Below are 113,323 nucleotides of genomic sequence, written 5' to 3' on the forward strand. Positions count from 1 at the left end.
CCATTTTGAACATTCGAAATGTTCTCGCTCGGAATTCTTTGTTCAATGCCAAGTACACAAAGAAATGAATACCACTGTTAATCGTTTGCATCCAGTACGCCGGTTTTGACAGACTGTCACTCACCTAGAACACAGCTTTTTTTTTAAATTGACATTTCAAGACTTTCTTCTCGATTTCTGAGTACTCACTTTTTCAACATACAACTGGAATAAGGCAATCGTATTTGGAAGCGATACAAGCAAAGTTGAGAGGACGGAAATGAGTAGATCGTACCGGAGCGGCACTTCATTCCAAAAGTTTTGAAAATTTCAAAAAACACATAAGGGGGGACCCTTATGTGATTTTTTTCGATCAAAAATTTTTTTCGAGTTTTTTGATATTTTTTGATCAAACAGACAAACAATCCAAAAAGCACAAAAAAAATATAGAAAATTGTATTGAGAGCTCAAAATTCGGTTCAAAATGACAAAATTTTTGCTACCGGGCCTTGAAATTTTCCTCAGGCCCGGCCCGGCCCGGGCCCGGGCTTTGGTGGGCCGGCCCGGAATTTTACAAGTATGCCCACAAGTTCAATTCCTTGAAGGGCGTATATCAACGAAATATCGAGAAAGCTTTTTTCCTTTGATAGTAGAATTCTTTGGAACATTGGTTCTACGAACAAACTGAAACATAGAATTAGAATGGCCGCTTTCAAAAAACTCATCACTTTCTCTCCCTTTTCAATTTGTTCATCCATCCGAAGGTCAATCAAATCCTTTTCCTCCTTCTTCCTCTTATTTTCTAACTTAACTTACATCTGCCAAAATGCAATAAGATACTTATACGGCCGCCAAAGAAGGCATAAATAATAAATATGTTTCTGGCGGCTATGGTCAAAAAAAAAGAAAGGAACTGGTTGCGTCACGAAGAAGTGGGAAAGTGATCAAACAGTCTGTTTTTTTGTCATTTGCAGGAACAGTTACATCATTTGCGACAACAAAATATTGGAAGGAATTCTGCAACAGTGACCGAGGAAATGGCAAAAATCCGAAATTCCATTGAAGACATTTCAGAGTTTTCTGTGGATTCTAATGAAGTTGACGAGGCGATCAATGACATAACAGTTCCAAGTAGGAAATATTACAATTCTGAACATTGACAAGTTTTCTATAATTTTCAGCTGACACCAACTTCAAGAAGAGTAGTAAATTCAATGAGCTAGCTCAGATTCACAACACTGATTCTTCAAACAAATCATTTCCGCCTTTTGCATTTTCAGAAGATCAGCAAGAATCAGAAACACATGTTGAAACCGTCGAGGTATACTATTTTTTGTTCCTGATTCTTAACAACTATTGTAGCGGCCACTAAAGTATCCAATTTGATGATTTTAAGTGCAAAATAGTCAACGCAGTTGAAAAGAGGGCTTCCAAGTAACCGATTTACATGAAAATTGGTGGGTATACAAGGCCAATCTAGATCTTCATTTTTGTAGTGGACACCTTTTTTTGAAAATTGAAGCCAAGTCAGATAAATGGCGTTTGGGGGGAGACAGTGCTAGTTTTACCAATTTTTTGGTTGTGTGTATTTGGAGCAGTCTGGCAGGCTTGGTTGCGATTTTCAGAAAGAAGTTGTTAACTGCAAAAACGAAGATCTAGAGTTGCTTAATATACTCACTAATTTTTGTTATAAATAAGTTACTTGGATACTACTTTTTCAATTGCTCGAAGTTGCTCATTTTTCGCTGAAAGTCACCAAAGGGGATATTCTCGTGTCAGCTACTGTATGTTGAAAAAAAGCGTTTTCAGGTTGTTCCTCCAACTACCACAGTCATTCTTACAACTCTGCCCACTACAACTCCGATCTCAACAACCAGAACAACTACACATCCGACAACAACTTTGAAATATGTACACATTGATAGTGACGTTTCGGTACCAAGAAGAACTGAAATTACAATGTCTTCAACTCCGATGATTGCTAGAACTAGTACTGTACCTATTGAAATCACAACAACTACTTTGGCACCTACCACGCAGTTCACAACTAGATACATGTAAAAATATTTCTGGTGTTTATTATACAAAATCAGAAATTTCAGCTCTCCGTCCACTACTCGATACCCTCATATATTCTCTTCTTCAACTGTTCGTCTACCATCTGCAATTCCAATTCCCACATATACCACATTTGCTTCTAGACTTCCACAAATCTTCTCGACAACTCCCAGACCATCCCGAGGTCCATTTACTACTGAATTCACAATTGATCCAATTCAGAAGAGAAGTGAAGGACGTACTTCGCTAAGAGATAGAATCCGATCCACCAGTCAGTTGTTGAACCTTTTGGGTGATAAAATCGAGGGAATCGATCAGAAGGCAGCGTCAAATGGAGCAGAACCAAAGACAGGAGTTCTTACCAATGTCTACGATCGAGGAGAGATCAAACATAGGAATTATCGGATGAAGCAGTGGGGAATCAGTGGTGAAGGAAGGCAAGGAGTTCAGACTTATGATGGGCAGTTCAGTGGAGTCGCATATGGAGCAACGAAACAAAGAGGTGGTGGGTATGGAATGAGAAAAAAGATTGGAAGAAGACCATGGAAAGGATACAAAACGAGAAAACTCGGAGAAAAGAGACCGGACTATATGAGACCATCAACATTTGTGGAGAAGAAAACAACTGTGTTAGATGTGGAACCATATGGAAGCAAGAGGAGAGGAGAATGGATTCGTGGAGTAAAAGTTTCAGAGAGGAGAAATGCTGTAAGAAGAGTAAGTGAGAGTCAGAAGAGCTTTGCGCAAGCACTAATGGAATCGGAAGAAGCTTCAATGAGACAACTAAAAAAGACATTGAGACAGATAAGAGAAGTTGTCAAGATGAAAACTTCTTCTGCAACAGTGGAATCAACGACAACTGCACGCCCAGCCAAAATAAAGGTCTGAAAACAAAATGATATTTCTGAATTAATTTGTAATTTAATTATTTTTCAGAAAAACCGTATCGATTCGGAATTTTTCAACGGAACATTTGATCTTCGACGACGACTATAAGAATCTCATAATGATTTTTTTTTGTTATTTAATTAAATTATTTGTGAATATGAATATAGGTGTTTTCCATGAAATGGTAAGATGATTTCCCCGATGACTTCGATGATTTACTAATAAAGATTTTAATGATTCATATTGGACACAAAACGATTTACTTCATTAAGAGTTCAATACGCCTTTTTCTTTATTCAGACATATGTCTCTTCCATCCGTTCCCCCTCTCTCTTCTTCGTAATAAATTGCTCCTTTTCCCTTCGTCTCCTCTCTTCCTCCTCTTCCTATTTTCCGATTTCCATGGTAACCAAATGAGCATGCGGAAAGAGTCTTTCCGCACACGAAGAATTCCCTTGAAATGTATAAGGAACTAATACGAACATGATTTCCAATGTGGTGAGTCTACAAAGCTTGATAATTTTTTTAGGTTTTTAAAGATAATTTTCTTTCAGTCTTTTTTTGGAAAGCTTGAGAATTAAGTAAAGATTTACATGAAGATATACAAAAGCATATTTTTCAATTGATTTTCGGCTATTTTAACCATTTTCCAAAGTCTGGAGGTTTTCTATTTAGGTCTGTTTTACATCCATCAAAACGTTTCGAAGTGATCGTAAACTTCGAACTCCAGACTCCCGAAAACGGTCAAAATCTACTGAAAAACATGTTTTTAAATGAAAAAAATGATATGAAAAATAACAAGTTTCAATAGTGTACTGATCAGCCAGACTTTCGTCTGTTGATCCCTTTCGCCAAGTAGAAGCTCAGCACATAAAAGGGTGCCCAGGTCTCCGAGGACCATTGTTGGATAACTTCCAAAGTTCCTTTTCCCTTGTAAGAAGCCATACATACGCTTTTTATTGTTTTCTTTTTCATTTTTTCACCTAGCCATGAACCCCAAAACATGGCGACCCTCAAGGCCTTCTAGTACTTTTTTCGCAATTGGCTAATCGAAAGATCAAAAGAAATGAAACGACAAAAATCAGCGTAAGCAAAGAGCTTTTTACCAGGAAAAAGGGCTTGTGAAAATTATCCAACAATAAAAATCCAAAGAGTCAGATTTCACAGAAAACTGTTTTTTTTAATACGTAGAATTTTTTTCCAACGTGGACAGAAGAAGTCGATATGACCTAATATTGATTGAATTATTAATTTATTGCGTTACGTGAATGAACATTTTGAAAAGCTTGAAAATTAAATAAATTTGACGTGACCTTTTGAAAAATAGAAATGGAAAAGTGAGGAGCGGAGCGAAGAACAGTAAAATATATAGGTCAAATCACGCCAAAGGCGCACCAACCAATTTGAATCACCGGGTGTGCGGCAAACAGGCTGGTTCTAAATGATAAAAATAAAAAAAAGATTGAGCTTAAAATATAGAAGAGCAGCAAGCTTTTCACCCATACTCGAGTTTTTCAGCGTTCTTCTCTGGTCTACCAAATCTTGCTGAATCTCCAAAAAACACTTTCCCTTGTTTATTTTCTTGTTGTCATAATACTCTTCTTTTATAAAGGCAAGCTTTCTTTAAATTTTCCAAACTTTATTGATTTTCAGGAACGATTCTTCCATATCCTCGATATGTTCGAGTTATGGAATTTTTCATTATCATTCCGTTTGCACCAATTGAATATTTAAGGATAAATTGGGGTCAGTTTTGGATGAAATTGAGAATTAGAACTCCGTTTTCATTGCAGGGAGTCGAGGGAATCTACTGGAGAGCACAGCATTTCTGACATTGTCAACAATTTTGTCATTTCCAGTTATCATTATTTTGGTTTACTTGGAATTCTTTCAAAATTACGGTAGGTTGTTTTTCTTCTTTTTTCTTAATTCCAAGGTTTTTTTTCAGTTCTATTCATCGAGGAAATTCTGACATATGTCCTTGGATTCTTTGTAATTCTGGAAACCCTATTATCATTGGTTCTCTCTATAACTTTCTCTTCATCAGGGTAAGAATTGCATATAAAAAACAAGAAGTTCCTTGTGCTCATCCTAGATTTGTTTTTCAGACATCCAGCTAGCGGCCAACGAACGTCATAATCATTGGAACTTGAACAAAATCGAATTAGAATTAGCAGAGAAAAAGAAAATACAACTAGAACATAAATAAACATATATTCGTTTTATTTTTTGAAATAAATATTCCGGGTACTCATTTCCTTTTCTCCGTAATAATACAATCCACAACTATTCCTTTTCCATGTCAAAATTTGAAAAAAACTTCCGGATCTCTCAGGTGCAGAGCTTTCCCAAAGTACTTGAATAACTTCACGTCATAGCTAACAAGCTAGCTCGTGACCCTTTCTCCGTTCTGCAATCCGTTTTTCCCAGGGATAGAGAGTTCTGCTGTGATGTTGCCCTGCAAAAATATAAAATAGAGTGCTTGTAGGCTCATACTGCCGTTTAGATATGTTGAGAGAACAAGAGCATTTATTTTTATATTTGTTTGGCACGAATTTTGCGACCACTTGAAAGCCAATTGTCAAAAAGGACCACCACACGACCACAGAGCACACGGATGGCAAAGGATCCGTAAAAGAAAACTCATTGTTTCTAAAGCGAAAAAAACCTTTGAAAAGAAAAGCATTGTTCTAGTTTACTTGAATTCTTAATGATCAATTCTGCGAGTTTCGAAGAATTCTAAATACACCGGAAGAAGGAAGGAATTTCGGTTACCAGGAAGAAAAAGAGCGGCTGGATTGCAAAAAAAAATTAGATCCCATTTTTGAAGTTCTTATTGAAAAAATTACTGTGAAGTTTTGACTGGTTTTTCAGATAAACCATCATGTTGAAATTAACGTAAAACCTGTAATAGAAGGGCCCTCAATTTTTAGCTCTGAGCCAATTTATCTCGGTTCCTGTCAAAGACATCAAAAAGTTGTGGGGCTCTTCTGTTACATGTTTTAGTGAAATCATTTGTCAAACGTTTTTCACAAAGATTTTATGACACGAGACTATAAAAATCAAGTTTTTAATAATTGAAGAATGTTAGAATTGAAAAATAGACTCAAATCAACACTGATATTTTTGTTTAATTAGGAAAAAAGTCATTTTGATAACAGCTTCATTTTTAGTCGTTTTAGACGGTAGGCGGCTTCTTAACTCTAGTTTTCCAATTTTGAAAACGTTCTTCTTCTACGGCCCATTTCCAGCTATTCCTCCACTTCGAAAACATCCATCTTCTTTATTTTTTTGCACCTTGACTCGTCACACCCACGGTTCATTCCGCTACATAAATTATCCATTTGCGTCTCGATTCCAAATACTCGATTACCATATTCCAATAGCTCTTTGCTCTTCTTTGCTCCTTCCCATCTTCTCGATTTTCTCCAATTTCTCAGGTGTATCTGATGACGTCCCCTGATTAGATGTGCAGCTTTTTCTTCATGTTTCACTATTCTTGAATTTGAATGCAGGTGAAAAAAGTTTCATTTTCAGCTACACAGAAATGATTTCATATCTGGAAACGGAGTCATGAGAGAGTCCCGCTTCTCTTGGAAGTTACCACAAAATTACTCTTCCTTCCTTTCTTTTTTGTTTTTCCATCATTGTCAACTTTTTTCGTTCACTTTGTGGCCACACACACACAAACCCAATCATCAGCTGAGACAAGTTTTCGTCAATCAAACTCATCAAAACACCCCGAACTTTTTTTCAGTGATGTTTTGTTCCTTGTTCTTCTCTTACCACTTTTCTACTACTGTGTTTGTAGGATTTCCTCGAAATTCAGAAATAACATATGTGGATGTCTGAATGAATCCCATGGGAGGTCTTCAAAACGGGGACATTCGTTTTCTGGAAGTCTGCTGAAATGTTTTATGAGAACATAGGTCTAGAAATAACTCTAAATATGTAAATGATGAAGTTGGGCGTCCTGAGATGTATTATTCTGGAATATGGAGAGCTGGTTCGCTCCTGCCTTGCATTTTTTGTTCGATACCGTACATAAATCGAATACTCAATTTTTACTGATATTATCATTTTATCAGTTGCCCACTTTTCGGTATCTTTAACAGAGACCGAGAGAAATTGGCTCGAAGTTGAAAGTTAGGGGTGGCATTCTATTGGAGTGTCTTACGGTAACTTCATGCTCTTGGCTAATAATAAGCCTACCTGAAAGGTCAACTTTGAGCGCAATTATTCGTCTGCTGACATATTATTTACCATAATATTAACAATATTTTATCAGTTGACAATGTTTTGATATCTTTCACACTAACCGAGATATATGTATCGGCGCAAAGTTGATTGAGCTTCTATTAGGGGAAATACATTAGTATGTTGTTTTCGACTTTAAAAAAAAGTATAGCTATGTTTTGGGATTTTTTTTACTAATTAAGAGACCTTCCGCTTTGTTGATCGGTGGAGGATCTCGTTTCGCAAACATCGGTCTTGCAGAAGATTTCCAATCAAATCTTTGAAGGTTATTTTCCTAAGGGTTCCGATTGTCCGTCAACAGTCCGTCGATGGCTTTTCAACTAGCAATCATTCGTCAGTTTGCGAATCTCCAGCTGCCATTTAGCAGTTTTTCGGAAGTACCTGTGTCGATAAAACACCGTTTTGAGAGAATACAGAACTTCCAAATTTCTTGAACCAAAGGGACCATTTAAAGCAACCGTCCTCAAGTTTTCCACCATTTTTGGTTCCTTCTCCGATTCCTGCCTTTTTCAAAGTAGTTCCTGGTACCACGCAATTTATGTTTTAAGATTCCAAAGTGTCGACTTTTGAACCAACTCTGCAAAACTAAACTGTGCAGAAATCCCTTTCTCCTGCTCTTTCGGTTTTTTATGACGCAACCAAAGTCTTCAGCCTTTCAAGTACCTGCCAATATCGTGAATTCTGAAACGAAAGAAACAAAGAAACCTTGAGAAGTGCTTCCCACATGCTCTTTTGCAGCCTTTTTTCCTTTTCCCATGTTCCTTTAGAAAATCCTCTCGTGAGATGATGAATACACAAGTTTCTGTATATATTATCGTTACATGTGTTGTGTGTCAGCTGAGAAGAAGAGAATGGCTCTGAATAATCAATTAGTTGTCTTCTGGTTGGTTGTATACTTCGTGTGTATACCTCAGACCGCCCAGTATCCGATTTCTAGGTTTTCGCCAAGACGTTTAATTGGGTGTTAGTTTTTGGAAAATGCACTTTATTGTTCCGATTCCATTAGAATCCTCAAGATTGTTCTGAAAAGAAGAAATCTTGCAGTTCTGGAACGCTTGTCCCTCATACTCCTTACATTCATCTTCATCTGAGTTGTTTTTTCTTGAAATGATGAAAATTTGTGTTCTTCCCCCCATCCGGGTTCTGCGGTTTATTTTTAGTGGCGGATCGAAATTATTATTTGAGATTTTATGAGCCAGAACATTTTGTTTTGCTTTCTTTATTTTTAGTTTTTTCTTGAAATAATTGAGGTTTTTAATGGGGATTATGGTAGTTTTATGATAGATAATTTGAGCTATTTGACTTTTAGGATTTTCGAGAAAGATACGGTAGCAAGTGGTAAGATACTATTAGGATACTGTAACAATGGGGTAATGGTTGGAAAAAAATTACCGTTTCCGTTTTCCGTACAGTTTTTAGAATTTTTTTCAAAAAATTTTACTTCATTCCGCTTTCTGAATTTCAGAAGCGTGTTTCCTCCAATCCCTGATTTGAGGATTGGTACTTTAACAACGGCTTCGGTTCGGAATCTGCGAAAATTTCCATAATTTTTCCAATTAAAGTTTTGAACGGAGTTCTCTGCACATAAACATGGAAAAACATTTGGAACAACATGTGAAGGGACCTCCTTTCAAAGAGAAAAAAAGAGTTAATCATTTCAGATCTTCTCTTTCTCCTTCTATTTTTTCTCTCACTCTTTCCAACCTTCTTGTCACCCAGTGCTCTCCGAACGGCCATTTCAAAACAACGCTTTCTTTTTTCTCTCTCCTTATTCTTCTACTCCCAACGCAGTGGCTTCCGTCTTGCTGAAAGGGACAGCTCTACCCATCCTATTCGCGGGTTTTTTTAAACTCAGCTTAATTTACAATTTTCAATTTCAACGTCTTCTATGACGTCTTCTCATCATTTCTCGACATCAGGACAAACACATTGAATCAGAGCAATTTACATTTCATTTATCCCTGCATTCATTTTCAATCGTCAGCTTCCAGAATTGGCGATATTCATAGATCAGATTACCTGTTTTGTATGCATTCTGATCCTAGGGAAAATTTCAAGTTTTTAGGAACTTGTGGAAATCTTTTTTCAAACTTTGTGAAGTCGATTTCTGATGTCTCATATATTATGTGTATGATCGACTGAAGGTGCCAAATCGTGAGAAACAATGCAAAAGTAGATGTCATCTGGTTAGGGGAAATGAAGGGATAGGAAAAGGAAAAAAATAGGGAAGAAGGACTCGGAACTTGCTCTCGAAAATTCTAGTTCGTTTCTAGTTTTGTCAGTAGTGTTTTTTGATAACTTTTTGTCTCATCCAGGAACTGCTTCCTGGGGAAATTGATAATACAGCGCAAAGGATAAATTTTTGATTGCTTTATCTTGTGCAGAAAATCATGTAGATTCACATAAAAAAATAAATAAAAATTCGAAAAGAAACATTCCTGAAATAAGAAAACCCGTATGGAAAAACGAAGTTGGCCGTAACTAAGCCTATGAACGATCTCGAGTTTTCCGATACCCCGGTCAGTGTGCAAAAACTGTGTGGTAGAGTATTTTTGTCGATTTCTAACTTTCTTTCTTACGGAATGGTTCGTATTTTTGTTCTTGAAAATATTTTTCGCAGAAATTTAAAAAAAATTCTGAAGCAACCCGAATCACAAAAAACTCTGAAAAACTGGAACACAACATTTTCGCGAGCTGGCCGGGGACTAGAAAACCCCCACCCGGCCTCCAGCTACAGGATACCTCTTTTTTGATATAGTTTTCCTCACTGTAGGATTTATTTTATCATTTTTTCTTTATTTTCATGTGAATCAACATGATTTTCTGCACAAAACTATGCAATAAAAATTTCACAGTACACCACCTTTTTGCTTCAGAATTCCTTTTCCAGCTCATTTTGATAGCTATATTTGTAGCGACTGATACTCAAACATTTTTTTTCGAAATTTTGAAACTTCTCCTTCCCCTTTTGTCGAGCACAAATTTTTTCAAATGGACTTAAAATGCAGGGAATCAGATTTAGAAGGGACAAACTCATCTGAAGTGAAGTAATCCTCTGTCTTCACTCTTCTCCTTTTTTTTTCTTCTCCTTTTTCATTTTTCTCGTTGTTGATCAAACGTTCGTTGCTAGTGCACACAACCCGTCAAAGGTTTCTTCTTCGTATTCTTTTTCTTATTCTTCATCTCAAAAAAGAAGAAGAAGAAGAAGAAGCAAAAAGGCTGTTGTTATTGTTTCTATCCTATCCCTGAACTGCTTTGCATCTTTCCAGACTAATAAAACATTGAACCAATCCACGTGTCATCTTCTGGAGTCATTCTCTTTAAAAATTTGTTTTTTCTTCGAAGATCTCTTCTTCTATTATTTCGGGGTATCCACCGTCTGCTCTCCTCTTCTTCTTCCCCCTATCAAAAGTTCCATTGTTCGCCTATTTTCGGCACTTGCGCCCGTCGGATGGTGCCATTAGAATTTTTGAGATTCTTCGGAAAAAATCACACTTCTTCATTTTTCACATTTTCTCTTCACGTCGTCGACGTCTTCCGCTTTTTCAACGTCGGGTTGTCTACTAGTTCTGAACCCATTTTTCTTTTCCAACTGCTCCCAGAGAAAAAAACATTCCAATTTCAATGCTAAAAGACGAAGAGCTGCGTTTTTTTTCTGGCTAACTCGATAGTAAACACTTTTCGTCAAAACGGCAAGAAGCTCCCGTGTGGATAGGGTGGGTTTGGGAATTCTGAAATCTCTTTCTGAAGAATTTTTCAGTGGTTCCACGAAAGATGTTTTTTGGGAGATTTAAATAAGCTAACACGATGGTACTGGTTCTCAATAAATGAGAATGCCTAGAATTGTTCATCTTGTGCATGTTTGTTAAATCTCACGAAGTTTATGTTTATGACAAAATGTTCCTATCCGAAACTTACGACCATATTCCGCTCCTGTGATAGTTTCAGTTTCCAATTTTTTAAATCTTCAAAATTTCGAAACTTTTCTCTGGTAGACAAGTGGAATCTCCGTTATAAGTTTCACGGAAAACGTACGGGAATTTGTAATTTCGAAATACGCATTTTAGTGGGGGGCCATCTATTTTTCCAAGACCCTCTCGGAAACCCTTCTATTGAAGGGATCCTTCTAACAGGTTTTCCGGTAAATCGAAATAGGAGATTGAAGTTTCTTTTCCCATCTACAAATTTTCTGATTCTCAGTTGGCAATATCATCATTCAGCTATAATTAAAGCCTTCAGAGTAATCAATCAGCTCATTTTTCGTTCAATTTCAAATTTGAATTGAAAAACATTTTCAAATCTTTCTGAATCAAACCCGAAAGGGCGAGTGATGTTAAGCTGGTCGGTTCCGTTAGACTCTGCTTTGAACTAGGACGTCTTCTGAACTTCTGAATGCCTTCTGAATGAAAGAAAGGCAACTTTTAAAGAAACGACGTTTTTTTCCATCTTTTTCAACTTTGTTCAACGCCTTATTTTCTCGCAGTCTTCCAGTTATTCTTCAATCTGTCTGCAACTGACATTCACTTCCTAACAATAGTTTATATCCTTCTCCTCATATGTTAGGTTATTTAGATTTGAATGATAGTTATTATGATATTGTGCTTTCCCACCTGCAGTTTTTGCATCTCTTCACATTTTCGTTGCTTTGAAGATGTCATCGAGAAGAATAGACAGAAGACGACTATTCACAATTTTCAGCTTCACCAGTTCCTTCTGGAGCTGTGAATGATGTGTCATTTGCAATTCTTGTCAGTCCTTCCCCTTATTCTTCTCCTTCTTTCTTTTTTTATTTCTTTGCCCCACCTCACTTTTTTTCTGTTCGATTGCACTTCCGATGATGTACACACTTATAAATCTTCTCCTTCTTTTTTTCACATTTGTTTTCAGAATTTCGAGCACTGGGTTCTATTAAACTTTTCTTGTTATATTTGTCATTTTTTCTTCTGTCAGGCGTTCGTTCATTAGGACCGCCACAGACAAAATACACTAAACGAAATTATTCGGATTCGGGCTTGTTAGGTCCCAGTTGTTTTCAAAGTTTGCGATTCAATTCCTTATTTTCTTCTCTTTCTTGTTCTGGAACTACGATTGCCACGTCATCTGATCTTCTCTGAATTTCTCTGCGTTTTTTTCCTCCCGCTAATCTCTCTCTCTATCTATCGAAAAAAAAGAGAAAAAAGACAACTTACTTGGGGTGTCAATTTTCGGGTTTTGCGGTACAAATGAGGCAGTATCATCATCATCATCATCCTTTTGAGCCACTCCTTCTTCTTATAGTCCGTTTTCCCATTTTCTTTTCCCATCTCCTTCAACATTTTCCCCATGTTTCAATATACCCACACGTGATCAATTTTCGAATCTCCTGGGTTTTCCGATTCAGATCCCAGGATATTCTGGAGTCGAGAGCTACTCATAGTTTTCCTCTTTTAGAAGACGTGGAGGCGTGATTTCTCATTTTCCCCGTATTCATTCTCACGTTTTTTTGAGGTCGTAAACTGCGTCTAGTTTCGCCTTCTCCAGGAAAAATATTTGTTGGTTTGTTTGGATTTTCTAATATTTTTTAGGCCACCAAACATCCATCGTTCCGATTGAAACTCTAATCTTTCTGTTTTTTTGAATCTTCAACTCTGAAATTTTCGAAAATTCGCTTCCTCCTTCGCGGGCCCAGCCATAGTTTATTTTAGAATCATTATTTTTGGATAATCCAAATTAGATATGATAGAACAAGACTACGACTGCAAAATTATATTTTTGAAACACGGTATCTTGTTTATGAACAAAGTTACAAACAAATTGATCCGGGCCAGATCCGACCCATGCCTGTCTCTTTACGGTTTATAACTTTGTTCATAGACAAGATACAGTTTTCCAATTAGTATCATTTTATAGTACTCATCAAGTTATATCATATCTAACTTACTTGGTACGGAATTATTGCAGCGAAGACTCGCCAGGGCCCGGTTTACAAGTATGCTCTATCCAGACACCAGCCACCTCACGCATCATCCGTTCTATTCTATTTTCGTTCTATCGAATTCGATGAATATAAATGAAATAAAAACGAATATTTTCATGATTCCATTCCATGCCTTTGTTAGTTTTTATTTCGTCCATTTTTCCCCCAACTCCACAAGCCCTTTTTCTCTCCATTTTCCTCCGCCACTTGCCCTAGAGGGGCAAAGTTCCTCTTGAAACTCCGCCTACTTGGATTTGGAAAAGGCGGAGCCTTCTAGTTGGAGAAAGAGTCTAGCTCCAATGTTTGTTTCTCTGAAAACCTGGAGTTGTTCTCCTTCCTCTTTTGATCTTTGTTCCTATTTATGCACTTCATGGTTTTTCAAAAAACAGCTCTTTCTCTCTTCTTTCTGTTTTTTTTTCGGTTTCACTAATTACTTCATTTCCCACCAACAAGTCTACCTACACTTTTCTCATTTTCTTTTTTTCGGCTTTTTGAAAATTTATTTTCTTCTCTATTTTATTCTTCTCTATCTCTATTTTATTCTTCTCTATCTTATTCTTCTCTATCTCTATTTTATTTATCTCATTATTTTTTTTCTTCGGTCAGTTTGGTCATGGACGAGTAGGTGCCAAGTGAAACATGGATGTCATTGTGAACATCACTGATTTGACGCCGACGACGGCGTCCGGTGTTCCAGATGAATGTGGTCTGGAGCCACACGAATTTCTGGAGGTCAAGTTTTTTCTGATCAGTGTGGTTGGCACATTGATAGGACTGTTCGGATTGTTTGGAAATGCAACGACAGCTCTGATTTTGACTAGGTGAGAATTCTAATGTGGCGTCCAGAGCTCCCAAGTCTAAAATTCTGGGTCAGGAAATCTGTCCGAAGTGAAGCCTAGCTTCCCAAAATTTCCAATTTGCGCAGTTGAAACCAGCGTTACCTGTGTGAAATGTGAATCCTTGGGGTCACTTTGGACCTAGAAATCCCTGAATTGAGAATTTTGTTTAATACATTGTTGGAATCAATATCTCCCTTTCAGACCATCCATGCGGAATCCCAACAATCTGTTCCTCACAGCTCTGGCCGTTTTCGATTCTTGCCTTCTGATCACTGCATTTTTCATTTACGCCATGGAATACATCATCGAGTATACTGCAGCTTTCGATCTCTACGTGGCATGGCTCACTTATCTCAGGTTCGTGTTTCGATATCATTTTGAAGCTAGAGAGACAATCGAATTTCCTTATTGGAAGAGCTGACTTATTGCGCAAGGGGGTGGGGTGAGGGGGGAGGGTGTATTCGGAGAGAGAGCAAAAAGAAACAGGAAATTACAACGGTTTTTGGACTTTTAGCGGAGAAAAAGGAAGCAGAATGGTCAAAAGAGTAGATTGACATGAAGAGGGGATAAGCGACTTTTTTACTTTTCTTGAAGAGCATTGAGGAAGTGAAAAAGTAGGACATGATGATCGACAGCATTGATAGTAGTGAGAGCAAAAAAACGTAGAGGATGCTAGGAAAGTTTAGCGTCTTATGATTAGATTTGTGTTGAAAATATTGGGAGCTTAGGGCTTGGTGGACCCAGTAGTATCCCAAAAAAAGATGTGCAAGCGGGGTTTTTGGTCGTTTTGTTGGACTCTAAACCTAGTAGTCTAGGTGGGAAAATGCGAATGATTGTGGCAGTGGATGTACTTATTCAATCATCTCTTATCCCTTCAGTGACCAGAATTGTGGTGGGAATGAACTTTGGGAAGAAGACGACGTGTGTGTCGAAAAATAGAATGAGTACGGGAAACAAGAAAATAAACATCTTCAAGTGTGCAGAATGACTGATCATTCATCCATGTCTTCTTTTTGAAACCTTTGGAGGGATTAATGTGCGACATTTATTACTTTTAGTGTCGGTGCTTAGTGTGCATCATTAGACATTTGACGCCTCTAGCGCAAACTCTGAAAATGGAAGTCGAGATTTCGTTTCAGATTTGCCTTTGCCCTTTCCCATATCTCACAAACTGGAAGTGTATACATTACGGTAGCAGTAACAATTGAACGATATTTGGCAGTTTGTCATCCGAAACGAAGCAAAATGATGTGTGGACCAGGTAAAGGGATTCCTGGAACTCATCAAAACCATTAATTAATTCGTAGGCGGCGCTGCATGGACAATTCTTGGCGTCACAACATTTGCAGTCGTTTTTAATTGCACAAAGTTCTTTGAGCTTCAGGTCAGTGAGCATAGTAGTGACCCATTGGGAAACAAAATATAATTGTAAAATGGGTCTGAAAGAGATCAAATTCTTGTTCACAAACCGATTCTGGGTCGACTGATAGCTCGCTTCAAAATGGAAATTGTGTGCAAAACAGCATAACCGATGATAGAGCTCGGCAAGCTCATCAACCTTCCCTCCAAGAAGAATCGGCCAGAATTTATATAATAATTGCAACGTGCTGGGCCGGTCCAAGCAGGGCATTTTTCAGAATCTTCCCAGGACCCGGCTCGGCACGACCCGGCCCGGCTCGGATTTTCAGAAAAAATTGTTCCTACCTTTCCGAAAAAATCTTTGGGTTCAGTAGAAAAAATGGACGATTTTTCTGTCAAATGAAAACGTTTTCTAGATCTATTTCAAAGGTTTACTCCCTATGGGTCACCAATGTATAAAAATATGTTTCACAAAAAATTTTGAATCAATTTCTGAAAGTTCAATTTTTTCAAGTTTGGATAAGCCGGGCCCGCCGGGCCAAGTCCTGGTTTTGCAAGTATGATTTATTTATGATTTATATAGTAGAAAATTGTCGGACCAGCTAAAAACTGCCGGTCCGGACCATAAAGCCGCTTTCAAAGCTGGTCGAGTCTTGTTGGATGTTGCAGAGCTCGCCGAGCTCTATCATCTGGTATGCTGTTTTGCCGGCCCGTGCCTTTAACAAATATGATCAAATCGGTTCCAGGTCACTGTGAATCCAAACTGTCCTGATGGTAGTAACTGGCAATCTTATATTCTACTCCCATCTGCTATGGCGAGCAATCCGATCTATCAACAGGTTACTTAAAATTCCAAAGAGATTCAAATTTCTCTTTTTTTAAGGTTTACTCCCTATGGGTCACCAATGTCGTTATGGTCTTCTTCCCGTTTTTAACGCTTCTTCTCTTCAATGCCATCATCGCGTACACTATCAGACAAAGTCTTGAGAAATATGATTTCCATAATCAAAAGTGAGTGTTTTCCACCATAATCTGTTGCTCAATATTTCAGAATCCAAAGCTTTTCATATCATAATTTTATTGTCCTCTGTACTTCTATGTACGGCCGATACCCCTATTAAGATATATAAGAAGCCTCAGGCATGATTGTACAAATTGAAATGATTCATCTTCTATATGACATGCTTCGGAGTTGAGTTCTTGAAAGTTACTTTCCCCATGCAATCACAGATTCGTTTTTGAAAACTATCCCAATCTCTATGAATGCATCCCTCAGAAAGAAACTTCACATACATAAGACAAAATAATTCAAAAATGCACTCATGCTCTCCCACGGGGTCCCAGTCTGATAGTTTGATTCCAATTTCCCGGTTTTCCAATTTCATTGCAGAAGCGTGGTGGCCGCCCTTTCAGCCAGTGTAAATCTTCCGCGAAATATCGCCGGGTACTGTCCGTCCGATTGTCTTTGCCATGTCCCTCTGTCGTCCTTTACTCTCCGCGGCTTGGCTCCCCGTCGTACGGTAGTCGTTGTCGACTCATCGACGGCGGGAAGTGTTCCTACTGTAGCCACGTCGCTTACGTCGCCTGACTCTTTCCGGTGCCTCTATGAGCATGTTTCCGAAAGTTTTTCGTTGTCGTCAATTCCTTTTGTAGCATGTCACACACACACACACACACACACACACACACACACACACACACACACACACACACACACACACACACACACACACACACACACACACACACACACACACACACACACACACACACACTTTGCTTCTACGCTTCATCTCTACTATTCTGCTTCTAACTTTTAATTCGCTTCTAAATTTGCTCTTCTAGCTTTTTAGAGCTATTAACTCTTTTTTCTGCTTACTATATTTTTTCGAGTGAAATGACTTGGAATTGAACTGATTTGAAAAAAGAATATACCTTATTTTCTCTAATAGAAGCTCGCCCAACTTTGAGCTCAATCCCTATGAAAAATATCAAAAATTTGTCTATTGATAAATTATTTATCTTAATATTACTTAGATTGTATCAGTTAACAAGTTTCTGATATCTTTCGCAGGAATCGAGATAATTGAGCTCACAATTGACGGTTTGGGTAGGCTTCTAACAGAAGAACTACGGTAAAGTTTTCGTTCATTTTAAGGATCATAATGAAGTTAGCGGTCTAAAACTGCTGAACTGACTAATTTACGCATTTTTGAATTTGTCTCCAATAATCATGTAAAGAATGAGTCCTTTATAATTACATTTGTCTTGTTTTGGGCAAAAAATTATTCCAATGAGCCTTAGAATCCTTAAAGTGAAAAGAACCGAAATTTTTTTTTCATTCATTACAATTCCAAAAGCCTTTTGATTTTGATGAGTTAATCTTTCAGCTTTTCAATTTCTTTTTTTTCAGAATTTCTAGTCGAAACGAACTAAAAGAGAAATCACGAGAAGCAACACTGGTCCTTGTTATCATCGTTTTCATCTTTCTCGGTTGCAACTTTTGGGGATTCGTACTAACTCTTCTCGAAAGAATTATGGGTCAGGAGACGTTGATGGGAGATCATCACGTCTTCTACACATTCTCCAGAGAAGCTATCAACTTCTTAGCCATCATTAACTCATCTATCAATTTTGTGATCTACCTTCTATTTGGTAAAGACTTCAGGTAAGATTTATTCGAGTACTTTCTCAGGTAATCAAAGTTTTCAATGTTTCAGAAAAGAACTGGTAGTAGTGTACGGATGTGGTATACGCGGAATCTCTCTTCGACTTCCAGTTCAAGATAAATTCATCATCTGGAGACACTGGAAAAGAACGAAGTCTCGATTATCCATATCCCATTCAAATCGAACACGCCACAAGATTTCTCTTCCACAGACACTTGTTGAACATGCCAATCTGGAAAGACTGGAACAGACGAGATTTTTAGCACATCATGAAGATGGTGTACACACTCAGGTGTCCCCAATCCATGCACTTCGCAACGGTAGGCAACTGATTCGCAAGACGAAAATTCAAAAATATTAATTTTTCTCAGGTTCTATACCGAAATTCGATCCATTAAGAGACACATGTTCAAATGGGAGACCATGCAAAACAAGTGTTGTAGATGATAACGGGGCTGTTGTATGCACAGTTACAGAGTTTCCTTAAACTATGAATTGAGAATATGAAACTTTTTTCTTCTGAACAAAAAACATTTTCCCCTTTTACGGTTGTGATTCAATGAACTTGTCTATTTTTCTTGTATGTTTTCTTGATGTTCTTAAAACAATAAAGCCATGTCGATTTTTAAAATTTTTGTATTAAAGATACCGTATTTTCTCTAATGGAAACCATCCAAACCGCTAAATTTAAGGTCAGTTATCTCGATTCCTTTGAAAGATACCACTGCTAAATTATTTATTGTAATATCACCAAGATTTTATCAGTTTTTCTTTCTGATATCATTCACCGGAATCGAGATAATTATGCTCAAAGTTGAGGGTTTGGGTGGGCTTTAATTAGGAAATACAGAATGAATGTTAGGATGTGGCACAGCAAAAAACGAATCTGAGCAATATATTTTTCTGATGATTCCTTGACATGTCGGCAAAAAGAACTGATCTGATTAAGATTAAGATTAATTTATTTTCAGAGCGATGACCAACAGTACATAAGAAAAAGGCAGCCCCCTCACGAGGAGCGCCTAATAAGTTAAGAAGAGAAAATAATGGAAAAGGGAGGAATTATATCCAGTAAAATACATGTGTTAAAAATAAGGATCATAGCTAGTAGCGAGAAATAGAAGAATCAAGGAGATTTTCAAATTGGGACGGGGTGAGGAAGTGGGGTACATTGGCAGTTATGGCATTCCAAAATGGGATGGTGGACGCAAAGAAATCATTGATATGGGGATTGAGGCAAATTAAAGTCATGGGGCGACGGGCAGAGTTAGATAAGCGGAAATGAGATTCAGGGTGGGGAATGTAAGAAGTAAGGTTAATTATTTTGTACAGAAGCATTAACTGAGATTTAAGGCGTCTATGACGCAAAGAGAAAAAATTGAGAGCTTGGAGTCTGGAAGGATAAGAGGCACCGGGGGTAGACGAAAATGGTATATTACAACGTTGGCAAATAGTCTTGGAGAAGAAACGAAGGGGGGACTCAAGTTTTTTAGACAGTTTGGAATCGGGATGGGGGGAAAATATGACCGAGCAATTTTCAAGAATTGGCAAGACGTAGCAATTGAAAAAGGCAAGGTAGAATTCGGGGGATTTGGAGTTAAAGGATTTGAGGAGTTGTTTACACCGGAGAAGGGCAAGGGAGGAGACACGATTAATATGATCTGAGAACTTGAGGTTGGAATCTGTTAATAAACCCAGATCACGGATGGGGGAGGATGCTGTAATGGGGAGGCCATCAATTGCATAGGGATGAGAGGGGTTGTTTGGGCCAAGCCGGAGAAGAGCAGTTTTGGCAAGAGCCAGAGGAAGAAGGTTAGATTTGGCCCAGGCACCAATATGGTCAATACCTGATTGAATGGAGGACGGATCGTTGGAGAATATTTTGATATCGTCAGCAAAACAGGAAAAATGTAAGTTGGAGGAAAGGGAAAGGAGAAGATCGTTAATAAATATGATGAAGAGTAGGGGACCGGCTACAGTGCCTTGGGAAACCCCAGAGGGGGTAGGGTGAGAAAGAGGTTCAATGAAATGGTTAATTTTGACAGAAAAGGAGCGGTTAGTGAGGATGTCTTGGAACCAGTAGAGGAAGAGGGGTTGAACACCAAAATTTGCCAATTTGGCTAAGAGGAGGGCATAAGATACTTGATCGAAAGCCTTGCAAAAATCAAAATATACAACGTCTAGGGTTTTATGACGGGCCAGAATCATCTTATAACTGGAAATAGAGTGTATTAGGGCGTTTGTACAGGAACGGTATGCTAAGAAGCCATTTTGATAGGGGCTGAATTTGTGGGCGAGGTCAGATTTAATTCTATTACAAATGTCGCGCTCGAAAATTCGAGCAAAAGGGTCAGTTAATGATATAGGTCGATAATATTCGGGTAGGGACGGACTGCCTTTTTTGGGAATAGGAACAACAATTGCATGTTTCCAGGCAAGAGGAACATGGGACTTGGAATAAGATTCATGGAAAATGATGGAGAGGGGAAGAGCTAGTGAGGTGGAGCATTTTTTAATAACAAAGTAGTTTACGGGGTGGAGTGAGAAACCACGGCGGGGTGGTAACTTGGATTCGCCTAGTACGCTCCTCATCCGAATGGACCATTTTCTCTGGGTTCATAACTCGATTGGCTTTTCTTCTGAAATTTGGCAGCCTCAGGTAATTTATGACAGTTAATCTGATTTTTTAATGTCCAACATGGACACATCAACGCTGTTTGCGCGGCAGTTTAAAACAGAGGTGGACCTATAAACTGGAAGGACATTTTTTTAAAGTATTTATTTGGAGTGGTATGACAAGTCAATGCTCATTACTTTTAACTGTTGTTAGCCGCTCTTTCGCGGCATGATCAAATGGCTCATCCGAAATCAATAGTTTCAGGGACTCTTTGACTGTTCCATCATAGTTCTTCACCTCTTCGCCTTTTGTCGGCGTTCGAAAGGTTCCGCCCATTATAGTAGTTACACCTGGAATCGTGTTTGCACATTTGTATTCATCCTTTTTTTGATTGTGAGTCTTGCCGGTTTCGACACATAAATTACTTTTTCATACTACATTCTCTATTCACTTTTCTACACTTTTACTTTTCTGTCTTGTTTCTCCATTCTGACTATATTTTTAGATCTCTACCAAGCATGCCTGCCTTCAAGAGTAAGGATCTAAATCGGAATAGAACTTTCCTTCTCGAGTTTCTTTGGAACCTTCTGAACAATCCGACTCATCATGATATTATTGTGTGGGAGAACAAAAAAGAACTGGTATTCAGGATTATGAACAAAGATGCTGTTGCTGTTCTTTGGGGACAAAAGAAAGGTGGAAAGGCGATGAATTATGAGAAGTTGTCAAGAGCTCTGCGTCATTTCTATGGTACTCATGTGAAGAAGGTTAGTTATAAGTTGTGAATTTATTATCAGAAAAACAAACCGTTTCTAGAAAGGATTATAGAAAGAAGTATTACAGATCTCTGGAAAGTACTTCCATTATCAATTTATTAACATGGAAGCAATCCTACCGAGCACAGTTGTTCTACATATGAAGACAAACAAAACATCAAATTGTCGAAGGAGAGCCAAGAGTGAGTAGAATTTTCATCGAAGCTTCTATCTGAAGGGCAAAAAGGAGGGTTACTGTAGTTTTCAAATTCACTTTTAAAATTTGAGAATAATGAGGATTACTGTGGATTTCGGATTCATTTTTGAAATATGAAAATAATGGGGATTACTGTAGTTTTCAGATTTACTTTAAAATTTAAAAGTATTTAAGGAGGATTACTGTAGTTTTCGAATTAACTTTGAAATTTGAAAACAATGAGGGTTACTGTAGTTTACCGATACCCTTTTTCTTGATCTTCAAGTCATAATAATCCTTTCTAAAGATTGATTATGTGTATATTTCAGCTCTCTACCAACTGCGTCATCATCTGGAACATCATCTGCGAGATCGACTCCTCCCCAACCAATCGATATGGACACAGCATCTATTTCTATCCAGGAACTTGTTCAATTCAACGCATTTCTTCTAAAATTTCAATACCTTCGTATTCTTCCATTTGAGAATCAAGCACAAATCTTTTTCAACTCAAAGAAGGCATTTCCACAATTGTTTTAATTCTTTCGTCAAAGTTTTCTACCTCTTAATTTTCTCTTTTCTACTCCATTGATGATTAAACGGGTTTTCAAAAAGTTTGATTTTAAAAATAAAAATATTGATAAACAAAGCTATTTCATTGATTCATGAATAAGAAGCCGGCTTTGAAGAAGATGCCGTAGACGCTTTAGTAGAGTGACCACTAACTATTAATTTTGAGCCCACATATAGGAAAGGGGGTATTTCAAAATTTTTTAAATCGTCGATTTTTTTTCGAAAATCTAGAAAAGTCTGTGACAATTAGACAGATCTCATTACTTAAATTATAAAAAGTGTACACTATGTTGAATTTTGATGAAAAAAGCAAAGATGTAGGAATCTCAATGATTTTACATTCATTATGATTTTTATTCATTTCTCATTAATTTATTCATGTTCACGTGAAAAATATTTATTTAGATCATCAAATATAAAAAATAGAAGATATTTAAAAAACACAGAAAGGAAGGCACTTCTTTTCTGTGTAGAAGAGAATAGACACTTAAAAAGACAGAAAAGAATCAACTTCCTTTCTGTGCTTTTTATGTGTGGGGGAAAATAATTCAAATTATTCCTGATAACTAAGTGAACTTTAACTATACAGAGTTAAAACTACTTTGAACGTGGAGTTGAAACAAAAACTCGAGAAGGTGAATTTGAGTGGTGAGCTGAAGTGATGGCGGATTTGAAGATTGGCGACATCCACTGTGAGTACTTGATACGAACCTGTTCCGGATCTCATTTTAGCTGCTGGATTACTTTTCAAAATCATAAATTGATAAATAACTCTGAGAATGCACTTCACCCGAACCGAACATTGGCCCTCCAGCATTTAAAAGAATCGAGCAGCTAAAATGAGATCCTGAACAAGTTCGTATCAAGTACTCACAGTGGATGTCACCAATTTTCAAATCCGCCATCACTTCAGCTCACCACTCAAATTCACCTTCACCACTCAAATTCACCTTCGAGTTTTTGTTTCAACTCCACGTTCAAAGTAGTTTTAACTCTGTATAGTACTCTGTATACTCTGTTCACGTAGTTATCAGGAATAATTTGAATTATTTTCCCCCACACAGAAAAAGCACAGAAAGGAAGTTGATTCTTTTCTGTCTTTTTACGTGTCTATCCTTTTCTACACAGAAAAGAAGTGCCTTCCTTTCTGTGTTTTTTAAATATCTTCTATTTTTTTTATATTTGATGATCTAAATAAATATTTTTCACGTGAACATGAAACAGGAAAAAATTGCCTCCTGTAGTCTACTCTATTTTTGACTAAATTTGTAAGGAAAAAAACAGATCACAGTGCTTTCAATGTTTCGAATATATTCTCTGGAAAACCACGGAAAAGTTATTTTTTACGAAAAAAAGTTAAAAAAATTTTTTTTACGAAAAAAAGTTTTAAAAAATTTTGAAATTCCCCCTTTCCTATATCTCATTTCCCGTAAAAGATTTCGAAAAGTGTTCAACTAACAAAACGTTTATCATGATATTACCAATATTTTGTTAGTTGACATGTTTTTGATATCTGTTACAGGAACCGAGATAATTAAGCTCAAACTTTTTGGTTGTGGTATGGGGGCATTCGATTACAGTGCTTACAGTAGTGCATTTTGAAAGGAGCAAGACCCTGAAAATTTTGTCCGGGGTTTTTTTGAAAAAGCGTTGAAGACACCTTGCACAAAATGATTTCTGTTCAAAATGTATCTTCTGACCTGATTTTGAGTAGTTTCTTTTTTGCCACATGGCAGTACTCATTACAGAACTAAAAGTTAGTTTCAATTTCAATACACAATGTTGCTTTTTATCTTGTTTACAATAAAACTATCTTCTGGAGCACTGTATGATGGGAAATTTTTTGATCCCAAAGATAGAATTCGTAAGTGAAAATCATGATTCGTGCATTCTTGAAAAAACAAACTTTTTCTGAAGGTGCCGAATGTATCGTACAAAAAGCGATGACCGATTATGAATACCTTGGAAACGTGGATAAATCGAACGAAGGGGAATCGTGTGTTCCATGGATCGAATCCACTGAATCCTGGTTTTCAACTGCTTCCAACACTGAAAAGCAACGAAAACAGCCAACGGAAAACTTTCATCATTCGAAGTGTCGGAATATTAAGCTCCCGATTGACCATCCAATGCATAATGTTACTGCAAATGGAGCATTAAAGACAGATGACATAACATCAGGAAGAAAAGGTCCTTGGTGTTTCATCGAGAAGCCAGGCAACGATGGGATATCAACTTTTAGTTACAGTCCATCTGCATGTTTTGATCCGTGTGATGAGACCAGAATAGTATCAGACACAGAGAAGAAGCGAGTTATAGGTTTGGAATTATCTGAACCCCGAATTTCTTAAATATCATATTTCAGAAAATGGGTATACAGTTCTCAAGTTAAACTATAATCCAACTCTTTTGGATCCAATTGAGAAACTATTTGACAGCTACGACTTTGGGAATATGAAGTATTATACCTTTGTGAGCAAATCATTAATCTATTTTTTAAAATTTCGAACAATTTAGAAAAAATCGAGAGAGCAAGCGCCTCAATATCTGGTGCTCCGACGACGAGTTTTCACTGCTCTGTGCATTATATTCGTCGCTGTAATGATTTGGATTTTAACATGTTTCTGTATTAAAAAACATTCTCAAAAGATTCATAGAAGAAAGCAGAAGGCTCTCGAAGGATTCTATGAGAATACAGACCTGGCGGACATCAAAATGCAGTCAGAATTGAGAAAGGAACGAGAGGATGCATAAATAGAACTGTCTTTAAGTCATACATGGCATTAAATGAATAAACTAGAGATTGTTTAAAATTGAACAAAAAATGCAAACATGAACTATAGACACAAGAACAACTTTGACAAAATGATAGAATCATGAAATGCAGTAAAAATTGGGTAAAACAAGTGCAATAAAACTAGGGTACATAGAATGTACAAGCGGTTGGAGTAATCTTTACTCCGGGGGATCGAACTTCATGAAGCTGTCCATCATCTTTTTGCTCTCTTCCATGCAGACATTTTTTTCATCAGCGAGATTGAAGTCGTCCAAATTGTACAAAGAAGGAGTGGTGGGCTGAAAAAATCCAATTTAATTAAAGTAAATCGTTTTGCCAATGATACCTCTGAAGAACGCCGTGGTCTTGAGGTCTCATCACTGAAACTCATCGGTGCAAGTTTTGTGATTGGAGATGGAACAAATGAATTCAAATATGCGGATGGGTCGGTCAGACGTATTCCAGAAACTGGGTGAACGTAGGTAAACGGAACACCAAGAGAATCCCCACGAACAGTTTCAGATGCTCCAACACACGGGTATGGTTCGTCGGAACCATTATAAAGCATACTAGATTCCATTGTTGGAGGCATTGCATATGGCGGCAGAAAAGGATATAATGACGAACTATGAAAATTGTTGTTCAAGAACGGACCATCCGGAAAGAATAGTTGAGGACTCGAAGAATTCTTCAGAATTCCGTTATCAAGAGAAAAGAACGACTTCATCTGCGGAGACGTTGATTGACGCATCGAACTGGACGAGCTTGGCATCGAAGGTGACTCTTTGAATGTTTGACTACTTTCGAAAACGTCATCCTCAAGCTCATTGTTTTCATAATCTTGAGACTTTCTGAAAGAGAAATATATTTGAAGTACAGAATGGATGTTTCACTTCGTTTGATCGCGTTGGCCGTTTTTCATTGGTGTTTTAACATCGATCCACTGCAAAGAATCGCCATTCTGTTCGGAATCGCTGGCGCGGATTCTACAAGTCAATTGACCAGTGGATGACCCATTTATTTTGTGCACAATTTGTTGGAATGTGACAGGGCGAGGTTGTCGTTGAAACGTTGAACTGTTAACGGCGGCGGTTCCATCGTTGTCTGTTTTCGAAGACTTTGACGCTAGACGGTCATCGGTCTCAGCCATGTCAAACTCTCTAGAACTGTTTTATTATTTTCATACTGTTTCATGAAGTACCTCTTCAGAGAAGCCCACGATCGATATCTTTTCTCCACGTGTCTCCTCTCCATTCTTCTAGCATCTTGTTCCACTTTCCGCTTCTGATAGTTAACCACATCATCAGCTTGTTTTCGAGGAGAATTTTCTTGGAGTATATCCGGAACCCTGCAAAAAAAGAATTGTCAAGCAACCAAATAAACAATATCTACCTATACGGTTTAGGATCTCTATAGAGTAGGGTGTCATCCTTTCTTCTTGTGAATCCGTCCGGAAGAGGTGGTTGTGATGAATCGGTGAACGCGTTCCAAAAATCGGCTTGAGAAGTTGCCAATCCACGTTCAAGTATGTTCTTAGAATAGGGACAGTTTGCAAAAACTGGAAGATCGTACATCGACATGGGCGGTGGAATTTTTCTGAGAGATATCAAAGTTTTGATGACAGCATCCTGAAGCTCAATGATTTCTTGTGGACTGAGCTCCTTACTAATATAGAACAAGGTACTGAAAATTAGAGGAGGATGTTAAAGTAATTCTAAACTCAATACCCTTGTTGCTCATCCTCTTCTGGTGGCTGCTTGCGAACTCTAATGCGTTTATTTGCGGCAATGTCGCGACGAAGTTGATCAGCGAACTCCGAAAAAACAGTTGCACGACGCTGATTCGCCTTTCTCATTCTATCCATCACCGAGAGTGGTCTTTGATCAGCGTTCCGCTCATCTGGTTTCGGAAGGTAAACGCGTTGAACAACAAATTCTTCGTCATCTGAAAACACACAACAGAAAAACCATTTATGCCGGGATAACTGGAATACCATCTTCAGAAAACTCTCCGCGAGGCGGAGGCTTTGCTTCGCGCCGTGGAGATTCCATAGACGGGTCATAAACCATGTAGGGAGCTTCTTTTCCATCACTTCCTTTGCTGGAAGTACAGTTGCTGAAAACTTTCCGAATCGATCGGAATGTTTGGCAGCCCTTTCGATTACAGCGATATGCCGGATACTCTCGTTGTTCTCCGCGATAACGAGTTCTTCTCAAGCACAGGTTCATCATTTCATTGCAAAGATGACACTCAATCGCGTATGGAATCTGAAATGCATTGAGAACGGAAACGCAAACAGCGGGTGAATAAGCTACTTTGTATTTAACTCCTCGAACATCGATTTCGACTTCGTTTCCATCCACCTCCACTGGTTCGCTATCGATTCCTTGGTCGAACATCTTATACTCATCGGGATCCACTTTTTCTTCTAGCCCTCCTTCGTATATTATGTCAGCTGAGCATTTACCAACTTTCAACGATTGCACCTGAATATCAAAAATCATAATTCTTTAGGCGAAAAAATCTAACTGGTGGCGGCTGACTGTCGAATGTAGAATTTTGAAGTGTCTGATGATTGGCAAAACTCGAAACATTTGTTCCCGTTTGCAGATCAACGTCTGAAAAATTGAAATTAGTTTACATGAACTGTTGTGATTCGAGACGTTTACCATTAGCAAGCGCATCACCGATAATATTCGACTTTTCCGGAGAACCACTAGCGGGGAGAATTAGGTTTAGCGGATTTTGGCGGTGAGATTCTGACAAGCTCATTTTTATGAGAAATGACACTAAATTTGGGCGGAAACTGAGTCGTTTGACAGAATTTATCTCGATAAGCGCCGGCGCGAACATTTCGAGTCGGGACCGGATCACTAATGAACATGCGCCTTTAATACAGTATCCATGAAGTTTATGAGCGCCCGTTTTGAGAAGGCGTCAAAGTAAAACTATTCGAAAATTAAAAAAAACAGTTGAGACACCAAATCTTCCGTTCCACTAATACAAGTTTTAGCTTGATCGGCTCATTAAACAAGAACAGTGGCTCGCATTAAATTGCAACTACGATAACCTAAAAATATTTTTATTTTCCGGACTTATTTTCTCGACTATCGTACGTTTCAGTCAATTTTTCCCTATCAAAAATTTCCCGACTTGTTTGGGGGAAAAACAATAGGAACTTGACGAAAATCAGTGAAAAACGAGAAAACAAAAATCCTGAAATTAAACATATTTTTAGGTTACGGTAGTTGTCTCTGTGGGACCTTCTGCTACAGCCACCGGCGTTCCTCTTCCACAGCTCGGATTTTTTTAATTTGATAATTTTTGACGGGTTGAGTGTTACTTTATTATTTTCGAAACTTTGTGATCTTGAAACATTTCCATCGTTGAATTTTTAACTTTTTGCTAGACTTCTTTGTATTCCAAAGCACGCTCCCCCACAGAACAATTCCGAACTGCAAATTAATTTTTGATCTACAGCAAAAAAGTTTGGCGCGATCACAATTGCAGGTCTAAAACCATAATTTCAGAATTTTTTATCTGATTTTGTGGAGTTCCAAGATGATTCAAATGATTCTTAAAAAATTAATTAGAAAAAATGTCAAAAATGGTCATTTTGAAAGTTTTTTACAGAAAAAATCTATCTTCTCTTTCAGTTTTTGACATTTCTAAGAGTTCTATAGCTCAAAAAAAACCACAATTATTTTCTCTACATTTACTATGGACGAATTTTTAATTCGTCTGATAAAACTTTTTTATAATCAAAAAACAACACAAAAATGCTATTTTGTGCAATTTCATGAGGTTTTTGAATTATAAAAAACTTTTATCAGAAAAATTGAAAATTCGTCCATAGAAAATGTAGAGAAAATAATTGCGGTTTTTTGAGCTATAGAACTCCTAGAAATGTCAAAAACTGAAAGAGGAGATAGATTTTTTCTGTTAAAAACTTTCAAAATGACCATTTTTGACATTTTTTTCTTCCGGAAAACGACCATACATGAATCTATAACCACTAATTAATTTTTTAAGAATCATTTGAATCATCTTGGAACTCCACAAAATCAGATAAAAAATTCTGAAATTATGGTTTTAGACCTGCAATTGTGATCGCGCCAAACTTTTGCTGTAGATCAAAAATTAATTTGCAGTTCGGAAATTGTCTGTGGGAGAGCGTGCAAAGTCAAAAACTAAGCAAAAACTTCTTCACACATAGAGTTCTTAGTAAAATGATAAGCTCTGCAGCAAAACGGAGCTCAAAGCCTGCTGCTGTCAGATGTTAGGAAAAATATTTATTTTTACCCTTGTATTAATCATGTCTAGGTCTAGGTTAAGAATATCATTTTTATGTCGCCACGCCCATACTTGTAAAATTCCGGGCCGGCCCGCCAAAGCGCGAGCCTGAGGAAAATTTCAAGGCCCGGGCCCGGCCCGGAAGGTCCGGTAGCAAAAATTTGTCATCTGGAACCGAATGCGGATCTGTCGGGTCGATGCTGTATATTTTTGGGTCTTTGTGGGAGTGGTGCGTCTGTTTGATCAAAAAGGTCATACGGTACTCGGAGAGGATGTGTTTATCGAAAAAAATCACGTATGGGTCCCCCCTTATGGGTTTGTTGAAATTTTCAAAACTTGGTGAATGACAGGGCCGCCGGGCCGGGCCAGGCTTCCGAAAATCGGGAAGAATCCCGGCCCGGCCCTTTTCAAGTATGGTTTACGCCCCTTCGGGGCTAATCCGCCTGGCTCTTGCTTAAGATACCCGTAATCTGATAAAAAAGTCGTGTCTTTCCTATAAAAGCCATCAATAGCCAACTTCGGAAAATTTCTCTAATTCAGAAATTCTAAAACTTGGAATTTATAAAATCGAAAATTTTGTGAAATTTGGAACTTATAATTTCAGAAATTCGAAAATTCTGAAATAAACAGTTCCCAAACTCTCAAACTCTCATTTCCTCGAATCTCAAGCAAAAATTCTGGAAATTTTGAATTCCTGAAATTAGAAAGTTCAAATGTTCGATAATATGAAAATTCAGAAATCAGAAACGCATCGAATTCCGGAATCAATTTCGACATTCATTTCGAAAATTTTTTTCTCGAAATTATTCCAAGTCAGTTATTGCAAAAGTCAGTTATTCGGAAATTGGAAATTCAAGAAATGTTATTTTTCGAATTTGAATATTTCCTAACTTCCTTATACTATAACTTTCAATTCTGAAATTCCAAATTCTGGAAATTCAGAAATTGAAAAGTTATCAAATTTGTAAAACTCGGAAATTTCTGAACTTTCGGGTTTATGCATTTTGCGATTTCCCGAATTTTTTTTGAATTTCAGGTTTACCGAATATCTGAATTAGAAAGTTTTTGAACTTTTCGATTTCCGATTTTCTGAATTTCTGAATCTCTAAATACATTTCAGAAATTTAGTTTGAGAATTGCTCAAGTGCCAAAAAATTTTTGAACAAAATCCAAAGATCAAATTCATCAGGATCAAAGTTTAAAAATTTAAAAACTCAGAAAATCAAAATTTCGAAAACTCTATTCTAAGAATTTGAAGTCCGGATGATCGAGACATTCCAGAAAACTTAGAAACCAAACTAAAATATTGCAAATTCTGTAAATTAGGATCCCAACAATTTAGATGCTGATATTCAAAAATTCGGAAAACTTGAATTCTTAAAATTCAAACTCCAGAAAACCAAAATATCCAGATAGCTTGCTCTCATTCCTCCTCACATTCTCTCCTTTTAACCCATCATTCCAGTCGTTCCCTGCCCTTTATAAGATTCAAAGACCCATACTGAAAAACTATTTGCCCAAACACTCCTCTTTCTCAAAGATATTTAGCGTGGATGAAAAAAAAATTGGGCGGTTAGACGGGAATGGCGTGAATATTGCCTAAATAATTTTCTAAAGATTTGTACTGAAAAAGAAGAAAGACGTTTCCAGAAGACGTCAGAGACAAAATTTCGAAAATAGAAAAGGTCGGGGATAAACTAATAAAAATTTCCGATCCATCCATCCAAATTCTAGCTCAATCGGTTAAGTTTGAGTGGGTGAAACGCCACGCGACATACATCATCACAGACAGAATTTGGTGTTTGTTGTTAGTAATGATGTTATTAGTGATGATACCCATAAATCCCTTAAAGTATGAATTTTATTCGCCTGAATGTACAGATCATTTTTACATTTTTACAAATTTGAAGAAACACCGAAAATCAAGTGGACTGGAGTGAAATTACAAGAATGAGAAAGAATAAGTTATAATAGAAGAAGTATGGCTGAACGATCACCACAGCGACATCTCGTTCATGTCCTCGCCGTTGAAAATGCGGAAGTAAAAGATGACGACGCCAAAGTTGATGAGGTTGGCAATGAACACGAGGAAACACGCGGATTTAGCTATCTGAAATACCGGAGTTAAGGTGTTTTCCGAATAAGGCAGTACGACGAACCACAAGACTTTGAAAGAAAAAAAAAGACAATGACAGTGAACACGCGATTTAGAAAAGGGATTGGCTCCAGCTGCCACTGTCGTCATCACGATGCAAGTAGAAGTATGCGATAATAGTCCCGAACATGATTGTTGATCCAGTGTTGATGAGGAAACATGCTCCGTGCTTTATCTAAATTACACATTCAATCATGCGGAACACAAAAGAAATAATAAAAAGACGGAATGTAAAACTCACCGTTCCAGCATGAGCCAAGACAACCGGGAGAGCGAATGCAGAAATAACGATACCAGTGGTGATGAAGAGAGCCAGTTCAATGCATGCGTTGGTTCCTGTCATGTCCTCTTGGAATCGTCTTGCTATCAGAAGAGGAACCGGCGACAGGATGTAGAATGCAATGACAAACATTGGGGACCATGTTCTGAAATATAAATATTTAGGAAAGAACTCGGCAAATGTTTGGAACTTACCCATACATTGGGAGTGCGCATCCGAGAACAAGGAATGTGAGTCCAACAACTCCGGCAAAGGCAAGGGCAGCAACAGCTAAAATTGGATTTTTTATCGAGCAGCAGTCAGTGCAATCAATGTGGATATGACAACACATTTTACATAAACTGATTCGAGGATTTTGAGAGCCACAGATAATACTAAAGCCCCACGTGAATGGGATCATTGTTGCCGACATAGTTCGCAAACTCACCTCGAACTCCTCCCATGATTTTTCGTTTATCTCGAGCGTAGCAAATAGACTAGATGTGAGATATCTGTAAAATGTCTTCAGTTTTTACAGTCGTTTATTACACAAAAAGTTGATGAGAAAATCGATGGACAAAACAAGGGCGCAAAGTGAGAAACCCCGAGGTGTGTGCACTTTGACGTGACGGTGTCTGCACACATTTCCACCGTAGTTTTTCTGAAATATTTTTTCGAAATAGAAATTGAGCTCAAATTGTGTATTCGCTATCAAATAATTCATCAAAATGAACCCTATCACAAACATTAAAAATCAAAATCGTATGAACGAGCGAGAGCTCAATTTGGGATATGCTGGAGACCTCAAAAAATCGTGGCATCAAACATACAAAGACTCGGCTTGGATTTACATTGGTGGATTGTCATATGCTCTTTCAGAAGGAGATGTTATTGCTGTTTTCTCACAGTGAGTTTATTTAGTTTTTTAAAAGCTTTGGTTTTGTTTTGTTTTTAGGTACGGTGAAGTAATGAACATCAATTTAATTCGTGACAAAGACACTGGAAAATCAAAAGGATTCGCTTTCCTGTGCTATAAAGATCAGAGAAGTACAGTTTTAGCTGTCGACAACTTCAATGGAATTACGGTAAAATTTGTTGAAATTTCTCTCAAATATAGCAATTTTCAGTTACATAAACGAATGATTCGAGTGGATCATGTGGAAGAATATAAAGTTCCGAAATACAAGGAAGACGCTGACGATGAAACTAAACGACTCTGGGAAGAAGGATGTGCACCTAAACCAATCATGCGCGAAGCAGAACCAATGGAAATTCAAGAGAGAAGAATCAAAAAGGCAAAAGAAGTTTTGTTGGATATTGGAGACGTTGATGAAGAGTTATTAAAGAAGATCAAGAAGGATAAAAAGAAGGCAAAGAAGGAGAAGCGACGAGAAAAGAAGCGAGAGAAGAAGCTGAAGAAATTGGAGAAGAAGGCAGCACGAGATCCAGATGGAGACTGGAAGAACAAGGCGAAACTGATCGACAAGGTGGTTGCCGAAGACGATTTGTACGGAGAAAACAAGCACTTCGATTTTGGAAAGAAGAAGGAAGTGGAAGAAGTGAAGCACAATCCAAGACCAGATTTCGAAAAAGCCGACTGGCGAGATATCGAAATCTGGAAGGTTATCAGAGAACGCGAGAAAGCTGAGAAGGCAGCAAGAGGAGAAACTACAGAAGCGTGGGGTCCAGAAGATCATTATGTCTCAAAGAGATACCAAGGAAGGTGAACAGTCTCTTTCTGTTTCCAATAAAACGATTTATTTTATTTTTCTAAAGTTCTTTGGTTTCATTAGACATAGTAAAGAAAATCAGCCAATTGAAACCCCAATTAAAGAACTTCGAAGTTCTAAAAAATCAGACTAGAGAATTCGGGAAAGCAAAATCAACACGAAAGCTTTAGAAAATATTTATGTTCGAAAAAATGAAAATCAAGAGTTCAAATTCCTTTGACAACCGGCATATGATGGAAACGGCTGGGACGTGCATGCATTTTGTGCCAACACGGTTCACAGTAGTACTGAAAACACTCAAGTGATGGACAAAAGAATGGAGCATATTGACGGTGATAACGGCTAGAGCATTCTTCACACGATTGGTTATGAAAGAAGTATGGTTTGATTTCCACCTGAAAACAATTTATTATTAGTTGGACCTGAAAACTTTAATCTTACTCTTTTGTGAATATCCTCGTGGTCCAAAACTATGTATCGATCCGTAATCGCCTGAACGTAGGCATGGTAATTCGAAAAAGCCACACGACCAGATCCACGTGGATACTTGAATTTGTTATCAATGTCAATTCCAACGCACACTACATTACCATAGGTTTGCTCGAAGAAATGAGCCAACTCGACAGCCTTCAATGGTCTAGGAACTCCTCCGATGAATGCAACCATTTTTGTGTTGATGGGAACATTGAAATCCATAAGGAACTCAGCATCAGCTAACAACCAGGGACGAATCTGGACACGAATCGGTTCAATGGCACTCTCCAGGATAATGAATAGTCCTTCCTCTTCTTCGAAACATTCAGTGACTAGGTCACGGACACTACGTTCCTTTTCAAAGAGAAGGAACACGTATCCTAGATGTTGTTGCTTTTTCTCTCCTTCTCCAGTACTCCTCGGTCCACTGCCGCCACCGAATCCAATGTTCCGCATCGACATTCCGTGGGTTGGGAATCCTCCTCCTCCACCATCAACTGATCCATGGCGACTCATTTGAAGATCAGATGGAGCTGGTGGACAATCAGTCATGAATGGATTAATTTGACCAAATGGAGGTGATGACAATCCGAGATGTGATGTTGGCGGTGTGAAACTTGGTTCGTTGTATACGGAAGGATCAGAATCGGATTTACATCCGTAGTGTTTCGATGGCCAATCCACCTGTAGACGACCGTATCGGGAGAAGAAATGAAGAATGTCCACTGAAAATAAACTCAAAAAATCGAGAAAATTCTTTTGAATACTCACTCTCTTTCACACACGCAGGCAGACCTCCAACAAAAACTTTCCGACTGTACACCTCGGGACCAACATTGTGGTGATAATAATACTTCGAGTAACGACCAAGACGTCGATCTGGCTCTCGGAAGTTGGAAACAACAACTGCATGTTTGTTGCGAACCCGATAGTCTGCACCACCGCCAGCATTCGGATTGCATGCACAACGGAGAATCTGATTGAGCTCAGTGTTGGGATACATCTCTAGTCTAGAAATTTTAACAATGAGAATATATTCTTATGCTTACCAGTTTTCACCTTTTCCTAGTTGTTTCGTACAAATCGATGAACGGTTTTTCATAATAATCAGTTGCACTTTCATCAATACTCCGAATCAGGAACAGCATTTCTGGACGACCAGAGAAGTAGCTACGGTAGTTGTTGTAGAATCCTTCATTTGGGTCAACAGGCATCTTTTGATCTGTTTCTGGACCCGAATCGAACATCTCCGTTTCTTTGCCTTCTGTTATTATTTCATCCTGCTCCTGAATATCCTCTTCTTCTTCTTCTGAATCAACTTTCTCACTCCAATCCAATCTCTCTTCTTCACATTCTTGCTCCTCCTTTTCGTGAAGACGTTCCAAGTTTTGACGACCCAATTTGCTTTGTCTAAAAAAATATTTTTCCTCCTCCATTCCCTCGACACTATCGTCCATTTTTTTAGACTCTTGTTGTTTAATGGAAGATAACGTTTTGCCCTCAAGTTGATCGCCATTCCCCCAAAAGTCGTCGTCACCTTGGATGGATAGAAAAACTCGTCTCGATTTCGACATCTGCAATTGAAAATTTAGAATTGAAGATTTAGGTCCGTGAGGATTAGCTTACCTTCGAAAGTCGCTTTAGCGATGGATAAAAATTAATATCAGAAAATAACCAGATCTCCAGTCCGGTCCTCCCTGCCACATGATCCACACGCGGAAGACCCCTACAGCTGCCCTGGATTCTAGAATATTTTCACGTTTTCCGTTAAAAATTTTCTAAAAGAGCAAGAGAGAGCTAAACAAAATTATTACCTTTTTTAAATAAATAAATGAAGTTTCTTCTCTTTTTTCTAGCATCCTGAACAATTTTAATAGCTTGAAAATTACTGTAAATGCTCTTATAGAAGCACACCCTTCATAGTGCAATTCGAGCTCAATAATCTAGGTTGCAAAAAAATATTTCAAAAATTGATTAACTGATGCAATGTTGGTGATATTATAATATGACCAACATTTTATTAATTGACCTGTTTTTGATATCTTTCAAAAGAACCGAGATAATTGAGTTCAAAGTGCACATATAGGAGCATCTTCCAGAGCATTTAATTTTCGAAATTTTTTTGGAACGTTCGATTTTCAAAACTTCAGGATTTTCCAAAAATGTCAATGTTTTGAATTCTTTGAAACATTCGAGTTTTAGGATTGTTCGAATAAACTTTCGATTTAGAATTTACTGTGAACATAAATTTTGATGTGATCCATTCAGAAGAAAAGTCCAATTAAAAATAGTGAGGAGAGGATCGACGTTAAAATAGAGTGGATCACGCCAAAGGAGCACCAGCCAGATGTTTGAAGCTCCAGAGACGCGGCAAACAGGCTGGTACTCAAAAATATATTTTCCAGTTGTTAATCTAATGCCTATTTTTAATTTCCTTCTATGTCTGAATACATTCGATATACTCTTGTGTATTGCACCTTTTCTCTTTTTCTAATCAGCCGTCGTTTCTTGACCAGAAATTAGCCTTCTCTTGCGTATTTCCACCTAGTTCTGACGCATTCTACGGTGATCGTTGTCTATAATTTTCTCACTTCTGTCCAAATTTAGAGGCGGGCTTCTCAAGAAACTGACATTCTCGATTTGACCAAAATAAAAGGAGAGTAGAGGAGTCTACCGTTGTCTCTTTTCGCTTCCTCAAATTTTATCTTCTAGTTGTTCCTCTCTTGGATTTACCGTAAAACCTGCAACAGAAGATCCCCTAATTTTTACTTTAATAGTAAGTCAATTTATCTCTGTTTCTGTCAAAGATATTAAAAAGTTGTTAATTGATAATATAAGATCCTGTGATTTTCAAAAAACATATTTTTTCGTTTCTTGTTGTTGAAATCTAAAAGTTTTTGTACCCCATCAACTTTATTTGTTTCAAGCAATATGCGGTTAGAAAAATGGACAAATAGTACAAATTTTCAGCTCGGGCTTTTTCACTGCAAACTTGAAGATTGTGAAATAAGATAACGTCAAAAAACAAGTGACACGATTTATTTGAAAATATGACCTGATTATTGGGGGATTTTTCCCCCACTCACACTCATTAACTGTATCCCCATCCCGAAAAATTTTCAGTGTCACGTTTTTTCTCACGTTTATTCCTTTTTTGAAAATTCCAGAATTTTCATCGAGGATTTTCTGTACTTTTTCATCCAACGTTTATTTTTCCCCCAATAATCAGGTCATATTTTTAAATAAATATATTTTACCGTGTCTTATTTTTTAAATTTTGCTTTATAAATACACAATTTGTAAAACGTTGAACGGGCTACTGAGATTTTGTACTTTTTGTAGGCTTTACACGAAAAAACGGCTACTGCAACTGAAAATTGCGTCGAATACTCGAAATTGGTTAATTTTTACTGTTTCTTAGTTGTTCAATAATTCAAAGAAATCTCGTATAATAGGAACGCTTTTTCAACGATTTTTTCTTTAATCGGGTTTAAATTTTTATTTTTGAAAATCATAGTCTCTTATATTCTTATCAGAATATCAAAAGTGTTTTGTCAGTTGACACATATCTGATATCGTGCATAGAAATTGGGGTAATAGAGCTCAAACTTGACTGATTTTGATAATCACAGTTTCCACCATTTTAACTTTTTTGAAGAGAATGATAAAAACAGAAATTTCAAAAATACTGATGTAAAAACCTAGATTTTCAAAATTGAGTTTTTCTGTTTTGATACAGGACAACACAGAAAAAATAGTGGTTCTTATTCTAAAAGTACTGTGGAAAGCAATAATCTACGTAATGTGGGTAACTAACAATTATAGGATGCACTTTTGTTGCTTCCTCTCCCAACGATAATTTACCGTAAAACCAGAAATAGAAGGGACCCCACACTGTCAAATTTGAGAAATTGGCTCAAAATTGAAAGTTAGAGAGGCCTTTCTATGAGGTTTTAAAGTAATACGTTTTTCAAATGTTTTTTATTTAATTTTTTTATTTAATTTCATATGTTTCATTGGAATTTTTTAGACTCCTCGAAGTAATAAAAATTGTGTTTTGACTCTGCTTTCTTTCAGTTTCTTTCTGTTTCCATCCATTTCTATTCACTAAATTTCCCCCAAACATTTACTCTCCCACTCAAATTTGAACAAAAAAATTCTGACCCAGATCTCCCAAAGTTTTCCGATGTTTGCTCTTTTCTTTTCTATTTTTTTCGCTCTTTTTGTTGTGTTGGTCCCACCTTCTCCTTTTTCATATGACTCATTCATGTCTATCGGAAAGAAGAAAAAAGAGAAAAGACCCCCACATTTTCTTGCCAAAATGAAGCCGTTCAGACCACTGGTTGCCTCAACGACGCCGCCTGCTCCACATCGATTTTGTCGTGTCACCTGCTTGTTGCACATTCCCTCACTTCTAGCTGCTTCTCTTCATATTCTTCTCGCTTCTTTTTCTCATTCCCTTTTTTCACGAGACTCCCCGGCATATGCTTTCTGTGATTCTTTTGTGATCGCCCTTTCTTTTTCAGGATAGCAAGATGACTGAGCTGAACTCAAGCTTGTGCCAATTGAACTGGCTAATTGCCAAAGGTGGAATTGGAGATGTGAATGGTCCGGAGATGTCGTTAGTTCCAGAAAAACAACCAATTCTAGAGGTATGATAAATTAGAAAGAACGATATCAGCTGGGATCAATCTTTCAGAAAAAGCTTTTTTGAGAGCCTATAAATAACTAATTCACGGTCTATTATTGAAATCCAATCATACCAAGTAGTTCTTATAATTAGGTTTGAGGGTGGCACCTGCATCTTGATTTGCATCATTCAATAATTCATTCTGTGACCTGCACCTGTTACGTCAACCCGAAACAATCCCGAATTCCAGGTGGCTTCAGCTCCTCAAATTGCTCCAGGAGTTCGTCGTAAAATTTATGAGGGACCCGACAAGCCACCATATTCCTACTCTCAACTCATTCGTTTTGCCATTGAAGACTCTGTGGACAAAAAGTGCACTTTGGCTGAAATCTATTCGTACATATCGCAAAGTTTCCAGTTTTATCGTGAGAACCGGAATCCCAGTTGGAAGGTACTACTCCGGAAATTAAATAGCCAGAGGATTATTTTTCTTTTCAGAATTCAATTCGACACAATTTATCGTTGAATAAGCAGTTCAACAGAATTGAAAAAAATGATGGAGATAGACGTGAGAAATAGAGAAATTCTTATTAGAAAGTCCTTTAAGTTTTTCAGGTGGATGGTGGGTTTGTGTGGAACCACCAGCAAAGAAGCCACGGATTCTGAAAGGAGATCCAGTTCGTGTCAATCCAATTTACGAGCACTTGTACAACAGTAAGAATCATAGATAGGGTTAAAACCATTTGACATGAGGAATAGAGTGGCCTAACTTTCACATTATTATTTTTCAAAGCCACCATAGTTGATAGTCCAGAAATGGTCTAACATACACCTGATGTGTTTTCTAAGACATTTAGCATGGTTAACTAACTTTTGCAAGTTTCTAGGCCACCAACTTTTATGGCCTAGAAGTTGCCTGATATTTACCTGGCGGGTTCTTTAGGCGATTTTAAAATGGTGGCTTAGCTTTCGCAAGTGGTACTTTAAGCCACCATAGAAAATGCCTCAGAAAACATACAATTTGAATATCGGACCATCACTAGGCCATTTACCATTGTGGCAATTTTCATTTCGGAATTTCAATTTACAAAAGTAAATGTTAGGCCACCAGCTAAAATAGTCTAGAACGCACTATGCCCAGAAAAAATGTGTCTCGAAAAACACACACTGGTTATAACACGACTTCTGTTTTCAGATAAACAACAAGAAGTCCACGAGGTCATTTACTCTCCTGTTCCAGAACAAGTGTATCTTCCGCAAAACGACGAAGAAATCGTTATCCAAGAAACGGAGCTAACGGTATACATAGCTACCAAAATCAAGTTCTAGCTGTTCAAAATTCGATTTCAGGAGCAAGAGATAATGGAACTCAATCTGTTTGAATCATATGATCTGAACTCTTCTTTCCGTGACGTCTACAATCAAATCTTTGAGAAGCCAAAAAGTCCGAATGAGAAGAAACAAGTGAGTTTTCGATTCATAGATCCAACCAAAATTCTACCTTTTCTTTTATTTAATTTTTTAGGCGGCTCAAATTGACTGGTTGAAAATAAGCTTGGAAGCTGCTGGTCTGGATTATCATGATGAGCAAGACCTCAGAGAAATCGACACCGTCAAGCTAAAAGATTACGTTTACAACGGTTTCCCTTCGGAATGCGACAGTGATGCTTCAACTCCAAGAACAGATTTCAGCCGTTCGTTTTTGTTTGATCAAAAATCGAAACTCTAATTTTGTTTTTTTTTTCAGGTCACTCCTCTTCCGATTCATGCGTCTCCAACTCATTGCCAGTTCACGGCGAGGAATCAGACGATGAGACTGACTGGGATACTTTGATCTGAATTTAAAATTTCGATTTCAATATTTTTTTTTCGATTTTTTGTTCTAACGTTACTGTTCTCACATATTTTGTCAAACGGTCACCTTCTCTTAATTTGTTCAAAATTTTGTAACTAGTACAAAATAGATAATACTAATTCAATGAATTATTTTGGGGAACAAACTTTTTACCAAAAAGACAAATGAATGTTCAAGTCAGAAGGAATAAACGGTTCTCCGTTTTTTCTCACATTATTAAATTTGAACCAAAGAAAAAATTTCCGGGAATTCGTGAATTTCGTTACGTTCGAACAACTTCCAGTACCGGTTTTCGAAAATCAGCTCTAACGATATTTAAATACACACTACGGTTTCATGTGAGGAATATATGTAGTGGCCTAACTTTCTTAACATAGTATTACTAGGCCACGAAATACGCTAACATGCACTTGATGTGCTTTCTAGACCATTTAAACACGGTTGCCTAACTTTCACAGGTTGATTTTTCTAGGCCGCTATGGGAAATGTCCTAGAAATCGGCTGATGTTCACTTGGTATATTTTTAGGCCATTTTAACATGTCGGTCTAACTTTTGCCAGTTTAGTTTTCTAGGCTACCAACTTTTAAGGTCCTTCGTTCGTTTGAAAACTGTTCGAACGAAATGTAAAATTTTTTGAACGAATTTTCTAAGTTTTCTTCTAAACTTCGTTTGGAAAATTTTCGGAATTAGCCATTTTCGAAAAAAATATCTCAAATACACACTGATCGTTGCTGGAGGTCTTTTAAGTTTCCTATCTCACCTACCGGACCTTTAAAAAGCCTTGGAAAAGTCTGAATCTCTATCAAAAGGAAACTTGGTCAACTTTGAAAAGAACCTCTGAAGGAAATCAAATAAATAATTAATGATGTCGTATATGAATTCATCGAGCGTCTCCTCCAGAGTCTGGAGTCCAGACACCTGTAACCTTTTCGTTATTTTTAACTGGTCAAACAACCAGAATCTACCGCATGTTTTTGAATTTTTTTTTGTATCTCTATCTACAATTCTAATTCCCCTATAAGTCAAAAATTGTTCATTCCAGGAACTAAGCGAAAATTCACAAGTATGAGAGAAAAACAAGGAAGAAATACAAATTTTATACAAGTACTGTTGGGGAGGAGGGAAACGGCAAAAATCAACATACAAAAAATTAAATAAAAAAGTAGAAAACCGTTTGAACGAACTGTTTTAGAACCGAATTCAAAATACAACACTACACAGAAAGAGGAAAATGAACCTGACAATTGTTTGAATGATAACTGAATTTCTGAATTTCTATACAAAATCGTGAGTCGGGGGATCAGAATGCCGGGACCAGTATGAGCACTAAAAGATGTCTAGGATGAAAAGCGAAGATATGGAAAGCTAAATGAAGCGGGTAAGGTATGCAGAAATTGGATAACAAAAGAGTTATTGTTGTAAAGTTAGTCTTGCCATTCGAAATCCACAATTTTCTTCTTCAAATCAGCGGCCATTTTGGTACCGTAGTCACTGGAACACTTCAGATTGCTCACGTGGTTTCGGCACATCGTCTGCAAGAAAATACATGTAAATGTGGAGTCCATTGAGGCATACAAACCTTTTTGCACTCGTCACAATTTGCACACTCGGCAACACTCTTGCATTCATCGCAGACTGATTGACGCCAACGGATTTTTGATCTAGAAACGCAAAAAAAATTAGTTTTGATGTCATCTTTTTTATTAAACGATTTACCTTTCCTGCTTAAGACAATGTCCATTCATCTGTTCATGTTCCTTGATTTGATTCAAATTCATCGATGTAGAAATGACCGATCCGTATACTTGAGCTGGCAAGTATCGCGAAATTTTGAGTTTAGTGAATACACTGTTTCCTTCCGAAGCGAGTCTTTTGATCAGTTTCTGAACAACTTCTTTTCTGCAGTGATGCTCGAACGCAGCAATCAACATTGTGAGAATTTCATCAGCTCGGAGTACACTGTAATAAAATGGTTTTTATTCTTTTTTCTCTGCAGAAAGATCAGATGATTTGAAACTTGATCAGCAGCAGCTCAGAAAAGGTTTCTAGTTTTCCCACGGCTCGGAAAGAAAAGTGGAAACTCACTCTAAATGCTGACGAATGATGAAGTTCTGGCATGCCTCGATGACTGGATCCACTTGGTATTTGTTGGAGAGACGGAGCACTAGAGCAAAGTTGCTAGCTGAAAATATTAGACTGCAAAAGTTATAATTTGGATAGGAAACCCACAATTGATCATTGACGTATCGTGTACAGCTCTGAGGAAACAATCAATGTCGTTCGATTTCTCGTCCACAATTTCTCTTGACAAATCCATCTTTTCGAAATCTTTTCCAAAACACATTACATTGAAAATCTGAAAACTCAAATAAGTTCTCAAAACTTCTGTGGATAGAAAAATACAGGTGAAATTCGACTCATTGATTCTGCATCAATAAGGAATGTTTCCTTCTGAACGAGTAATTTGAATGGACGATCAATGCTGGAAGAGGATGCGATGAAGCAGTGTGGCTCGTTCTGGAGAACTTCGGCCGCCATTTTTGTGGTGGTTGACACGGATTTTCTGCAAACTTGCACCATTTTTTCTTCCGGTTTCTTTATTTTTTTCTCTAGACTTGAGAAAATGGGCGGGATTTGCCTTCCTTCTGGAAGAAGATAGAGAGAGACGAAACCTGAGAAGGTCTCGATGACGCCAATCGGAGGGTAAGATAATGAATAACAGAATAAGTAACGAGGAGTGCCGGTGTTGGGTAACATTCGTGGAAAAAAAAAGAATGGAAAGGACCGGGCGTTTTGGACTGGTCTTTGACTGCTCAAATTAGCTGGAATTGGATACCAAGTGATGGGAAAAAAGAGAAGGCTGAAATTGAGGGCAATTAGAGGTAATGAATAGATTTAAGACGAGATTCATTTTGCAGCTATATAAAAATGATGATCTCGAAACTATTCATTTTGAATCATCAATTTACCGTAAATAGTTTGATTGAAGCCGACCCAAACCGTCAACTTCAAGCCAATTCATCTCATGTTCTGTAAAAGATATCGAAAAGTAATCAACTACCAAAATCTTTATCAAAATATCAGCAATATTTTATCAATTGACCACTTTTTGATATATTTTACAGGAACATAGATATATGGGTTCAAAGTTGACAAATTAAGGGGGTGGGGGAGAGTTCTACTAGAGGGTTTACGGTAGTCTAGAAATTTCGAGTCTTGAATTTCGAGTCTCAAATCTTCAGAATGAACAAAAACTAGTTGCTTATCGGAATTATTCCAAATGCCAAATAGCGGAACGTAAATGAGATTTGGAGGAGTGACCTTCTAGCGACATCAAGCTGTTGGCCTTCAAGATCGAGAAGAGAACATTTGCAAGAATTTTGCCCGACGTTCAAAATTGTTACACACTACTTTTACGTCTTCAACCTAATCCTCGCAGACAAAATGGAGGTCTACAGGTCGGGAAAAATGATTACCAGAGAGGCGAAGGGCGCCGCGCATTTTGCCTTATTGTTTACTTTTCGCGCCTGTGAGTTTGTGCTGAATTTTAAACAAAATCGACACTGAGGTAAACGATTGAACTTCGAGGGGAAAGAGCACAAATCGTCTGTGAGACTGTAAGGAGGCATAAACAAAAGAAGGAAAAGAGAAATGAATGGATTTTTGACCTTTTGTCATTGTCATCTAATTTCTTTCCCAGAAGAACAGATCATCAAAACACTATAAAAACAAAATAAGAGGTCGGGAAGAAGAACGGAAAATGAGGGAAAAAAGAAAACACTCATTTTATGAAGAAGGGGACAAACAGTACTAGTAGATAAGAGCAAAGAACATAAAGGCTCTTTTTTCGTTGTAAATGTTTGACAACTGAGATTAACACTCAACGGAACACATGACACACACAAAAATGTATGGAAGTAAAATAAATTTATGGAAATTACCTTTTTTGCCGAAAATCACATGTTTTCACATTTTTCGTGTTCCTAGGACCGAAAAATGTTTTGCTGTTCCCCTCTATTTTTTCTAATTTCCGCTTTGTGTTGTACCCAGAAAAAAGGAAGATTCCCACTCTTGGAATGTGTTACTTCCTTTTTTGGGTGAAAGGACATCTTCCTGCCCAATTCTTTTATTCCCGAACAACAACAACGTCATAATTGGATTAGAAAAGGTTTGAATCGAAATTTCAGGCTGTGAAGATAGACAGTTGAGACTTTCCAATCACGAAAAGACAACTGAGAAAGACTTTACAACACAAAAGTTGGGTGGTGCTTTCGGGAAAAAGATTGAGAAGGGAGGAGAAGAAAACGAAGAAGACATGTGTTGTCATTCGAACTTTTTTCAGCTTCCTCAAATGACTCTTGTGATAAGAAAAAAAGATAAATGAAAGTATTTTTTGAAAGGGGGAAGTGAAAAGAGCTAAAACAAGTGGAAAATAAGAAAAAAAGGAGGAGAAATGAATGGAGATTGAGTGAGAAGAACAATGAATCCTAGAAATCTGTGTTTTTGTTTTCTGCTCGATCGACTTCAAGATTGGAGACGCGACGACTCTAGACCCCCACCAAACACGCGATCCACTTGACCATTTGGGACAGAAAAATAGTGATTGCTTCCAAAAATACACATAGTTCAGCCCAAGCTCCTACTTTTTATCTTCTTTTTTTTTTGTTCGTTGCAGCCGCGAGCAGAAAAGTTACTGTCAGGGAAAAAAGACACACATGGAAACCGGCAGGCCTCCGCAGATTCTCGCAGATTTTCTTTTAGAATCTATATTTTTGGACCAACTAAAATAGATGTGATGGAACTTGACGATTACTACAAAATGAAAATAGTTGAAAAACTGTACCTTGTCTATGAACAAAGTTATAAGCCATAGAGTGACTGAGCCGTGTCCTCTTTTTTTCTGCTCGTTTGATCTGTAACTTTGTTCATAAACAAGGCACATGTTTCCAAATAGTATCTTTTTTGTAGTGCTTGTCGAGCTCTATCATACTTAATTAGTTTATCCAGAATTACTGATTCTAAAATAAACTATGGCAAAACCCGTGAAGGTCCAGCAGGGCCCGTTTTGCAAGAATGGAGAAAGGAAGACAAATGGCAAAACAATTATTTTTTTTGCTCGAAAAATTAAAGGAGGAGGAGCCAAACGGAATTGAGACTTACTACTGATCTATATTCGACATACAGCATTTAGAATGGTAAGTTAAGTCACGAGTTACATGCAACTGGAACAAAGCGAACGAAAACATACGGGGGCGTTCACGACCATAAAAATTTGAATGTTGCAGTTAGTGGAGGTTGTTTTGATGTATGTAGTAACGGTAAAATCATGATCTGATTAATTTGAGGAAGTAAATTCAGAACTAGACTGTCTTGATTCGAACTTTTCAGTCTACTGACCCGACAAGTCAGATAAGAAATGAAATGAAATTTGGTGTCTATCTGTTCGAAGCATCTTTATGTTTTAATTGGTCACAAACGAATTAGGTGGCAGAATCGAAACTCCGCCCACATTTTTTATCGGGTGGTTGGCGAGAATAAGAAGAAAAAAAGAGAAAAAGTATCACTTACTTTCGTTTTATAACCTTTTTTGGGGTGATAACTGGTGCCGAGAATGTAGCAGAGATAGGAGGTAGAGTACAAACAAATGAATTATCAGGTAGAATAATTTTGCAGCGAGCAGATGATTGAGATCTGATGAATGAGCAGCTTGTAGTAGCTGAGACTTCTTCAATAGGCTCGAAGATTTCCAGTGGGATTGCTTCGTCGATTCCAAAATCAGAAGAATCATCTTCATCAATATCAGAGAATAATCCTGAATCAGTGAGCTCGACTGGGATGTCTTGAAGTTTGTCGAATGATTGAACAACGATGTCAATGCATGGAAATGATGTAGTTTCTTCCACAATTATTTGAGGAATTTCAACATTTTTGAAAGATTCATCTTGTTCCATTTCCTCCACTTTGTCTAGCACATCACTGAGAACATCAACGACAACTGTGGAAATAAGTTGCCCATCAAATTGGAGTAATTCCGTCGGATCGTCCTCCTTACATTCAATTCGAATTTCCACAAAATCAGCTAGGAAATCCTTTTGACTCGGACTGAGTTCCTCGTTTTGATCGAGGATTTCGATTGGAATTGAACGGAATAAACTGACAATCGGGTCAGTTAGAATTGATAGAAATGAGCGATCATTTGAATCAAAATGATCATGATGAAGATGATGGTGTGGATGCTTCAGATGAGATTGGGATAACACCATCTCGAAGACAGAAATAGGGACAGGGTAGAAGGGGAGAGAAAGCACAATTGGGACGACGGAATGGGATGATGCTTAGGTTGAAAGTTTTTTAGTGGTGGAGGTTGTGTGGATAGATGAGGGGGAAGGGCAAACAGTCAACGGATTGTAGCAGAAAATACGAAGAAATAAGAGAGGATGCATGGGGAAATAGTGTGGATTAGAGAGAGACGCAGAGATAGCTCGCCATGGAAAACCGATTCTTGTGACTCCGTGCTGTCTGCTTTGACACATTTCCGAGAAGAACGTTCTTTCTATTTTTCTGCACAAGGTTGATTGACCAATCAGTTATCTTTCGTTTTTCCCTTTTCAATATTTTTGGTCAAAGATCTTATCAAGTACACAGCATGGAATAGACAGTAAAATCAGATGAGTTTGTACTGACTGTCTACCCTCCCTTCGAAGAGGAATTCATCCCTTCTGATCGTCATCTTGTTCCATTTCCTGACTCATCTTACTCGATTTAAAGGATCAGATCAATTTCATTGAACATCAAATAAACTTCGATAGTGGTTTAATGGTTTTCTTGTTTCACCCCCTCCTTTCCTTGTTCTTGTAGAACACCCCCTCAATTCGGCGGCGGTGAAGAGGAGACCAGAGCTCTCGAAATACATATACTACCAATCTGCTACTACAAGTGTTTTTTTTGTGTGAGATAAAGAGCTTAGGACAGAAAGCCTACTGTACTTTTGGTTAACTTAAGGTTTTTCAAAAGTTCAATTCTATTTAGCTGTTGAGTGCAGCCTGAACTGCTGGTCCAAGAAATCACGTGAATGATGTGATTTTCAAAAAGCAAAGTATTGTGAAATATTTGTGGGTATAGTCACTGCGAAATGGTACACATAGTGTGTGCAGACCTAGATACTCTGTTTTTTGGAGTATTTGTTACTGAGAAGGTTAAAGGTCATTAGAAAAAAAGTGGGGAGAGATTGGAAAATATTTAGCCTCAAATCAATTACCGTAAAACCTGGGATAAATCTACCCCTAACTTTCAACTTCGAGCCAATTTTTCTCAGCTCCTGTCAAAGATATAAAAAGGTTGTCCACGGATGAATTGTTTATCATAATCTCACAAACATTTTCTTAGTAGGCACTTGCATAGAAATCGAGATAACTGAGCTCAAACTTGACCACTTTTATTATACATGTTACAGTAATCAAACTCCAGATTCTACAAATTCCTCAAACGGAATGTTAACTTTTTGAGAACACCAGTTTGCAATAAAGTGTTAGATATAATTCTTATCATTATTACAACTAAACTAGTTCTTCAAGACGAGATGAAGAAATACAAAAAAAGCGAGTGAGAGGAAAGAACAACCTATGGCATAGGGTACGATTTCTTTTCAATGTAAAAATAGGCGTACGTGTATATATGATAAGGATTAGCGAATCAAAGTTTACAAACTTTCACCAGATTATCTTGTTTTTTTTTTCAAAATTGAATGATGTGACTGACAAGTCAGATGAGATGATAAAGAGTACTGTACGACGAAAAGCAAACAATCCGTCGGATGATTTTGAACATCTCAAATGAAATTGACGGGGCATTTGTGAGCCTTTCTACTCGTTATCAGTCAATTCAGTTCCAAATTTTCTAAAATTTTGATTTCCCCGAATTGCCGAACAATGGATGAGAATTGAGGTGGTTAGGAATTGTGTGATAGACACTGATAAAAATTATTGTCCACTTTTTTATTGAAAGATGATAAGCATTCGAAACGGCTAGCAGAAGAAAAGAAAAGCAGTAAAAAGTAATGCAAACAACGACAAAATTGAATGGGAAATGGAGAAGAGAATTAGATGGGAAGTTAGCAGAAATAGAGGATCAAACAAACTGATTTGTGTTTATAGTATGGAACCATGTGCACCTACAACTATATTATAATCAATTAGAATAGACAGACATTCGAAGGGAGGGAATGAATAGAAAATTGAGATGGAGGGAGAATAGAATGAACATAATGATGAATAATAACAGTTTTTATGAGGGGAACAAGTGACCAAACTAGAATGGAAAAAGCTATGTTTGTGGAAACAAAATACAAATTCTTCTTGAGTTCTTATGAAGAAGGACAGAAAAACGATGATAACACTGACTTCAAGAAAGAAGGACAAACATGGTAAATCCTGAAAACTGCAATACCGTAAACTAATAGAACGATTCCGGAGCCATCAACTTTGATCTCATATATCTCATTTATTGAAAAGGATTCCAATAAGTTGCGAACTGACAAGATGTTAATCATAATTTCAATGATATTTTGTCAGTTGACCGCTCTTTGATATATCTTCCAGGAACCAAGATAAATTGGCTCAAAGTTAAAGTTAAGAACGCTAATGTTTACGGTATATGGATCGGGGGTGTTGGTCCAAAAGAAACAAATAAACTTTCACTAGCTTGCAGTTTTATAACAAAAATTTTTTATAACCAAAATTCTCCTATCTTTCCGCAGATTTTTTTATCGCGAAAGTGTTGATATCCTAACATTTCGAACATCCCTACCCTCCTTAAATACAGTTTACTTTGATATCATTTGACCAAGGAATTGTTGAGTCAATGTCAATAAGATGAGCTATCCGCAATAATTTTTTTTCCGAAAAAAACGAATCAACTACAGTATTCTTGGAATTGAATTATGAAACAAAAACATAGCGAATCAGATTGAAATCAAAACATCGTTTTCCCGAAATTCTTCTATCAGGAAGCATCTGTGAACAACAACAAAACAATTTACAGAGAGATAGAGAAGAAAGTGCATGACGCACGAAGCTTCTTTTTTTTCAAAATTGTTTGCCCCTTTGGTCGCCGGCGCTATGAAACAGCTGTCTCTTTTTGTCGATGCGTGTTTCCTTTGAATTTTTGAAAGATATCAATTTGAGGAAGACACGGGGGAAGGTAGACAGACTCCCAGACAGACTGGCGGACAAAATGTCTATGCCAAAAATATATAGAAGAATCTGGTATATTTCCGATCATTTTCGTCATCTTTTCCATGCCAAAAACGGCTTGTTGTTTTCCATCTTTCCTTCTCCCTTTCCCAAGGTTGTTCTCGCTTTACAAAAAAGACAAAAAAGAGAAAAAGAGAGCTGATATCAGTTCGGAGAATCTATTGAACCAAATTGAAGAAAAGTAAGGTGTTTAGAAGACAAGGAAAAACAAGGAGAAGGGCACAAAAGAAGGAGACGAAAATAAGCAACGAAATTGAAAAGCAGCGAAACCCATCGAGGACAATAGGACCCAAAATGTGGAATTCACGTGCTCCTTTGGGTCCATACCAAATGATTCGGGGTCATCAGTGTGAAAACGAGGGGACGGGTCGGAAAGTGTAAAAACAGAAAATTGAGTCGTTGCGATCTTCGGATCACATGTAATCTGATCGAGAGAGAAAAGCAATATTGTATGTTTCGTTTTGTTGATTTCATGTTCCGGCCATAAGAAAAAAGGAGCGTGGCCTATGGTAGCGGGATGAATCATCAGAACAGTATCGCATGAAATATTCTGGAAATTCTTTTTCTTGAGATTCAGATCACATGAGAGGAATAGAGAAGCAAACACATGGTTCGGGGTTCTGAGTCATTTATAACTTAAGGTCGTCTGACCCGAAATAGACTTTATCTATTAAATAAAGATTGCGTCGATGCTTTTTTTCTTGAGATATGGCAAGGGCTAAGCTTTGTGAAAAAAAACCACATAATTAAGTAAAATTGACGGAGTTAGCAGGAAAGATACTGAAGATGAGATGCAAAATTAAAGATATAGTTCGATTTCACATTATTCTGGTACAAAAAATCGAAGCTGTAGACGAGAAACGCTGTTGGTAGGTAACGACAACTACAGTAATCTAAAAAAAAATTTAATTTTCGGGTTTATTATCTCCGACTTTGAAAGTAACAGAAAACTCGACAAACAGCAGCGAAAATCAAGAAAATAAATACGGAAAATAAAAATGATTTCAGGTTACGGTAGCTGTCGTTGTGAGCCCTTCCACGGCCACCTCCTTTTTCTTTTCCACAGCTCCGTGCTTTATACAAGAACAATATCAAATTGATTCTTTAATGAGGTTGGCATATCAGATGATACGAATTTTTAAAATTCCGCTGCCACTTTCTGAACCAATCTAAAAAGTCACCTCAGTTGGCTTTGTATTAGACGGGCAGTGTTATATTACAGTTTTTCCGGTATAAACCGAATCTAATTGTTTTATGGGGAACATAATTCAACGTTTATGCGATTCGTTCCTAATTCCAACATTTGCTTATGGAAAAGTCAGCATATAACAAGTAGTGATTTTCAAAAGTTTTGATTTTGGGAAAAATATTCAGAAAGTGTTAATATTTTTGTTATATTTGTTGAAAAAACACGTTGCTCCCAAAAACTTAACGGCCCATCTTTTGGGAGATTCAAAAGATTCATGTGGCTCACAAAAATTTTTGAAATTTCAGTACTTTGATATGAAAATTAAAACTTTTGAAATTCACTACTTGTTATATACTGCCCAAAAAACTCAGAAAGTCTAGTTTCGTTGAATTCCAGCTCTTTGAATGCCAATTTTCAAAGCCCTTCTGAATACAGCTGAAAACGCCAAAATTCGGACTGAAAAGGAACATGACAATGCTTTATTTTCTATCAGGACCCGAGAAAATTGTACTTTAGAAAGCCCAACTCTTCCTAAAGAACTTTCGGAGCACAGATCCTGTTCACAAGAAAAGAAAGCAACGATTTCCTCAACTCGGCTCGTTTTCAATTCAAACTATTTTTTTTTTCTGCAAACACAAAAAGGAAATCGAATGCAGAGTTGCTCGAAAATTAATTGAAAAGTCCTATTTACGGGTGAGGGGGCTCTTGTCGTTCATAGAATGCAAAAACCAAGGTTTTTTGCTTTCTAGAAAACAAGCCATCTTAAGAGAATTCTGAAGACGTCAAATTGATAACGGGAGTCTGGCACGCGATTTTGAAAAATATACATTTCAAAACTCACTTTTTCTTGGTGAACATCCAACTGGATCTCTACTTCAAGAATTTTTTTCCGGTAACAAGTCGAAACAACCCGAACGAAATTCAAATTCCGTGCCAACACTCCATTTTTTTCTCGTTCTTCTTCTTTTTCTTCAGAAGACCCTTCTTCCTTTTTTGGGTGCCCCCGGAAGAAACGAAGACTAGGGCATGAGCACTCACTTGCACACAGAATACGTTATATGGAGATGTATTTTTTTGCAACACAAGAAGAAGAAGAAGAAGAAAATAGAAAACGAAATATTGTAGAAGGACAAAAAAGACTCTCGGAGAGCTGGTCGGCAAACCACTTTTTTTCGGGAACAAGAAATAACATGAGGAGGAGCAAGAAACGATTAAAACTGGCCCAGAGAGTCTGTGCTCTTCAAAACGAAACAACACAACGACTTTTTCTGTTTGCTTCTTCTCAAGCAACGCCTTCTGATGATATCATCCCTCGGCGGAAGACGACGGAGATGGATGGGATTGTCACGCGGAGGAGGAGGAAGAAACGGAACGAAGAAGAAGAAGAAGAAGCAGAATTAACTGAAATCACTGATCTTGTCTTTAGTCTTTATTCTGCAAAATATGTGTGTTGTCGTGCAGAACATAATTTGCAGAAACATTCATTCTTTTAGATTCTTTTTTTTGGTTCCAGAAGATAGCTACACGGATATACAGCAACAAGTTTAGAGGAGAGTACGGAAACAAAAAACTACAAAAAAATATTTAAAAAATTAGTCTGAAGATTCTGACTTCCTTCTCGAAAATCCCATCACTTTTGCGCGGCCACGACGAATGACAAACTGAAAAATAGAAAGGATCAAAAATAAGCAACGACAGAATCTTAAAGGATTTAGAAATCAGGAAGTGGAATCAGGAAAGAAGGAACTCACACCAACATTGACATGTTCTGAATTCTCTCCTGAATCTTTCTTCGGAATGAATGAAGTTGGTGGACGAAAGCCTGGAGGTCTCGCGACTGGAATACTCATTTCTGGTAGTGGATCCAGTGGAGCAGCTACCACAGATGGAGGTGTTGGACCATCTTCACCACCAACGACTCCAGAGTTCAGAACGGGTGCAGCATCAGACGACGTCAGCGCTTCCGGTGATTCAAAGTCTCCAGACTCTGGAAGATCTCCAAGAGGCGAGGAAAGATGAATAAGAACTGATAGAAGAATAATCGAAATTGAAATTTTCATCGAACCTGAAAATCAAATCGAAAACTTTGATACAACTAGAAAATTACGGAAATAATGAAACGGTTTTTCGGTACAAGAGTGAAGATTGCGGTATGTTGTTGGCATTTAGTGAAGTGGTAAACGAAGGCTTTGTTGTCGGGGGAAAAGTGAAGGTCAATCGAGCGTCTGTATGACCAGCGGCGAGATGTGGAAAAGGCGGGAAAAGGAAATAAAATCGAGAATGGCAAGATGTAAAAAGATCAAATTGAATTGGAACGAGAAAATGGGGAACTTTTGGGTTGGTGGGAACTGAACACTATCGTATTGAGAGGGAGTATTGTTTGCATTAATGGGAACCACTTGGGAAATTTGAAAACCAAAAAAGACAACGGTAAGAAAAACGATATTAGGGATGATTACAGATTCTTCCAAAGATATGTCAGATATCATCTAAATGAACCAGCAAAAAATATTCCTGAATTTCTCTAAAGATGTACGGTGAAATTTCGTCTTACTTCTCAATAGAAACTTATGTATTTAGGATCACAAGAAAATAATCGGCTAAATAAAAAAGTAAAAAATGGTTGAAATTTTGAGAAATCTAGATGAATAATGACTGGAAATATTCCCGGAAAATAATTTCGAGAAAATTCCCGGAAAAAAACGAGAAAATTCCGGTTGGAAAAAATTCCCGAACATTTTCGGGAAAACCGAGATAACGGGATTCCCGATTTCCAGATTCGAACAAATCTGGTAACGAGCTCGTTTTCTAGCCTCCGCAGCCGAGGCCAGAAAAATGTTATCTTGATTTTTAGTGTTTTTTTGAATCATTTAAACTTTTTCAGGTATTTCGAAATATTCTGGAGAAAAGAAAAAAACCGTTTATTTTAATCCAAATTAAATTTTTCAGAAAAAAAGTGAGAATCAGAAAACATGTATAGTATACAAAAGAAGCTTTAAAACATTGAATCAAAGAATGATACAAATCCACGAACAAAGAATAGAAATCGAATGACAAAAGTAATGCAGGAAGAAGCGGGGTAAGAGTAGTTATAACTGACAAGAAATTTTGAGAAATTAGATCTTAATTTAACTCTCTGCCCATTGAATAGAATTTGCAGTGTCAACTTATTTGAAACCGACCTTGACCATAGGACACAAACTATTTGAACCATTTTCAGACATTCGGCAGTTCCGTTTTTTCCTTTGGCTGTGGTGGCGGCTTCAGAAGTTCAGCAAGGCTTTCGAAGAAGGATTTCTCTTTTCCAAGACCTCCCTGAAAAAACAACAAATCAAATCTAGAGTTTCAATCCTCAACATCTCAAAACCTCATTTAAATAAGCCAAAGGGGAAAAGAAGAAAGATGAGAGAAAGATGAGAAAAAATATCAAAGTAGTCGACGAATTTGAATAAGATTCGCCACTTTTTTCTCAACAACTCACCACCAATTTTTTGTCATTCAGTGTCACATTTTGTCCAAAGTCGATTCCAGTCTTCTCGTCCACTCCAATCGAACCACTACCTCCGTAGGTTGATCCATTCAGAATCGCTTCATCGGTTTCTGAAAAAAAGAAGGGTCTTCAGTAATCTTGTATAAGAATTTTTGGAAAAGAGTTGCCTGATTTTCCCAACGTGATTTTTCTAGGCCACAATAGTTGATGGTCTCGAAATCGTCAAACATGCATCTGATGTGATTTCTAGGCTATTTTCCAGGGTGGCCTAACTTTCTCAAGTTGAGTTTTCTAGGCCATCTTGGTAAATTGTCTAGTGATAGCCTGATGTTCACATGGCGTGTTACCTAGGTCATTCTACATGGTGGCCTAAAAACTCAACTCGCGAAATTTAGGCCACCATGCCAAAATGGAAAAGAAAACACATTAGGAGCATATTAGACCATTTCTGAACAGATAACTACGGTGGCCTAGAAATATCATGTTGAGAAAGTTAGGCCACTCTATTCTTCACATGAAACCAGAGTTTCTAATGATCCCATGGAGATGTGATATTCTTTGAACGTTAACTCCTGAAGTCCAAAAACTAGTTGATTGATTCCATTCATGTTTTTTTTTCTTGAATAAAAGTTCTCGGAAGACTGATAGTTTGTTTATAAAAAAATCGATTTTTTATGAAGTTCCTAGAATCATTCTAAACTCTCCTCTTTAAAAAGGCATTTTTATCTCAAGAATATCTAGAAAAGCTCTCTCAGTATTTTTTTTTTCATTGTCAGATTCGATTTTTCACGGATGAGAAGATAGGAAGAAACAGAAACAAAAAAGTGATCCAGAATTTCACTTAGTTTGTATAACATTTCTTTTTGTTCCTATCTCTTTTTCCGAAGAATAATGTATGAATGGCTCATTGTAGTGAAGCTTATGAGCCAGAAAAGAAGGAACGAGAGTCACTTCGACGCTTGAATGCATTTCGAATTTCTATACTCATTTGTCCTCATTCTCATATTTTTTTTCGAAAAAATTATGATTTCTTTTACTCACTATCTAATTTGAATGTTCCGTTTCCAGTCGTCAATTTGAAATCTCGGTTTGCTCCCCAGCCAAGGAAATTGAAGTTTTGAGTTCCGCCAATTTCCAGCTAAAAGCTTTTCTTTTTTTTTGAATTCCTTTTTATTTTTCCTACCTCTCCTTTTTCATTTTTATTCAACGAAATTCCACCGAAAGGCAATGGAATATTGAATTGTGCTGGAATTACAGTCAAAATAATAGAGACGATCAGAGCGTGACGAATAATGGACATGATGAGATGATTGGTGGAGTAAGTGAGGGATGAGACTGTTCGATCCAAAACAGGATGGATTCCTTTTGTTTCTCTGGGTTCTCTTATTCTTAAGTTATCTCTTGCATAGAGTGTTCTCGATTAATAATCATCGAAAGGTGGTCATTTGGATGGATTAGAAGGGCATGATAGATCAAGAGAGATAGTGTGAATTCGCTCTACTGGGCTTACCGAGAAAACAATAAAACATGTCTAGGATTAAAATACAAGGGAGTTTGGAAAGAAAGTAATAAAAGTCGAAATATCTTCCTTATAAATAAAACGCTAGAGGCGTCTGTTCGTCCCGGTGTCAGTCTGTAAACTTTTGAAAAGATTGAAAAATAAATATAGATTTACGTGACCCTTTAAGAATAATTGAGGTGCTGAGCTACGAATCAGTAAAACACTAGATTGATTCGCGCCGAAGGCGCACCAGCTTGCTGGTGTTCTAAATAATATTGTTAGATTCGGTAAAATAAATCGTAAGAAGTTATGCTCTTTTTTTCATGAGTTTGGGTCGGACTCCTGGACAAGGAATTGACAAGGGTTCGGAAACAATGATGGAAAAAAAACTAAAACATGTCCCCAGTTTTTCTACTGACATAGTTTTTTGAAACAAATGTGCAATACTGTGCTTTCATTATTATTCTTGGCCGGTTCGGTGAACCCTGTAGTCGAACATTTTTTAAAAGGCGCATCGTCGGTCCTGGAACGAAAACAGGGACATTTTTTGAATAAATGAATGCACTTCCGATACCGTATCACAAAATTAATTTACTTTGACCGACTTTTGTCAGTTTTTCTACTTTATATTAAAAATCAGCCGATCATTTTTAATAATCCATATAATTTCGATACAGTATCGAAGGCGCATTTTTTCAGATTTTTTATCTGACAAATTTTCATTGTGTTCGCTTCAGGATTGACGACTTTAAATACAACTTCGGCCCCTGAGGCGATGTAAAAATTTTAATCTATACTTTAAAAATAATTGGGAAATGAGATGGAGGCCTAATTAAGCTATGATATCGTTCATATTTTTGGTTGGTTTAGAAAAAAATCAAAGAGGAACGAAATCTTCGAATTACTGTCTCCATTTTTCATTCTAAACAATATACAGTAACCTTATGAATCATTTTCAGCTATATTTACAGACAAGTAGATCTAATAGCTGGAATTTCGTTTTTCTCTGGTTTGAGTACAAGGAAAAGCCCGGCGACACATCGTAAACTGCTTGTCGAATCTTTAACAGCTGGTGCCACATAAATGAAATGTCGTTCTTTTCTACTTTCTGTCTCTTTTCCCTCAATTTCGCTTCCGACAAAATCTGAGAATTGTTCGCAAAAAAAACTTGAAACAGGTGTCTTTCCCGTCGATCATTAGTTTATTTCTAATCCGTTCCCTTTGCTCCTATCTGCCTGTTGCTCGCCAGATCTTTTCTCTGCGTCTCCTTCTCCTATACAGTCCGTCATTTCTTGAAGATGAGTGGACGTAGTAGTGAGAAGATCAGGGGAAGAGAAACTAGAGACATTGACAGATGAGACGATGATGATACACAACGTGGAAAGGAAACGGGTCAGCCAGGAGGGTTAGAAAGAAATGCTCCCGCTCTTCGGGTTTCAATTATCACCTTTCCTCCCATCTCTTCGGTCGAAAAAGTTTCGATTCATCCCAAGAGAGTCTCTTTCAACCCCCCCTTTCTCCTCATTATGCTAATGTATCATCCCCACTTTAGGTGTCACGACCATCATGTTTACGGTAGCAACAATAGAAGAAGTGGGGTCACATTTTGATGTGAAGGTCATTTTGATGACATGTCCCATACTTCCGGAAACCTAGATCCTCATCTTGATAGTTCTGTATTTTTCAGACAACTTAGAAAACAGTTTTGGTTGAAATATTATTTTTCGGATTCAATTCAAATTGGAAATATATCTAAACTTGAGTTTAGTCCCAATCAATTACTTTCGTCGGTTCCTTATGGTTAGAAGTTTTTTGGTTGATTTTTTGTTCTCATTTTTCGCTCTTCGTAATTTTAATCCGACTAAAGCGAATTTTTCGGGAAACGATTTCGGATATTTTGTAACACATATTCACAAAATTAACTTTGAATTTTCAAACTATTCGTTTTTCATATTTTAATAGTGAATAGAAAACGGAAGCGAACACAAAAGATGTTCATACAACCCGCAAGACTCTTTGTATAAGTTTTTCATAATACTTCTTTTTGAAATCAAAAAATTCCTTTTTTGCTCCATCATAACTATTTTTGTTGAATTCCAGGCCACCCACCCGGCCAGGCCTGCCAAAAATTTTTGAAATTTCCGGTCCGTGAGAAGTATGACTAAAAGTGATTCATGATTTCGAGTTCCTAACTTATTAAAAATTATTTTTTGGTGCTGAATATTTAACCTTATTTGATTGTTTATTTGATCTCCGGCTGGGCGAAACCAAACCTACTCAAATAAACTTTTATACTCCTTTTTTCTTGGTTCACTAGACATTATTTCTTTTCCTTTACGAAAATTCCCATAATACTCTCTTTAATTAATTCATAACCTCTTTTCGGGACCCTCATTATATTTTTACATATTTCGTATTAGTTTGAGAGTAGATTTCTTCCCCTCCTTTTTCTATCTCTTTTTCTTTCTCTATCCCTAAGGGTAAATCCCCTTGAAACTGTTTATTTTTCATTGAGAATTGGATGGAAAAGAGCACTAAGTGCACTAGTCTCAGAGTGTTTTTCATTCCCAACCATATGGTTGCAAAATTCAAACTCTGTTTCAGATAATGAGGTGACGAAAAAGTATGGCAAAGTTTTCAACGAGATGTGTTATTGCTTGTCTACTGACAATTGTAATGTGTGTGCTACAGTATGATCTATTTTTTTGGAATTTCAAATTCAAGTGGTGGTTTGATAGAGATCAGAAGGTTCCGAATAGTTTTGATAAAAAGTGAGTTCTTGTTTTTAAATTCATTTTTAAATTTTAAATTTTCTAATTTTAAGTTTTCTAATTTTAAATTTTGAGAATACAGTCGAGTTGTTAAACCAAGAAATTACCAGAATTTCTTGGTTTTCGATTTCGTTAGTTTTTTTTTCAATAATTTCAGGTTTCCATCTGCATTGATAATTGGAGTTCGAAAAGGAGGTACTCGAGCACTTCTCGATGCGATTGCTCTTCACCCGAAAGTCAAAATAGTTCGAAGAGAAACTCATTTCTTCGACTCAAACTACTCTCTTGGATTCGACTGGTATCGCAATCAGATGCCTGATATAGAGAATGAAGACGAGGTTTTTTTGTCAAAGATTGTTGAGCCATTTTTCTGAACAACCCATTTTCAGATTGTCATCGAAAAGACGCCAGCCTACTTCACGAATGAGAATGTTCCTAAAAGAGTTTACGAAATGAATCCCAATATGAAATTGGTTCTGATCGTTCGTCATCCGGTTTACAGAACTGTCAGCGATTTCACACAGGTATTCGCTCGAAAAGTCTTTGAATTACCTTTGAAATTTCGTTGCAGGTATACTATAACAAATTGGAACAGAACAAGTCCCTTCCAGTTTTGTCGATCGAGGCGTTCAGAACAAATGAAGCTGGCCTTGAGACTATCAATATGGAATATAAGCCGATAACCAATTCTCTTTACGATGTTCATATTTCGAAATGGCTCAAATATTTTAAAACTGATAATTTTTTATTTGTGAATGGAGATGTGTTCCGAGCAAATCCACTTCATGAGGTATCAGTTCGTTTATTGAATTTTTCGTAATACTCAAATTTTCAGTTACGGCGAGTTGAAGAATTTCTTGGACTGGAAAGGTCAATAACACCGAATCAGTTGGTTTTTGATTACAATAAAGGATTCTTTTGCTTCCGAAAAACGACGAAGATTCGGTGTTTGGGGCAATCTAAAGGTATTAAATTTCCAGGTTTTTTGAATTATGTTTACAACTACAGTAACCAAAAAAAGTTTTTATGGTTTTATCTCTGCAGGCCCCTCCTATTTTTCCCGCTACTTTTTTTTCAAAAATTTTCCTTAAAAATTCTTTAAAATCTTATTCAAATCTCATTAAATACAGGTTTCACGGTATCTTATATTTGAACTATTTTTTAGGGAGAAAACATCGATCCATCAGCGATGATGTCGTTCTGAAGCTGTCAAAAACGTTCGAAGACCACAATCAAAACTTTTTCCGGATAATCAATCAAACTTATTCTTGGGATTAGCCCATTTCCTTTCTTCATAGCTCCTTCTCAGTTTCCCAGTGAAATCATTCGAATTACGGGTTATTTTTCTCCATGTGTGCCTTGGTTCTGCTTGATTCAATAATGAACATTTCAACTTGTCTGTACATACTTCACAAAATCAAATCCCAGGAATTTGGGGAAGTCTTCACTGCAAAAACAATCGAATTCGGATTTTTCCTCCCCTGAATCTCTTTTGTATCCTTTCATTTTACTTTTCTGGTTTTCAACTGCTTCTTCTGGATTCCCTGGCACCTGTTTTCTCAACATTTCTTGCTTCTGAATTTCTCCGGAATTCTGTTACAATGTCGTAAAAACCAATTGCACAAGAGGAACAAGAAAAATAATTGTGTGAAACAGAAGCAGAAGAAACGAATACATGTTAACTTTGATGTGCGTCTTATGTTTATGGTTCTGTTCATTCTAACGATGTTGTCGAGAAAAAAGAATGGATTGGGAAAAAATGAAAAAGATGCCGATGTGAACAGATCGTTGTGTTTATGAATATTCAGGATTTAGAGGATTTTGCAGAATCAAATTTTATAAATCCTTTTCATTTCGAGCACTGCGAGGGTGTTCTTAATGGGTTGGCATCTACTCATCTATTTTTTCCTCCTTGAAGATATTTCAATTTTCGGAATGACTTCTGAGAATATCGTGGGCTCTCACTTCATATTTTGCACGAATTCTTCGGATCTCATAGGAAATTTGGGCATGTCAAGAGATCTAAGTGGTTCACAGTTATTAGACAAGTTGTCGGTATCTAGGCAACATGGCTAAAGTTTGACATATTTCTAGTCTCACAGTCTTCAGGGGGGGGGGGGGGCAATTACCCAGACTGATAAAAATGTGTATATCTTTAGACATAAATATCTTGGAAATGCGAAAATTGATAGAATTATAATTTTACGTTTGATTCAAATCCGCAAAAAATTTCACAGCAGTTCCTCAAGTCTAGGTATTGTTATGATTGTTCAAAGGTGAACGGCGTAATGTTTCTTTCACGCCGTTGTGATTTTCATGAGATCAAGCAACTTTTACAAACGATAACTCAGCTCAAAGTTGACCAAATATTTTGAAATTTTGTCAGTTTACTGATGACTTATTTGAATTTTTGCACTCCGAATTTTGGCCTAGTAAAACGGTTTATTGACATTTTATGACAGTTCAAACTTTGGGTAATCTGTTCAACTCTGGAAAACCCTGCCAAGGAATCCCCTTAAGATCTCTTGGAATTCCGTTAGATTAATTGTCGTCCAGAACAATGATTGGTAAGTTATTTGAAGATGTTTAAGAATACTCAAAATTCCAAGATCCCTTCCTTTTCGGAATATGTCTTTTAAGTTTACAAGACAAATTTAGAACGTAAGCGTCACTTCCTAGTTTGACCTAGTAGCACTGATGGTTTCTAAATGGACTGATTGGGTTCCGGTTTTCTGCAGAAGTCGGTTCGGCATCCGGCTAACACTGGTTCCCAAATATTGGACAGAAAACTGACTTCCTTCGATTTCACTTTTTTTTTTTGAAATCAGAAATTTGTCAGAAGATCCTAAAAGCCGCAAGTGGTAAGAAAGGAGATACTTAACATGTTCGATAGGAAAATTCAATTGGTTTTCTCAAATGGTGAGAAGATTTGTTGAAATGTAGTTGAAAACATACACAAGAACTCGCCTTGCAGATGTCACAAAAAGCGATTGGGAACCTTTGAATGAAGTCATAAAAACTCATAGAGACTCTCTCCAATCCTCTCGTTCCGTGTCGACGACAACGCCTCTTCCAGAGGCTCGTCTTCTGCGGTTTTCTTCCCCCATCTCAAAATCACATCACATTCAAAACGCGCGTGTCGTTTTGTCATCTCACTCGTTTCTTTCGTCTTCTCCTGTGTTTAGGAGCACAAAAAGAAAAGCCCGCCTCTATCCAAATGTTCAGAATTAGTCTTCGTCGTCGTCGTCGTTGGGGTATCTGTGGCATATGTTTTCGATATCTCTGAATGCCAGGATACTTTTGAAATGAAGAGATATCTGCCCTCATTTTTCTCTCGCTTCTAACATCCATTTCTTCTGGACATCTATCGGTTTTTGACCGATCATGACAATGTTCGAGAAAACGTTCTAGTCTATATCGCCCCAAAAATACATTTGAAATCATAACGGACAATGAGACAAAAATTGTTCTGGAAAACAAAATAATTTCCCTTTTTTTTGCTGTCATTGAGATTTTAATGGTAGAGCTGAAAGTTTTCGTAAAAATGTCAAATCGTAGCTTTAAGAAAAATGGCTTTGTTTGTTCTTGAAATCTATTGTTATTCTGGAAAAATTCATATTCGAGAAATGTGTTTTTTTTTGTATCTAGGTGAATTCTTTGGATATCCGTCAGACTGATGCCTATCTAGTTTGTTGTCAAGTGCTTCTTTTCCGTTAAAGTATGTTGAGATATCTACCGTACACACTAAAAGAAATTAACCCTATACGTTCACTTTGAGCTCAATTATCTCGGTTCTTATAAGAGATATCAAGAATCTGTCAACTGACAAAATATTGGTGTTGTTTTAATAAATAATTTATTAGTTGAACGATTTTTAATGTCTCTCATAAGAACCGAGATAATTTATTTAGGATCTGGCAAAACCTTGATTCACCCTGTTTGAAAAAAAGACTTAGGCCAAGATTCTCATTAATGAAAAGATTTCAGAAATATCTGAAAAAACTGGATAAGGTTTTACCTCAAAAATTTCGATTCCTGTGAAAAATATCAAAAATGTGTCAACTGATAAAATAATGTGATATTAAGATAAACGTTATATCAGTTGACTCATTTTTGATATCTTTCACAAGAATCGAGATGATTTAGCTTAAAGTTGGCGGTTTGGGTGCACTTCTATTAGAGGAAATACAATATAATAATCTTTTTACAGCTTCTCTGCTGTCAAAATTCGAAACTTTTCCAAATTTTCAACTCCTTCAAATTCTCATAAATTTTCATCCAAAGAATACCCCCAGTTGCACCGAGACTGCTTGAATAAAAAAACCGAGCAAAAAACAGAAAACAAACGAGGCTTGCTCTGCAACCAATTAAAATCGGGGGTCGATGCTTGCAATCAAGCATTCTCATTCTTCCGATAGAGTACAATCTCTTCCGTTCATTTTTCTTTTCTTTTGTCCTTCCTCGTACTTAATTTTGAACTTCCTTTTTTCTTATCCTCTCAACTTGTCAAAATCAATCTTTCCTTCCTTTTTTTGCAGTCTGCACTTCCAGATTCCTTGTTATAAATCGTTCTCAAACGTTTAGAAACTCTTTCATTCTCTCTATTTCTACCTCAAACTCCTACTCGTTTCTCAAATTGAACCTTGTTCTTCTCCCTCTGGGGATTACTATCACACCGTCCTCACTCTCCCATTTTTTAAGAAACTAGAAAAAAATAGTGGATGGAAAAAAGGAAAGATGAAAGAATAAGATTCTGGAGACAGATGTCATATTCGAATGGGAGCTGCCGGAGGCGCCCGGAAGACAATGTCATGTCACACGACTCTTTTCATAAAAAGGGCACCATTTTGATTCCTTCTTCTATCGTATATACATAATCTTGGAACTTTTACATTTTTTGCGAACATTTGCCTCCCAAAAGTCCCAATGGAACATTTTTCTCATATTGTTTTTTTTTTGGTTTGGCAACGCCCCTCTACTCCCTCTCTTTTCAGTTTTTGAAGGCAAAACCAGTTAGGATAGAGCCGCTTTTTTTAGACCTCCTCTTGTCTATTTTCCCATGGAAAAAGTCATATTTCCTTTCTTCGTCTAGATGTCAACTAATCTGCCAGTCAAAGATATCCCTTTGCCGGTTACTTATTGATTCCAAGTTCAGATAGAAATGCGGAATTCGCTACATCTTCCACTCTTGGTATGGTTCTTGAGTGAACAAATTTTCGCCGACTTCAACAGTTATGTAGTACCGCAGCCTCATGCACATGTAAGTTTTGAAAAAAAATCTGAATTCCACAAAGGAACCTGTAATAGAACGACCCCAACATAGTTCAGTTTGAGCCGATTTAGCTCGGTTTCTATCAAAGATATCAAAAAGTGGTCAATTGACAGAACATTTCTGATATTATGATAAACAATTCACCAGTTGATAACTTTTTCATATCTTTCACAGAAACCGAGATATATTGGCTCATAGTTAAAGCTCAAAAGCAGTTTTTTTTCAGAAAAAACATATATCAGAAAAAGCATATTTGAAAACCCTACGAGCGATTTGTTTTTGTAGTCTGAAATTCATATATTCGCCTGTATTACCACGGTTTTCAAATGGCCGGATTCGAAATGACTGGTTTCAAAGTGTCGCGGTTTCGAAGATATGCGGAGCCAAAGTTAACGGTTGGAGGGCCCTTCTATTGCTGGTTTTACAGCATTCTCAAATTACATTTAAAAACTGATAAAAGATAAGAAAATGATTCAACTATAGTTCAGTTTCCAAAGAGTTCAAAGTCAAAACTCTGTCTGCCATTCCCATTTTTTTCTCCGCCAAAAACTCTTCCATGAACTTTTCACTCCTCCAAACAAGTACCAAAAATAGTCATTCGAAATGTTTGATTTATGTGAGTCTCTCTTTTCTCTGCAGCGTGACCATCGACAGGACATCAGCCAACACTACGACTACTTAATGAGGGAAAATGACGAACCGTTAGGGAGAGGCGCTGCTCCGAACAAAGTACAGATTGGTAGGGGGACTTTTAGATCATAGATGCTTTATAGGGAATATTTAGGCTCTATGGTCAAGCCCCACATCGGCCGGAAATGACCGAATTGGAGAACTTTGTTCAGTCAAATACAGAATCAGTGTTCAGTTCAGGGTTAGTGGTTTGCAGTATCCTAGGTCATTGTTAACCAATACAATTACAAATTTACTAAAATGGAAATTAACCAATTATACCATTTCAGAGGCGTCGATTCCTATGGGTATTTTATTTTTCATAATTTTTCAAACCCCTCTCTAACACTTTTGAGTTGAGTTTGGTTTGGTATAACAGCACGGCTTCTTGTTATTCGCTTTTTATGCATCCTTTTAGATCCGCAATTTCGATATTTTAACATGAAGAATTTGCTGAATTTCAGTGAAACTCGAGACTTTCTTCAATTTCTTCGACGGATTCAGTACGATCATCGACAGGTTCCAGAGAATGATAAAGGAGGTGAAACAAATCTTAAAATCAGATTCTGATTCCAGGGATTTGAACGTACTGTTTTCAGAAGCTACCTACGTTGAAGTGTCAGTAGTGGTTAGCAATATTCGAGCAGTTTCTGAAGTTACTATGGTATTTCGTAATTTCTTTGCATCCTTCTAAAATTTTTCTGTTTCCCGGACTACGCTCTGGAACTGTTCTATCGCGAACTTGGCGTGATCCTCGTCTTCGGTACGATCGGAAGTTGTTCAAAAACAAAACGGAACTGGCTCTACATGAAAGTTACACCAATTTTCTATGGTTGGTTTTTTGGGTCAAATCATAATCAGAGAGTAATGCAAGCGGAAACAATTGGTTTTAGGTTCCCCGACACGTTTGTTCCCAATGCGATTGCCTCAAAAAACCCGCAACGGAACTCGATTTCGCACCGAAGTTTGTTGAGATTAGATGAGACCGGGAAGTTACTTTACAGCCGACGAATATCGCTTGTTTGTGAATGCAGTTAGTTGTTTTATGGACCAAAAAATAGAAAGGAAGTTTTTGTGAATTTTCAGCGATGGACCTAACACTTTTCCCCTTCGATAAACAACTCTGCAAACTTGGAATCGAGAGTTGTAAGTAATAGGACTACAGGAAGGCGCGTAATAACCCGAATTGATAAAAAATGGTATATCTTTAGGCTCCACGTCACTTCTAAGGGTTTTCAAATATGATTTTTCTGATAGAACACATTCTGAAAATAGGAAAATTTAAGAATTTTTCGAATTTTGAGAACATCTAATTTTGGATTTTTTCGAATTTCATTTAGTGTTCTATCAGAAAAAGCATATTTGAAAACCCTAAAGTTGTTTTTGTAGTCTGAAATTTATCCATTCGCCTCCTTACCACGATTTCGAAATGCTGGTTTCGAAGTGACGCGGAGCCTATCTTTAGAAATAAGTATCTTGGAAGAAATAAAATTGGTAGAATTATAATTTTTCGTTTGATTCAAATCGCCTATATTTTCAAAGCGATTACTCAAGTCTATGTATTTTTATGATCTTGGTCAGTTTACTGTTGAACTATTTTAATTTTGACACCCAAATTTGAACCCAGTACAACGTTTCACTCAAATGTTGTGCTAGAACAAACTTTTGTGCGGGTAATTATGCGCCACACTGTAGAACAAGAGGGATTTGCTAACATTTAAAAGGAAAATAATTCGGAGGATACAAAAATTTAGGGGTCATTGGGGTACTAAGCAATTTAGGGGTACAAAATCATCAATTCNANGGTACAAAACACCGAAAAAAGGCTTAGATTGTACCCCCGAATTGTGGATTTTGTACCCCTAAATTACTTTGTACCCCCTTGTACCCCCGAATTGTTGTACCCTCCGAATTATGTGCCATTCAAAATTTCAGATGGCTACACGGCCGACCATGTTGTATATAAGTGGTCGAAAGGAGCAAGGACAGCATTGGAGCTGAAGAAAATCAGATTACCAGACTTTACGATCCAGGAAGCTTATGTGACAAGTCAAATGGAAAGTTATGCGACCGGTAAAACCTTAAATTTCAAAAAATATAAAGGCTATTTGATTTTCAGGAAACTATTCTCGACTCTATGTCTGTTTCGTATTTTCTCGTTCTTCTGGATTCTGTTTTCTACAATTGATCATTCCGTCAACAGCTGTTGTTATCACCTCTTGGGTATCCTTATGGATGGAAACAGAAACTGAGTTTCAGGTTTTTTTTCTTTTTTTTCCTATGGCCTTGAAACTCTAATTTTCAGGACATGATCTCCATTATCCTAGCTATCACTTTCCTAATTTTCTCCTACAACGAAATGATGCCACGTGTCAGTTACATAAAAGCAATGGACATCTATCTGGGTGTATGTTTCATGATAGTTTTTCTCTCACTGATTAAATTGGCCCTTGTGAAATATATGCGACAGAAAATCATGTTGACGTGAGTAACACTTATTCCGAGATGTGCCACAGAAGACGTCGAAATTCAGAAGCGATAGCGGGAACTCTCTTCATGAAATGTCACAAATGTCAACGAGACAGCGACTCCGAGCAAAGAAAACATCAAGCATGAACTTCCGGAACAACGGAGGTTTTCAAAAACAAATGATTTTACAGTTCAGAAAACAAAAATATGTATATTCAGAAGCATCAAATCCAGAGGAGAACCAGCACATGCTGACAGTTCCCAATGGAGCGAACGGAACGAATGGAGCACTGGCTGGAGAAGAAAAGGAAGCAAATAATAACAGTCAGTTTTCTGGAGATGGGACAATTTACAGTACCGGTTCATAAGATGAACAGAAATTTTCGGTTGACTTTCGGTCATTTTGACCATTTTCAGGAGTCTAGAGCTCGACTGCTACGTGGCAGCTCTCTTTGAAAATTTCGGAGGGTTTGAAACAAACCTAGACTGAAACCTTTGCATTCACAGAATTTATTGAAAATTCTTAGTTTTTCAGCTTTTTCCAAGTTTTGAAAGACACCCTTTTTGGTCCGTTCTTGTACTGAAAACGTGAAAAAACAGGTGACTTCCAGAAGGACTCCTGAAAATGGTCAAAATGGCCGAACATCTACTGAAAAAGACGTTGTTGTATATCTTATAGAACTGTACTCCATGTAAATGGTATTCAAAGTTTCAGAATCCCATATTTCTGACATGCTGGAAATCCGAATCACACAACGAACAATGCACCGATTCCATTGGGTTTCACAGGTATTCTTATCCAATTGCTATTGATTCTGAATTATCTCCATTTTCCAGATGCTCTTCTTTTTTGGATTTGTAATATTCTGTCTCTTCTACTTTTTGATATATCCCAATCTTCACATCGTGAGCGTCGATCCAGCATGCGACAAAAATCTAGCGGAGTGGTTCGCAGAGATCTACTAAATCGTTCTTCTCTTTCATAACTTCTTTTTCATGTCATTTTCTTCTTGTTTCAACGGGTTAAAAAATTGAAAAAAAAACCCATTTAAAGATAAAATATTCATCTCTTTCTCGTTTCTACTTTACATTGTTATCTAAAATTTGTTGAAAGAAAATGAAATCGAATGAATGAGGGATAAAAACAATCGGGGTGGAAGACAAAGTCACTCGGTGGAACAGAGATTGTTCGGGAGGCAAAACAAAATGAAAAATGTTTGGAGCAATTTACAGCAAAAAAGAAAAAAAAAGAGTTTTATTGGGATTTGGGACTTGAGGGAGAGCGGAATGTCACCCGTAGGAGAATGTGAAAGTACTCATCTACTTATTGAAATTTTGAGGGAAGAGGGGATTTGAAATCAGTACATGAGAGGTCTAATGACGTCCATCCAGAGCATCAAGGTACTTGTAATCAATTAGACGGGGGATCAATGTGTGTCTGGAACAAAGAAATTGTTATTTTTGTAATTTAGGATTTTTTAGTTGATTTTTAGCATTTTCAAGAGTCTGGAACTCGCTAAGAAGGGGTGTTTTTTCAGAAATCAAAAAAAGATTTTTCAAAAAATTCTGCGACTGCAAATTTTTCAATCTAGATTTGTTTTACACCCTCCAAAGTTTTCGAACTGATGGAAACCTGAAAACCGAGCTTAAGTCTCCTGAAATAGGTTGAAAATCAACTGAAGAATACGTTATCGCATATCATATTGACTGGTACGATATATCAGTTTGGTATGTTTTTTTCTTCCAAAAAACTCACCGTATTGGAAGGAAGAAGAAGCACACAATTGGGAAGACCATCTCAATGAATGGGTAAGGTGAGAAACCGAAAGCACATAGAATGATGAGCTGGAGGAGTTGGCAGGCAGTGAATAAGTGCACTTTTCGTTGTGGAACTTTTCGAATGTAATGAGTGGGCGGGTAGGCTTGCTGAAATATTTGAATGATTATGTCCAAAATTTCAGCTGCTCTAATAACTCACTTGCTCTGTGATCAGAAGAAGTAACCGTTCAAACATCTCGTTTCCGGACAGCGAGGTCAGAGCCATATACAGGAAAAGACCATGAAGAACCGACGTTGGGATGAGTTGAAGGGGATACGGAATCAGGAAGAACATTGAGACAAGGATCATGACATGGGCGATGAGAGAAGCCAGACGAGTCTCACGGACATTCATGATTCTGAAACATTTGGATGCGTGAGAGATATCTGTTTTCAAATAAAGAGAAAGACACTTACACTTCATGAACATGTCCTTGAGAAACTCTTTCTTCAACATCTGCCAAAGCTCTGAGATGAAGTGGCGAGTGAGGAAGAGCTCCGTGCATCCATGGAAGACCAAAAACTGATAAGAACATATTTAGAAGAGCGACAACAAAGAGGTCCAGGTTATGTGATGTTCCCTTTTTCAGCTTATTTTGATTGTTGTTCACGATTGCTGATGTGATGTTTTGATCGATGAAGAACAGGAAGGATAAGGAGAATCCGAGAAGAAGGCACACAAAATATCCGGATGGTGGTAGAGAGAAGATATCAGCCATTTGGATCAGTGGGAATTCAAAACGGAGGTTGAATCGGTCTTCTAAAACACATTTAATCATTAGAACTTCTAGAATCATTGGAGAAAGAAACTCACTTTCAATATCGGAGAACGCATAAGATCCGGTGAACGACATGATCAGAACCGACGCTGGAAGTGCATAATCAGCCAACCACTCTCGTCTCGATCTAGTCAAATATGGTGTCTTTCGGAAGTTATACAAGAATAATCCTAGCCAAAGAGTTCCGAACATCAGAAGCATATAGAGAATGGACGTGTCTCTTCTACAGAGACTTCCCGTATCTCCGATGCTCATACTGCTCGTGATATTGCCAACGATGCTATCTGTATTCGTTGTCCCGTTTTGAAATGCGTCCAGTGCTGTTCGAGCCGCTTTCATAGATATCGCAGACGTGTCACAATCGTTGTAGTTCTTTTTGAAACCTAGAAGAACATATTCAATTTTTGGGATCATCTCAAAGAACACCCACTGTTGTGTATTGCCCGTATTGATTCGACCGTAAATGCAATTGCAATGAAGAGTGAAAACATTTCCTCGGCAGACCTTGTTGCAAATTTCATCAAACTGCACAACTCAGTCGCCGAGTAGAGTATCAAGAACAATTGACAAAACAGACCGACGCACGCATACATTGCCAGAAAGTCATATCCGAGTTCTTGAGATATTTTGTATATCACTGAAAAAGGCATTTTTGAATTAAAATCAGAATAAAAATGTTTGCGGGTTCAGATACCTTTTATATAAATCGCTAAAGGCACTGTTGTAAGCAATATAATCATAGGTTGACCGCCGAATAGAGAAAAGAAAATACCGCCGATCGCTTGAGCAATAATCACTTTCCGTACATCTGAAAATATCTTCTATCAAAATAGGTTCCCTATTAAATTGTGCTCACTAATAGCTCCTTTTGTATTATCATCATTGAGCACACCGAATGCAATTGCTGGAAGAAGACACGCAAAATACAAGAATACCACCGTTGAGAAGAGTTTTTGAACAGTTTTATGACCCCGGATTCCATCGAGATAATCGGATGGATAGATTGCAAGACGTCGTTTGAATTCGTCTTTTAGGCCTCGGAATGGATACCACGCTTCTGGACCAAACTGAAAACAAAACATAGTTTGAATAGATATTTCAATAGGAACATACAATTTGCTCCTTGGCATGACTCAAATGAATAGAAGATTTCCTTTCCCTCCATTGATTTTGATCCATTGCCAGTTCTTTAGCGGCTGATAATAGAGTAGAACGGAATTGTTCGACACTTTGAGCCATCACTAATCTCTGTCGGATTTCCATATCAGCGAAGAGAGTGGCGAATGTTCGGGTGGTTTCCAGCGCAGTTTTTGTTCCTTTCTGAAAAATTTCAAATTTCGGAACTGCAGTCTATTTTGTTTCCTCAAAAACCAACCGCTCTACTAGGTGCAATCACGATGATAATGAATCGAAGATCTTGCATTGTCCTTCCCAAATTCGTTGGATGCGAAAGACGAGCGATTGCCACGTGGCGATGCTGAACTGTATTCAGCATGCATCTGAAAATTTGAGCTTTGGTTTTTTTTCTCTTTTTCCACCCTCGTTTTGCTCAGAAATTTTATGAATTGCTTCGAGAATTTTTTTTTGCTGCTCGCTCCTACTGTGCCCTTATTGTTAATGCAAAATCAAATAAGGAGCTTTTGAAAAAAAAACGGAAAGAATTTACGGATGAGAAGCGAAAAAAACCTTCAGAAATTTTCGGATAAACTCTAAACGACTTTGGTCTTTTTTTTTGGTTCGGAAAAAGTATAGGAAAAGAACATAAAGAGACGGTATTAATTTAATGCAAATTACTTTAGCTATGGAAGCCGGAAGTTAAGAATAGTGTAGAAAAATCGGGAAAAATGGGAATCGACTTACAGAGCACAAATCCACGTTTGATCGTAATCGAAACTTCCTCCGACAGATCCAGTTGTACAGATCGATTGTACTGTTCGGGAGAGGATGTGAACTGGAAAATAATAGAGATTGATGTTAACGTTATGAATTCAGCAAATTTTTGGCACAGAAGGGCACAGGATTCGCGTCCAGATGTCATTGTGGTCCGTTTCAGCTGATTTCGACCACTTTCAGAATTCTAGAGCTCAGCTGTCAAGTTTCAGATCACTTTGAAAACCTTGGAGTGTGTAAAACAGAACTAGATGGAAAACTTTGAATTCACAAATTTTTTCGAAAATTCCTAGTTTTTCAGATATTCGCCGGTTTCTGAAGGGCATCTTCTTTTTTCCTTATTTTCAGTACAAAAACAAGAAAAAGGTGTCCTTCAGAAATCGGTAAGTAGCTGAAAAACTAGGAATTTTGGAAAAATTCTGAAAACTTAAAGTTTCCAACATAGGTCTGTTTTATAATCTACAATAATTTTAAAGTGATCGGAAATTGGGCAGCCGAGCTTCGGACCCCTGAAAATGGCCAAAATCAACTGAAAATATGTTTTTGTAGATCTTGACCGGTACTGTACCTCCTCGGCCACAATGAGCGGTGGTAAAAAAAATGCTGAGAGGGAGCATGACTCATTAAAGAACGTTTTGCAAAATTATTCTATCATGGATTCTCTTTTATGCTTTTCACAAGCTCAGTTCTGCAGAATCATTCCATAAATAATTTAGTCTTGAAACTTTTTCTTCTTCTTCCCAGCCTACTTTTCTATTTTCTCTCTGTCCCATTCAATCAGTTTCTTTTACTCACATTGATTTCCAGCGTCCTGTGTGAAGAGAACACTTCTGACTTGTTCGCTCGTAAACTCGGGTTCTTGGATATCCATCTCATGAATTATTCTGAAACAACACAGACATCTCAAACCATAATGTTCGTTCTTTTTTTGGTTGTTTTGGTCTCCCCCCAGTGAAATTGTAATCTTTTTTTCGACTCAACCACACAACGACACGATCATCATCATCATCATTTCTGACTCTGTCCCTTTTTTCTCCAGAAAAGCACTTCCTTCCTTTCAAAACAACAACAAGGGAGAAGAAGACGAAGATGGAAGCTGAGAACACATGCAAAATAATTTACAATTTTTTTTGGGACCCCTCTAGCTTATAATAACAATTTCCACATTGTTCAAAATCAGAAATTGAAATTCCAGGCTTCCCTCCCTCGACATATGAAGCCGCCGGTGCTTATCCTTCTTCTCCTCCACTCGATCATTTTCCATTCATCATTAATTATTCATCAAAAAACCAACACAAACTTTGTCTCACTAGAAGAAAAGAAGAAGAAGAAAAAGAAGAAGAAGAGAAGCAGCATATCCAACAACTTCATTTTCATCTCCTTCTCTTCTTCTACTCGTTTTGCCCATCAAACATAGACTTATGCTTATGAGATGGTGATGATGACAAAAAAATGCGTGTCGTTTTTCCCCCCGCGGAGCTTTTTCGGATGGATCGGGTTGAAGACGGAGAAGGATCGACAAAAAATATAAAAACTCACTTGGCAAAAATCTCCTCGAGGCTTGTCTCCTGAAGATCGAGAAGGAGTACCGCCTGCAAAAACACGAATTGCTTTCACTAAAAATAGAATTATGAGGTTCGTATTATTTAATACGAATCTTCAAACATTTCCTATGGGTCATAGAAATTATTCAGATTTTCCGGATCGAAAATCCGGGGAGTACAACGTTCATTTGGGAGTACAAAATTAGTGATTTGGGGGTACAAAATGCATGGATAAATAATAGTTTTCGTACCGCTGCGTTGAAATTGTTTTGCTCATAAAAGTTTCGACACATTTAAAGACAAAATTTGAAACCAGCGGTACAGAAAATACAACGCACTTGGAAACAGAATTCGGAGGGTACAACTATTCGGTGGGTACAAACAGAAACAAAGTGATTCAGATGTACAAAATCCACAATTTGGGGGTGCAAAATCCGAAATTTTCAGGTTTTTTGTATCCCGAATTTTTCAGAATTTTTGTACCCCGAATCGAGAATTTTGTGGCCTTAGATTGCTTTCCTCCTTAATGAACCCAACATTTTTGTACGCTCCGAATTATTTGCCAAATTTTGTACCCCCGCATTTTTCGTCGATTTTCCGCTGTCCTGTTTTTCAAAGCCACGTGGTTTTTCAACATCTCCTCCCTCCTCTCCATAAGTTTCTCTTTTCCCAAAGATAAAAATTCTTCAAACTAGCCGGGCTTAACATAACTTTTGTTCTTTCAAAAACCCATTCGTTTTGAGTTGTCTTTTGTCAAAAAGAGAAACCAAAAATAGTGGTGTGTCCTTTTGGGAAAACTAATGAGTCCAAGAAACACATTTCCGGTTCCTTTTTCTGCCTACCTTATTCAACAAATGGTCAATGTCCATTGTTGCTCGAATCTCGGAGCCAAAGTCCTTCATCGGAATCTTCTCGTGTTTCGCATACATCAAGGTCACATTATCATATTCATCTGTAAAAAAGAATATACAAAAATACACAGTTTTTTCTGGGTTTTCTGAATGTCTCTTTTCTAGTATATACTCCGTTTTCCCCTCCACAGAAGTCTCATCTGGTCTCTTCAATCAACCGAAATTGGTCTTCTTCAAAACCGCCCGCTTCCTTTTTCTTCATCGTCGCCCCGAAGGGTCGTCGCCGGACCCCAAACTTTTTTATGTAGGAAGAAGAGGACCGCCGGTTGGTGGGGGAGAAGGTCCACTAGTTGTCCCTTTTTTTCCGTCTATGTTACCCAATAAAATACTAGAAGATTTTTTTACGTCTAAGCGCAATAAAACAAGTCTACGAAGCGTAGAGCGGGGGAAACATCTCAAAAGAAACACTAGCGAGAAACACAAAAAAACGACAAAAAAGAAATAGTAACACATACTTCCCGCATTACTCCAACTGAGAGTATCCAATGGAGGTGTATCACTATCAAAGTCCCGATCTTCTGCTAGAAACGGTTGAGATCCATACTGAGAAAGAGTTCGGCTTGGAGAACCACCACGTGGCGATCCACATGCACTTGATCTTCGAGTCTTCGCTTCTTCTTGTTGTAACGATTTCATGGATAGCCAGGAAACACGTTTTGTGAGCATCTTTGCTTTGTCAGGTGGCAGTGGAATAGTTGTAGATGGGCCAGTCATATTGACTAAATTTACAGTGCCAGCTCCATTTCCTCCAGAATTCGTTCCACTGCTCATCACTTTTTTGGCTTCAAACTGTAGTGTAGGTTGACTTGCCCGACGTTCGAATGTCTTCAGAGGTCGAAATCCGATGGCAGGTGCTCCAGTTTGTACCGACTTTCTTCTTGTTCCCACTGGACTGAGATGAAGCGAAAATGATGGAGCAGGTGGAACCTTGTCGTCTTCTTCACCAGATGTTTGTACAGTACCCGAAGGACAAGAAGCCACCGAATTACCAGATACGTTTGATATTCGACGTTGTTCAGGTACATAGAGAAGAGTATGGGATGTTCTTCGAGCCATCACCCTTTGCCTGGGATCAGGCTTTTTGATATAAATACCTCCCTGACTTCCGATTGAGTCTTCTCCATTCTTTGGAAGCAAGGGATATTCTTCTGATATTCCAGAACTGCAGCTGGCAAAATCAAGAGGTGTTCGGTACGAGTCGACATCTGATCCTTTTCGGACACTGCCATTCGACACAAACACTTTTACATTGGTCACATTCATCAGAGAATGAAGTGATGATAGGAAACAGTAATGAAGTAATAATATGAGAGAAATTGAGAAGTAGTGTGGTCCTAATGTCGAAGGGAGCCGTCCACGATGGACTGGCCTAGGGGGCACTGCTTCTCAGTCCGGGGCGGAGCTAGGGAGCTTCACGAGCAGCAGCACAAACCACTTTTAGATTCTTCTCTCAGCGCTCTCTCTTTTTTTTGCCTGCCTTTTTTACTTCATGCCCATTCCATTCACTACTCAGTTGAGTCGTTGACGACAAGAAAGAAAAGAAGAAGGAAAACGGGAAGAAACGGGGAGGAACCTCCGCTGCATATTATGGGATTGATGAATCGGATTTCGAGACTGCCTTCTTCTTCTCCTTCTCCTTCTTTCTCATTCCCATCCCGTCATTCAGAAGTCGTCAACGGCGCCGTCGTCCGATTTTTTTTTCCACGGCGGCTCCTGATGATGGGTCTTAAGATTTCGGGAAGTATAACGGAAGTACAGAATAGGATCATCGAAAATTTCAGATTTCAGACTTTGGCAAACGGAAAAATGAACACGAAAAAATAGATGAATCATTTTGACAGTAGTTGTTTTTCTGGAGAATTTGCATGACGAAAAGAAGTGAAGTCATCGGGTTAAAAGTGGCTCAATTCTGGAAGCCGTTAATGTTTGGTCGGGTTCAGATTCTCCATTCCTATGCTTCTACTACTTTTTCCACAATAATAGATCCACTTTCAGATGATTCATGTACATTTTCAGAGATAATGCAGGCATCTTGCAAGCCGCTTTTTTTCTTTTCAAGTTAACAGAAGTCCCAGGGTTCCAAAATACCTGAGCAGAAATTGCGTCCCAGATAACTTTTAGGCCAGAAGAAATTTAATAATTTCAGAGTGAACGTGTTTTTCGCTCATCGTTTGATACTCAGCCAACGAAGTTGTGCAGTGAAACCAACGAGGTTCGTTGGGCGCGATTTCTGACCAGAGTTTTTCGACGGTCATGAGAAGTGATTATTATCTAAAGTAGTCGAAGTATCTCCTACTTTTTTTCAATCTATTTCAATCCAGAACTCAATAGATTCCCATTAAAAACTGAGAAGATGGATATTCGTTTTCTTCGAATGTGCTGCTCCTCTGCTGCTTATGAATAATCTTCAGATGTTTTGTGAAAAAAAGAGAAGTGGATGTCATCTCAAGAGTTCAAAGAGCCGCATCCCCCGCGGGGCACAATCTGTCCGACACGATCCAATTCGATTACCGGAAGAAACCCGACACAGCAACAAAGAACGAGACGAAGGAGGAGTATCTTCTGGTAATTCTGTTCTTCTTCTTCTCCTTTTTCTGTTCCATCGGAAGCGTCGAGCATCAGTTTCCATAAGTTGAAATGAACGCAAATTCTGTTTCCACACACTTCTCGTCTCCTGTCATCAAAGAATTGTGCTTGTTCGCCAACAAGACGTCTTCAGAATTTTTCGCTCCGAAATTCAATTTGCAATGACACGAGGAGCTCTTCCTTTCTTTTTTTAACTTCTTCTTCTTTTTTTCTTTCTGTTTCCTCTTTTTTTCATGTTAGAAAAAACAGACAGAGAGTATCACTCCCTCTCATATCTCATGAAAGTGTCATGAGCACAAGAAGAGCCGATCCCTGCTACCGGAGAAGAGCACAAGAATCCCAGCATGTTTTCAAAAAAAACGTATGGTTGTATGAACACCATGAAAAAGATAATTGAAGAAAAGGAAAGATGAGGAAGAAGGAAAAAAGGAGGAAGAAGGCAGGTTGAGCGGACCACCAAAGAATTATTGATGTAGACGGAAAATAATGCATTTTTGGAATATTTTTTTTCAGTTTTGGAAAGCACGACGGAAAGTTTAGAACTCTAAAAAAACTTGAATAGGGATGCAAGATTTTTCCCGATCAGCAAAAGTAGGCTTATATGTACGTGCATTTGGCACATCTGTGCAGTTGGCTAGACACTGAGTTTCCTTTAAAAGCCCATAGAAACCGTTAACTTTGATCTTGATTATGTCGATTTCTGTGAAAAATATCAAAAATTTGTCAATTGATAAATTGTTTATCATAATCTCATCAATATTTTATCAGTTGACAAATTTTCGATATCTTTTACGGAGGTTGAGATAATTCAGCTCAAAGTGGACGGATTGGTTAACCCTCTGTCAAAGAGAATACGGTAGTCATAATTGTGTAAGCCAAAAATTTTCAAGGAAAAAATTACGAAAATGTACATTTGTTAGGGAAAACCGTCCCAAAGAATCACTGTTTTCCGATAGTAATGACATACTTCAGATAGTAATATTTTTAAAATGTATCCAAGATATTCAATTAGCTTCTCATAGTTTACAGTTCCACAGATGCACCCTCACACTTACCATCATCATCTTCAAATTCATGAACTGAATCATCGTCGATCATATAGACATGGCTAGCCCTTCTCTCCTCATTATGATGACTTTCCAAGGAATGAATAGTAGCTGATGTACACGATTGATGCATCTCACTAGTTGACTTTGGCCTTCTGAAGTGACATCTTCTGGGTGTGTTGGCTCCAGATGCCACCGTAGCTTCCGAGTTGGCAGATCCACTGGCATCCGAATCATGTCGTCTTCTACTACGATGAACTCCTCCGTTGTTTGAATTGTTATTATTACTAGCACCGTTGGTCAGAACAATCCCACCAGGTGTACGTGTTCCAACCGGTTTCACTGTGAACACTCTCGATCTACTTGGAACTTCTCTTTCGAGACTTGATTCACTTGCAGTTTCGGTTGCAAACGATGTTTCTGATGCATACTTCCGTAGCTTCCGATCGATTATCGACTTGGCACAGTTTGAGACGGGCGGTGCACGAAATGTAAGTGGTGCTGATGGTGGATCAGAACCGCCGAACGGATCGGCAATACTATCCGAATCCGGAGTTGTCATAACTGATAGACTCTATTGTCTCGTCATAGTGGTCAATAGATATGCTTCTGAAGGTACAGTAATCAGAAGATTTCGGAGAAAAAAAGCAAGAAAGAAGAAGAGAAGAGGATGAGGTAAATCGGGATAGAGGAATGCAATCTAAATGCTATTTTTGCATGGATTGTTTTTTTTCTCAATTAAAAAGGATTTGGTCCATCTTGTCGAACTGAAAATCGGACGGAAAATCAAAGACTAATAGAAAAATAGAGTCATCCAATTTCATTTACATAATCTGTGTGGTGGGATACTGTAGCTCATTTCTTTTCCAATTTCTTTTTTCTTATGTTGCTCTTGTTTGAAAAAAAAGCCTAAAGAGCAAAGAGCTCGTGGGGGGGGGGTGGTGGTGAGAGGAGCAATTATAAATGTGAGGGTGGATGCAACAAAAAGAGCAATGGAAAGCAATATCTTCACCCTCCCGGGGTGGAAAAAAGGACAAATACACATCATATCTGGAAATGGGAAGAGGAAAAAACTGGGATTTCTAGGATAACTGTCAAGTAAAAGGTGATAGAAATCAGATCAAGTTACATCCGGGAAACTGAGAAAGACGATGGTGCAGTTGGAGGTTTAAAGCATAAAAAAGAAAAAGAGTGAAAAAGAAGAAAACAAGGTGAACTTGAGGTGGAAACGGCCGAGTCGAATGTTGTGATGGGTAACAAAAGAAGGTCGGAGATCGAACTGGATTGTTATTACGCGGAAAAATCAAACCTAGGAAGTTCAAAACGAATTCAGAAAACCACTTTCAAAAGTGTGTAGGAATTGATAATTGATAAAATACCATTTTGTTTCCCCCTCCTGCCGGGATCTCAACCTCCTGGCTTCTTCTTACTGTGTCTTACAATTGAATTTCAAATTTCAGAACTTTCGATTTTCTGATAAAATTTCTCCGATGATACCGAATTTCAAGATCTCGGACAGAACTTTCTAAGGTTTCTAAATTTTCGAAATTCAGAATTATCGAGTTTTCACAGCATTTGGTTCTAAATTACCTTGGAAATATAGCATAGGGGCAAAAATGACAAATCCTTTCATAAGAGATTCATAAGAGATCATAAGAGATTTAGCACCTCTGCCTTTTCGAGCCCAATAAGGGTTTACAAGAATGTTCTCGGAAACTTGGAAGTTCAAAACATTAGAAAATTGGGAACTCGGGGACACAGAGGCTTAAAAGTTTCGGTATTCAGAAAACCAATTCAGAAAATTCAGAAACTCTAAACCTATCTCATTTATTAAAATAGTTTCTAATCTCAGTGTTCTGTTCACTTCTGAAAATCTGGATTCCTAGAATAAAAATATTGGAAAAACTTCAGCAGAGAAGAAACTTCCGATTGGCTCACATCCGACAGACTTTCTGAGATATCTTGCTCTATTTTGCCTTTTTTCACATGTTTCCATTGCCGCCATGGCTTATCTTGGTTTTTCGTTGAAAAAAGTGCACCCCCATCGGAGTCGGCTCGTCAATCTCAGTTCGTTTTCTATTTTCCCGGAAACTGGGTATTTTTTAATTCGTTCTTTTCGATATCTTATTCCTTCCAAAATAAGAAAAAAAGGATGAAAAAAAAGAAGAAAGAAGAACGAACAGGGGACATTCGGATGGGATCGAGTGGTGGGGGTGGCGAGGGTGGCAAACAGCAGAATACGGGCAGAAAAAAAACAGATGGTTCTTCTTCTCTTTTTTTATCCTTATTTTTGCTTTTCTGTTCAGAGGAAAGAATAAGAACAATAGCAAAAAAAAAACTAAGGAATATCCATGACTGAAACAAACTTGTAGCAAAAAGAAAAGCATGTTTTCTTTCGAAAAAATATTCTGGGTTGGTGGTTTTTCCTCAGTGGCAAAAGGGATCTTGTGAGTACAAAACTGACTTGTTTTCAGGTTTTTTTTGTTGGAAAAGTAATTTGGAACAAGATGAAGCAAACGGTAGTGGAGAATACTAATAGCAGAACTCGATAACTATTATAAGGTTCTGGATATTTCGAAAATTCAAGACCGGGAGTGAGAAAGTTACCATGAAACCTGTGAAAGAAGGGCCCCAATCTTTGAGCCAATTTTTCTCGGTTCCTTTCAAAAATATTAAAAAGTTGTCAACTGATAAATTGTTAATAATAATAATATTGATATTATCAAAGTATGTTGCCTGTTGATGAATGTTTAATATCTTGCATAGGAATTAAGATAATTGAGCTCAAACTTAAAAATGTCCGGGATCTTCTGTTACAGGTTTTGCAGTAATTATTATGTTCAAAATAGTGTGAGTTGTATTGGAAACAATCCTATAAGTTTTCAAAAACTTTCATTGAACAGAGGAATTTGATAATCTTTCAAACTAATAAACTTTTATATTTTTCAATGTCAATAAGAGATGTTGACTAGAATCATCCCCTAATTCACTTGGTGATCAAAATCTAATTGAGTGTTCTTAAGCGCCTATCATTTACGGAATTCTAACAGATTGTGTTGTTACTGTAAAAGGTACCAAAAACGATATTTGAAGTCTCAAACCATCTTTAGGACTGATCCAATCAGTTTCTGGGGTTGAATGACCTAGTTTAAATGAAGATGGAGATTTCAGCCTCGGGATGAGATGGAAAAGCAGGCGTAAAATAGAAGAAGATGCTTCGCGAAAAACGGGGCGGCAGAATAGAGAAACAGAATAAAGAGCATACATATGAGAAACGGGAAGAAAATGGCGGTGTATATGTGTTGGAGGATTCAGTCCCAGGCGCCTGAATATTTACATTTGCTGCCCCGGAGTGAATGAAACTGAAACAGTGATGAGGGAGGGATTGGAAAAATATGGGAACGGAGAAAAAATGAAACAGTGAGAAGAAGAAAAGTTTGGAAATGGAAACGCTGTGAGATGCTCTCCGAGCAAGATGAGGTGCGTGGGAGAAAACGGATTGTTGAATACACACACTAGTCGATCGAAGGAGAGGTAGAAGAAGAAGAAGTAGAAGAAGAAGACGTTGTTGCAAATAATTGGATGTATGTGTGAAGCCGGCTCAAGAAAACCGGTGTGGGAAGATGTCGACTCATCAGTTGAGACTCAGTCAGAAAGCATCACATTTACATCCCCCTCCACTACTTGAACTTCTTCTCCTTCTCCTCAGTTTTCTTCTCCAACGTCGTCTGCTTTTTTTCAGATGCCTTCTTGTCAAATGAGACTGATTGACGGGTTACGAGGCGCCACGGAGGCGGATACGAATGCTCATTTCTTAAAGGTAAACGAATCTTTGAGGGACTGATTTTCGAAATCCAAAGTCTTCTAGATCTCATTTCTTTTTCTAGATTTATAGCTTTTTGATAGACAGGAGTCAGAACTTCTTTGAATGAACTTTTAGATCATCCAGGGGGGGGGGTCCAAAAAAAATAGACCAAAGACCACAGGACAAATTAGCTCAAAAAAAGACAAACCAACACATATTTCTTGTTTGCAAAAAAAGAAGAAGAGGTCTAAAAACTTTTCTTTCCGAGGAAAAGTCGAAATGAAGTGGAAAACGGAGCTTCTTCCACAGAAATATGTGCTCATGGCGGAGGCGAAATTCATCAGAAGTGTCCGACGAAGTCCCTCAGGGAGAAGATGTCGAATATTGGAAAAGAAAAAAAAATAGAGTGAATTGGAATTCCGAGACATGTTCTTGTTTCTCATGTGACGGCGGACTCTCCGAGAAGACAAGGTACGGTAAAATTCAGGGATTCTGGGATATGTGAAGTTTGGCGGGATTTTTTTCAGAGCCTACTGGGATACTCGATTTATTTCAAATATAGTACCGTTCAACAGGTCACACAATTTTCAGTTGATTTTTGACCGTTGTGACCATTCTTCGGAGTCTGGGGCTCGGCTGTCAAGTTCCCGATCACTTTGAAAATTTGGGAAGTTACAAAACAGACCTAGATTGAAAACTTTGCCTTCACAATATTTTTGAAAATTGTTCAACTTTTGGCGATTTTTGAAAGACCCTATGATTTCAGCACCAAAACGGGTCAAAAAGGGTGTCTTTCAGAAATCGGCAAATATCTGAAAAGTTAAGAATTTTCAATAAATTCTGTGAATACAAAGTTTTCAATCTAGGTATGTATCACATTCTACAAAATTTTCAAAGTGATCGGAAACTTGGCAGCTCCAGACTTCTGAAAATGGTTCAAATGGTCGGCACAAAGTTGACAGTCCGAGTGCACCTTTATTAGAGGTTTCAAGGTTCTTAGGGAATAATGTGAGCATGCTTGGAAGCTAAACCAGATAGTCATCGCTATTTTCTTCTAAGCATCACATTAAATTATTTACAAAAAACCGAAAACCGTGAGCCAAAATCCAAAGCTTCCAGATCAATATCAAAAAGCAGGTCATGGATACGAAAACTGAATCACACAGAAACAAGTGCGAACACATGTCGTTTAGAGAAGTATCTCCCTTGCTGCTCAATTTTCTTCGACAAACACTAACATTTTCTAATTATCGCCGCTCGTCTTTCTTTTCTTCTTTTTTTGCCCCCAGATGTGTTGAGCCATCCGAAATCTGAGAGCAATTCTTAATGTTTCAATCATGACAAGCACAGATATTGAAATCATCAATCGTTTGAAAACTAATTGCTTGTCACAAAAGAGTGCTATCAGTTGAAAGGAGAAGATTGAAGTCATGGAAAAATGAATGAAAGTGGTTAGATGGAAACTTGAAGAAGCCGATTTAATATTTCGAAACCTAACCTTTCTTTTCCGTTTTCAAAAAGACTTTTTGTGGTTGTCTAGAAAAGAGAGAAAAAAAGTCAGATGGACATGACAAAAAATAACACAAGCGGGCCTTCGTCAGATTTAGTCTTCTCCGTAGGATCTGCACCAATTGAATTGGCAAGGAGGGCGACCAACGGGAGGAGACACGACGACACAATGACATTGTTGCTAACTTCGGACCCACAGATAGAGAAGAAATTACTCGTATGGCCAAAGTACATTGAAAAGAAGAAGAAGAAGAAGAAAACCGGAGAACTGATGGACCCGTGAATTGGAGGGAAGAAGAAGAACCAAATGATTGAAAAAAAAGAAGAAGAAATAGAAAATGAATAGGGAAACATGAACAGGTGTAGTGGGAATAAGAAGATGAATAGAAGAAAATGAAATGAGAGAAAGCTCAATGAGCCTTAAGATTAATAGAAACACGAACTGATTTGAGATGACAGAATCACAATCGGAAGAAAAACGGGAAGACGGCAATTTCCGAACAATATTCTTAAGTAGTTTACAATTTCCTTTGCGTGGGAAAATTATGATGGGTCGGAAGGGCTCAGGAAATCCCACGGGGTTACGGTAGAATTGAATGTTTGAGATGAACATCGTATGAGATTCGGGACCAACATTTCTGATGAGTGACAATGAACATTTCTGATGAGTGACGATGAGATTGTTGTAATGAAAATCTTAGCTCCTTGAAAGTTGAAAGCCGTAAACACTCTAATAGAAGGCCACTTAAAGTGCAAACTTTGAGCAACATATATCTCGGTTCCGGTGAAAGATATCCAAAAGTATCAACTGACGAAATGTTTATCATAATATCAAAAATATTTTGTTAGTTGACCACTTTTCGATATTTTTGACAGAAACCGAGATATACTCGCTCAAAATTGAAAGTTAGGGGTGGCGTTCTATTAGAGCTTTAATGAAAGGTTAATTTTCAGAAAACATTTGATTTTCAAAAAATTAGGACTCCTACATCATTCATAGGATGGACGTGAAGTTATGAATAGCTTCCAGTAAAATTTAATTTGAAAAAAAAATGGCACGAATTATCTATCTAATGGTTCCAGACCTCAAAAAAATGATCAGAACACAAATCTTTCAACAGAAAAGTTCAACATTTTTTCTCATCCCGAAGAAGGAGATGATGAATGAAACAAAACGTGAAAGTGTCGGGGGATTCCCGGAGAGCACTGGCGAAATTCCTCGGCTCATCACGGTGTCATATTTCCGAAGGCATGAATGAATACGTGCAAAATCATAGAAAACCATAGTTAAAAGTTCGCAACATCAAACAATTCCTGGAATTTTCCTACAACTACAATTCTACAATTAAAAACCGATGAGGGGATTCTCTTGCCGCCGCGGCGGTGAGGACTGGTGAGGATAGCTCCAAGTGAGCCGTAATAAAATAAAATGACGTGTGAAAACGAGAGAAATGAAACGAAAGAAGAAGAAGAAGAAGAAATGCTCGAAAACTTTCACCCCGTACAAAATGAAACCGCTCTCGGGATAACTCATCATCACATGTCGATTGGAAACAAAGCGAGAAGGCCCACCCCAACAGTTGTGCACTTTTGAAACCAATTATATTCAAACTCATTCAGTTTTATGTGATACTTTATTGTTACTTGGTGCCAGGATGATGGATTCGAAACTCAATGTCGGCTCATTTTGAAACTAATGGACTCATTCAAAATCGTATTTGGGGCGTTTCATTGGCTCACTTTCACAAAAAATCTTTGAATATGATAACAAGAATTTCAAAAGTTTTTTGATTTATTTATATGTGTTCTGATCTCTGATGAATATTAATAATCGAAACATCGAACCCAACTTTGAACTTTGGGCCAATTTATCTCGGTACCTGTCAAAGATAGAAAAAAGTTGTCAACTAATCAATTGTTCATCATAATATTCCAAAAATTTCATCAGTTTACAGATTTTTGATATCTTGCATAAGAAACAGTGTTGCGGACCTTCTATTTTACGTTTTACGGTATATTTTCGATGTAAAACAACCGATTTGGTGAACGCACACAGGGCCAGAAAAATCAAAATGGAGTTTCAGATCCACACCACGAGCCACCTAGAAAAAATTGTTAAGTTACACAAAACCTGGAAAAACCTAAAAAACATGACTACACTGGTCCGTTGGTTGGTGTGTGCCAATTTGATATTTATTTTTTGCCGCTACTGCTGCTTTCGAATTTTACTGCCTTTTTTCCTTCTTCTTTTTTTATGCCATCTTCTGTTCCACACAAGACCCTTACAGAATATATAATACCGACTATAAAAAAGGGCGCGAAAATTAATTTTATCCTTCTTCCATTTTTTTTTTCTTCTTTTTTTTTCGTTTTTTCTCCATTCGAGACGAGCAAAAAATAGAGGGTATCTTTTCTCATTTTTTCCACATCAAACGAATAAAAAAAAAGAAAGAAAATAGGAAGACTGGAAATGAATATTAACATAAATAGGGGAATAAACTTAGATGATTGAATTTTGAATTCAGGAGAACAGGAAGTACATCATAGAACGTTCAGTACGATATACCGTAAATTCTCTTTTACACACTATACGTGCGCTTTGAGCTCAATTATCTTGGCTCCTGTGAGAGATATTGAAAATTTGTCAACTGATAAAATATTGGTGGTGTTATGATTAATATTTTATTATTTTGTATCTTTCTATGGAACCGAGATAATTAAGCTCAAAGTGAAGGCGCATAAAGGATTTCTTTAGAGCAAATACGGTAAGCTCAATTTTTGTTGTTGGAGTTCCAAACTATTTTCAGAATTTCATTGCAATCAGAAAAGCGCTTCAAAAATTAATCGGGAGTTCTGGGTAAGTTATCTTTGAAAATAATTTGGCCCATTTCAGAGCTACAGCGTGCAAAGATGTGTCTTCAGAATCCAGAAGAAAGTGAAAAAAGTCTGAAAATAATCGTCTTCTAGTAGCCGTGTTGTCAACGACGTCGCCGAAAAAATTTGCATTTGTTCGCTTCAGCATCTTCTTCTTCTTCTTCTTTCCTTCCTGTGCCTTTTTCTTTCGTTTTCCTTTTGCCGCTTCTTACGGGCGGTGCTTTGCGTACAATGGCAAAAACGGCGAAAATAGTGAAGAGCACGATGGAAGGAAAGGATTTAGAATAAGTAGAAGATGAAGAAGAAGGCAAAAAAAAGAAGAAGAAGAAAAAGAAAAATGAGTGAAGGCTGGAAAAAAGAAAATACCAGAATACCAAAAGAGTCAAAAAGTTTCGAAAGGTAGAAAGTTTGGCCGAACCTGTGGCCGAGTCCAGAAGTCAATCAATTATTTAACAACTTGGTTTTAATTCGAAAGTGACAAAAAAGTGCTTTGTCCTCGACACAAAAAATGGCTCGGTCATGCAGAATGAATTTTGCAAAAAGGGGTAGGTCAGGTGGGTCGAAGGTTCTGAAAAAATAAGTGAATCGAGAACTCTGGAATCCGTTTGAGAGAAGAGAGAGAAGAGAGAGAGAGAGAGAGAGAGAGAGAGAGAGGATCAGAAGATCTGAAGATCAAGATAGATCAGCGAAACAACCTTTAATAGCGGAAATTGAACACTAGAGGCTGGCTCAGAAAATCTTAAAGTCCGCCAAGAAAAAGGAAATTGGAAGAAACCTGGGACTCCGAACTGAGCGGCACTATCAAAGATGTCATAAATTAGGCCAAAGGTTCGTCGAGAAGCTAAACTGCCCTGCAAAGAAAGATTTGAATCTTTTAGAAGAAAAAAGCCAATTTATCTGAATTCTCCACATTTTCCACATCACTCTGGTCAGATGATTCTAACCGATAGATGCAAATTCTAGCGAGGTTTTTGAATTTTACAAAAAATGCACCAAAATCAAATTGGGTGGGGCAAGGGGACCAAAAAGAAACCAAATTTTTTTTTTGAGAAAAATTGAAAAACGAAGAAGAACAAGAAGAAGAAGATGAAGAAAAAACTGGGTGGGAAGGGTCACACACTGAATATTGAATTACCCGGTGTCGACTGAAGACAATCGAATCGAGGATGAGAGAAATGAACTGTGTGCATGACTTCCAAAAGAACAAAAATCTCGAAACTTTAGTCTGTTGTCTCTGAGAGAATATAAGAAGGGAAACGTGAAGTTTTCTGGTTGCCTCGGGCCATCTTCCAGGCGCACAAACAGACAAAATTCTTGAGCGATCCGCCCGTCCCGAGAAATCTCCTCCGAAAGAAAACTGGACAGACAAGAAGAGCAAAAGCAGAGCAGTGAGGTTTTTTCCAGGTTATTAGTGTATATATGGTGTGTGAAGAGATGTGGTGAGTGGGTCCGCCTATGTATGTGCGAGTGGGTGCTCCTCGGGTAGATGTCGGAGAAGGATGGGTCTTCTGAAGCCAGCAGCAGCACAAGTTCATCAAGAATGAAAGAAAATGAAAAATGAGAAAAAATGGGCAAGGGAGGAATAAAATAAGAAAAAGAAGAAATAAGACACATCCCACAGACAGGAAGTAGGTTAAATTGAAGGGCTCGATATGGGATGGAAAGGTTATTCCTAAAGAAAGATACAGAGAAAAGTGGGAATCTCCAGGATTACGGTACTTTTTCAGTTCCTCGAACTCTCTGGTATTTTTTAAGTTTTTCTCGGACAGACCAGCAACGTCCTCAGAGATGATCAGATTTCGGAATTCCTAAAATTCCGACCATTTTCTGAAATATTCTGATCGGAATATTTCCGGTTTTTTTCTCGGAATTGGAGCTTTATGGACTACGGTATTACAAAGACGCAGGAAAAAATCTCTGTGTGGGTCTCGAGTGTAATAACCGTAAACACTAATAAAAGGGCATTCGAACCGCCAACTTCGAGTCAATTTTTCTCAGTTGCTGTCAAAGATAGGAAGACATTGTAAACGGATAAAATGTTCGTCATAATATCAAAACCATTTTATCAGTTTGCTAGTTTTTGATATCTTTTTCAGGAATCGAGATGTATGGGCTCAAAGGTAATGGTTCGGGTGGCCTTCTATTAGAGTGTTTACGGTAAATTAATTTTTTTTTCAAATCTTTTTGTCAATTTTTCACCTTTTTTTAAAATTTTTCTGATGGGAAAATGGGATTTCTATGTTAAAAATTGAATGTTAAAAATTCTGAAAGTCCGATATTACAAAATTTGGAATTTTGGCATTCCGAGTTTAAAAAAATTGGAATATTCTGGATTTCCGATATTTTGAAATCGGAATACTAGGAAAAATAGAAATTTTAAAATTCGGAATTTTCGAGATTCCAAATTCCGAAAAGGCCATTCCGATTATTCCTAGAGTTTTTAATTCGGAAACCTATAATGAGATTTCTTAAAGGAAATTCATAATCTTCAGAAGAATATAATAAAAACTGAACACCGAACCTTCAGAAGAAAACGACGTCTTCTGTAAGTGACACATCCCAATACCAGAATTTTCTATATACTTCCTATTCTCTCTTTCATTCCCTCTTGATTTCGGAAAACCTAGAATTCAAATATTTTCAGTGATTCTGGAAAAGTGTTTGTGTATGTTTTAAAAAAGTTAATTGGTTCGTTCTATTCAGCCGTGCTCGATAGAAACACACAAAAGAGAAACGTGTCAGATTTACGAGGATAAAAGGCGGGATCCGTTGAACATCGGGAAGCAGTAAAATGAAGGCAATAAAGAGGAGGGCTCACATTAGAATATAATTAGCATAATTAAATGAATGATTGGTCAGATGAAAAGAGAAATAGAGACGAAAAAGAAGAAGAAGAAACCCACAAGATTAGACTTTGTTTACATGTGTATTGGAATAGATAAAATGTGCTTAAAAATGATTTATTGTGTGTGCACTTTGATGGGTATTTATTGGTATTATACTATTGCAGAAATACCACAATTACCTTCACAAAAATCGAAAATAGAAACAAATGAAAAAGTAATAAAAATAGATGATGTCACTTCCTGGATGAATAATCACAACCACTAATTCACCCAAATTCATTCATGCAAAGTGTTTCTTTTTGAGATGTTTAGTTTTTGAAAGCTTTTCTAAAGAAAAACACGAAAGGAACTCACCTATGCCATCATCATCGTCTGTCATATATCGAGTATCGTCGATACAAGATTCTGGTTCCGAACCCATTGATGCCACCGATGGAGATGATCGACCAGAAAGTCCAACGGGAACACGTAGAAAACTGTGTTGGAGGGATCCGTGCGAGTCGCCATCTTCATCTGAAAATCATAAATTGGGTTTTGAGAGTAATTTACCGTTATTGCGTCGTTATTGGTCTCACTTTTCATTTATTTTGCAAGAGAAAACCATATCTACCGTAAACAACAAATGGGATTTGGATTTTCTAGATCACGTCCCAGTTTTTCTAGGCCATGAACTAACTTTTTGGGTTTTTTAGGCCATGCCCTAATTTTCTGAACTTTCTAGGTCGTGACCTAATTATAAGGATTTTCTAGGTCATTTCCTAATTTTTAAATTTTCTAGTTCATAATTTTAATTTGATCCAATTTATCTTGGTTCCTGTGAAATATAGCAGAAAATGATGAGCTAAAAAGTTATTTTGAACATTATAATAGACATTTTGTTAGTTGATCACTTTCTGATATTTTTTGAGGGAAATGAAATACATAGAGGCTCAAGTTGACGGTTTAGGGACATTATATTAGAGTGTTTACGGTAGGTGTTTTTAGTTTTAGGATCCGAACTTCCCCTTCTTTTCACTGTCCGTTCACTCTAATTCAATTATTTCTTCAACCTATTTTTCACGCCTAGAACTTATTTTTCCCGAATTGAATTTCTCAAAAATCTGAAAATGGATCCAATTTCAAAACACCGTTTTCTTCGTCTTCGTTTTCTTCGACTTTCTACGCCCCGTTATTCGTTTTTCTCACACCCCTATCAGATTTCCGCAAAGGGATCTTTTCTCTCTTTTCTTCAGGTATATCAGGTCAAAACATGACACATCTTGGCTCTAGCCGTCCCTGTGTCCCATTTTTTCATCCGTCCATCAGTACAGGATGTATGACAAGCTAATATTTTCATCCGACGACTCTTTCTAGACACAGAATTTCTCCATCGTGTCTGCTTCATTCCGTTTATCTATTTCTCAGTGGATTTTTGCCTCTCGTTCTCTTTATCTCTCTACCTGCCACCAGCTGCTTTTGTTGGTCCCAGTGAGGAGGAGCATGGAAAGATGGAAACGAAAAAAAGAAAAGATTCTGATGAAACGAAGAATAATGGAAGATTGGAGAGATGAAGAGAAAGAGAAGCAGATACATAACAAGTGTTTTGACACTACAAGCAAAGAGTATTGATTGATTGGAATTTGATTGGCAGGTCCAAATGGAAAATTACGTGATCGGAAAACCAATGAATATTCGATCAACATGATTGGAATGAAAAGAGTAGAATGAAGAAATACGATAAATTGAAAGGATAAATAATGAAGACCTATGTACATCCTTTTCTCTACGGCTGGAATGAAGCATTTAGGAACTTTTTTACAGATAAAGATATTTTATAATAGTTATAAAAATCTAATGAAATTAACAAATCTTGTACAAGTTATCTGATAAACGACTTGTGATATTTAAAATAATGAAAAAACAAACCTAACAGAAATTACAGCCGCATACCGTATTCCTCTAATAGAAGCCACACAGACGATCAACTTTGAACTCAATTATCTCGATTCCTGTAAAAGATATCAAAACTTTGCCAACTGATAAAATAATGGGGACATTATGATAAACATTTTATCAGTTGACAAGTTATTGATATCTTTTACAGAAATTGAGATAATTGGGCTTAAAGTCAATGGTTTAGGATGGCTTCTATTACAGGAAGCATGGTAAATGGAATTTGAAAAAAAATTGTAATCGGAGAAAAAAAAAATCGTAAACCGCAAAGCATTTTTTCATTGGAAAACAACATTAATTACCCATTTTTTTACAAATTCACATACTTCGGAAATTACCGAATATCCTCTAATTTCGAAAGATTTTCGAAAAATCACTAAGTATTTAAAAATTCAAAAAAAAAGAGACCTACAGTACCAATATTCAAAACTTTCAACTAGGACTTTTATCACTTTTCTAAAAGCCTCTAAAACTGTCTTCCGTTTCGAAAAAAAAGTCAAACCATTATTATTCCTAGGTCGAAGCCTCCTCCTTCCACCACGTCTTCCAGGTCGCATCTCCGGTAACGTCTCCGTCCTTCGAAGCCCATTTGAATCTTTTCCATCTTCTTTCATACTCTGCCATCTTACAACTGGACGACGTACTCGTTCTTCGTACAGATCATCCAGTGGCTCCGGAGAGCTCTCCGTCATTTCTAAACTGTCAGATAAAAAAGGATTCGGATAATTTGGAAGTTGATAAGATATTCAAGAGTATGAGAAAGAGAATGAAAATCAAAAAAATTTTAAAATGGTTTCGTCATCATAGTTGACGACAAGAAATTCTCCTGCGGCTGGCCGTAGGGATAGGGAGGTACACGGGTATCTGTCTCGATTCCTCTGTCTCTGAGCTCTCTCCGTATACATTCTTCTACTACTAGGAAACAAAAAAAGAGATGAAGAGATGAGACCACCGCTCTTGAGGATGAAAAAAAGAGGAAGAATAAGAAGAAGACTTTTTTACAAGTGGAGGTTCGGAGAAGAAAAGCTGAAATTGTACTGATTTACGAGATACAAGGTGGTTGGAACAGGTGGATATCGTAGAGTTTTTTTTTTCTTTCGAATCGAAGTTTTATTGAGTCATCATGGCATAACGGGTTGTATGAATGGGACCGAGTTCAAAGATGAAAGTTTTATGAATTCCAGAGTTCGTTTTTATTGATCATGTGGTCGATAATTGCTGGATGAAAATCAGGTTGAACTAAACATTCTTTAATTCAGATTAGATGAGGACCGAAGACAGGGAATTGATGGGATTCGTTAGATGATTGAAACGGTTATCCGGTAATTTTCAAAAATGAAGAAAACACATATTGGTCACATTCTACAGAGTGGTACACAGTTACTCGGACTGATAAAAACGGGTTTATCTTTAGACATTAGAAAATTGGAAGCACGAAAATTGGTAGAAATACAATTTTAATATTGATTCCAAGCTATCAAAATTTTCAAAGCGATTCCTTAATTCTAGGTATTGTTATGATTGTCTAAAGATGAATTTTTCGGAAAGCCATTATGATTTTCATGATATGGAGCAACTTTGACAAGCGATAACACAGTTCAAAGTGCATTTAATAATTTGAAACTTGGCCAGTTTACTTATGGATGAATTGAGTTTTCGTACTCCACATTTGAGCCCAGTATAAAGCTTTTATTCTAGTACAGACTTCAGTCCGGGTAATTATGCGCCACCCTGTAAATCTCTAGCACCCAAGAAAGAGAATCCAATATATGTAGTGAGCCACTTTGCCAAAACTAGAACGTGACATTCAAAAAATGATTCTTCTTATTCTTTCTGGTCCTCTTTCGTTTTTTGCCGAAAAGGAACGGAACTGGAAAGTGATAAATTCAATCATGTGGATTTTCTAGAGGGAAGAAAAGTCTGTTTGTTGGGAAAAAAGAAAAAAAGTTGGCTCAGAAAAGAAAATGTCAGTAGTTTTGTGGATTTGGAATAGAGAGAGAGAGTGGAAGAAGTGGAAGAAAAAAAGAACACTTCAGGACGTTATGGATATGAATGGAGGACACATTTTTGAAAAAAAAAGGAATGGGGAAATGGGATGACGACGGCTGATTTACAAACTTTTTGAGCTATAGACATGATCTATGGAGGAAGTTTATATTGAAATGCTGGAAATATGACGCCACGAAAAATGTAAAAATGATGAATACGTTCAGAAGATTCCGAAAGTTTTTAGTTTTCAGCATCCAGAGTTAGTCGATCTAAGACGCTCTGATTTTGATATCTATTATCGGCGCAAAGATAGTTGAACGAAAGGTGCACCCGAATTTTTCGAATTTGGCGCTATTTTTCAGATAACGCACTGGAAGGAAAACAAGGCGTTCTAGCCTAAACCCAAAATTTTAAACCAAAAACAAAATATGTTGAAAAAAAGTCCAGTCAAGCGAAATTTTCAAAATTTTAACTGAATTTTTTTTCCAAAAATTTTTGTTTTTTTTTGTTCAAATTATAGGCTCGTCAGGCTGAAAAGCCATGTTTTGCTTCAACTGGAACACCATCATTTTGGCGCCAAATTCCAAAATGTTGAGTTCCTCACCAACTTTTTGAATAGTTGATGGGAAGAGCCAAAGAAAATTGACCTAATATAAAACCTGTATTAGAAGGGCCGGCTACCGTAAACCTGTATTAGATCCTACCGTAAAACCTGTATTAGAAAAATTAGCGAATTCTAGTAACTAGTAAGTAAGCACGTTTTCGAACAAAAAAGAGTATTTCAACAAATTTTTAAGGAATTATAAAAATGAAGGAATATTTTTCACTGAAGATGTGGGGAAATTTTTAATTCGAAACAACACATTTTGAGGGGGCCCTTCAATTTTTCCAAGCCCCTCTAGGAGGGACCTTCTAGTAGAAGGGCATTTTAATCAAGGGGGCCCTTCTAATACAAATTTTACGGCAAGCTAAAACTTCGAGTAATGAGCATTGGATGTTTTTATTCAAAAATTTTGACAACTGTCGAGTGGGCGTGAGAAAAGCCCAATACCGTCGAGAAATATTTGGGATAAGGCTAAGTAGAGTGAAGAAGTTCAGACAACATGTTGGCTTGAGACCCGAAGACGTTATCCCGTGGGACGGTGGTGCCTGAGGGGCATCAATTGTCGGGGCTCCCCTCCATAGTTGAGAATGACGACGAATCCGGGTTAGAGGCCCTCTAGAAGAGACAGACGAAAGACCCGAGAGAAGAAGAAGAAACATGAAGAAGAAGTGGAAGACAGAAGGAAAGGTACACGTAATGTCAATGGAATAAAGGATTGGGACAAGGGGACAAAATGACATATTGGTTGTTTCTCTGAAGGAGAGCTATATGGGAAAAATGAGAGAAAGAGTCATTATTTATAACCAACGGACTCCGGTCCGTTATGTTTTTTCTACATTTTTATATATTGAATCGGAAGAATAGGACACGGCACCAAGAATGCAGGTTGTACTGGATAAGTTCGTTCATCTCAAATGGAATTGAGATGAGCCAAAATCTTAGGAATCCACCAGCGGCTAGGCACGTCTCCCCCTGGTATCGTGTTTCTTTTCTCGTTTTTTTTTCTTCTTTCTGCTTTTCTTTTTGTTTCAATTGGACCAGGGTGATCGAAAAACTAGAACTCACTTGGAGAATGGAGATTGAAGTGGGCGTGTGAAGGAATCGGAGAGTTCGAACGAGTTATCTCAATGGGTGGCACCGTGCCGTTGTAGGTCTGCAATGAGATATTTTCGGTGGATAGGAATACTGTATTTCTACTCATAGTCCGTCTGCCTGACTTCAATAACTCGGTCCCTGACACCGATACCCAAAAGTTCTGAACTAATAAAATTGTATGAAGTTTTTCTTGATTATTTTCAGATTATTACCAATTCTCAAAATTCATACAAAGTCAGTTTTCTAGTTTTTGACACTTTTCCAGTGTTTCATTTTCGTTTTGCTTTGAATGACGCAAATGGATTACCGTATTAGAAGGGTAAATCAATTAACTTGGCCCCTATGACAGATATCATAAATTCGTCAACTGATAAAATGTTTGTAGTATCATTATAATTAATTTACCAGTTAACAACGTTTTAATATCTTTTACAGTAAATGAGATATATGAGTTCAAAGTTGGCGGTTTGGGTGGCCTTCTGCATGTTAGAGTGCATGTAAGTGCACTTTGAGCTCAACTATATCGGTTCTTTTGAAAGCTATCAAAAATTTGTCAACTAATTAAATGTTTCTCGTAAAGTGACAAACATTTTATTTGTTAGCAACTTTTCTATATCTTTGACAGAAACCGGGAGAAATTAGCTCAAAGTGTACATGCAGTAGGATGCACTTCTATTACATCATTTACGGTATTTTGACTAGATGACTAAAAAAGTTTTGCTTCAATTTTTAAACATCACAAATTATTTTTCAACTCACCATTACATGATTCGTGTCTCCGCATACGCTGTCCCAATCGGAATTAAGCGACGCGGTCTCTTCCATAAACGAAGGAAGAAGTGGAGATGATGGTGGCTGGAAGAGAGGAATGTTCTGAAAATTGGGGGACGAATGATGACTGGAAATATTGTGTATGTATGTGTATGGATCAGAAGCAGAACGTGACACTGATTGTGTTATTGGAAACTGACTGGAAAAAAGTGAGGATGCAATTTTGTGGTTTCGAGGGAAGAAAAAGAAAATACATAAACAAGTTTTGAAGAAGAAGCCAACAGAGAATGTATAGAGCAGGAAAAAGAGAAGGTTTCAGAAAAAATGTTATATCGGAGAATTTGAAATGTTCCAAAAAACAATGTTCCGAAAGTTCCTGGATACTTTGGGTAGAACTTATTGAAGCTTTGAAACAAAAATTTTCCCAGAGTTTAGAGGGAGAAAGCAAACTTTTATTGCATTAAAATAGTCGACCATGGCCAAAAAAAAGCAAAAAAAAGCTGTTGAAAGTGAAAATTTGGCATTGAAAAGTTGCGAAGAGGGACGAGGATTTGAATTCCCGCGCAATGAGAAACCTAGGCCACCGCGGCTAGACGCATTTTTTAATGGCCGACGGTTGTTCTAATGGCCGACACGTTCCGGAGATAAAAACTGAAAAAACCCAGAAACTCTGTCATGTAAAAAAAGGTGTCGCTCTGCCGTGGCCTAGGTTTTCCATTGCGCTGGAATTCATACCCTCGTCCCTCTTCGCAACTTTTAAAAGCAAATGTTTCAATTTCAACCGCGTTTTTCGATGATCTCAGTTATTTCGAACTTTCCCTAAATAATATCAAAAAATCCATAACTTTTCGAACAGATTTAAAATTTTTGGTTAGAGTCCTCCTTTAAAAACTCAATTTCAGTTAAAAGATTCAGCCAAAAATCTATGCAAGATCAAGATTCAGGTGAGGAAAAGAACTGATGAGAAGTCGAGATAAATGCAATTAGCTCCCCGTTTTTATATGACAATTGTTTTCTTTTTTTCACACCCTCGCCCAAGAGCCTCAGCCACAAAAACGACTTGATCCAGAGATGAAAATCAATTAAAAAACAGACATGTGTCAGATGATGGGCAGTCACTGGAACCAAAATATAAAAAAACAAAAAAAAGAGAACGAGAAGACAGAGCAGAAGAGTCTACTATAAGTGTAGATCAATTTTTCAGACGATGACGTGGCTATAAATCATTTCTGGTGAATAATGGAAGATGTTTCAAGAAAAAAAGAGCACTGTGACGTTGCAACTGACTTATCACCCGGAACCTGCCCTAGAACCCAGAGCACAAAAAGTTTTTGCAGAGCTCCTCGGATTTCAAGAGTTTGATCTTACTAACTATTGAAAAACTTTGCAAAAGAAAATGAAATCAAAGTATCGGAATTTGAACTGGCAGAGCTCAAGTATGGAGTCCTCGGAGATGTCTTTATTGGTTTCCTCCGAAAAAAGAAACGACGGATGCATTTCATTCTTGTTCCCCTACGCCTCCGATCGAGAATCTAAAATTGGCTATAAAATGGTTGATCTCACGTCACTTTGAGATTCCAAATATGTCGAAAAATATCCCCCAAAAAATTGTTCGAGAAAACTGATGAACGAAAAATGAAGCAGGTTAAGGGATGTCTTACCTGCTAGAAAAGTATCACGTTTCAACAATGTTATCGCCTTTAGTCTTGTGTTTGTTAGTATCGACGTTATTTTTCCCCCTAACAAGTCAGGAATTCAGAAGATGCCTTTTTTGGGAATTTGCTATTGATCTCATTTCGGAAAGAGTTACACGAGAGTTCGAGTTACTGGGAAACAACATTTTGGAAAATAATTTAAATTTATATAATTTCGGAGTTTTTAAATTTCACTGAAAATCTAGAAAATTTCGTATAAATTACTCAAAAATAGGATATTTTAAACCGATTTTTAGCCGAGTTACAGCTATTTAAAATTTTTGGGTCAGAGACGCAGTGTATCTCGTTTTTCTGTGTTTCTCATCATCTTCAAATTACAATAACTCGGCTGAAAATGGTCGTAGGAGATTGGATCTTTTCGGTTTCAGACTAGTATTTTTTCTACTTTCAGAACCTACAGCAATTTCCATAAATTCTAGTGACACTAGTGAACTTAGAATTTAAAAACACCAAGGTTTCGAAAATTTGGAGTTTATTTATAATAAAATTTTCGAATCCCAGATTCTGAGATTTTATAAAATTATGATACTGAAGTTTCAAAAATTTCCAATCTGTGGATTTCGAAAATATGGCATTCGAGGATTTTCAATTTATTTAAAAATCTGGAAAATTGTGATTACGGTACATTAGTTTTATTGAAAATTCGAAAGGCAGGAATCTACAGTTATTGAGTTCGAATATACAGATCAATCTTGTTTCAATCAGTAATTTTACAACTAAACCAATACCTACAGGGTGGCGCATAATTAGCCGGACGGACCAGAATTTTTACTAGCATAAAAATTGAGTAAAGAATTGTAATGGGCTAAAATTTTAAAAATTAAAATAAGTGATAAGTAGACTGGACAATTTTCAAATTAATTCATCCCCTTTAAGCTGAGTTAGCGCTTGTCAAAGTAGCTTCATCTCGTAAAAATCGCAACGACTTGCAAGAAACATTTCATCTTTGAAAAATCATAACAACACCTAGACCTTAGGAATCGCTTTGAAAATTTAAGTTGCTTTGAATCAAACGTAAAATTATATTTTTACTAACTTTTATGCTTCCAAGATATTTATGTCCAAAGATATAGTTTTTTCCCCGTTTTTATCAGTCCGGGTAGTTGTCTGAATATTATCCATGACACATGCTGCATCTGGTATGAATTTGATCGAAATCGGAGAGGGTCGATTTTGGGCGAAATTTAGTTGCCATGTACTCCCCCACATGGTGAAACCTCATTTTTTGGCACTTTTTTGCCTAAAACTTGTCTTATGCACAGGATACTTATACTCAAACAAACATTTCCTTGTGTGCTTCTGCACGTTAGTCCTGAATCTGTTATTATCTTTTTTTAGCTAATGTTAAAACTTTTCACGACGACGGATTTTCAGTGATTTTTTTTTCAAAATTGGAACAAAAATAAGAATTTTCAGATGAAAGGAAACGAGATAGAATTTACGTTTCAACACAAAAAATGTATAAAATAGCAAGTATAATTCATTCAAAGTTAAATGTAATCATTATCCTCCCCGAGAAAAATTTGAATTTTTTTGGCCAAAGTTGGTCACCGTTTGGGCAGTACCGGATGGGTCCAAACCAAATGTGCATTTTTTTTATCTTAGAAGTGTTCCAACATTTTACTACTATAATATCAATGAATAAAAACTAGTTTGAATTTTTCTGTACAGTGGACAGTAGGGCTGAAGTTGAGTTCTTCAGAGAACGTGTCTTAAGTTACCAGAATCGAAATCAAAGCACAAAGTTTTTTCCCCGCAAGAGGAGCAAAAGAGCAAGATAATCGGGAAAGAATCTTCCTCTTTCTCACAAAAAATGCGGATTCCATCTGCCGAGAATCCACCTAATAAAGTGAGGAATAATCGTCGCGCGTGCTTTCTTTTTCTTCTTCTCACACAAAAAAAGTAGTAAATCTTGTCCTCTTTGGTGTGTATGTGTGTCCATGATGATCCCTTAAAAAGGAGTGGGCTCCGGGAACGCATTCCTTCAACTTCCGTTTCTCTGGTGTCTCTTTTGTGGAATCTGAGTTATGGGTGCATTTAACACAGACACACAGATACTATAAACAAAAGACCCCATATTCGGAATGAAAGACTAAAGTTTTTGGAGTACTTGGAAAAGTTTATAACTTATGATGATGATCATGAAGACACTAACTGACTCTATAATGGACACACGATTTCAATGATTCATGATCGTTGTTTCTAGGCCACCAGGGAGTCAAGAATTATTGTAAAAATGTTAAGGCTGATACATGGAAATACATCATATTCACTTTATATGGGGAGTCTGACCAAAAACTTTCATTGTGTTAAAACCTTTTAAAGGTGGGGGGACAGGAGATTTTACGGGGGATTTTTGGGGCGAGTATGCATTCTACCGTGACGGTGTACAACGCTTAATGTCACTCTGCGTACAACTGTCGTCCTCGCCTTTATGTATGCAATCGAGGTGCCGCTTTCTCTTTGCCCGCGTGGCTCAGGCGGTAGCGGCGCCGCACCCCCAATCCTCGTCCTCACAAGTTCAACTCTCGAGGGGCATATTTAGACGGAATATCGAGAACATTATTTTTTTCATGTCCCCCCACCTTTAAAGGTTATGTATGTTCCCAATATTAATGTGTAAAATTTTAAAAAAATATCTGGATTATCCGAAAATCGCAGTTGAAAGCGAAAACTTTGATCTAAAAAGGTGGTGAATAGGGACGAAAATTTGAATTCCCGCGCAATGAGAAACCTAGGCTAGGGCGGCGGGACGCCTTTTTACATTTCTATTTTTCGGATTCATTCAGCTTTCATCTCCGGCACGTAAAATAATGTTAAATTAGGTCATGACATAGAAAATTCAAAAATCAGGTCGTGATTTTAAAAATCCAAAAGTTAGGTCATGACCTAGAAAAACGAAAAATTAGGTCATGACCTAAAAATCCAAAAAAATTAGGTCATAACCTAGAAAAATTTAAGTCATGACTAAAAAATTTAAAAATGTAGGTCATGACCTAGAAAAACGAAAAATTAGGTCATGACCTGAAAATCCAAAAAAATTAGGGCATAACCTAGAAAAATTTAGGTCATGACTAAAAAATTTAAAAATGTAGGTCATGACCTAGAAAAACGAAAAATTAGGTCATGACCTAAAAATCAAAAAAATTAGGTCATGACCTAGAAAAATTTAGGTCATGGCCAGGAAAAATTTAAGTCATCTTCTAAAAATCCAAGAAATAAGTGATGACCTAAAAAGTCCAAAAAATTAGGTCATGACATAGAAAAACGAAAAATTAGGTCACGACCTAGAAAATCTAAAAAAATCAGGTCACGACCCAGAAAAATTTAGGTCATGGCCTAAAAATCCAAAAGTTAGGTCATGACCTAGAAAAACGAAAAATTAGGTCATGACCTAAAAATCCAAAAAAATTAGGTCATAACCTAGAAAAATTTAAGTCATGACTAAAAAATTTAAAAATGTAGGTCACGACCTAGAAAAACGAAAAATTAGGTCATGACCTAGAAAAACGAAAAATTAGGTCATGACCTAAAAATCAAAAAAATTAGGTCATAACCTAGAAAAATTTAGGTCATGACTAAAAAATTTAAAAATGTAGGTCATGACCTAGAAAAACGAAAAATTAGGTCATGACCTAAAAATCAAAAAATTAGGTCATGACCTAGAAAAATTTAGGTCATGGCCAGGAAAAATTTAAGTCATCTTCTAAAAATCCAAGAAATAAGTGATGACCTAAAAAGTCCAAAAAATTAGGTCATGACTAAAAAATTTAAAAATGTAGGTCATGACCTAGAAAAACGAAAAATGTAGGTCATGACCTAGAAAAACGAAAAATTAGGTCATGACCTAAAAATCAAAAAAATTAGGTCATGACCTAGAAAAATTTAGGTCATGGCCAGGAAAAATTTAAGTCATCTTCTAAAAATCCAAGAAATAAGTGATGACCTAAAAAGTCCAAAAAATTAGGTCATGACATAGAAAAACGAAAAATTAGGTCACGACCTAGAAAATCTTAAAAAATCAGGTCACGACCCAGAAAAATTTAGGTCATGGCCTAAAAATCAAGAAATTAGGTCATGACCTAGAACAATTTAGTTCATGGTCAGGAAAAATTTAGGTCATGACCAAAAAATTTTTAAATGTAGGTCATGACCAAAAAATTCAAAAATGTAGGTCACAACCTAGAATAATTTAGGTCATGACCTAAAAATCAAAAAATTAGGTCATGGCCAGAAAAAATTTAAGTCATCACCTTTTTTTTTGCAAAATGTTCACTTTAAACGACGTTTTTCGAGGATTTCGGCTTTTTCTTCTTTTTTTTTGCAATAATATTAGAAAAAAATAACCGTCAAAAATACAATTTTTCTGGGAAAAATCACCGACGAAAATAGCTATGATCTCTCAGCGGTTGTTCCAACCCTTCTCCGGATTTCCAGAATTTCTAGTCCCAAAAAGGTGGAAGTGAATAAAAATGAACCCATACTTTAAACTACATATGCCCTTTTGTTTCATCTAGGTATAAATAAAATATTCACACTTGGAAAAATGGTTCGAGGAAGAAACCTAATACCAGGAAGAGTTTAACATACATAAATGCAGCAAAAACAATGATCTCACGAGAAGAAAACGGAATTTGTAAGCCCACTCAGTCAAAGGGTATTCTGAAAAGTGAGAAAAGAAAACTGAAAAGTCAAAGAAGAATACAAAAAATAAGCAAAACAGCTGAGAGAAGTCGTCGTAAAACTAACAGAAAAAAACAAACAATTTTCAATTCATACAAGCCATTTTTCAACTGCTGCTCCCTTCTGCTTCGGCAATATTAGAGATCATTAGTTGATCAGAGTCAGGACATTGATTTGGCCAATTTGGACTAAAGAATAACTAAAAGAATGGTTCGAACGTCATGTTCTGCGAAAAATGTGACTGGATAGCAAAGAAGAAGGAGAAGAAGAAGAAGAAGAAGAAGAAGAAGAAGAAGAAGAAGAAGAAGAAGAAGAAGAAAAAGAAACATGTATGAAGGGAAAAAAGGCAAATCGGTTGGATAAGCGGGAAGTGAGGAGCATCTTTCAATCAGAAAAAAAACTGAATATTTTATAAGAATTGTGAGAAAAAACCAAGAAAAGTATGTGTATATGGAAATCTGAAAAAACCTCACAGGTTCTGAATACTTTTTGAGTGACAATGATGAATCTGTGTACTCCGATGTTCCAAAAACGGCGTAAAACGGATTTTTTTTGTTGCAAAATCGGGAGAAGAGAATTGGGGATCATGGTCCAAAAAATTAAAAAAAAAGTACATCATGAAGAGCAGGTCAGGAGTGTTAAAACTGTAGAGGAAATGTGATGAATGCATGATTTGAAATTTGAATTTCTCAAAATGTTGTTTTCCGAAGCTTTCTATAATAAGTACCATAAGGTATCTAGAAAATAATTGGGCTTTTGAATAAAATAAATGAGATTAAAGATTACTGTATCTCAAACAGACTGAAGTAATTTCAATACTCATAATCAAAAATACAATACACCGTAAATACTCTAATAGAACGTCACCCTAACTTTAAACTTTGAGCCAATTTATCTCAGTTCCTGTGAAAGATATCAAAAAGTTGTCAACTGACAAAATATCTTTGATATTATGATAAACATTTTGTTAGTATGTTACTTTTCGATATCTTCTACAGGAAATGAGATACAAGAGCTCAAAGTTGACGGGTTGGGGGCGGGATTTATTAGAGTGTTTACGGTATTATGCAGATATGCGAAAATCGGAGCTGTGGACAAGAAAAGCCAGTGGAGGTGGTCAAAGGTCCCACAACGACAACTACAGCAACCAAAAAATATAATTATTATCAGGATTTATTTTCTAGATATTCTTGCATTCTTTTTCAAGTTTTTCACTATTCGGAAAAAAATTGAAGGTTACGGTAGTTGTCGCTATGGGAACTCCGACCACCGGTGTATCTCTACAGTCGACAATAGGAAAAAGTTTTTAGACTAAAACTGAGAAAACAGGCTCAGAAAAAATTGACAAAAATCGGCAATATATCTTGACAATTTTTTTATAGCTTCGGAATACAGCAAAAAAGCTGAAATTGGTAACAGACATCTCCAAAAGGACTAGATTACTGTGGAATCTTTCAGTACCTCTACGTATGGAAAGCCTAGGAAAAGTCTAGTTTAAAATGGACAAAGGAGTCCAATAATTGTGGTAAACGGGGCGAAAGGATGCAAAAAAGTGGAAACACATATCACTTATAAGTCCATAGAATAGTCTAGAAGAACAAGTTGGTTTTTGAGTTTCATTGAAAAATCTCACGACCTCCGTCCGGAGTACCGATTCGAAGAAAACCCGAGAATTGGAGTGCACTCTTTCTGTCTGTTTCGGGTAGACAGAAGAAGAAGACAAAAAAGAAGAAGAGAAGAATGAGTCGAAAGTTTGGAGATCTCCGGTGTCGTCGACAACGATTTCGGGGGAGGCCTACCAGAAGAGAAGAGAAGATAGGACGACGATGTTATGTGGTAGTGGTAGTGTGCGTGTGTATGTGCTCACGAGGGAAGGATAAAACAATTGGGACATAGGACGACGAAGTGAAGGAGAAGAAGAATGAGAAGATGTGGTTGCGGACGACGAGGTGTGTTTTCTCCAACCAAAATGAAGAAGACCAGGCGAAGACGCCGAGTCCAGAGGAGTAAGAAAAGACCCAAATTGCAAAATTTTTTGTGGCAATTGCATGTAACTGGATAGATTTTTTTATATTGTTGGGTGCAATTCGAAAAACACTAAGTGAAAAAAAGTAGAGATCTGGACTAGAAGACATAAAAGACAGGAAAAGTTATTTTGAAGGAGAAGTTCTAAAAAAGTATTATGGAACAATCTGAAAAACTAAACTAAAAAAGATAATGATCACAGCATTGATATCCTAGAAAGGCGATGCGACTGTTGTGGAAAAGCACGCTTCGGGACCCTTTCCAGGTCGTACCATCACATCGAACGAGCTGGCGTCATTCCGAGAAGTTTCAGACCTTCGGCAAGGACATTTCGCACGGCAGAGAAGAGGAGAAGGCGTGGAACGGCGATCTGGATTTCGAAGCATTCGATTTTGAAATTCTTATTCAACATACCTCATCTCGTTGATCTTTAACTCGCAATTGTTTTTGAACACTTCCAGCTGCTGCTGCCACATGAATCAACTGAACCGTCAGCTGACAAGCTTCCAACTTCTGAGCACTCAATTCAACTGATTCTTCAAGATCTTTTAATAATCTCATCAATCTTTTTACATCGTCATTTGTATCGTCAACGGGAAACTTGGTGCATGAATCTACTAGAGGTAGAAGGTGTTGATTTTTGTCTTCAATCGATGACAGTCGACTATGTTTCATCTGAAATTCTGTTATCACTGATTTTCATTTATCATCCCATTACGACGCACCTGTAGAGCCAATGCGTTGTTTTGATTCAATGCAAATGCGTTTTGAAAGGAAAACTCGTATTCCGAATTACGCGCTCTTTTCAGTTCGTTGAATACGATTGTAGAGATGGATAAGACATCTGCGATCTGAAAATTTAAGGTTGACCTGGAAAATGAGATCTTCTTCAACGATATTCTTCCTACATCTTCTTCAACGGACGGATCCATGCAGAAAGTTTTCGACGATTTCATAAACTGTAACGCTAGTTCTCTTCCTCGTTCGACGATCTCTCCGACAGCTTCTGTTCTTCCATTTCTCGTGGATAACCCTCGCACCCTTCCGTACTGAACGTGTTCGATTTTCTCAGCAAGATCCGACCGCCCGAGCTTCTCCAGAACTACTTTAAGAGCATTGAAATGCGGCCGCTGGGCACGATCCACAACATACAAGTATCGATCAGCTTGAAACGTGGCATCTCGATGAAGAATCGCTGCAATTTCTCTGGTTAAATAGAGACTCGACATGTCGCTTTTTCGTAGAATTGCATAGTTGACTCCATCGAGTTTCTTCTTCTCCGTCTCTCCGTCTTTAAGTCTAATTATGGTTCTGCCATCCAAGTCTTCTGTGAATCCTTTGTCAATTAGCTCTTGGGCGTATTGATGGGCTTTTCGTACTTGACTCGATTCACACAGCCATCTGTATAGAAAATGAACGTTCTGACTGTTTAAAGAATAACTCACTCATCGAACTTCACATCAAATGTGTTATAGAATCCAGTGAGATGTTCCTTTGATATTTGCCTTATTTGGCTCCATAGTTTCATGTTTTCATCATTCTCATAATTACCCTCCGTCACTGCTTTTTCCATTGAAACGAACGTTTCGTAAACTTTGGCTCTGAACTCCTCATCTAGTTTCATGTTTTTGTTTGCAACCACATAGCAATCTGTCAGCTGCTTAATCTTTTCTACTTCAGAAAGTGAGTTCCAGTACTGGTCGGATGGCTTCATTTGAGGCCAGAACGCAGCGATCATCGCGAATTGAGTACCCCAGTCGCCCAAATAGTTCACAGATGTCACTTGATTACCCATCACTCTGTTCACCTGGTAATGAGAATTCTATGGGATTGTCAGATAAATTAGCACCAAACCTGATCAACATATCTTCCAATCAATGTCGAACGCAGGTTTCCAATGTGAAACTGCTTGGCGATGTTGGGGGAAGAGAAATCGACGACGATTCGCTTAGACGGCCCTAAAACAAAACTTAAACCCGAAATTTGTATTTGTAACTCTACGAACCTCCCTTGTACTTATTTTCAACAAGGCGCGTGAAAGAACCCGTCTGTCGAAGCCTCTGCAACGCTTGAACGCACACCTCCCCGCTCATCTAAAAATGAGATCAATGTGCTTTCCAGCTGAAAACCGACTTCCAAGGAGATAAACGAGAAAGACGCAGTGACGATTCACACAAAAGCTGAGGAGAGATTAGTATAGTAAGTCGCTATATTATATCACATCTTTATTTCGACAGGGTACAGGAAGTGCAATCGTTTCCAGAACATGGTAAAAGAGAGTGGATGGGACAGCAAAGAGACTCGTATCACAGATTGGAACTTTGTAAGATTCGTGTGTGTGTGAAAAAGATAATAACGAGGAAAAATCGAGAGAGAAATAGGGGGATAAATAATAGATAACATATGAACTATGTGGGTCGAGAAAGAGGAAGCATATGAGCAAAATATCTCAAAAAACGTCGAAGAGAAGAGCACCACACGCTGTTGTTGTGTTCATAGAAAATGTGAAATCCGCGTGTTCACAGCTATACATACACATGAAAAATGAGAAAGTAGGGGCAAATTGAATAAGATAGAGTTTGATTAGGCTTCGAGAAGATGCTCCTGATCATCTTGGTTGTATTCGATGAGCTCCGAATCACCTCCGCAGATGCATAACCAGAAACGGGCACAAGTAGCGTGAGAGCTGAGGTTGGGGAGAATGTTGCGACGGAACCATGGTCCGATAAGGACGTCGTTGTAGATGAGGGTTCCGAGAATAAGCATGGCGAATCCGGAGAGCTGAAAATGAGGAGAATGAATTATTTGGATCATACGTTAAGTAACAAACCTGAATGGCGATGAACTGCTCGCCGAAGAGTGGAATAGATACAACCCAGATGACAAGTGTACGGATCGAGTCCAAAACCATTCTAGTGGTAGCTGACAATTCCTTGGTGACAGAGACTCCGGCGAAGTTGAAGAAGGCGATGGAGATAACAGTTCCAAGAAGAGCCAACGCGATGGTAGGCTCCTCTTTAATCTCTTGCCAAGCATAGAACACATCCTCAAGTCGTCCCTCTGGGTTGGTCGAGAACGTTTTTGGCACATGGATGTAGTAGAATGGAACCATAAGAATCGACAAAGTGATCATTCCGAACAACCCCTCCAATCCGACAGCGAAGAGAGCTGGCACATCGTACTTTGTAAGATACTTTTGCTCGTAGACCATTTGAATAGCGACGATAATCTGAGCCATAACGATAAGAAGATTTCCGGTAATGATGGCGTTCTTGTCATCAAGTGGGTTGCTGTCGTAGTAGATATCAGTGACTCCGACAATCACAAGTCCAAGCATAACGAAGAGCATTCCGAACCACTTGAATGGTTTGATCTGAGCGTTGAGCATGCCGACAGAGAGAAGTCCGGTGAAGATGATGACAGCTCCACGGAGCATCTGGAAGCTCGAAGCCGTGGTCAGGTTGAGTCCAATGTACATGATGGATGTTCCAAGAATATCGCACAGTGCTGGTGGGAAGAAAAGGAATGGATTGAATGGCGGCAAAGTTGGCTTCTCCTCGGTGGTAATCTCGGTGATGCTTCCGTTTTCACCTGGAATATCAGAACGGATTCATTCAAATAGTTAATCAAAACTCACCTTGAATGTTGGCGCGATTCCAAATGTATCTTTTATATCCGAAGACCAGGAAAAATACAACGAGGCAAAGGAACTCTCCGAAAAACATGCACGTCGCTTGAAGGAAGGGATGGTTGAATGGAACGCCGTCGGCCTTGATGCTGTCTGCCCATTTGGCACAAATGGTGTTGAGTGATCCGGTGATCACCATCATCACAGAGATGATGACAGCAAACGCCACCATCTTGTCTGAAAATTACAGGGGTTTGAAAATTCAACGGAAAAAGACAAATAATTCAAATCAGCATAACATTTAGAAGGAGTTCGTGTAAATAAACAATAAGTCAAACTCAGTCACTCAACAGCCAGGATGAGGAGAAGAGTAAGAGAGACAGAGAGACGAGGCAAGCAGAGTGGGTCACGATGGATGCTGTTGTTATGAAATAAAAGATTTTTCGCCGGAATGTCCATACGAACAGATGGCTATTGGAATTGAAAGCAATATGAAGAAGAATTGGTTCCAAAATGAATCGAAAGCTGTGGAACAATAGAGGCGTGTCACTGAATTTTTTGAGAGATGCTGACTCGCACAGCAACCAGGAAGAAATAGACGACATGAGGGGTTTTTAATAGAGATAGAGAAATAGGCATAGAGAAAACAGTGTTTTCAAATGGCTATGAGTCACTAACGAATAGGAAGAAAAATATAACAATTCCTCAATTGAAAATTTCAACGAATTTCATATAAAAATCGTACTAATTAGCAAGAAAAGAAATGAATCGAGTAGGAGAAAAGTTATCACAGGTCGATAATGATAACCGCCTAATCGAGGGGTCAGTGTCGAAGAAGCGAGGCAAGGCACCGCAAGCGATAAGGCTGCGCTTTATGTAAAAACTTGGAAAAGCAGAGTGGCCAATGAGTGATGGTTTGATTTTGTGACCGGTTGTATAGGTGGAGTGAACGCTAGTGAGATAACCTCAAGGGCACCTCTCGAGGTCGAATAGCAACCTAATTGCAGTTCGATTTTTCAAAAAAAAAACTGGATAAAAACAAAGCTGCCGGAAAAACTTAATGAAGCCCGCCGGCGCAAAAACAAAGAAAATAAAAATAGTGGGCGGTGCTTGCAGGAAAACCGTGCGCAGAAATCAGCAGATTTTTTGCCGAGCAACGCCCACTGTTTTAAATTATAATTCCCTGACAATCCTGAATTATTTAGCGGTCCAATTGAAACAACCAAGCGCGCCCTAATGAGAATATGGGAAAGGCGCTCGAATTTGAGACTGAAACTTGCAGATGGGAGTCTAATCCGGCTGGAAAATAAAGCATTTCTGTAGTAAAAATCAATATTTGCGAATTGAGATGCAAAAGGACGCTGTCAAAAACGGCTGAAGGCGTTAGAGGAAACGAGAGGAAATAGGGAAGAGTAGGAAAAGAGGAAGAGAATAAAGTGAAAATACCAAGCTAGTCGACTCGATTAGAAATGTGTGTTTAATGAAATAGGAGATTACTCGGAGAATTTCCAGAAAACTTCTTATCGGAGTGTGTAGAGGTGGAGTTTTCGGAGAGAATATGAAAACTGATAACAATTTGAAATGGTTAAAAGAAGAAAAATGAGTGTTGAGAGTATTTTTGGTTGACGAGTTTCTTCTCAGAAAGGTAAATATTTAGAGGGAAAATGGTAGCGATGTATGAGCTGTAGAGGTAGCAGAGTATTGCGATTAGACACTTTTTTTTGATTCTGGAATTCTAGAAGAAAATCGTAAACTTGGAAAAATGAGTTTTTTTTTCTCTCGTAAGATGACGCCTCAAATGTTCGGATTTTCGGAACATTTCGAATTTGAAAATTTGAAATTCCGCAATCTTCGGAATTTTTAACAATCAAAATTTAAAGTAAAAATCTCAGTTTTCCATCAGAAAAGCGCAAAAAGGGCTCCGGGACGTTTCGTAGCGAGACGATTCGCAGCTGAGTCATTTCGCAGCTAGGACGTTTCGCAGCGCGCTTTTCGCAGCTGAGACGTTTCGCAGCCGCGCGTTTCGCAGCTAGGACGTTTCGCAGCCACAATTGTCTTAAAGCAAGGAATCGCAGATTTAAAGCATCTTTTTCTTGTATTTTCTTGCTCAATTATCTGTTATTTTACATTCTCTATAGCCTTCATCAACTTCGAGACATCAGTTTTCTAACAGCTAAATATAAGAAACGCACATAATCAAATTTTTTCAGTTTTTTTTTTGCAAGAAAATACAAGAAAAAACTGCATTAAATCTGCGATTCCTTGCTTTAAGACAATTGTGGCTGCGAAACGTCCCCGCTGCGAAACGCGCGGCTGCGAAACGTCCTAGCTGCGAAACGTCTCAGCTGCGAATCGTCTCGCTACGAAACGTCCCGGAGCAGCAAAAAGTTGGTGAAAAATTGACAAACAGATTTCGGTAACACAACAAAAACTTTCACAGTATTCCGCTCGAGACCCGAAAGAAAACTTTTTTACGTACGGCTTTGTCATACGGTAGTTCAAAAATTTCTAATTCTGAAAAAAGCGGAAAAATTCCCGTCCGAATTTCATTCCGAAAATATAAGAATTCTGTTCCGAAGATCCCTGGTGCAGAGTGATTTAGAGCTACACAATAAATCCATGATCGAATCAAACATCGAATTCGCGAAGTTTTCAGGAACACTAATGGAATTTTGTTTTTATTCTATCCAATTGACACATGATTGTTATGACTCACAAACCAAAAAAATCATTGTCCCATGGGAAACTGAGAAAAATTAATGATGGGGAAAATAATTCGGAAGATACAACAATTTGAGGGGCGCAAAAATTTAAATAAATACATGATAGAAAAGAAATAATTTAAAAAACAACCGGTAATTCTGAAAAATTCAAATGTTTCGATCATCTGAGTATTAGAAAAGTTTATAATAACTGTGCAGATCTAGTTTTGAAAACACTTCCAGAAGTTATTCTCTTTCATCTGGAGCCTGCGCCAAGGCTGGCAGCAATATTTAGAAAGGAGTGAAAGAGTCCCTGGAACAACCAGATAATTTTAAATGGAAGTCCCAACTCAAATTGTTACTTAAGGAACTTTCGGAGGAATCTCTTCCGCCTTGATGCGGATTTCATGATTGCGATAAGAACAATACATATTTGGCACCTAGTGTTCAGAACCCTTCTGATTCAGTAGTTACTTTTGGACTACCCTAAGACCTGTCACGAGTTAAGAGGCCCTTCTATTACCACGGCCTCGCGGAAGGGAACCTTGATTTGAAAATTAACGGCCGTGTATTACAGACTTTACGGTAGTTGTTCTTTTAATCAAATTAAAGCTAGCTATGGTAATCCCTCCCTTCACTTTCAAAAGCTCAAAATTTTTCCACTTGAGCATTATTAATATTTTTCAGAGTTCCTTCTTTTGTTTTCTGCAACCCAACAAAGGTATTTATTCTCGAAATAGTTCCATTCATGCTCTCTACCTTTTTTTCCTTTCAGACCCCCACCACAATCAACCAAAAGCCATCACATTCAGCTTCCCTTTTCCATTGTCCTCGCTTTTTCAACCAAAATAAACTTGGTGCTCTTTCCATGACTCTCCACCAACTTTTTTTCCTCCTTGTAAGAAAAACCTTCTTGCGTCTTTCTGTCCCAATAAATTATCCCAATTTGTCAAGAAGGTCGGCTTTTTCGAGTTGGTTCGTCTCTCCCCATGGGACGACCTCTATTCTATACAATCGAGTGTAAAAAATGAGCCATTTTCTCTTCCGGAGGGCATCGGACCTCCCAAAGTGGGTGCCCAGTTGGCTCAGTTGATTTTTTTGCCAACCTCCAAGGATACGGTAGTTTGCTCTTGAACCTTTGAAATTTTTTTGCGAGATATCCTTTCTTAACCTTTTTTCTCAGACAGCCATTATAGAAGTTAGACATCTGGATTATTATTTTTTTGAAAATGAGAAATTAGTTATAATTTACTGCGTATCTGATTTCATCAACAATTTTCTAAAAGTCCCTATATCTTCAAGAAAAAATGGAACATAGTAATTCATAAACTAAACTAAACGAATTCCTTTCTTAAAAATGACCACCTTGTCGGAAAATTAGCCAGTGCTCGTCAGTCATTTCCTGTCAAAGTGCTGCCAATTTCCATATTTGATATCCGTCCTTCGCTCCCTATTTCCTCTCATCTCCTCTTTCCTTCTTTTTCCGCTTCTCCGTAATTATGACGAATCGACAAGGTCACTTTACGAGCGAGCCTTTCCGCCTAGCGTCCCTCATTCTTCGAAAAACTTTTAAAGAAAAAAAGAAGGTGGATCTGTAAGGACCAAAACGAGCAGAAAAGTGCAACAAAATTGAATTTGTTTTGAGGAGAGTGGGGACCCTTTTCCCGTATTTTCTATTTTTCTTCATCATCCTTCCGCAACAACTCCATCATCACCAATTGTTACGGCGGAAAAGTGCGCGAAGGTCCAGGAGAAGCTGCTTCTTCTTCTTTTTCTTCTTTTCCTTCAGTCTACTTCTTCCTTCCAACGTGCATTTCGTATCGTTTTACCGGTTGAAGATAGTGTGAGACGAAGAGACGCAGACAAATGAAAGGACCATCTCGAATTGCACTCAAGAGGCGCTCGAGAAACGGAAATCCGTGGAATTTGGTCTGAACCTAATTGGTTTCCTTCTCTCCCAAAACTCAAGAAAGTTGACTTTCACTCTTTTCATTGAGGATGAGTTTCAAGTGTGTGAGCAGCATCGATTCTTGCCTTTCGTGGTCATCCTCAAACACAATAATTATAAACAAAATATCGTTTTGAAACCACCAGTCAACCAGCCTCTTACACCCAAAATTATACGTTTTTCCAAGTTCCCAATGTGTCGAATTCATAGAAACTGGGCTGGCAGAGCTCTATTATTTAAAGCAGATATGTTTTGAAATATATAGGTGAGCTGGCTGTTCATGGTAAGTTACATTTGTAGGATTGTAACCTGTTAGAAAAAAATTTTTTAAGCCAACATTGCAAAAAAGAACGGTAGCTATAGAGCATAAAAGTACCGTTTGCTTTAATTGAAACTCAACCAAACTGTCAACTTTGAGCTCAATAATCTCAATTCCTGTGAAAGATATCAAAAAGTGGTCAACTGATAAAATATTTATCATAATATCAGCTACATTTTATTAGTTGACCACTTTTTGATATCTCTCACAGAAATCGAGATAAACAATCTCAAAGTTGACGGTTGCGCTTCTATTTGAGAAAATACGGTACTTGGAGTACCAGTGCTCAGTATATGAACTACAAACTCCAGATTATTTCAGTGGCTTATAAAAACCGTAATCCACAAAACCCTTTAAGAGTTCGTATGTCTCTCTGATCCACTTTACAGTTCCAGCCACGAGAATACTTCCTTCGCCATCTCCTCGAACAAGTTCCCTTCACTACCTTTCTTTACAACTTTCCAAACCAATTCACACCTACGACTTCTTCAGAGTATCAAAGTAAGATGACATTCTCTACAACATCTACTTTTCATTCTGCATAATGATATCCCTTTTTTTCTCCCGTCATCTCCTTTTACGTCATCATCAAATCGTTTTCAATGCGGGCGCATCTTTTGGTTTCTTTCATTAAGTTAGTGCGTATCCAGGGGGTCTGCCAGAAATAACGAAAAAAAAAACAGGAAAAATGAAATTTTACGCTGAACAGAGCAACAGAGTCTTGTGTTTCTTGTTTTTCTGGTTTTTCCTTCACTAATTTTGTTCCGCTTCTTGTTATTTTTCAAATTCTGTTCTTCTCCTGAACATCGAACAATCGGACGATATTTTGTACCGTAGTGATGATTCATACACATCTCAAAAGAAAATCAAATATATACTTTCATTGACAAGAGCCTATTGAAATCACGAAACTTTAAATTATCGAATTACGTTTTAACGAAAATTGGACCTTCCATATACCGTATTTCCACTAATAGAGTTAAAACTTTTGTGATATCTTACAATTGAACCGAGATAATTGAGCTCAAATTTGGTGGTTCAACTGAAGGTACTACGGTATTAAACCTCCTACAAGAGCATTCTGTAGTTCCCAAACATTTAGGCGCGTGGTAGTTAGATAACAAAACATCATTTTTCAAATGACGTTTTTCTGTCCTGAAGGTGGTTGTTGATCGTTTTATGATTATTGAACACCCTCGTTCTGACCATTACAAAATCATTTCGATAACCATAAAAAAGCACAAAAAAGAACATTCTTTTACATTATATCAAAGGGTTTCCCCTGTTTTGTTTTTTCACTTCCATGGAAAAAGAAATCCCAATGATTTTATTCTGGTACAAAAAATCTGACCGTGGACTAGAAAAACCGGTGG

General features: G+C 37.5%; 19 protein-coding genes across 19 annotated transcripts in view; 8 read left to right on the forward strand and 11 right to left on the reverse strand.

Moving 5' to 3' along the window:
- Positions 1-4,977, forward strand: part of CBG02597 — a gene marked incomplete at both ends in the record, with an annotated part of 5,598 nt that extends 621 nt beyond the window's left edge. The window contains 9 exon segments of the mRNA XM_002630831.1: positions 932-949; positions 954-1,110; positions 1,161-1,300; positions 1,789-2,036; positions 2,073-2,919; positions 4,444-4,537; positions 4,579-4,671; positions 4,719-4,826; positions 4,874-4,977. Coding sequence (XP_002630877.1) covers positions 932-949; positions 954-1,110; positions 1,161-1,300; positions 1,789-2,036; positions 2,073-2,919; positions 4,444-4,537; positions 4,579-4,671; positions 4,719-4,826; positions 4,874-4,977 — 1,809 coding nt within the window.
- An 8,800-nt stretch (positions 4,978-13,777) lies between these two features.
- Cbr-frpr-20 lies at positions 13,778-18,492 on the forward strand (the record flags this gene model as incomplete). The annotated part of the gene is made up of 10 exons (XM_002630830.1): positions 13,778-13,959; positions 14,179-14,334; positions 15,117-15,238; positions 15,285-15,361; positions 16,083-16,175; positions 16,220-16,347; positions 16,727-16,933; positions 17,750-18,004; positions 18,057-18,325; positions 18,377-18,492. 10 exons carry the CDS (start codon positions 13,778-13,780, stop codon positions 18,490-18,492), a joined length of 1,605 nt encoding a protein of 534 aa, XP_002630876.1.
- A 2,648-nt stretch (positions 18,493-21,140) lies between these two features.
- Positions 21,141-22,058, forward strand: CBG25628 (the record flags this gene model as incomplete). The annotated part of the gene is made up of 2 exons (XM_045242509.1): positions 21,141-21,389; positions 21,903-22,058. 2 exons carry the CDS (start codon positions 21,141-21,143, stop codon positions 22,056-22,058), a joined length of 405 nt encoding a protein of 134 aa, XP_045098163.1.
- Positions 22,059-24,023: 1,965 nt separating this feature from the next.
- CBG02592 lies at positions 24,024-24,900 on the forward strand (the record flags this gene model as incomplete). The annotated part of the gene is made up of 3 exons (XM_002630829.1): positions 24,024-24,465; positions 24,512-24,618; positions 24,664-24,900. The coding sequence occupies 3 exons, from the start codon at positions 24,024-24,026 to the stop codon at positions 24,898-24,900; spliced, it is 786 nt and encodes a 261-aa protein (XP_002630875.1).
- A 201-nt stretch (positions 24,901-25,101) lies between these two features.
- Positions 25,102-27,694, reverse strand: Cbr-tag-319 (the record flags this gene model as incomplete). Its single annotated transcript, XM_002630828.1, has 9 exons — positions 25,102-25,221; positions 25,269-25,773; positions 25,816-26,082; positions 26,124-26,270; positions 26,315-26,605; positions 26,650-26,866; positions 26,916-27,408; positions 27,452-27,540; positions 27,592-27,694. 9 exons carry the CDS (start codon positions 27,692-27,694, stop codon positions 25,102-25,104), a joined length of 2,232 nt encoding a protein of 743 aa, XP_002630874.1.
- A 3,728-nt stretch (positions 27,695-31,422) lies between these two features.
- On the reverse strand, positions 31,423-32,093 carry CBG02590 (the record flags this gene model as incomplete). Its single annotated transcript, XM_002630827.2, has 4 exons — positions 31,423-31,545; positions 31,612-31,795; positions 31,845-31,920; positions 32,078-32,093. 4 exons carry the CDS (start codon positions 32,091-32,093, stop codon positions 31,423-31,425), a joined length of 399 nt encoding a protein of 132 aa, XP_002630873.2.
- A 264-nt stretch (positions 32,094-32,357) lies between these two features.
- On the forward strand, positions 32,358-33,356 carry CBG02589 (the record flags this gene model as incomplete). The annotated part of the gene is made up of 3 exons (XM_002630826.1): positions 32,358-32,536; positions 32,585-32,714; positions 32,757-33,356. 3 exons carry the CDS (start codon positions 32,358-32,360, stop codon positions 33,354-33,356), a joined length of 909 nt encoding a protein of 302 aa, XP_002630872.1.
- Positions 33,357-33,565: 209 nt separating this feature from the next.
- Positions 33,566-35,692, reverse strand: Cbr-cpb-2 (the record flags this gene model as incomplete). Its single annotated transcript, XM_002630825.2, has 6 exons — positions 33,566-33,754; positions 33,801-34,558; positions 34,605-34,843; positions 34,893-35,407; positions 35,460-35,498; positions 35,648-35,692. The coding sequence occupies 6 exons, from the start codon at positions 35,690-35,692 to the stop codon at positions 33,566-33,568; spliced, it is 1,785 nt and encodes a 594-aa protein (XP_002630871.2).
- A 2,676-nt stretch (positions 35,693-38,368) lies between these two features.
- Cbr-fkh-8 lies at positions 38,369-40,302 on the forward strand (the record flags this gene model as incomplete). The annotated part of the gene is made up of 8 exons (XM_045242510.1): positions 38,369-38,485; positions 38,714-38,914; positions 38,962-39,031; positions 39,079-39,177; positions 39,659-39,762; positions 39,814-39,927; positions 39,989-40,157; positions 40,211-40,302. 8 exons carry the CDS (start codon positions 38,369-38,371, stop codon positions 40,300-40,302), a joined length of 966 nt encoding a protein of 321 aa, XP_045092262.1.
- A 1,441-nt stretch (positions 40,303-41,743) lies between these two features.
- Positions 41,744-46,561, reverse strand: CBG02586 (the record flags this gene model as incomplete). Its single annotated transcript, XM_002630823.1, has 7 exons — positions 41,744-41,851; positions 41,899-41,980; positions 42,036-42,278; positions 42,405-42,501; positions 42,549-42,675; positions 42,723-42,882; positions 45,888-46,561. Coding segments are annotated over 7 exons (1,491 nt in total), but the record flags the coding sequence as incomplete, so codon positions are not given.
- Positions 46,562-52,351: 5,790 nt separating this feature from the next.
- Positions 52,352-52,819, reverse strand: CBG02585 (the record flags this gene model as incomplete). Its single annotated transcript, XM_002630822.1, has 2 exons — positions 52,352-52,420; positions 52,511-52,819. 2 exons carry the CDS (start codon positions 52,817-52,819, stop codon positions 52,352-52,354), a joined length of 378 nt encoding a protein of 125 aa, XP_002630868.1.
- Positions 52,820-53,975: 1,156 nt separating this feature from the next.
- Positions 53,976-55,549, reverse strand: CBG02584 (the record flags this gene model as incomplete). The annotated part of the gene is made up of 4 exons (XM_002630821.1): positions 53,976-54,074; positions 54,241-54,359; positions 55,291-55,387; positions 55,433-55,549. The coding sequence occupies 4 exons, from the start codon at positions 55,547-55,549 to the stop codon at positions 53,976-53,978; spliced, it is 432 nt and encodes a 143-aa protein (XP_002630867.1).
- Positions 55,550-58,375: 2,826 nt separating this feature from the next.
- Cbr-hst-3.1 lies at positions 58,376-62,198 on the forward strand (the record flags this gene model as incomplete). Its single annotated transcript, XM_002630820.2, has 6 exons — positions 58,376-58,521; positions 58,679-58,859; positions 58,911-59,045; positions 59,093-59,311; positions 59,357-59,486; positions 62,194-62,198. 6 exons carry the CDS (start codon positions 58,376-58,378, stop codon positions 62,196-62,198), a joined length of 816 nt encoding a protein of 271 aa, XP_002630866.2.
- A 1,484-nt stretch (positions 62,199-63,682) lies between these two features.
- Positions 63,683-67,897, forward strand: Cbr-exp-1 (the record flags this gene model as incomplete). The annotated part of the gene is made up of 11 exons (XM_045242512.1): positions 63,683-63,781; positions 64,433-64,522; positions 64,567-64,664; positions 64,927-65,003; positions 65,549-65,608; positions 66,398-66,535; positions 66,582-66,721; positions 66,768-66,946; positions 66,996-67,255; positions 67,647-67,720; positions 67,769-67,897. The coding sequence occupies 11 exons, from the start codon at positions 63,683-63,685 to the stop codon at positions 67,895-67,897; spliced, it is 1,344 nt and encodes a 447-aa protein (XP_045092263.1).
- Positions 67,898-68,305: 408 nt separating this feature from the next.
- On the reverse strand, positions 68,306-78,067 carry Cbr-abts-3 (the record flags this gene model as incomplete). Its single annotated transcript, XM_045242513.1, has 15 exons — positions 68,306-68,369; positions 68,688-68,857; positions 68,910-69,108; positions 69,167-69,911; positions 69,959-70,165; positions 70,223-70,336; positions 70,385-70,595; positions 70,642-70,848; positions 70,904-71,027; positions 71,389-71,479; positions 72,214-72,302; positions 72,958-73,010; positions 73,805-74,018; positions 74,689-74,698; positions 77,515-78,067. 15 exons carry the CDS (start codon positions 78,065-78,067, stop codon positions 68,306-68,308), a joined length of 3,051 nt encoding a protein of 1,016 aa, XP_045092264.1.
- A 3,118-nt stretch (positions 78,068-81,185) lies between these two features.
- Positions 81,186-82,995, reverse strand: CBG25629 (the record flags this gene model as incomplete). Its single annotated transcript, XM_045242514.1, has 2 exons — positions 81,186-81,318; positions 82,952-82,995. The coding sequence occupies 2 exons, from the start codon at positions 82,993-82,995 to the stop codon at positions 81,186-81,188; spliced, it is 177 nt and encodes a 58-aa protein (XP_045098164.1).
- A 5,694-nt stretch (positions 82,996-88,689) lies between these two features.
- CBG02579 lies at positions 88,690-91,163 on the reverse strand (the record flags this gene model as incomplete). Its single annotated transcript, XM_045242515.1, has 3 exons — positions 88,690-88,694; positions 88,894-89,052; positions 90,974-91,163. 3 exons carry the CDS (start codon positions 91,161-91,163, stop codon positions 88,690-88,692), a joined length of 354 nt encoding a protein of 117 aa, XP_045092265.1.
- A 12,464-nt stretch (positions 91,164-103,627) lies between these two features.
- Positions 103,628-105,446, reverse strand: Cbr-rars-2 (the record flags this gene model as incomplete). The annotated part of the gene is made up of 7 exons (XM_002630816.1): positions 103,628-103,723; positions 103,768-104,028; positions 104,079-104,204; positions 104,262-104,754; positions 104,799-105,160; positions 105,208-105,311; positions 105,359-105,446. 7 exons carry the CDS (start codon positions 105,444-105,446, stop codon positions 103,628-103,630), a joined length of 1,530 nt encoding a protein of 509 aa, XP_002630862.1.
- A 490-nt stretch (positions 105,447-105,936) lies between these two features.
- CBG02576 lies at positions 105,937-107,213 on the reverse strand (the record flags this gene model as incomplete). The annotated part of the gene is made up of 3 exons (XM_002630815.1): positions 105,937-106,134; positions 106,184-106,944; positions 106,991-107,213. 3 exons carry the CDS (start codon positions 107,211-107,213, stop codon positions 105,937-105,939), a joined length of 1,182 nt encoding a protein of 393 aa, XP_002630861.1.
- Between the last annotated feature and the right edge of the window lie 6,110 nt (positions 107,214-113,323).

Source organism: Caenorhabditis briggsae (genome assembly GCF_000004555.2).
Source record: "Caenorhabditis briggsae complete genome, chrII, whole genome shotgun sequence".
NCBI classification, from domain to species: Eukaryota; Metazoa; Nematoda; class Chromadorea; order Rhabditida; family Rhabditidae; genus Caenorhabditis; species Caenorhabditis briggsae.